At 25.6% G+C, this 144,179-nt stretch overlaps 12 protein-coding genes and 3 long non-coding RNA genes across 24 annotated transcripts in view; 7 read left to right on the forward strand and 8 right to left on the reverse strand.

The window, feature by feature from the left end:
* The first annotated feature begins 271 nt into the window (after nt 1-271).
* Nucleotides 272-6,160, forward strand: LOC113548038 (GTPase-activating protein skywalker-like). Of its 6 annotated transcripts, none has more exons than XM_026948684.2 (9): nt 272-650; nt 3,262-3,393; nt 3,456-3,578; nt 3,857-3,999; nt 4,079-4,248; nt 4,328-4,504; nt 4,572-4,612; nt 4,690-4,806; nt 5,536-6,160. In XM_026948684.2, exons 1-9 carry the CDS (start codon nt 578-580, stop codon nt 5,937-5,939), a joined length of 1,380 nt encoding a protein of 459 aa, XP_026804485.1. In that variant the 5' UTR covers nt 272-577; the 3' UTR covers nt 5,940-6,160. The 6 variants fall into 6 exon arrangements, 5 of the variants coding, with proteins under 5 accessions (XP_026804485.1, XP_026804489.1, XP_026804484.1 ...); XM_026948688.2 differs by lacking the exon at nt 272-650 and adding an exon at nt 706-885; XM_026948686.1 differs by lacking the exon at nt 272-650 and adding an exon at nt 3,043-3,184 and having other exon boundaries at nt 5,536-6,159.
* Nucleotides 6,161-16,735: 10,575 nt separating this feature from the next.
* LOC113556457 (glutamine synthetase) lies at nt 16,736-28,234 on the forward strand. The gene is made up of 8 exons (XM_026961415.1): nt 16,736-16,881; nt 23,001-23,194; nt 24,217-24,378; nt 25,370-25,515; nt 25,643-25,771; nt 26,804-27,003; nt 27,071-27,210; nt 27,667-28,234. Exons 2-8 carry the CDS (start codon nt 23,008-23,010, stop codon nt 27,813-27,815), a joined length of 1,113 nt encoding a protein of 370 aa, XP_026817216.1. The 5' UTR covers nt 16,736-16,881; nt 23,001-23,007; the 3' UTR covers nt 27,816-28,234.
* A 6,472-nt stretch (nt 28,235-34,706) lies between these two features.
* LOC113560491 (serine/threonine-protein phosphatase 6 regulatory subunit 3) lies at nt 34,707-48,474 on the reverse strand. 2 transcript variants are annotated; one of them, XM_026966388.1, is made up of 18 exons: nt 48,247-48,474; nt 48,076-48,159; nt 47,906-47,985; nt 45,032-45,308; nt 44,309-44,479; nt 44,074-44,234; nt 43,896-44,012; nt 43,710-43,824; nt 42,536-42,688; nt 38,028-38,144; nt 37,909-37,958; nt 37,062-37,263; nt 36,826-37,001; nt 36,532-36,768; nt 36,373-36,470; nt 35,897-36,133; nt 35,593-35,806; nt 34,707-34,997 (listed from the first exon to the last, which is right to left on the reverse strand). In XM_026966388.1, the coding sequence occupies exons 2-18, from the start codon at nt 48,127-48,129 to the stop codon at nt 34,994-34,996; spliced, it is 2,463 nt and encodes an 820-aa protein (XP_026822189.1). In that variant the 5' UTR covers nt 48,130-48,159; nt 48,247-48,474; the 3' UTR covers nt 34,707-34,993. The 2 variants fall into 2 exon arrangements, with proteins under 2 accessions (XP_026822189.1, XP_026822188.1); XM_026966387.2 differs by lacking the exon at nt 34,707-34,997 and having other exon boundaries at nt 35,091-35,806.
* A 4,291-nt stretch (nt 48,475-52,765) lies between these two features.
* LOC113549999 lies at nt 52,766-55,093 on the forward strand. The gene is made up of 3 exons (XR_003404982.1): nt 52,766-52,989; nt 54,445-54,558; nt 54,988-55,093. It is a non-coding gene; the product is annotated as an uncharacterized LOC113549999 (long non-coding RNA).
* Nucleotides 55,094-55,841: 748 nt separating this feature from the next.
* LOC113549631 lies at nt 55,842-57,240 on the forward strand. Its single transcript, XR_003404937.1, has 5 exons — nt 55,842-56,149; nt 56,224-56,342; nt 56,413-56,741; nt 56,816-56,930; nt 57,005-57,240. It is a non-coding gene; the product is annotated as an uncharacterized LOC113549631 (long non-coding RNA).
* Nucleotides 57,241-60,238: 2,998 nt separating this feature from the next.
* On the reverse strand, nt 60,239-69,287 carry LOC113558066 (importin-4-like). Its single transcript, XM_026963586.2, has 19 exons — nt 69,093-69,287; nt 68,808-68,980; nt 68,556-68,730; nt 68,300-68,485; nt 67,969-68,226; nt 67,410-67,592; nt 66,482-66,700; nt 66,160-66,424; nt 65,968-66,084; nt 65,627-65,886; nt 65,461-65,560; nt 65,070-65,148; nt 64,834-64,985; nt 63,764-63,948; nt 62,836-63,003; nt 62,560-62,768; nt 61,037-61,169; nt 60,535-60,715; nt 60,239-60,400 (listed from the first exon to the last, which is right to left on the reverse strand). The coding sequence occupies exons 1-19, from the start codon at nt 69,165-69,167 to the stop codon at nt 60,288-60,290; spliced, it is 3,231 nt and encodes a 1,076-aa protein (XP_026819387.1). The 5' UTR covers nt 69,168-69,287; the 3' UTR covers nt 60,239-60,287.
* A 1,093-nt stretch (nt 69,288-70,380) lies between these two features.
* On the reverse strand, nt 70,381-74,164 carry LOC113547989 (syntaxin-7-like). The gene is made up of 7 exons (XM_026948601.2): nt 73,672-74,164; nt 72,057-72,126; nt 71,890-71,989; nt 71,652-71,829; nt 71,478-71,584; nt 71,254-71,409; nt 70,381-71,189 (listed from the first exon to the last, which is right to left on the reverse strand). The coding sequence occupies exons 1-7, from the start codon at nt 73,775-73,777 to the stop codon at nt 71,097-71,099; spliced, it is 810 nt and encodes a 269-aa protein (XP_026804402.1). The 5' UTR covers nt 73,778-74,164; the 3' UTR covers nt 70,381-71,096.
* A 1,967-nt stretch (nt 74,165-76,131) lies between these two features.
* On the reverse strand, nt 76,132-78,987 carry LOC113548411 (39S ribosomal protein L15, mitochondrial). Its single transcript, XM_026949277.1, has 5 exons — nt 78,760-78,987; nt 78,325-78,479; nt 78,090-78,255; nt 77,165-77,324; nt 76,132-76,603 (listed from the first exon to the last, which is right to left on the reverse strand). Exons 1-5 carry the CDS (start codon nt 78,856-78,858, stop codon nt 76,302-76,304), a joined length of 882 nt encoding a protein of 293 aa, XP_026805078.1. The 5' UTR covers nt 78,859-78,987; the 3' UTR covers nt 76,132-76,301.
* A 7,051-nt stretch (nt 78,988-86,038) lies between these two features.
* Nucleotides 86,039-91,610, forward strand: LOC113560981. 3 transcript variants are annotated; one of them, XM_026967136.2, is made up of 6 exons: nt 86,039-86,215; nt 88,893-88,933; nt 89,075-89,168; nt 89,244-89,389; nt 89,746-89,833; nt 91,362-91,610. In XM_026967136.2, exons 1-5 carry the CDS (start codon nt 86,212-86,214, stop codon nt 89,794-89,796), a joined length of 336 nt encoding a protein of 111 aa, XP_026822937.1. In that variant the 5' UTR covers nt 86,039-86,211; the 3' UTR covers nt 89,797-89,833; nt 91,362-91,610. The 3 variants fall into 3 exon arrangements, with proteins under 3 accessions (XP_026822937.1, XP_026822938.1, XP_026822936.1); XM_026967137.2 differs by having other exon boundaries at nt 89,746-89,826; XM_026967135.2 differs by lacking the exon at nt 89,746-89,833 and having other exon boundaries at nt 86,040-86,215.
* Nucleotides 91,611-93,950: 2,340 nt separating this feature from the next.
* Nucleotides 93,951-103,741, reverse strand: LOC113548903 (WD repeat-containing protein 81). Its single transcript, XM_026950003.2, has 26 exons — nt 103,632-103,741; nt 103,447-103,570; nt 103,231-103,381; nt 102,911-103,134; nt 102,651-102,842; nt 102,230-102,571; nt 101,964-102,164; nt 101,760-101,905; nt 101,524-101,693; nt 101,350-101,456; nt 100,621-100,794; nt 99,550-100,439; nt 99,403-99,488; nt 99,084-99,319; nt 98,831-99,005; nt 98,297-98,475; nt 97,999-98,234; nt 97,847-97,931; nt 97,608-97,785; nt 97,422-97,501; nt 97,207-97,259; nt 95,533-95,740; nt 95,176-95,463; nt 94,955-95,104; nt 94,793-94,899; nt 93,951-94,720 (listed from the first exon to the last, which is right to left on the reverse strand). Exons 1-26 carry the CDS (start codon nt 103,739-103,741, stop codon nt 94,489-94,491), a joined length of 5,124 nt encoding a protein of 1,707 aa, XP_026805804.1. The 3' UTR covers nt 93,951-94,488.
* A 297-nt stretch (nt 103,742-104,038) lies between these two features.
* LOC113548953 (replication protein A 70 kDa DNA-binding subunit-like) lies at nt 104,039-106,406 on the forward strand. 2 transcript variants are annotated; one of them, XM_026950066.2, is made up of 8 exons: nt 104,039-104,321; nt 104,397-104,464; nt 104,556-104,758; nt 104,851-105,054; nt 105,127-105,286; nt 105,351-105,531; nt 105,602-105,714; nt 106,001-106,406. In XM_026950066.2, exons 2-8 carry the CDS (start codon nt 104,462-104,464, stop codon nt 106,217-106,219), a joined length of 1,083 nt encoding a protein of 360 aa, XP_026805867.1. In that variant the 5' UTR covers nt 104,039-104,321; nt 104,397-104,461; the 3' UTR covers nt 106,220-106,406. The 2 variants fall into 2 exon arrangements, with proteins under 2 accessions (XP_026805867.1, XP_026805866.1); XM_026950065.2 differs by having other exon boundaries at nt 104,417-104,464.
* A 2,095-nt stretch (nt 106,407-108,501) lies between these two features.
* Nucleotides 108,502-111,233, reverse strand: LOC113548528 (store-operated calcium entry regulator STIMATE-like). Its single transcript, XM_026949463.2, has 5 exons — nt 110,836-111,233; nt 110,377-110,521; nt 110,116-110,237; nt 109,652-109,848; nt 108,502-109,575 (listed from the first exon to the last, which is right to left on the reverse strand). The coding sequence occupies exons 1-5, from the start codon at nt 110,951-110,953 to the stop codon at nt 109,372-109,374; spliced, it is 786 nt and encodes a 261-aa protein (XP_026805264.1). The 5' UTR covers nt 110,954-111,233; the 3' UTR covers nt 108,502-109,371.
* A 9,592-nt stretch (nt 111,234-120,825) lies between these two features.
* Nucleotides 120,826-121,834, forward strand: LOC113549753. The gene is made up of 4 exons (XR_003404951.1): nt 120,826-121,060; nt 121,130-121,451; nt 121,526-121,640; nt 121,715-121,834. It is a non-coding gene; the product is annotated as an uncharacterized LOC113549753 (long non-coding RNA).
* Nucleotides 121,835-125,180: 3,346 nt separating this feature from the next.
* On the reverse strand, nt 125,181-135,119 carry LOC113549696 (centrosome-associated protein 350-like). Its single transcript, XM_026951109.1, is given in 22 exon segments — nt 125,181-125,780; nt 125,854-125,958; nt 126,070-126,137; nt 126,670-127,066; nt 127,139-128,397; nt 128,458-128,624; nt 128,693-128,822; nt 130,006-130,177; nt 130,239-130,476; nt 130,563-130,687; nt 131,087-131,224; nt 131,328-131,438; nt 131,509-132,380; nt 132,441-132,596; nt 132,662-132,728; nt 132,912-133,025; nt 133,139-133,252; nt 133,325-133,390; nt 134,209-134,288; nt 134,291-134,395; nt 134,477-134,721; nt 134,876-135,119. Coding segments are annotated over 21 exon segments (5,247 nt in total). The 5' UTR covers nt 134,640-134,721; nt 134,876-135,119.
* A 9,049-nt stretch (nt 135,120-144,168) lies between these two features.
* LOC113549351 overlaps nt 144,169-144,179 on the reverse strand; it is a 1,642-nt gene continuing 1,631 nt past the window's right edge. Inside the window, exon 6 of the mRNA XM_028188583.1 lies at nt 144,169-144,179. This exon is cut by the window's right edge and continues 115 nt beyond it. The gene's annotated coding sequence lies outside the window, so the exon portion shown is untranslated.

Here is a 144,179-nt window from a genome sequence, read left to right on the forward strand (position 1 = left end):
AATACCTGTACTTTTAGGTTGTAAAAATGTGACGTAATACGTTATTCAGATAGGTACACTTGCCTAGTTGCCTGCCTATCGTGGAACGTGGATGTAAAACAATATCTGTAGCCATGTGCCTATATATCTATATAAGTACAAACGTATTATGTGTATCACGACGATTCGTGTGCGGTGCATACGTGTTTGTACGTAAGAATTCTTGTAAATAATCCATAAATGGAATTTTCTCTCAAGGTAGCTGGTGAGTAGGGACTTGTCACAGTCACTGGACAGGTATTTGAGAATCAAGTAGTAATTATAAACGGTAAATTTCGCAATATCTGTTGGTGCGAACAAAACGACAAAACGTCGGCACTGAATCTTCTGCTTATCAATTTATCGTATAGCCTTATCACGGCGATACACTTTTGAAAAAAAGTCGCAGTAGTGTATGTTTTGATTTTTGGACCAGAGTACGGTTGGTAAAATCGAAATCGCATAAAATTTTCGCCGCGGTCGCCGGGGCTCGGCTGTGGAGAGAGTCCAATGTTGGAATTTTTCACCGCCCTTGTTCACCGTTCGACGGCCTAAAATAATGGCACTCTACGACAGCAAACATTGGCTTCTATCTCACATCAGAAACTCGTTCATATCGTCAGATGACACAGGTAATCAATACAAATAATTACTAACGTCGAAGCGTACTATACTGTCGACGAGTCAATTAATTGCGAGTGCACAACTGTTGTTGTTATATTAAATACATTTTATCATCATAGGCAGTTAGAGGTATAATAGATAGGTAGAATTGATGTGCCAACGACCGCAACGAAAACAAACAGACAGATGTTGAGACGTCGTATTAAACGCTTTTATGTTTACGGAGCAAGACCATTCGAGCAGGTAACACTGTGTACTATCAAGGTGTCCAAGGGTGGGGCATGGTTATCTGGAGAAAATTTTTTTCAACGAAAGTTTTTTCTCGCGTTTAAAATAAAAAAAGAGACTAGGTAATTGCCTAGAAATTCCTCGCCGCGTTCCGTATTCCATTTTTTACGCCATATTTTTTTTACGTTTTACTCACAATAATTCTACTAAACAATAGTTTTTTTTTTTATCCGTTATTGCTGGTTGTCAAAGTTATTCCGTACGATTGAATCAATCATCGTCGTGTCCTACACAAACAGAAAACGTACTTATTATACTTAAAATCTGGACCGCCCAGGTACAGAATCCAATCAGTGCGAGTAAACAACAATCCGTGATCTATGTATAGTCCGATGTAACGTTTTAATGTCATAGTTTTTTTTTTTTATCTTATCTTGTGAATTGTTTTTCAACGTTCATCATTACTAGTGCTATAAAGCAATGTTTTTAATTTAATCGTTTTTTTTTTCACTATTTGCTTATAAATAAAACTCATTTTAAATTTATTCCAATATACCATACTGTTAAATTTTCGTGTATCCAATTTTTAATTTTTGATCAAAACTGTATCCAAGAAGAAATCATGGTCATTATCAATGATCTCGATTACCAGCCATTCCAATCGCTAGTCAATGTCGACAGTATTCCATTTGTCATTCCAGAATGCACAATTACAAAGAAGCAGCCAAACAAAACATTTAGTGAAATCCAACATCTCATTACTAATGGACGACATAAGGAAGTTAAAAAACTATTACGTAGCCACCATTGGCCCGCCGATAACATGATTCGCTCCCAACTGTGGTCTGCACTGTGTAAACAGCACAACAACAATAATATGACTGAAGGTTTCTACTGGGATCTAGTTGTACAATTATTTGGTACCAAAGAATTACCAGATAAAACTAGTATATTACCACCTTTTGTTGATTCAAAACATAGACATATTTATCATTTAACTGCTGTCGGTAAAGAAGTAGCTGACCGAGTTGTATGTGTACTTGGGTTTGCGTGTCCTGATATTACTTATAGTCCAGCAATTTACTCATTAGTCTCATTATTTTTACATTTTATGCCTGAAGAAGAATGTTATAATAGTTTAACTAGTCTTGTATCTTCAAAACGATTGGTTTTTATGACTCAAACAAAATCATTATATGAAGTTACGTGGAGAACTGTAATGCGAGTTACAAGGAAGCATGCAAGTAGTGCTTCAATTAATTTAACAAAATTTTGTTCGGCCACCAAAATGGAACATGTATATACTGATTGGATGTGGTGGATTTTTCAAGGCCTTCCATTTCATCATATTGTAAGAGTTATGGACTGTTACTTACATGAAGGTATTAAAGTATTATATAGAGTTGCCATGGCTATACTAAAGCTTTTTCATAAAAATACTAGTAAAAGAAATTCTCCTTGGGCTTTAGAAGCTCTTAATAATGGATTAGAAGCTACTTTAATGAAATTTTGTAGACAAATGCCTGTTAGTCCTAATAAATTGTTAAAAACAGCATTTAATATTCGAGCATTAAGTGCTGCATATTTACATAGAATTTTTGTTAAAACCGAAATGTCAATGAAGTCAAAAGCAATTGTTTCAAATTCACATCAATTGATAAGGTCTCGATCAAGTGAAAATTTGCCTACTAGTCAATCTCAAGTAAATATTCAACTCCTATCTCATACACTTAGTACACGAGAACTTTTTACATTATGGTCATGGTTACCTATGAGAATTACAATGTATCAACCTATTTTATTATATACTACAGAAGAGCATGGATGCAGTTTGACTACGTTTTATTTTAGAGTTGAACAGCATGAACCAACATTATTAATTATTAAAACTTGTACTGATGATGTATTTGGAGCTTATTGTTCAACTAAATGGCTGGAGAGGAATAGAAAAGATGATAGAGGAAACAGGACAGCATATTTTGGAACTGGAGAAACATTTCTATTTAGCTTGTTTCCTGAAAGATCAAAATATCCATGGGTTGGTATGGAAAATGATAATGTTTGTCATTCAAATGAACTTTTTATGGCTGCTGATTCTAAAATGATAACTATCGGTGGTGGTGATGGTCAAGCTATTTGGATGGATGAAAATATAAGATTTGGAAAATCAGATAGCTGCTCAACGTTTAATAATCCACCACTTTGTCCCGGAAAAGATTTCGAAATCAAAGTGTTGGAAGTTTATGGTTTTGGTGGTGCAATTCTGTGAAGAGGTGGTGATCGTGATTGTATAATAAACATTTTTCTATTCAAGGTTTCTTTATGTTAATATTTTAGTAATTACACTTTATGTTTATATTTGGATGTTTTTTTATACAATATTCTTTATAGGGATTAGCGAGGTGGTTATGGGTGGAGAAAATGTGCTTCAAACAATATCCACATCAAAATATGACATATACCCAGGAATTGAAGATAATGAAGAAGAAGAAGAATTGGCAGAATCACTTGATATTCATACTGGTGAAATAAAAAAAATTATATTATTTTCTATTGTTTTAGTTAATTATTAATATTTTTTAAAGAATTTGGAGTTCGACGTCAGCGATCTCATACATCAGTTCAGTTAGAACGTCTGCAAAGAAATATGATAAAATCTGCTAATGTGCGCCATGTAAAATGGGAAATAACACCCGTTTCCCTTACAGGTATTTCAAATAAAAATAACATATAGTATTAAATACATATAATATAATATACTCATAATATAAGTATACACATTTATATACCAAGGTAAAATATAGTGTTTATATTTATGTTTTAAAATAAATCGGTTCTCAAATTTTAATATTCATATAACTTTATTTGTATTGATTTCAAATAAATTATCGACTATGTATTTAAATATATTTATTTTTACACTTAAGTAATTTATTTGTTTATAATTTATTTTGTGTATAACTAATAATGATTTTTAAATATATAGATGAAGAAAAGGCTGAATTATTTCCTAAAAAAGACATCAGTCACCAGAAAAAAAATTATGTTTCTGAATTATCTAAATTATTGAAAGCTTGCCCATACCTACCACTGAATCCATTTCGAGAATATTCTAAATATGATGGAAATGTAAATACAAATTAAACTATTAACATTTTTTTTTTATATAAAACCATGTGGTTCATTTAATATTGAAAAATATATTTAGGCCCAGCTAGGTGAAGCTACTAGAAAATATGGCATATTTATAACTATGCTTAATTTAGAACGCCGTAACTATCCTATGCAAGTATCAATTATAGCCACTGCAAAAGTACATGATCTAATTGGTTTAGTTTGCTGGAAATGCACTATTGAATATCCAGATTGCACATTAAAGTAATTGATATATATATTTATATAAAAAGCATACAAAATTCAAAAGAAAATAATTTTATTTTATTTGTTTTATAACTAGGGATAGTGTTGATTGTTATGCACTTTACATAGCAGAAGATGATGGCGAAGTTGATTTTGATTTTCCATGTTTAGACTCTCGAGAGACTGTTGCTAAATTTGGATTTGGGTTCTTAGCTATTGTTGAACGTGACAGTAAATTAGCACCAGCTACTTCAAATCATTCCCCTACATCACAGTAAGATGATTTTTCTAAAAAAGTTAATTTGGATAATTTATTAACACTAAAAAACATTCTTTTTTAGGGAAGGAAATTCTGTCTTGTGTGAAAATGTAAATACTAAAGGTAAGATTATTTACTTCAACTCATTTTAAAAAACCAACTAGTCTAATTTTGTTCTTATTGTTTGTTATTTTATCTAGCTCAACAACAACTAGAAGGAGAATTAAATAAACTTCTTGCTATTGAAGCACCTTTATACCAATTATATCATGTGAATATTTTGAATAAAGTTAGAGCAAAAATAGAAATACACCTAGGTAAGTGATTAACACTGTATTCCTGTTTATAAATTAATAACAATTGCAAGCTCCTAGATCACAAAATCAAAGTTTTATCAACACACCTATTTAAAAAAAATTATGAAATTTGAAATGTCTATAAATAACTCTTAAAGAGTCAAAAGTATTAAAAAATGTATATCATAAATAGAAAACGATAATACAAATATTTAATAACATTTTCAAGTATATCTACCGTTATTCCTTTTAGAATTACAAAAAAGAAAAAAAATACAAAAATTGATTTTGATCAAAAACTTGTTTTGTATAAACAATTATACTTAGACCATCGAGAGAACGCTTCTGGGCGGCAACCAAAATTTGCCGTTCTCGCACATTCACATGCAATTACGTAGTAGAGTAGGAGATATTTGAGTACGAAACGCTGTAGAACTCATTCACTTGGATACGTGAAGGAGTAGCGCTCTCTCAGTGGCCAGAATATAAACAATTAGGGTTTATTTACTCTTAGCTGTAAAGTTTTTTAAATTATTTAGTAGAGTAATCTATTAGATCACATTTACTACCAGAAACTACCCTTAATATTGACAATTATCGTGAAAAAAAACATATAATTTCAAAACCTAGACATTCCTCAGTTCATTCAAAATTTAAAAAATGAACCAATTTATTAAATAGACACGCACACAAAAGTTTAATACAATTTAATGATAGTTTTTGATAAATATTATATTTTACTTTCATTAGGGATATCTGGACAAAAAATAGAATTAGATCCAGTTGTAAAGCAAAGATCTAGTTCTAAATTTCCATGGACAAAACAAAAGCCAGCTACGTATGACATGGATTGTGTGGTAGCATGTGATCTTACAGAAACAAAATCTAACAATCGTGCTGTCTTAAGACTTGTATATGATAGTACCGCATTAAGCTCTAGTATTGGAGATAGTGCCCCTAGTCAACAAGGTACTGCTGTATGGAGTAATTTCAAACACCATGATTTTGAAGCTGAACAAAAAGTAGCTGAAGATATTGTACAAAAAATCAATAATATTTTAGAACTCAGATGTAGTGTAAGAAGACAGGAATATATCTCATTACGTGAACGTAAGTCACATCGCAGAAGAAGCTTTCATCTTGGTCCAAGATAAAGTCAGTAACTTATTTTTTTAAAGATACTTTTTTGGGTATCATGTGTTATGTTTTAAGAATTGTTGTTTTCGCGCTGAAAAGTCATAAATGAATACGAGATATAATTTTAAAAAAATGTATTATTGTAATTAATTTTTTTATTTTATAAAATCATATTTTTATACATAAAAATAGTAAATACTCGCTTGCAATTCCTGTGACATTTATTATAATTGTAATTACATTTTAAGAGTTATTTATAAATTGACAGATAATTAATAATTCCAAAATTATTGTACATATTATTTAGAACTATCATTGTCAATATTCATTTGATTGAAACTATGAACCTTGTTTATTATAAAAACATAAACATCAATATTATAAATAAAATCTATATAAATGTTTACAAATTAAATTTTTAATTTTTATAATTTAATTTCCAATTACAGTTAAATCTGGCTTAATCGACACATTCCTCAACAAACAAAATAATAAAAACGCAACTTTTCGACTCATCTATAACAGACCCATTCTATTACACTTTACAGGCATGTACAGTATTAATATTTTCCTCGAAACCTTAATAATGGACTAAAGACTTAGTTAAAAACTAAATATAATTGCATATAAATGTATAAATAGTGCTTCAAAGTTAAGATCATAACCAGTTAACATGAAACAAAACTAGTTTATTAGGCTAAGTTGGTCCTCATCTTAACTTGGGTGTATTGTGCCACAGTGTTGCTAGTTGAAACCATGAGCCATGAGCGATTACTCTTCCAAGCACAAATTGTCCTACATCACCAACAATAACAACGTTAATTATGTATTAAAATCAGTTTTTTTTTCATAAAAAGAAAAACAATATAATAATAAAATATAAGTTTATTGTATTAAATAAAATATATATTCTATCTTTAAGTGAATATTATTAACACAAATTGAATAAAGTTACTTTTGTTGTTAGATAAATAATTTTTATTAGTCTTACTTTAAATACATAGAAATAATAACAATAACAGAAATACATAACATTTCTAATACATTTCGATTGTTATTTGATAACTGTTATTACTTTTGGAGAAAACTCAATTATTACGATTACAAATTATAATTTAAAATTTAACATTGTTTGTGTTGTTTGTATAAATTCAAATATTAAACCATAAAGGAACTGTTATATTACATATTTTAAGATTAAAAAACTTGCACAGCAAATATTATAATAAACTGATAATTATATTTATATATAACTAATTATTTTAAATATTTTAAATAGTGAATGATCATAATGTTTCAAGATTTTTTAGAGCTTTTAAAACGTTAAAATGATTGACAGAATTTTCAATTTTTTCTATATAATAGGTAATAAAATATGATGTAAACTCCATAATTATACATTTTATCAAAGTTACTCAAATAAGTAAAAATGCATTTATTATAGTATTGTAATAATATTATAGTCAGTGATGAAATTATCAATTTTATATTATTTATCTACTTTTATAACAGTACAAAGAATAAAATGTTAATCTCCCATGACATTTTAATGTTAAAAATTTTATCGATTTCATAAATTTGAGTTAATAAAATGATATGTAGTCATGTAGGTATTTAATACGACGTATTACGCAATAAAAAAATTTAATTGTAAACTGTAGTATAAAACACTAGGACGTTTGTTACATTTTTAAATTTTAACAAAAAATGTCGATATTAGATATGCTTAAAATATAGATAGTACTGTAAGTTCAAATGAGATTAATTGTCTATTTGCGTACTATTGTCTCAATTTAACTAAAAGGGACACTATTTTAAATATTACCATTATTACCTACTATTCTGAGCCTATGCATCTTGTGTCTCTGCCCCCTGGTAATGTGCTAAATGTCGACCCATTGTACACTTCCGCAATCAAATTATCTCTGGTCCTTCAGTCTACAACGCAGATAATAATATTATGTACTATGTATAGTGTCATAGAAGTAAATTTAAATCAATCAAAATATTCAGATTTCGTCATTATACCGGTAATTCCGTTAATCACCCGGTGTAGTTTTGGTGTTCGCATGACATGTAGGCAATACCTACATCAATACTGCTAGTTTAATAACCACCTATAAACGCCTTACAATCGGAATTCACATTGTTCGTGCCGAATAGTCGAATAATCAGAAAAACCGCATTACCTATCAGAATAGATGTCCATTGGCGGGTAAAGGTATCTAAAATCGAAACTCAGAAGTTGTAATCATTGACAATTACAAAATACGTATTGCTTCCTTATCCGCACGTCACATTTGTGGATGTAGGTCGTTTTATCGCGTTCGAATTTAAAACGATAACGACATACGCCTAAGTGGACTACTTCACGCAGAGATGTTAATACACAAGTACTCCACGTGAAAATTGTGCCCAAATTGTTTTTTCGAACAGTTAGCGTCGAAACAGTAAATAGATAGATAAGTATAGGCCGGTGCACCCGTGTACTGCAATACAGGCTAATTGAAATGCAAACGAACATTATAATTTATTGTCGTTGTACAGTACAAGAATATATTATATACAATATGAATATAAATCAATTTTATTTCGATGATTCTATATAACGTGTGTATTCAATATATACGCATCACCTCTATTGGAATATCGAGTGTAAAACGATTCTTATTTTTATAACTCGTCGAAACGATCGTCTTGTATGCGTATAATAACTCAGAATGCACGGTTTAGTACGATTAGAAAGATCAGAGTTTAATAAGTAAAATAAATAACAAACATTACATTAATATGTTGATAGGTCACATCGCATCATGCACGCGAATAATGTATGCAAGATAAAAATAACTGAATATAACCTATTGATTATAGATTACTAAGCAATTTAGGTAATAGGTCCTGACATATTATTATTCTTGTAATATTTGATAATTGTAAACTCGATAATTACCATTAGTCTGTATTCTGCATTATTAAAGATATAAATATATGATCGACGACAATGTTATTATATTATTGTTATAGTAATACGATCGGCCGATCGACGTGTCGTTTGTACGTACATTATGATATAATTGTATAAATGTAAAAACTAAAAAGACCGTATAACATTTCAACAGGTGAGTTTTTGTGCGGGAAGGTCCTCGAAAAATCATAATGTGTTGGTTAGATATATAGATGTCGTCAGTGATAATAGGCCGTGACAAAAACTATTTCACGGTAGTCATTTACCTATGCTGCATTGTAATTTATTACCATCATCTATTGTTTGAGTAATGTAGGTAAAGAATTTTTGCAATTGTTTGTAGCGGTTTCCTTTATTTCGATAGGGTCCAATCATTCATCATATATTATCGTAGACGGGACTACGACGAGAGACGTACCGTTTGTTTCCTCGTGGATTTCGCGAATTTTTGCCGGAAGATTTTAAGAGATTTAAAAAAATCGGAAAATATTAGATTGCCGTATTATAGGTATCGTGTTGTACTGATGACGGTACGTAAGCTACAGCGGTAGGTAATAAAAAATAATGTAATGATATAAAGGTATAGTATCCACATAATAACGCTGTACTTCAATGTTGAACGGTCTTCCTACAAAAATGATTCGTTAAGCAATTTTTCGTAGATAAAATTATACAATCTATTATGATAGTTACGTTACTATTGCCTACTATATATATATAGGTAATTTGTGCCGAATAATAATGTACAATATTTGTGCCATATAATATGTACCTCAAAAGTTGATTATTTAGTGGGTCAAAAGTAAAAATTCTCAGTATTTTTCTATATCAATTATACAGGTACTAAATTTTCCAAAGCTATCGGAAAAAAAAAATATTACGTACGTAAAATCGGTTTTCGACATATCGATTTTATTTTTTTTTTTGGTGTAATTCAAAATCAAGAAACTGTTGACTTGAAATTTTCACCAAATGTTTTTTAATAGTATTATAATATGTGTATATATAATTGAGCTATTTATGGACATTTGAAATTTAGATTTATTTTTCTTTCTATTTATATCGATAAAAATATTTTTGCTCTATTAAAAAACTTGAAAATGTAATACGTTTTTTATTACTAGTTAATAATATTAAATGCACAGACACTGTTTTTGGAGCAATTTGAATTTAAATTTTACCTAATTGTTTAAATGGCAAAAATTTTAAAATCATTTTCTAATTAGAAAAGTATTAAATATTCAATTTTTATAGCCAGGGCTTAAAATTGTAATACAAGATTTTCATAAGTATTTCATATTGGAATCAAAAAGCCTAGAAACTATATAAACACAATTTTTTTATACACAATTAAAATTTGGGCGAGTTTAAATATTTAAATTAATAATAAATTAGGATTTTAGTTATTTTGTTGTATCTATTATGTAATTTAAAAATATTCTCGAGGACTTGAAAAATTTAACTTAGGTAGGTAACAGGCGTATTATTACATTTTATACACATAATGACATTTTTAAATGCTATGTGAGTATGTTTAATAATTGCCGTGCAAATAGATATATTTGATTGAAAGGTAGTTAGCTCAACATGCTAAATATAAAATAAGGGTATAGGTACTTCTCAACTACTAGACCCAATTTGCAATACTATAATAAATTACGTTACCTAATTTTTTTATTAATTTAACAATAGTTACTTAAATAATTTTCATTTACTTTGTATAATTGTTTATACAAAAATGTGTGAGTATTCAAAATATATTAAAGATTAAAACTATTAAGTTTTATTTTAAATTCAAGTAAACCAAAAAATATCAAACAAAAAAGTACATCACATATATGGTTATATACTTATATGACTAATATGGTATTAGTTATCATAAAACATCTTACTGTATATTGATATTATAGTAAATTATGTACGTGATACTTTAAATAGTTTTCTAGTATTTTATTATTTTTTTCTTTTTGCTAGAGTTGATAAATTTGATGTTCATTAAAATATTTCCAACGAAAACAATTTTAATTAGTTTGTTGTAAATTAGATAATAATTCTAGAAACAACAGTCTAGCCGACTTTTATATTAATATAACAATATATGTATGTCCGGTTACTACACCTTTAGTATGATAAAATGTGTGGTCAGTCATTAAGCCAATAAATTTGATTTCGAAAATCTTTAAATAAAACACAAGCTAATTAATATTAAGTTATTGTGAGTATTTTTAAAACATTTAAAAAAATAAACATTCATTTTTTTATAGTGGTTTTAAAATATCATATTTGTCTATAGTAAATTAACATTAAAAATGTAAAATTATTGTTATTTTTGGTAGTTACAGTTTTTCTTGTAGTAACACAGCTTAAAATTTAATACTTGCAAAATACAACTAAGTATAGATTTTTTAAAGGTGTTCTAATTTGAAAGATAACGAGGGAGGTAATTCTCTACTGGATTTTTACAGAAAAAAAATGATTCCCTAGATTCCTAATTCCCACTGGGGGACTGGGCAAGGCTCCTAGATTTTTTATTTCACACTGCAATTATTTTGCATCTAATTACGATTTAAGATAAGTAAAATGTTAAATTTTTTTTTTTATTTAATTAAGGTTTAAAGTTAAGTTGGAATTAAATTAAATTTTAACCGAACTACTGATATCTACACGCTATAACAATGTTAACATTATAGATATCATTGTATCAGTTGCAATAATTTTTTTTTTGACATGTATTCATAATATACTACTGTATGATACTTACACTAATTTTTATTTTTACACAGAACCAACAATTTTACAAATTTCCTATTATCAATAATAATAATTTTCATTTATATAATTTATGAAAGCAGCGCGTATTTTTGACATAGTATTTTAGAACCATTTAAATATTATAGAAAATGAAAAAAAACTCGTGATATTATGTACCTCTATAGATAACTTTTACAATTTATATTCAAAATATATCCTATACGCCTTATTATTAATTAATAATAATATATTTACATATTTAGGAACCTACCTATTGGGTATTGGCTAAATATTTAAAAACATTAATTTTAAATCTAGTGTATAGATTTTTTATGATTATAATTACCTTAATCCTTAAATATATCGTTCGTTCGTACCAACCTATAAGTATAATGTATAGGTACAGACACTGTACATTGCCTATTAAACAACCATACAGGTAAGAATTCATAATATTGATATAAATATACTTACAAGGAAGAAAAATAAAAATAATTTAAGGGGGGTTGTATATATCAAATATTATTATCAATACGATGTAATAGCAATAATAACACATGCTTAATACCCAAACATAATTATTATACATTTATGATAAAATTATTATAATAAATAACATCAAAAACTAGCTGAGGTCGTACATTAGTTATTAAAAAATAAATGGTAATTCGAGTCATCAATAATTGTCAATTTTACTGTCATTATTTACGTATAAATGAACTGATGATACGCGTGTAGACATAAATAGTGTACCTATATTTAAATCATAATTTTGGTGACAATCGTTATCAATTATAAAAACAAAATATAGGTAATTAAAATTAAATATTCTCAGTAAAAAATTCTAAATACCTATACTCGTGACCCTTAAGTGTTTTATAAGTGTATTATAATCTAAACAAGGTCACTATACAAATTAAAAGTCCGTATCAAATTAAAATGTCAGATATTTTTTAAAATACAAATCGAAGACAATTATTGATTGGAAAGTCTTTAATTTTGAATTAAATTTAAATGACCCAAGAATTAAAACTACCCAAAAACTCAATACAATTTAATATTGGTTTAACTAGAGATGAAATGTAGAAAATGATAATGTTTAATTAAATTTAGGAGAGTCGTTTTTCGACCGATAAACATTTGATTTATAAACAGAGTGTTGATTTTTTACTTTAATTAAGTACTTAAACTTATAGAATCTATTCATACGTGATATTTACACAAATCATTTTTATTCTAAAGAATAATTTAACATTATCCCGAGGACACTGCTGCGTAAAGCACAAAAAGACGATCCCGTTATTTGTAAATATATACATTTTCATTTCAAATTAATGGTTATGCGATTAAAAAATTATTTTTGTTTAAATCTTAACTTAAATATTTTTTACGTATAGAGGTTTTAATTAATTTGTACTTTAATATTTTTGTATTTTTAAGTTTTCCTGCAACTTTCTCAGTTTTAATTAGGTATTATATGAGAGGAAAGTGTAATGTGCGAATATAATTTCAATACTACAGCTATGTATTTGGTGATACGAAGTAAATTAATTTGAATTATTATTAATATGAAGATTGTTTTCAAAAAAGTTAAAAAGTTTCTTTAATAACTTATATAGGTATAATATTAATTAAAAATTAATGAACGAGATATTTTAAGGGAGGTAAAGCAATAATAGGTAATCAGATGCTGTTTTCATCAGAATAGTGTTGATAGTAGGTAACTGATACCGTTAAGCGTTATTATTCAATATTCAATAATTTATGACGTACCTGATTAAACTGCTTAATTATCTATAAAGAAACCAGTATGAAAATATGAACAATAATTGGATAGATTATGTCAGATAATAATAATAAAATAGTGAAGAAGATAAAAGATGAGCTAAAAAAATTGTAAGTAGGACGAAATTAAACATGTTTAAATTGTATATTCCTAGTTGAACGATAAATGAGATCGGTTTTACAATTATGTGTATTTTTATATTATAATCTTTTTATCTGTCAGAAGAGACCTTTCTTAGAATAAAATTCTCTAATATTCAAATCTTAGGAAGGTTTCAGGTAAAAAATTACATTTATACTCTAGGGAGTCAATAGTAGAAATATTTGAATAATTTAAAAATAATCAGAGAGATAAAAAATAGAAATATTTAGTATTTATGAAAAATCATTTGTCGACAAAATCGATTTTATTTTATTTTTGCAATTCTAAAATTAATAACAATATATTCTTTAAGTTTTAAGTTTTGAATAAATGTTTGTATTTAAGTATATTATGCATATTTAAGACGTGATAAGCTTTTCAAAACGTTTTGACTCTTATTGTGCTATTTATAAATAGGTATTAGGTATTTGAAATTTTTGACATTTTTTCGTTCTTATTCGACTTTACTACTTAGGTATGTATGATAGTAATTTTTTTTGGTGAGTAAAAATTCTTGAAAATTGATTACAATATTCCCATTACAGTGATTAAAAAATATCAAAAATATAATCATATATTTTTTTTATAATGGCATTTGAATTTCAAATTTTAATGAAAATTACAAATTATTTTTTTAGGGCTGATAGGCCGTCTTTGCTTAGAACCATTTTTTCCTTCGTGTGCAATAAGTTATGATCATTGAATTCAAATTTAACACATACATTATAGCAGTGACCTACTTAATTAGGATAGATACACTTGACTACTACTACCGTGAGACTTTTTACATGTATGTTACCAAAAATCTAAAAAGATACCTACATTTTATTACACAGATGAGACCTCGTAGTCTTCTCTTCAAAGTTCAAACTATTTAGAATATCTACAAATAATAAAATTACTTTTCATATTTAAAATATAATTTGATTTAAATATAGTAAAAACTATCAAACTATATATTTTTCATAAACATAAATGTCTAAGACTTCAGATAAATAACAATTTTTTCCTGCATAATGTATTGAATTTGTATTATTATATAACGAATTAACTATGTAATCGTAAACAGTATTCTTATTATTATTTAACGTATATAATACATTTTATTTGTCTACTTTCATTTATATGTAGATTACTTTACAATGCATCTACCTAAGTCTAACTCTAGACAACTTTCAAAACTACTATACTTAAGTGTTTTCACAAAAAAAAAAAAAAACATCTCTTTGGTAAATGTACTAAACCTTTTAATATGTATTCTTGTGTGTAGAAAACTACACACAAGAATAGTACATTAGTTAAATGAGTGAAATATTTAATGTAGATCATTATTCTACATAACTATGTATAACCATAATAAACGCTGAAATTACTAAAAGAAGGCTGGTAGTTATTAATAATGTATAACAATTAAATCCAGACATAAAAATTATATTTTAATTTGCACCAATTAAACACAATTAGCTAAATTTAAAATTTAAATAAATAAATCTATAAGTTATTTTTTAAGATTTTTCATCGAAACGTTGTATTATGTTAATACCATCAATTAATATTTTTTTAATTAAAGCAAAATAACTGAAACCATTTTAGATAAAATTATATTATTATAATTATAAATATACTATTTTATCAATATTTGAACATCATATGTCTATAAAAAATTGTGTTTATGTGTTATTTGCTATTAAAACATTGTTTATGAGTAAACTTGATATATACAAATAATTATCAATTCAAATTATTAATTTTATAAATTTTTACAAAATGATTTGCTAATTTTATATTTTTATAACTTGAATAAATTAAAAAAAATATTAAAACTGAATACCTAAGCTTTTCAAACAACAAAATAATTTTTATCAATATATTTTATAGAATCAAAACTAACAACATTTTAGATGTCTCTCAATAGTTCAAAAAGAGAAAAAATATTTTGAAAATAATATTAAATTTAGAAAAAGCTAATATAAAGCTAGTATTTGGTGAAAATTTGAATTCATGTGATTTAAAAGATACTTTGCAAGACGCCAAGACAAAAACAAAACGAAATTGACTTTAGCGAGAACTGATGGCATAAAATATTTAATATTTCTGATTTACTCTGAATTTTTTTTTTTAGTTTCACTCAATTATTCGGAAAAATATTGAACATTTTTTGGCTCCAAACAGACTTCAACTAAGTACCTAACTGTGATCCAGTTTGTCACTAAAAAAATAAAAATATTAAAAACATTCCAAGACATGTTTAAAATTATATAATTTATATATGTTTAATAAAATAATATAATAAACTAATAATAACTTCGTGGTGCTAAATAATTTTCTACAACTACTATAAACCTACACATAATATATCCTATAATGTAGGTATATAATTGTTAGCAGATATTATAAATTTAAAATGAATAAATTAGGTGCTGAATTTAATTTTTATGTATATTAATTTATTGTATACACATAAGATTTTTACATCATGAATTGTTCTATAAATTACAAAATAGGAGCCCTATAAATAGAGGATCTACTAGAAACAAATTATATGAGTTCTTAGTAATTGGTAAATGTAAAATTTAAATATTGAATTATAAAGTTAAAGAAAATATAAAATACATTCCTGCAGAAATTTAATTTGCTTGTATTTTTAATCAAAATTAAATCTAAAAATAGCAATGTCAAATCGGTAACTTGGTGTTACTAAAATTTAAAATAAAACACTTAAAAAAAATATTTTTCTTGATCATAGTATTCGAACAACATGGAAATTAGGACTTGAGTTTATTTTCAATTATTAATAATTAAGAATATAATAAAAATAAAAAATAAATTATTTCCAAAATGTCTTACGATTTTTTTTCATAAATTATATCACTTCTTACAAAATACTTACTAAAATCAAAAACAATTAGGTAATAATATATACATGTGGTTATTTGAAAAAAATAGCTTGTTGTATTTTTATTTAATAAAATTCTTTAAATAAGTTTAAATAGGTTTAAGATTTATAAGTATCTAAAATAAATTTGATTAACGTCGTTATTTGATTTAAAAATATTAAAATAAATTATATTAATATATTATAATTATTGTAATTTAAATAAGTACAACACATAATAAATATTGTATTTTTGTTCATTCCCAATTTATCCCCCATATCATATATTGTATGTCATTAATGCGCTTCTACGCCTGCACTTTTGTTTTATAAATGAAATGTTTAATCTACAAGTGGTTCTTCTCTTGGTAGGACGCAAACTAGCAACTACCTGACAGTCGACGTTTTCACGTTCACAGTTACACATCAACACAACACATCGTGAGTACCTACTGAAAAATTGTATATAGATATTATGTAAAATAATTGTTACTCTTTTATTTAATCGATCTGTATTAATTAATTTTAGAAAGTTATATATTTTTTTTAATACTCTTCTATAAATAATAAATAGTATCATATTATAATATATATATATATATATATTATCATAGTTTTAATATAATTATTTTTTTTTGCAATAGTATAAGCATTTGTAAATTTAAACTTAGTTACTACTATAAAAACATTTTCAATAATATAATACTAAAATAATGTAAAAATCAACCATAATTATTCGTCTTTATTTTTTCATCGTATGATTATATAAATTATAAATAGAATTATATTGTTTTGGCATTGGGCCAGGGATTATATTGTACATAGTCACTCACAACTCACTTATTTTGTATTCATCATTTGAAGCCAAATCAGTTCAAGAACATTTTTTTTGTTTCTTTGTCTTGTAGAATAAAAAAATATGTGCACATGGTCATGTTCTTAAATTAAATAGTAAATACTTAGTTCAAATCATAAAATTTAAAATCATGTTATTATTTATGCTCAAAATTATATTATAGGTTTATTATACCTATGAATAAAAACATCTATTATAATAATTAGTATGTATTAATGGTTTTATTGAAATGATGAGTAAATGAATATTTTATTGATCTGAAGAAATGTTTGGTTTCTTTTTAAATTATTAGGGGTTTTCTTGAATTGATGTTTGTCTTTACTGAAAAAATACCTAAATAAATAATTTATAGGTACGTAGTATTATAGTTAAAAACGTATTACAACACAAACCTGTTGTATTCGTATTATTAATTATTGAATTTGTGTACAAATAAATAATAAGCATGTAGGTATTATAGTAGATAGGTTCCATATAAATATACATAATTCAACTAAACCTTAATATTCACGAATCACGACTTTTAAACACAATAAATACAAGTTGTAATCAAATGATTTTATACTCTAATAATATGCGCGTTTCTGAAATAAAATTAAGAAACAATATTTCGCAAGAAAGAAAAATTTTGATCATCTAATCTAAAAGTATTCAATCATTAATATGAACTTAAGCATAAGACCTATGGTTATTTATTTGTCGTAACATAAATTGAAAATACATCAGTCAAATGATTTCGTGGATATTTATTTAATTTGGTCAGTTAAAATTAAATCAAAACAACAGATGTAATTATTTACACAGTCATTGGACTATATAACAATAGTATAATTTAATAGCTGCTGAACGATAATATTAATGATTTATGATTAAAAAAAATAGATTCATTATATTTGTAGGCGATAAATAATCAAATAATATCCCTATCATCAGTCTTAATAACTTAGAGATATGATATATATATTTTCGCATCTTATATCATATTAATTTAAATCATAAATTATACAGTGTGTACCTTTAATGGTTTTATAATAACTTGTACGATTTATAAGCCCCAATAAAACTTCTTTTGATTGTCCTGTTAGTATATGATGTAGAATGTTATAAACGAAGGTTTTTGTGTTTGTCATTCGCATAACGTTAACAGGTAATTTGAGGGCAAGACGAAAAATCTATATTCTGGTTGCCACGGGAAACCGATTTTCACTATAAAGTATACATAACCAAGTCGTTTAAAATCGTACATAAATACATTTTATATTTAACATACATTTTACCACAAGTTTCTTATAAAAATATTTTATATTTATATTTTAATATCCATTGGTTATTTGATAACCATTATTTTTAATTGATATTTCTAGTACACCATTTTATCGTTTTCATAAAATAATTAATTTGTTTAGTGGAATTCGTAGAGTTTAAATTGCCTCAACAATGGATTAATATGAAACTTGGCAGCTTTTTTTTTGCCCTGGATTTTATATTTAAGTATATTCAATTACAAATTGAAAAAAAAACACTATAAAATATAAATAAATTTAAAATTTTACATTTAATATGTATAATTTGTAGTAGGTAGGTATTGGCCATAAATTAATGCTTGTCTTACTATTTTCTTATGCTTTTGTGAGTACTAAAATTTATTTTAAAATAAAATTGAATACTTTGTACTTTAGAATTTGTAATTTTGAAAATTTTAAAAATTATTAAAAAAAAAAATAACATTTTAACAGGCTATTATAGTACACTCATTTGATAAATACATTAAACATTATAAAACTATATCATATTAGTATATTACTAACTATATATTTATCACACAGTTTTATTCTGTAACGGAATATGTCTAAATTTCTACATATATATATACATTTAACAAACAAAAAAAAAATCATAAATTGTGGTACCTATTAATTATTATATAATACTTTTAATTCGCTGAACTTTGATACGAGATAACTAATTATTTAATATTTATATTTTTAGTATATATGTACAATTACAATGTTTAGGTTGCAATAATTATAGTGTATTTATTATTTATATTTTATTAAATGTATAATAAACAACTGAATAAACTTCACATTTTGAATGACCATTTTTTCATATTACCTACTTACTGTTTTATATCATAAAATTAAAATTTTAAACAATCTAAAAACTTGTAGGTACGCATTTAGATGCTTAGTCAATATTCATTAATTTTATTTTATTTCACTGGTTTTCACTATTAAAAGTAACTCAATTCAACATCATGTTCATTATTATAATAATGTTATCATTTTACTTCTGTAGAAAAATATATTCGGTGATAGCTGATAGGTACCTAACTTATTGCATTGATTAGACATTTCGTCATATTATTTCGTCATTAATTGTGTACTTATTTCAATTTACATTATATTATATAGTCATAACATTATATTATATACAACAAATTATAAAATGACGACATTTCTAACTACAGTAGCTGGGATATCAAATGTTCACTATGTAATTCGAATCTTTATTGGACAGCGATATTATGTTGTTTAAAATTATATATTTTTTAATCTAAAACATGCTCTGTGTAATGTGATGTATTACTGTTTGAAATGTACTTTTATAAGTGACGTCCTTATGATAAATATTATAATGATATGTAAACACATTTATGAACAAATCGACAACATTGTCTTAACTCTGAACTCGATACAATAATACACAATTTTATATTACTATAGTGTTATTGTATCATTTAATAAAATTTACTAATGGATATATATATTTATAAATATTTATAAATATATTTTATGATAATGAATTAATAATTTAATTATGTCGTGTTTATATAAAAAGTGAAAACGATAATGATTTGATACCAGAATATTTAATTATTTTTAGTGCTTAAATAAGAGACGAATCAGTTTTTATATATTTTTAAATACATTTCGTCATCTACTTTCTTAATTTTTCTAAATGACGTACAATAAGTCATTTAATCTCTGGGTTTGCAAATATTTTGAACATTTTTGCGTTCATTTATTGTTTTTTTCCTGATCAAGTTCTATCTTGTACTGTTACAGGTATTATAAAACAGAGTCCACTCAAAAGTTTTACGTTTGATACAAATTTGTTTATATAAAAATATATTTATTAATTCGCGGATAATCACTTTTATAATAAACTGCAAGAAAATATAAATTGTTAAATTTAGAAATTGACGTCATAATTTTCAATAAGGCTATTGCATATTGATATTATATTATGTTATATAATATTATACACTGTGTGTATGTTATACATGAAATATCAAAAATAGACTAGATTAGATAAATAATATTCATTCTGATATATTTTACTTGTTTAATATCATATAGTGTATTCGTATACCTACGTTAAAATTATTAAACAATAATACGAACAAAACGTTTGTTATAGTTGAAGTATTTTGTAGGGTATCATTAGGTTATTATTAATTTATCAAAGTTGAGTAAGATGTGTTGTACTTTTTATTAAAATGTAAGAACCTACGTAAATTAAGAATATATAATCGTTATTTAATTTTAAACTCTTAAGACTAAAATGTCTAGTTACATTTCCTGTATGCATTTAAAGTTTAAACAATTAGACATATATATAGTTTAATTTAATTAATCCATAACTTTATTTTAACATAGATTAATATTTCTTATAAAATTAGTATTGTTCATAATTAAAATCATATTTTGTTATCTTATCAAACTCTTTTCTGTTTAATTAAACAATAATCAAATATGGAATTAAAAAATCTTTAAAAATAATGTAATGCATAAATTATTTTTAATCTATTCAATATGAACCGTAGACATCGGTAATTTCTTTTGATGTGTTTTAAAATTAAAATCATATGAAATGTGTGTACAGTGTACATATTACAATAGGATATCAATTTTCATGTGTTCGAAAAACGATGATATTTATAACAGTAATAATATAATCTATATTATATATTTAATTTATGTAGGTACTTTAAATTTTGTACCTGTGTTGTTTAATTGCAATTTTTACTTTTTACCTGTAGGGCTTTCTTTTGCTCATGACTAGTCTAACTGGTATTCCTAATCTTTTTTAGTTTTTACTGGCACTAAAAAGAAACCGGTTTTGAAACGCATAAACAAGATGATATAACGATCCTGATAATAATTTATTATTCAATATTATATAGTAGGTACTAAGTAGTAAAAGTAATATATATATACATGTGCGGTGTGTATATATATATACGCACATCGCATATACTTAACATTTGCTAGTATAGCAAATAAACAAAAATAATTTTAAAAAAAACACACACACAAAAAATGTATCATAGCATATAATTATGCGGTGGAATAATTCTTTCGTTATTAAAATTCAAGATTAAAATAAATTTACATCGGTATACAAACAAACGAGTGCCAATCAGTAGAAAGTGTTTTCTGTTCGAAAACAAACTATCTATATAAAGCTCAATAAATTTCAAGTAATTCGTTTACGGTTTAAACGACGATATAATGATGTTATATTTTTATTAGATTATAAATAATCAGGTATGCATTTGCCGGATGTTTTTGACATATTTTCTATAGCAGTTTGTAAACACTACGTCATCGTTACGCGTTTATCATCGGGAGCAATTATTGTTGTAGATGAAAAACAATCACGCGGGTAGCATGATATGTGTATATTTAGTAAAACGGAGTACGATATTACAAGCAATTCCGCCCCAGTCACTTTTGGTCGGCTTTGGACTTCGTATAGAAATGCGCCCCAATCAATAACTGGCGCCACTATAGTATCTCTCCTCGTGCTCCAGTTTAGCGCGGTCCCGACGAAAACCGTCCAAATTTTTGTTTCTTGAATGCAAAATAGTATTTCGTGCGTTTTGATTTGTGAAAAACCTACTTTCGTTCTCGTCGAGAGGGTATACTATATATTATAGCATATAATAGCACACGCGTCATTAATTTAATTGTAAAACGCACGATTATATTGCTTATACTATAATCTATATACATTATACCTAGTATACAGGTATACTTGCAGTGGAGTTACCTACACAAAAAACAACATATTTTAAATAAACACTTATTGACGTAATTGAGGTGAGTAAACATGGGTGTAATCACTGGCGTATTAAAATATTATCTTAAATATAAAGTATCATAAAAGTACGATAATTATTTATCGTCGGATTACTTTTGTACACATTATAAGCTTTGTTTTGCTAATCATATAAACACGTCTCTAGGTCATCCGCGTTTTATACGTACATGTATGTATATAATATGGTTAGGCAGGTAGTTGTGTAAGTGTAATGTCGACAATGAATTAAACATATGTCATGAAATCGTAAGTAGGTATATACATCTGCACACATTGTACATATAACTTACAAGACTATTATTAAAAATATAAATATAATATATTAGAATTATACGCAAAAGCGTTACACTGAACGTCAATGTCATAATCGAATGAATAGTATTATATAATATTATGTAGGTGCACCGAAATAAAATCATTGTACAACTATTATTATTGAAAACGTATAGAAAAATACTTTTTCGAAAAATCATCTTTTATATTTTTTTGTTTTTACAACAATTTTTTAAAAAACATAATTTTGTTAAAATAATTCTCGATATATTTATTCAGTCGGAGTAAAAGCGTCGTAATTAATAATGAATGTATTTTACAGTTCAACCATGCCGGGAAACGGTTTATTGGAAACTTCCCCCAACTATGTTATCAACAAAGCGGTCGCAGCTAGATTCCAACAGCTGCCCCAACCCAAGGATAAAGTACAAGTCATGTATGTTTGGATCGACGGAACTGGACAAGATCTTAGAGCCAAGTCTAGAACAATAGACTTTATTCCTACAAAACCCGAAGGTATATTATTGTTGATTTGTCGTGTAAATAATTTGAAAAAAAAAATATATATATATAATATTTAAACATAATTATAAATTAAAAATATAAAAAAAAAGTAATAAATAAATAAATATAAATAATATTTGAGTCAATTCCGACGAAACAATTAACCATTATAACTGACTAGTTAATGTAATTCGTTAAATATATTTTTTTTTGTCTAAAATGTATACGATATATGTTTTTAGGTCACTATTATATTGGATGGGTTGGCGGAATTAGGATATCCTGTTAGAATATATACAATTAGTTTTTTTTTCCCGATGCTTTCTGTGTGAATACTAATACAATTATTGCAGCAAATTGACGTCGTTTATAACCTATTATGAGTAATTCATAGTCAAGGACTAAATGGTTTGTTCTAACCTTGATTGTAATACGCAAACAAAAAAAGACAAATGAAAAATAGCTGTCAACATGAAATATTAAAGTAATGAAATGTATATTTCATCGATTAATCACAATTATTGCTCTAGAATTGAAAAAAAAAATGAATATTAATCGTGTTTTGAACACGCAATCGGATAGTCATGTCATGATACTAATAATAATATTAAATATAAATATTCCATCAATCAATTTGTCTACTAAATGTATATACTTCTTTAATCCTTTGAAATAAATATACATAATTAATGTATTTCTTACTGTGATTGAAATATTAATTTTATTTAGCGATGTTGTAATGAGAATATAGAAAATATCTACAAAAAAAAAACTGGCTTTATATTAAAAAATATTAGTAAAAAACAATCAATCAATATAGGTAGACACTGTTTAATAATTCATACTTAAATTGAAGTATTTTTTAGTAAGGTAATGTTTATTAGTTATATAATGACGTAAAAAAATAAAGAAATAATATGTTACTAAAATAAATTGATCAATTAAAATAATGGTACGCCTATTCAATAATAATATAATCGTACACAATTACCTCGATTTAAACATAATATTTGGCGTTTTATATTTTAATGCAGAACTCCCAATATGGAATTACGATGGAAGCTCTACGTACCAATCCCAAGGAGAAAACTCAGATACATTTTTATATCCAGTGGCCATTTTTAATGACCCGTTCAGGTTGGCACCGAACAAACTTGTCATGTGCGAAACGTACAAACACGATCACACTCCAACTGGTAAAATATGATATAATTGATAAATTATTAGATATGATTGACACTCCTAAGATCAATGGCCGATTCCAAACTTTCATTATTTGAAAGTATTACTTTATAACTGTTATTTGTAGAAAACTAAAAATTATAGTACTTTACAAACAGTTGAATCGGCCCATTATTCTTATGATTGACTTAATAAAATAAACAAATCGATTTTACCATGTACCCATTTACCCAAGTACTTAGGTACCGTTGGGTGAACGCGTATCGATATAAGAAATATTACATCGGCTGACAACAATACAATAATACAGTAGGGTGACTCACCTAGTATGCTCACTCCCATATTTTATAATTAATTTATTCGATTTCTGATTTTCTGAATTTTTAATACACCTACTTAACGAGTGCCTTCACTTTCAAATTCTTGATATTTGTTATACTACTTGAACAGTATTGAGTAATGATACAAAATTTTGTTTTTACAACTATTCTGTTTGTTTCAACTTTGATGTACCTATTTCAAAATTCGAGGATTAGAGATTAAGATAGTTTTACGGTTATTAAAATGTTTATATTAAATATAAAAGTCCTTAAAAATAGTTTTATGAAAAAAATATAATATCGAATCTAGTATTTATTTTACTTTGACTATTTTATAAATTATTTACAATAATTAATAAAGTTGAAAACCCCAAAGACCATTCGTTCGAATTTTGGTTTTAAAATCAAAATTTTCAAAAAATGACTTCTAAATAATTAACTGTTTAAAAAGAGTGTTGTCATTTGAAAATCAGAAGTCTATGTCACCATAGGACACTTCTTAAGAAGTACAAATATCTAAAGAATATTAAAATATGGTCTTATAATTAAAATTTATCAAATCAAAAAATTAGATTTTAAATAACTACTTAATAAAAAAAAAATTTTTTAAAAAAGGGTGAGCATGTCCTGAGGATTATCCTGTGTATAGTATTTAGAAACGTTATTATATTTTTGTTATTCATAGGTACAAATCACCGTAAAGCCGCTTTGGAAACCATGACTAAAGCTGCCGACCAAAAACCGTGGTTTGGCATCGAACAAGAGTACACTTTACTCGACACTGATGGCAAACCGTTCGGATGGCCAAAGACTGGATTCCCAGGTCCCCAGGTACGTTTCGTATACACGGTCACGAATCGCGATGTGATGTACTTGCAATATTATAGTACTTTAAAATGGTCACTTCGCGACCATTGGCAAAAACTGAAATTCAATTCGTGGTATTATTTATGTACAGGGACCGTACTATTGCGGTGTCGGTGCTGATAAAGTGTACGGACGTGACATTGTGGAGGCTCATTATCGTGCATGTCTGTACGCCGGAATCAACATATCTGGAGAGAACGCCGAAGTTATGCCAGCTCAGGTACTTATTATACACGTGCATTAATATACATTTACGAGCGTTCACAAACACAAAAATACACAATTTACATATTTCTCAACACCTATACCTGTATACTTTTTGGCGTTGTGTAATACTATACACTCGTAACATAAAATATATGCAAATATCTACAGCAGACGTATATTATTCAAATTTTTTATTTGTAATTTTTGAAAAAAGCAAGATATCGGTTTTATCGTCGAAACCAGTTTCACCTTCAACAGATTGAATGGAATAAAAATTGTCTCTGGTAGTTGTTTAAGACTATTAATTTTATCGTTCAAATGTGAATTGAATTTTAGACTTTTTTCATTCAAAAATATTAAACTTCTTTTGCATTCAATGTTTTTTTTTTTACACTTTGAAATGTGTACCTAATATTTTTCACTTCTAGTGGCCTTGCAAGGCCATTCTTCTAACAGTCGACACTCGACTATCATTATCTCAAAATACTTTTAAAAGGTTTTTGAAAATTTCAGTTTACATGTAATTTAAATTCTCTATAAAACGAGAAAGAAAAAATACGATATTTTTCTCAAATTATCTTTAAATATCCATTAGTAATTAAAATAATTGTACTCTTTAAAAATTCTGTTTTTATGAATGAAAATTTTCAATAACATATTTTTCTTAAAAATAAGAAACTAATATTTTTTTTATTAAAAAAAAAAATAAATATATAATATCAATAAAAATGTTTTGCCACATCATTTTTAAAAAATATTGTTATGTAATAAATTCAAATTGTTAATATTTATCGATATATAATGAGAGTTAAACCTCAGGATTTATTGTTAGATAAATCACAAAGATGAATACTAAAGTTTCATATCACACACACATTATTTTTGTTTGTGATTTATGAATTTAAATTATAATATATTGCAGTTATTTTATTACTAATATAATATTAAAAAGTGATTTTCATTTAAAACTAAATTACTACTACTACTACTATAGCTGCCTATATATATTTGTATATAAAACAATTAAACGAATTGTTTATTTCAGTGGGAATTCCAAGTTGGACCATGTGAAGGTATTAGCATTGGTGATCATTTGTGGATGGCTCGTTTCATATTGCACCGTGTTGCTGAAGAATTTGGTATTGTGGTAACACTTGATCCAAAGCCAGTACCAGGAGATTGGAATGGCGCTGGTGCCCATTGCAATTTCTCAACTCAAGCTATGAGAGAAAACAATGGAATAATGTAAGTCAAAAATATATATTCAAAGTTTTTTTTAAATTTTTATTTAAATGAATAATAATTGTTTCAGTGAAATTGAAAAGGCCATTGACAAGATGTCTAAACAACATATGAGACATATTAAGGCATACGATCCCAACGAAGGCAAAGATAACGAACGTCGTTTGACTGGAAAACACGAAACTTCTTCCATTCACGATTTCTCTGCCGGTTAGTACCTTTTATTTTAGTTCTACTTATTACAGTTCACTACCCTTAGTAAATTAAGGCGTATTAATTTCAACAGTCGAAAAAGTTTTAAAACATTTTTAAAAGGTCCTGAAATTAAACAATTTGTTAATACAACGTTGTTAAAGAAACAAAAAACAAGTAATTAAATGCTTTAAATACATATTTTCAAACAAACAGCAAATATAAAAATATCCAATCATATTTTAATTTAATTTACTTATATATATATATATATATATGACTATGCGGGGTTTCATTTTAAAAGTTCTCATTTGTTTTTAAACATAATAAGTAGAACTTTTATTTTCTTGAGTTATATAACTTGCATGTAAACTAAACAGAAATTTTAATCATGGCATTTCCTAAAATAAAAGTTAAAAAAACAAAAAATTAATAATATCAAATATGAATAAGAAAACTTTGTTATTGTTCTAGGCGTGGCTAACCGTGGTGCCAGTATTCGTATTCCTCGTGGTTGTGCCGAAGAGAAGAAGGGCTACTTAGAAGATCGTAGACCAGCGTCCAACTGTGATCCATACAGAGTGACCGAAGTCATTGTACGCACTGTATGCCTAAACGAATAAATAAAATATTAAAAGAATAGCCTATACCCAGCAAGATACATATACATATATCGCCCCACTTTGAAAATAAAAAAAACATTATCTCATATTTATAATAATTACAATTATTGTTAGGCGCTGCATTATTATATTACAGTTTTTAATTTTTAATTCAAGACCAAAACAATATTGCATTTTTAATAAATGTCACGAAAGGACATGTTGATTTTTTTACATATTTTATTATTTATTTGTATTAACGACCGGTATATTACAGTATAGTTTTGTTATCGTGTATACCCACTGTTATTTTTGAGTAAATTGATTTTACAAATTTAATTTATTTTTGGGGAAAAGCATTTGTGAAAAATTATATTTTTGTTAATTTAAAATTATGAAATGTTTGAACAATATATGACTTGAATTATTTGTTTCACTAATCAGTAATAACTATTATATTATAATCCTGTAAAATTAACGAAATCATTATACAGTATCCACGTGGGTTCCTACCTTCCTATAAGTCTAATACAATATATAATATTTGTTATTATATTGAAATAAAACTTATTACAAATAATAATAAATATAATAATACTGATGCCCAGTGGCGCAAATAGTAAAAATATTTAGAAGGGGCTCAAGCCCCAAGAAGTTTTTTTTTAAATTATAATATGTTAGTACAATGTACATTAGTACATATTTTTAAGGATACCTGTATTTCTTCAATTCTGACTTAAGCAGTTAAGTATCATACATAGAACACATATATAACGTAAGTATTAATATTATAGTAATACAAATTTATAATTTTATAAATAAACCGATTTATTTCATTAAAAAATAATAATAATAATAATTTGTAGTTAAATAAGTAACACAATTGAACATAGCTACTTGAAACATTTTGGAAAAATTTGGAAATACTTTACCATCGTATAATGCCAAACGCTGTTTAATTTGCTAATTAGTTAATAAAAAAAAATGTTCTTATTAGTGTAAGGAAAAAATGTCTAATGACAAGGTAAAACATTTTTATTAAGATTAATACACATAATATAATTTTTGAGGGGGGCTTTGAGTAATTTTGGGGGGCTAAGCCCTCCAAAGCCCCTTCTTATTTGAGCCACTGCCGATACCTATAGTACTTACCTATATATGACGATAGGTTGATAATAAATATTATGAAGACATGAAAGCTTTGATGATTTAAAATTAACTATTATAGATTAATTATTATTTATCTATTTACATTTTATAATTTGTGAAAAATAATTAAGTACAGTATACTATTTGTACTAGATTAAACATTAAATATCTGTTATCATCTAACAAACGATTTACAGTAAAAACGACTGTATTATTTGAAAAAAATAATTTTATATGACTTATGGTTATTTAAAAATGTAGTCATTAAGCAGTGGCGCAACTAGAAACAATTGTCAGGGGGTTAAATTATTATAATATATATATACAAAAGATAAGTACATAGATTATTATACTAGGTCTCAGAAAAATCTTGGGAGAAGTTTAAACCCTTTAATTCCCTCCCCCTGTTTGCACCACTGTCTTTAAGTTATCATAGGTACCAGTAGTGGATTTAACGGTTGTTTAGCCGGCAAATGCCGACGGGACTCCCTCCTAAATTGTGTACTGATAGTTGAGACGCACCTAAATTATAAAGTTGACTTTAAATTTTGACTAAAAAATAAAATATTTATTGCAAACTGGAATATAATTTACCGTTGTATTAGTAATAAAATAATTTAAATATATAGAAATTCTTCAAAAGTAGAAAAGATTAATATAATAACTTATATATACGTAAACCCAAGTTTTACATTCTATCCACTACCATTGATTAAATAATATTATTCATAACAATTATAATATAATCGACACTACAGTATACTAATCTCTTTAATTCAAAAGATTCAGATTATTCAGAAAGCGCAAATAATATATTAAGTTATATCTATATCCTAATTTATTCTAGGAGACAATGGCTCCCCTCCCCTTAAGTTTACATCTATGTCGATGAATACGATAGATGTAATACAATATAACGTGTAATGTCAAAATATAGATGTATATTTATTATTATATAATATTGTAAAGCAAAGTAGGTACTTCATAAGTGTGTGTAGTGATGTACACGCACATGCACTATAATATGCAGCTTGAACTGCAACTTATGCTGCATTTTCTTGGACCACAGACAAATATACAATTGTATAAATGAATTGTTCCTACATATTATATTCAAGTTTTAAATTATTATTTATTAGGCGATATATTTGCTTTTGATAGTTAATACATTTTACTCATGAATATTTAAATGCAATGTATACGATATGTAGGTGTTTGAAAACGCATGAAGTATATGATACCTATTATTACCTTGGTATTCAAAATATATTCTTGATATCAGAAATTGAAAGGTAGTCATAAAACTATAAAATTAAACTCGACCTATAACAAATCAGCACATTTTTTAGTCTAACTCTGAAGAAGTAAAAGATAAACAGTTTAACAGTGTATATTAAGATTATACACTGTATAATAAAATCATTAAAATCTTAGGTTAATGGATGAAATTCAAGGCTCAACCGAGAAATTCTTGATGACATGATATTAATTTCTATTGAACTTGTGTTAAATTTAGTCATTTAGAATTTCACTTAAAAAACCTTCTGTATACAGGTACAGAAAATAGGTATTAAAAATTTGTATTTTATATGTATAATATAGATTCAAATTAGTATATACAATATATTATATACCTATATATATTGTAAAGGACTTATTTTTAAGATTAAAATTGTAAATTGTATTCAGTGTTTCAACTTCCAATTATAGGTATAGAGTACATTGGTTAATATTTTGATAAATTTTTTTCACTATTTATACCTATAACTAGTTGTAATCATGAGAAAATAATTTTTAAATTAACTAGGTACTTAAATAAAGACAAAATACAAAACAATACAATACAACAAAAAAGACTGTGGTAATTGATATTATATTGTATGTTGAATAAGAAAATGTTACATTTATAAAATAATCGATAAATTGAAAAACAAAAACACTGAACAACGAATAACATTTATAAGTACTTAATACTTAATCTTTTATTATTATTCTTTATTTTTTTTTATGTTTAAAGTTTAACTATACTATTGTTAAAATTATTATCGTTATTGAGATTTTTTATAAAAGTAAATAATCCAACAATGTTATTGTAAGTTTTCTTTTTTAATACCTACATTAAATATTTGAAAACAAAAAACACAATTTTGTATTTTTTTTTTATATATATATATATATATATATATTAGTAATTTAACTATTTAAGGTACATGTTTTTAAGTAAATTAAATATTTATTGTATGATGTAAAATGTACATTACGTAAAATTAATGGTGTTTAAACAAGCACAGGTAATAATATTTGTTACAGTTGCAGATTAAGAACTCTACGCACTCCTATAAAACACTCCACTATTTCCACTTATAAAATGTACAATGTATTATGTTAATAAGCTAGGTACTTACTTAATCATTATCAAATTAATCTATACACTTACGTGTAGAGTTGATGATTTCACAATCAACATTGAGTTGACCGAACAAATAAACTAATTAAATATCTGTATGCAACAATTAAAGACATTTTAATAGTATCTAAAGATATAATTGTTATTACTTGTTTATGCCGATTATATTAACAAACAAGATCATAATTAAATTTTAATAACAATAACCAGTGGTAACTTTTACCTTTAAGTTTCAATTTTTGCTAACTTTTTCCTGCCCGTAACTGTCCCCCTATACCCGAGGGTTCTTTTTTTGCCGTGAATCAAATTTGATCAATTCAGTTTTTCAACTACTATTTTCACCTACCCATCACGCACAAAAACAAATAAACTTCTAATTTGTTCTAAAATGTTTTCGGGAATATGCCATCGATTGTCTACACCATTATAATACTATAATATATTTTAAGTATGATGACTTATTAGCGGCCTTTAATTTGTTAAATTAAATCGTCAGAACTATAGGCAATAAAGCTTTACATTAATTAGGTGTACTAATCCGTTCACACTACAACAGGAGTAGGAAGTTGAAAGTTATGTTGAGGTTAATAGTGTATAATAAATAGCCACGGATTACACTCTGCAAGCGTGCCAGTTAAAAGATATAAGCGGTAATCTACTCGTATAGGCTGACCTATTGTATTATATAATTCGTCGGGTATACACTGAACAATAAATATAATATTTATTACAATTCGGTACGTCCAAGGTAAACAGTATAGATATAATTATTGGCAGTCCACCTACAGTCACGACAAGTATACAGACAACAGACAAGTAACGCGACACGCGGCAATAATTCCATATATATATATGCGCACGACCACACTTCGTGTCAAAAAATGTAGATAATATAAATAATAAAATAGTAATAACCGCGCGCGCGCGACAGTTAAATTGCCCGACCACTATTTATAATGGCCTATATTGCGCTATGGATAACATTATTATTATATCATATATATATATAGGTATTGCGCTACTACTATAATACACGGTCTATGACAAACGATTGCGAATAGACGAAATAATTGGTTGCGCACGACGCCGGTGGACCGCGATAGAGTCGTCGCCTTGTACGATAATCAGCTATTATGCAACTACGTATACCGACGTGAACGCGGACTGCGTACCATAACTATAGTGCCGAACATCGAATCCGGTTAAAACCGTACTCGGATGATCTGCTAGCTGGCTATTCGAATTGAAACAAACGTTATTATAATCCGATCAGTTCGGATTTAAATTACCAATCCCCGGATCATGACTAAAAAATATGTTATTTATATAATTATTTAATCATGCCCCGGATTATGATATGATGATACAAACCCAGATTATTTATATTTTTTTTAATGGTATAGGTACAAAAAAAAACATTAACCTATTATTTTTTTTTTCAATAAAAAAAGGTATGGATTAACTAAAAGGTTTGGTAAAATATTGCTCAGTATTCAAGACAAGTAGATATATAAGTTAAATATATTGGCTGAATTGGATAAAAATTAAAAATAAATGGATTTAATACATAATACTCGTATATTAAACTACAAACATGGCATTACACTTTAATACTTTATTGCATTAAATACTATGTAGAATTGATATCATAGATGATACATAATTAATATGCTTAAGTTTAAACAATTCAATATGTATTTAAAAAACACGGTTTATTGAATATTTTTTATCGAAAAAATATCAATGCTTAAAGTGATATTAGGACAGAGGACTTGTAACATTTGCATATTTGTTTTGCAAAGTCGCGAAACAAACACGATTCATGCTTTCACCTAGTTAGTTTTGAAATTTTATTTTGCATATAAATGCATATTTTGAGTAATTTTTGTTTATTTTGATTTTACATTTTTATACACAATTTTATATTTTTTGAGACATATTTATTTAAAATACATTTTTTTCACACTGACATTATTTTAATTTTAAACAATACAGTCAAAATGTTTGGATAAAAATTTATTTATTTTAAATTTTTGTCGTATATGGTTTTTGACTATCCGTGGACACGCGTTTATCCTAAAAGCGATTGCAGAAGATCGCCGATATGCCAATAATATTAATTTGCTGTAATTAATTTTATTAATAGATAGATAACAATCTAACGTCATACACCAGTCTATATTACTTACATCATCACCACAATGAGCCGTGTGCGCACTATACGGGCTTTTATTCGATTAGTATTTTTTTTTTAGTGCCAGAAGAAAAAAATATAAAAATAAGAAAAATGTATTTTGTTTATTTGGCTATAGTATAAAATATATTTAAATTATATAATTGTTTTGAATTGTTTTCATGCTATTTATTTTATTAATAATTTTAAATAAATTCGCTGAAAAAATTTTTAAGTGCATATTATGGGGTTTTTAAATGCATAAGTGCTTACATATTTAGAGCCTTTTTAGAGCTACACGTCCTCTGCCCTAGATATGATGAACGTAGATTTACCATGTTATAGCCTTATAAGTTCTAGGTATTAGGTACACAATATTATTGTAAAACGGAAATAACAAAATACGCGGGTCGATCATGACGTTCTTGTAATATAAGTAATAATATAATATAATATGCAATACAAAATTATACATTTCAATCACTCAAGGATGGCCCTAAATTGCCTATCTATCGCGCCGTCTCATATTAATAAGTTTCATTATACATTTAATATGAACTTTTATTATATTTAAGAGGACTCTTACCCGCATGTGTTGTCTGTCTTATACACGGGTAACATAGTTAAAAACTGTTTTGCGAGGGACAATTTTACTCCCTCAATATTTATATCAAAATTACCAAATTTTTAAATCGCATTGAGAAGATCTTTACCTGTGTTGTAGCGTTTTAATTTATTTGATGGTAATGTTGTCAATGAATTAATATTTTATGTACCTACACCCATTTACAATTTTTAGTGATATCACTATAGCAGTAAAGAAATTACCTATATGGAAACTTAAAATATAATAATACATGAAAGCATTTTAATAATTGATGAAATAAAGGAAATAATTTAAGCTATTACTATTATCTGTATAAGCATAAATAACACTTTACAACACAATTAGTAACATAGAGCTACAAGAAAAACCATGATATACTTATAGATCATACTTGCATCAAAAAAATATTATTGTGTAATAAATTAAAAAAATATTAATATAACCAATTTAATTTTACAAATATAGTAAAAATAAATATTTTAATTATTAAATCAAATAATTTGGTGCTAGGTGTATCATTTTTTATTTTTTTCAACAACATAAATTTAGGTTTGTGTTAAATGATAATGTCAATAATTAAAAAAATACAGTTTACTGAGTATAATAATGTATAATTTATATTTCACAAACATGGATATCCATATCACAGTTAAAGTATTTTGTACGATCTTCTCATCAAACATATTATATCCAGTAACCGTTCAAATTTTACAAAAAATAATAATAATTAATAAATAATAATAAAAAAAAAAATAATAATTTTACCATAATATGTAATATATTTGAATACATACATACATACATACATACATACTCAACACATTTGTATAATTCGAAACATGCACCATGATAATATAACAAAGTCAACTATAAAAAAAAACATATATATTATATACGTAAAATATATAATAACTTGTTACAGTAACATAATAAATAAACTAAGATTTCGAAGAAGTGTATCATATATTTTATATAGGTGGGTATTTATATAGTTGATGATTTTGTTCTTCTTCGAATTCATAAAGAATAATTAAATATATTTAATTTGTAATCATATTTTATAGAATTTAACAAAAATATTTAAAAATTATACTTATGATCCCTGTAATTCAAACACTAAGCTAAACACACTGAAAATAAATAATTACATAGGTAACAAGAATTGTCTTTCAATAAAAAAAAAAAAATTATAAATAAATGTATAATTATGTGTATGATTACATTTTATTCAATAATGTTTATTTTATTTTTTAGAATGAATTAGATTTATTATAAAATATATTGATGCATATATAAAAACGGACGGACACTTTAAAAACATACACAGAGATGACTATTGATCATAATTTATGTATAAATTGATAAGAAAAAAAAATGTTTATAAAAATTATAAGTTTTAATTTTTGTTTTAAAAATATTATACTGCCATTGCAAAGGTTTTAAGGCATTAAATGACCATTACCTATCTACAGAATTCATATCATGTGAATTTTCAACTAAAGATGTATCTGATGTAGTTGATATAATTGGTACAACAGGCAAATCCTTTTCACTTAATTTTGGAGAACTATCTGCCAATTTTACATCATTGGATAATTGTTCAGAGAGAGATGTATTTGATGTAAATAAATCATCATTTATTTTATCAGTCATCTCTTGATCCTCCAAATTTGAGTCTAAATTAATAATATACATTTATAAGGTTATGTTAGGTTACATACATTAAATTAATTGATACATATTTTATAGTTTACAATATTTCTTACGTATCAAATTGTCTATTGACATTGTTGCGTTATCAGGCAACACAAATGGTGGAGTAATATCTTGCGTAGTATTATGTTCATTAACTTCAGGAAATAATTCATTATTAATCACTGGATTACCATTAGCCACTAATGGCTCACCAAAACTCGAATCAAAATTAGCCCAACCAGTTTCTAATTTAGGTGTAGGTTCTGTAACATTTTCTCCCCAAGGGCTTGAAGAAAAAGCACTAGAAACTAAAAATTCTAAGATCAGTGTTTAATTCATAAATCCACATACTAAATCTCTAGTACCTCTAAAGAAATTTCTATAGCTAACAAAAATATTGTACTTTAATTATTAATTACTGTTATAATACAGAATTTAACATTAAATTATAAAGGATTTAAATACAACAAATATGTATTCAACATTTAAACTCATCTCAACAAATAATTCCTGTGTTCTAAGTACTAATTATTTAGATAATACTTACTATTAATAGAATTATTATCAATTTTCATCTCACTTGATGCTTTTGCAGTTAGTTGAGACCTAAAGGTTTCCCAATCAGAGGTTTCTGGAGACCAATACCTTCAAACAATGTTTGTTTTAATTTTTTTTTTTTATGCTATACTTAGTATGGTAAACTTACAAATTACAATCCTTAGATACTACACTTTCTGATTTGTCATAGGTGTCATTAAAAATATTAACACCATAATCCCTTTTAGATGAACTAGAATCCTTCCAGAGTTGATTACTAAATAAGCCTAAAGCTCCCGATTGATCGTCATTTGCATCTTTACTTTCAGGTTCATCAATACTCATTTCTGATGATCTTACTGAACACATACGATTAAACATTTCAGCTTGCATTTCCATTGAATCCCTAAAAATAAAATAATAATTATTAAAAAATTAGAATAAATTTAAAAAGCAAATTTACTTGTCATCATCATCATCGTCATCATCATCTTCATCAAAGTTTATTTCAACTCTAGATACCCCAATAATATTGTCATTAATATTAAATTCTATTTCAGGTCGCCCATAAATAGCTTCATCCTCTTCCATTTCTTTTCTATCATCTAATGCTTTTTCTTCTCGAGGATGAATTCCTCCCTTAACATACATACATTTATAAAATGGTATATTACATAAATAAATTAAGTCATTACTTACCAAACAAGTAGAAATCCTTTCTTCATTATCTTCTAAAGTCGTAGATGTAAAGGAGTCCCATCGACTTACAATATCACTATCTAATGTATTTACAATTATTCCACGGAAATGATCTGAGTAAAAAGCTTCAGTATTATGTAAGCTTTTAGCAATTGTAGCTAAGTGGCCAATGTATCCTTTTCTTTTTTTTCCAGGTTGAATACTAAACAACAACAAAAACTTTAAATTTTATATTTTTTTATAAGGTGAAGTATGTATTGATTTTACAACCGCGAGATAAAATTAGGGGTTGCAATTGTAAACAGAAATTAAATTAGACATGTTTGCAGACTTAAAATTTGTTTAAATTGATGTTTTAAATCAAGGCATTTTATATATACATAATACAAGTAATATATTCACATGGATTACAATTAAAATATAATAATTATTGTTACAATAACAGAATTTGTTTTTTGTGATTTCGCAAATAATGGATATTAAAAATTAAAATGTTCAAAAATTATAGTATTAGATTTTAAGAAAAAATAAAATAAAAATTGATGCTTTAATACACATAAAAAATAAAATTAATTAGAAATCAAATAATTAAATTTTAATATAAAAATTGTATGTTATACTTCTAGAGTAAAATTTTAGACAAAAGACGAATTTAATTTAAAATTTAAGGATAATAACTAAATTAAGAAAATAAGTTTTTTTTTCAATTTAATAATTGATTATACATAATACTTAAACATTTTATTATAAAAATATGTTCAAAAAAAACTTCTCGCTTTGTACAATTTTAAATACAGACAATTGAACATAAAAATTAAATTGTAGAAAAATTATAATTTACACATACCATTTCTCATTATCAAGAATAGATTCAATTAATTGACAATCTTTGATAACCTATACATAAAAAAATCATCAATAATAATACATGCATAATAATTATAATTTGTAAATGATTAATCTTACGTGAGCTATAAATGTACTGTTTTCAGCAATTGAATGATTACAGCACATAACTTCATGGAAACATTGAACTACTTGAGTATGCAAAAAATTATTTAGTTCATAACAAAAGAAACAATCCTGAAACACCATAAATTGTTTATTTAATATTTTAATGAGATAATAATGAATTTGAAACTATTAATAGATTTTCAAAATATTTTTCTAAAATAATATTATATTTAAGATTCTAAATGGAGTGATTGGTCTTATAATGGTATACATGTATTTTTTATTTTATTTTCTGTGTCTCTAAAAACACTATATAGCATAAAAATGCTTTAAACTTTAACATCGAGGGTGATTTTTGATAGAAAATGTTGATCTAGTTTGTACTTTAGATGGTCATTACTTCATTAGTAAAAAAATCTACTTTTAAAAATAATCTAAGAAAAAACAACTATGGAATCGATCTAGTGTAAAGTAGGTTTTGGGAGGCTGACAAGGCAGTTATGAATGTGTTAAATTTAAATTCAATAATTAAGCATTATTTAAACATTTAAAGAAACAATTCTGAGTGAAGATATTTCAGTCAGCCTATAACTAACTATGAGGATATTTTATAAATTATTTATATTACTACCTATTAGTATTTTATTTCTTAATATTTATCAATTTCAATTTATCATAATATTATATAGACAAGGGTGAATAAGATATGGTATAAATAACTTAAAATTAGTATTACTAATAAAATAACAATTTGAATAATAGTAAAATGTTTTTAAAATGTATTTTACAAAAGTTGTTTGGGGATAAATTGTCATCATATCAGTATAGGTATGAATAGCCAATACCATAAAAAAAATTTTCAAAATTTTTAAATATATTATAACTAATATACAATTCTACAATATAAAAATAATAATAGTAATAATTTAGTTGCAATTCAAAAATTAGCATTCATAGAAATCAATTAAATTTTGTTGGTATACATATATTATTTAATATTTAGTAAAATAAATAACATTTCACACAATTAAGTTTTTTCAAATACTTAAATTAAGTTCAATCTACTTATACCAATATGGCATGGACTAACCTATTTATACTAATTCTATAGTACATTGATATTGACTTATAAGTTTGCAATTTGTGTTTTCAAAAATAATTTTGATAATTTACTAATAATATAAAATATTCCTAAAAACATCAAAATAATTTCTTGTATACAATAATTTGTCATTAAATTTAAATTTAACACATCCATAACAGTAATCTTCTCAATGACAAAGTACACTCAAGTCTCAAAGCTTACTATATAACTGCCATATGCGTATCGTAAACCTTCAATCCGAAATATAGATCTGCTTTTAATAATTATTGAACTGGCTACAAGGAGAAAACGAGATGAATTTATTAAGAAACGAGGAAAAATCGAATATAAAAGTCAACGAATCTAGATAAACGAAAGTCTTACAGCATTCAATTAAAAATTATTCTGGGAATCTAGAATGAAAGGTTAAGAACTGGGCTATCGTTTCATCTGGACAAGTCATGGCAGGATATATTGCAAAAAAAATGAACAGGGCTAAAAAATACAAGTAAAATGTTTCGAAGATCTAAATTTTTTATAATATACTTTAACTACAGCATAATATTTTTTACCTTAAAATTACACACATTTTACACACTGGGAAATTATTATCATATACATTCTAAGATTCCATCAACAGGAATTTATTATAACTTTTATCTTTTATACTTATAATATTATAAACGGGTATACATTAATATATGGGTATTCTAATTATACGCAAATAATTCATATAATATCATATACACACTATAATATGAACCGTTTAATCAGGTCAAACGATTTAACTTATGTTGCAAATAATCAAAATATTATGCTGATTAGTCAGTCATTAATTTTATCTATTGTTTGTATTATAAACACACATTTGTCACACTGCTTCATCATCATTATCGTAAATAATAATAATATATTAAAATATCATTGGTATAGACTAAGATTCTATTTTCACTGCGTCAATATAATAAATGATTGAAAAAAACTCAAGACTTCATAGACTCGTACATCACAATCAATGATGGAAATATAGTTAATTTAGATTTGTATGAATATTTGATGGGTATAGAAAATAACAAGTTAACGTATTACACATGAATATCAGGTCATATAATCGAAATATAGATGAGTTTTTGTGCATGGTAAATGACTCAATTAATTGCATAGACATTATCTTATCATTATCATATCTTAAATAATTTGAAAAATAATTTGGCACCTGGAGCTGATGGTTATAGAGCATTATTTTTTAAACAAATAGGAGACAATGTGATATTATCTATAACCTACATAATAAACTGTAGTATAACAAACGGTATAGTACCTGATGAACTGAAAGTAGTAAGAATTGTACCAATTCATAAAAAAGGGGATAAAACAGATTTTATTAATCATAGACCTTTAATCAATAGAAGAAATTTTAGCTAAAATCCTTGAAAAAATGTTTAAAAATCAACTATTAAATTACTTGGAGAAAAATAAAATAATATACCATGGACAATACAGCTTTAGAAAAAAATTAGATACAGAAGACACTTTAATTGATATAACTTTCTACATAATAAAAGGGATGGTAAAAAAAAATTCTAATTACATTCTTGGACTTAAAAAAAGCTCAATTAGTAGACAATTATTACTCAACAAGTTAAAAGAATTAGGCTTTGACGAAAATACATTAAAATGGTTTACTAGTTATCTTAGTAATACACAACAACTAACCACCATCGGATCTAATCATAGTAATTTTTGCTATGTTAAAGATTATGGAGTTACTCAAGGTACATCATTAGGCCCCATATTGTTTTTATTATATATTGACTCTATACCTGCATCAAGGAAAATTATTCATGTTTGCTGATGATATAGCACTAGTTAATTTCGAAAATAATTGCGAAAAATTAAAACAAACCATCGAAATAGATTTACGGTATATGTATAACTGGATGAAAAAAAATCTATTATCACTTAACATAAATAAATTGGTCTGCATGCTAATAGTTACAACTCGTTCACAGCTTCCTGTTGGATACAGCTTTATAATACATAGTTGTGGAACAGGTACGATAAATTGCAGTTGTAAACCAATTAAAATGGTTTTATCATTCAAATATTTAGGAATAACAATAGATATTAATTTAAAATGGTCTGAACATATCCAAAGTATAAAAAAATAAAATAAGGAGCTTAACTGCTGCTTTATTCTACCAAATTTGATTTCTTAATAAATCAATCATAATACATGGCATTATGTAATTCAATACTACTATATGGTATAACATGTTGGGGAGGCTCTAATAGAACAGACGTAAATACATTACATATAACCCAAAAAATGATAATAAAAGTAGCGTACTCCTTGTCATTAAAATACCCGTTAAGTTTCAAACATACAAATATATTACCTATCTATAAACTATACATTAGACAAATTTTAATAAAATCTATACAAAACAACACACTAAATGCTATAGAAATAATGGACAGAAGAACAGGTAAATACATTGAACTGTCATATACGTTTTTAACAAATTCAAGAAACTCCCGCTATCACATGGGGAAAACTATATTCAACAATTTAAGTAACGATACAAAGAGTCTAATAACAAGTTTATGTGAAAACCAATCAAATAATACCAATGATACAGTTAATAAAAATCAAATAAAAATGGCTATAAATAAAATAGTTAATGAATTAGATGAGAATGTGTGTATAAATGAAATTTTAAAAAGTGAATATGTATAATAATTATAATATCTTATCAGAATATGTATATGTTAAATGTGTTACTAAAATATGTTCCACTAAATTTTTTACTACTGTATAATATTAATTAATTAAATCATATCTTTAATTGTATAAGTATCTTTTTTAAAATTATTTTTACTATTATAAGAATTTTAATTTATAAGAACTCCGTATACCAGATAAGAGCTTAGCTCAGTTGGTAACGTATCAGCTATTGTTGATGTATTCTTAATGTAATAATTTACTTATTGTATCATATAATTGTAATTAATTTTGGCTGACATAAATAAATAACTGAGACATCCACAATAAAAATTTTTTTAAATAAAATAACAATTTGTAAAGACAAATTATAATTAATTTTACTAAAACCCCAATTTCAAACACATATAGATAAACAAATTAGAATTAATAAAATGAAATGTCCATTAACTATAAAAAGTAACAAGTTTAAAACAAATGTTGTAGTAATAAATAAAATAAATATTAGTTACTAAAATTAAACATGTAAATTTTGTTTATAATAATAAATAGTATTAATGTTCTTTTTATTTATATTTTTAATTTAAATAAAGAGCATGCCAACAGTATAATTATTATACTGTAAATTAATAAAACACTAATGGCCAAATTAATAAAGCTAAACAAAGATAAATAAATATTATATTACTTGAATTTAAAATGAATACTTACAAGAAGAACTTTTATTGTATTAAGTTGAGCAAATCTTTCATTTATTTGTTGGTTATGCATACTTAGTAATGAACTTATCAACCGCACAATTTGCAAACGTACATTACCAAAAGGCTTTTCAATTACATTCCCCATACTTTCTAAACTTTCAATCTAAATAAAAATAATAATCCAACTTTAAGTATAAAATATAATCAATTATGATAAATAACTTCTAAAACAATGATCCAAAAGTAAAGTTAAATCTAAGAATGTTAAAAGTAGTTTTGATATCTAATATAAATTATTAATACTTGGCAAAGTAATTATTTTACATATTTGAATTTATTTGAATTAATAACTTTAAAGTTAATATTTTCTAGCATTGAGTATTTTTATAGTATTACTTATCCAAATGACAACCTTAATAGTTTAAACCAATTTTTTTAAGTGTTAAAGTACCTACTAAGTGATTCATTTATCGAACAACACTCATTATTTCAAACAATATTAATATAATTGAAAAAAATTTCTACAAAAAATTATATTTATAATATTTTTTGTTGTTTTACTTTTTTGAATGTCAACATATAATTTTAATTTCATATTCTGAAACAGAATATTTTTTGGAGTATTTTGATAAATTAAAATTAAAATTCTAAATAACAGTTTATGAGTTACAACTGTTAAGTATTTCAAGTTTAAGTGAGTAATATGATATCTCCATTCTCCATACTTTATAATCCGTTAGTCTACTACTCCATTTAACTAAATTTTAAATATTCGTAACATGTGAATTTTAATTTGTGTGTATCAAAACTCCAAAACAGGTTTTGTTTCAGAATATAAAATTAAAGATATATGTTGTCATTGATAAAAAGTAAAAACTTTTTTTTTTTATGTGAAGTTATGTAAAAAATATATTCCAAAACATAAATAAATTTTTAATTAATGGGTTCATTAATGTTCAATAAAATAATTACTCTATATATCAAATAAAGAATAAATATCATATTATATTATTTTTTTTAAATTTAAGTTCTTAAGAAAAATTTTCTTTTCTAAACAAAATTGATACACATTATTTTAAAAAAAATAAACAATATTTGTAGTCTAAAAATAAACTCAAACAATCTTGAAAACTCTTGGACCATAGTTTGTTACAATTTAATAAAAATAAGATTTGATTTTTAACCTTTGGAGGAACCAACAAAACATTGTGAATATGTTCTAAAAATGGTAAAATTGTAATATACAAAATCTCAGCCAAAGATTGTTTTTTATTATACACTTCATTTGAACCTTCACCACTGATAAAAAAAAATATATATTAATACAAAGCTTATAGTCAATTTTTAATCAGTTATGCGACTAGACTAACTTGAATTTAGTGGCCATTAACAGAGTTTGAAGTATCGAAATGCCGCCCAATAAAGTGCTTTCAGTCTTCTCAGTTTGGCCAAACATCTTCACTAACACTGTATTTACAGTCTCTGGTCTAGTTCATTAAATATTTATTTTATTTAAAACACTCAAAAAATTTAAATTAAAATTCTTACGATTCAATTGAAATAACAAGTGGATTTTGTTCAAGAGGATGCAATTCTGATGCAACTTCAATAGCACAAATTATTTCTGCTGCATTCAATTGTCTAACAGGAAGATTTTTTGAGTCCAATGTATCCACTAACTTGGAAATTAATTGTTCTTTTTCAAATAACTGAAACAGAAATATATATTAAATTAACAGAATATAAACAATTTAGCAAAATTAAAAATAATAGTTTTGCATACAGTGAATATGTTACTTCTTAAAGGCGGTCCTTCTAAAAGTGTTGATATTTTTATAATGAGATCCATTATAGCAGATGTATCGAGATGTTTTAGTAACAAATCTATAAAATTTCCTTTATCCGCTACTTTCTCAAGTGCTTTAAGACAATTGAACTGATATGTATACCAATCCTAAATTTTTAAAATATAATAAATTAGTTATTAAAAAAATTACATTTTTCTATCATAGGCGTCGCCAGAATCCTATTACAACCCCTCACAGGGTACCTGTTTTTTATACTAAAATATAGCATAATATGAAACACATGAAAAATATATAATTTTGATGACTCTTAGAATTTTAATTTTATGTTTGATATATTTTTTTAAAAGTACTATCTATTGTGTATCCAGAGGAGGGTGTTAGGGTGCTATAGCACTCCCCTTGGGATGTTGCTTCATGGAAAATAAATACTCTACACAACATGTATTTTTCAGTATACTGGGCACATTTCTAAACAAAATTGGTACCAAAAAAAAACCAATACACACTAAAGTATTAAAGCGCATTAATTTTGAGGACTAAAAAAGGTCTTCCTTTCAAAATGGAATATACAAAATATGAAACCTTAACCTTAGCACCCCCCTCCCACCATAAAAAATCCTAGATACACCACTGAACAAAGATATATTTTTAAAATTAAACCTGGAAAAGAATTACGATTAAATTATTAATATACATACTTGACTTCCTGTTTTTAATATAAGACTACACAAAGTCCGGCTAAAATATGATGCCATTAGTGAATTAAGTGGAGGTTCATTATCTTCTAGAAAACTAAAAAAACATTTCCAAATTTCTTCTTCATGAGAAAGAACATTATACATAGGTTGAATATCGCTAGTTAATATTTCACAAGCTAAGTTTGGTAAAACAAAACGATTTTCTGGGTTTTCATTTTCTTGAGGTTCTTGTGTAACTAGTCGAACCAGTTCTAATGCAATATCAGGTTTTGTTAAACTATAACAGAGTACAAATAATATTCAATAGGTAATATTGTTAGTTATATAGAACAATATCATGCAGAAACTGAAAAGTACAATATAATTATACTCTGGCCCATGACAGATCAGTACCTCATTTTGACCAAAAATCGTCTGATTCCGTGCATCCCCACTCATTTACCCACCGACAGCGTTACTAATGCCATTGCAGGCTATTTTACATACGTGTGAAAGTACAGATCTCTCGTGGGCCGGAGTCAGTGGCCTAAACTGGGGGTCGCACTTGCAACCCCTGAAAATATCAAAGGGTCGCAAGAGTATCTTTTTGCAACTCCAAAAATCACGATTTCAGTTTTCAAAAAATTGAAATATCAATATAATAATAAATTAAATAATTTATATTTTGAGAACCAATGTTTAACTTTGTTTTGAAGCACTGGAATTATTATCATATTATATCCTTTGCACATTTATTTATAGTTTTGTTATTAATAATTTTCTATTATTATACCAATATGTATATTTATTGTGTTCGGCTGACTCGAGTCTCAATGGTAGCTGATAATAATTACAGAGGCTGCCGATTACTACTGCAGTAAATGATATTATTCCCTCAGTAAAAAACCAAGGCTGGGTAAGTTAATGATTTTTTTTAACTCAGTTAAGTTAATATGCGTCAATAAGAAAAAGTTAAAAGTTAAAAGTTAATAAACTTAATAAACTCAGTTAAGTATTTTTTTTTTTATTCGTTACCGTACTTTATTTCTTATCAATACACAACTAAATTATAGACTATAATGCTTATATTTCAAACAACATACAGTATTTCTATATAGTATGTATTTTATTTAATAGTGTTTAATTGTATTTTATCTAAAAATAGTCATCTAAATAATAATTAAAGTGCCTAAAAGCTGAAAATAATTAATTTACATTATTAAATAAAGTCTTTCATATAGATATTATTTGTTTTTAATAGAGTATTAGTGTATTTCTTATTAAATTGATAACAAGGTATTTAATATACATATTAAAAACAGTTTAGTTGTTTCTATCATTATAAAAATTCACAATAAAAATATTTTTTGACATAAAAACGACTAAAATAGTGAATAAATAAAAAAAAAAAATTAACTTAATAGTTAAGTTTATGAAAATCCAAACGTAACTAGTTAAGTTAATAAGTTAAAATTAACTTAACTTTTTAATTCGTTAATGCCCAGCCTTGTAAAAACCAACTAATATTTTAAATCTATACCTATAATATATATATATTATATTGTATTAGGTATTATATTATACAAAAAATATAAATGGCAGCTGTTATTTAAAATATAAATTTTATAAAATAAAAGAATTGTTTTTTTTTTAATGTATTCATATGTTGTTTAAGAAAATTATACATATTTTATTGACAGTAAGTATTATATACCCTATTTATAGCATATATTCATAATATATACCAATTACCAACAGATACAATATGTGTTTAAGGTTAAAATAGTTTTGTTGAATTTATGTACCTACTTATAATTTTAAATCTAGAATATAATAAAATATTTTAGGGGGGTGTGGGGGACGAAGCCCCCCACAAATCTGTCCAACCTAAAAACTGAAAGCAACTCTAACAATTTAGCCCAATTTACGCCACTGGCCGGAGTATAGTTAATATTGAAGGTATTTAGTTTTGAAAAAATAAAATATTTTATAGATACTATATATACTACTTTTAAACAAAATAAGAAATATCAAAATAATTGTTTTTAGCAGTATTTAAGTAGTTGTTACAAAAGTAGTTATGGAGAATGATAAAAAAGAAAAGACTAGTAGATTCTAAACTATCTTATTAAAATAAAATACATTAGTTAAAAATTAGCTTAAATAATTTACAAAATGCAATATAAAATATTTAATGAATAAAAAAAAAATGTTTCAGTTTTTCAAACTAAAAAAATATTGAATGTGAAACACATTGATGATTACAACACAAAATGCATATTTTCTAAATGAATTATATAATATAGGTTTTAATTAAATTCATAAGTAAAAAAAATTTCAATACTATGCAATTATACCAACACTTTAGATTTAAGTCTTTTTCTAAACAGAGTACAATTTTTACTATTTTATAAGAATTAAATATCAAATAGTAGATAGTAGATAATATGTTAATCAAATATGTAACATGAAACCAGTATAACTAGTCTTATATTCATTAAATAAAAAAAAAATGTGATGTTTTAACTAAATTACATTTTAGAAAAGCCTAGAAAAAATTAATTTAGGGTTGAATTTTTTAATGTATCACTAGAAGTTATTATTTTTATCTAACTTAATTACAAACATTCATTTTTTAACCTGTTTTCAAAATAACATTGTAATTTGTTAACTTCAACAAACAATCCCCATATTATATTTGACTAAATATTTTTTAATTAAAAGATACTTAATGTAAAATACTCATTATTATACCTATATAGTGCATATACTAATTTAGTGTATCTTCCTGAATAAGAATTTGATTGCTTAATAGCAACGAATCCAAAATGAAAAATTTCTAATTTAAATAAACATTCTTATCAAAATAAGAACAACTACAAATTAAATACTTACAAGTCTATGAGTTTTTTGTTCTGGCCTTTAAGTTCTTCCAAGAGATTTTGTTCTCTCATGAGATCGCTGAGGCACAAATTCTAGAAAATAAAATTAAATAAGCAATTAATTTAAATAAAAAAAAAAAACAAAAATCACACATTAAAACATTCATAACAATATAAATTTACCTCTCTGTCAAAAATTGAGTCCCAATTAGATGCTGGATTATTTTTCCAATACATGGTGAATATCACAATTCAAATAAAAAATTACTAAAAAGTAATTAATAAAATAACAACACTTAATGATATTTAATACTAAAAATGTACTTCATATTAAATAAACAGATAATAATTTACTTGAAACCAAAATGTTAAATGAACTACTTCCAAAAATTTTGTTATTACATCTGGAAAATCCCTGAACGTCCGATATAAAACGAAGTTTAAATGTTTGTAAGCACTACTGTACATAAAATTCTATAACTTAAACCCACATATGATACAGATTTTTTAAGAAACTAATTTATAAAAATGTAATTTATGAACTTTAATACTTTATATGAAAAAAAAAATTGTGAGAAAATTTAGAAACAAATACGTCGTATCAACTATCATGAAATGGCGGTCGTAAATTGTATTACAGTGTGCTCATATCTAAAATAATTATACCTCCACGAAAATATTTATAAACATCACTGTATGATTTGTACATAATTCCATGCTATTTGTGAGCTAAACTCGCGATTTAAGATCAGGTCGGCGATGTGGTTACGGAACATATGGACATTTAATATGACACAACTAAATTTCACAAAAATATCGATGACTACGTGAATGATTTTCTTTTTTTTTGAAGCTTTAATTTACTTTTTTAGACATAAAATAAATACATACTTATTGCATCGGATAATCTTCTACCCGCCGAGTGACATAAACGTATGCATATTTTATTCCCGAACGCGCAATGCATAAAATACGTGAGACCGAAAATACATAATCGTCATATTACCAGACCCATTTCATAGAATAATAGTATATATTTATATTAATTGTATAAATGTCATTTTTCATTTTTAACCGGCCAAGTACCCGACTAATATAAGTTTTTTTTATCCCTAATAAAAATAAATTTTTCCGAAAAGATACATTAATATTTTATAATTGTCTGAATTTTGAATTTTAATGACATTTCATAAGTCTATGATAACAATTTCTCCTCAACCGGTTTTTGTTTTTTTGTAGTAATTTGAAAAACGAATAACTGCAGGTATTTAAACAACTATTGAAATAATAAAACAACAATAAAAAAAAAAAATCAGAATACACAATTATTATGATTTTACGTATGAAATTAATTAAATATCAAAAGTTTTGTATGCAAGGCAGCTGAGATATTATAAAAATAAATCCTATAATATCACATTATTACAATATTTAACATCCGTGGCAAACGACAATCGTCGTCATTCGTAGAATACTGTTAATAATTCTAATAGTTTTATTGAACAGTCGTTAAACAACAGTCTTTAGTGTATGACAAGTGCTCTCATTTTTATAGAGTTTTTTAATATTTCCATTTCGAAGAGCAAAGAAGACGAATGAAGAAATAAGAGCTAGCTGTTTCTTCGGCAGTGGTGAAAGTTTGAACTGTAAATGTGGTTCCTAACAACGTCAAAGAATACTTACGTAAGTTAATTTTCCCATAATTATGGAATATTAAATTTATCTTTTATACTTAACATAATTATTTATTGACGTGTACAAGCTGCTATATTTGGATGACAGACTTATATTTTATTTCCGATCGTTTAATGCAATGGTCGGCAACCAGTGAGCTATTGTCTACGGCCCGCTTTAAATTCTAAAACGACGAATTTTTTTTATTTTAAAGTCCTAGACAATATTTTTTTGCATAGTAAATAATCTAAGAATATAAAATTTTTATTTCTATCTGGCCTGCAAACTGTTTTTAATTTTTGAATGTGGCCTGAGAGTTCAAAAAGGTTACCGATCATGCATTAATGATGAAATTGCCAAGAAAAAAATTAATTCGTTATAAGTACACCTTAGATCCTGGATATGTAGCGAAAAATGTATAATGATATTATAATTATAAAGTTTATTTTCTGTTTGCCATGAATTCTTGTAGCAAATTATATGATCTATTTGGTACTTTGATTGTTAAATAGTAAAATAAAATAAAAAAATTCAGATCTCGTCATGATTTCGGAAACACAAAAAAGTTGGAAATATTACCATATTTATATGGTTTTATTTTTTGGTGAAAAATTTTATCAAAAAACTATTGAAATAATAAAATTATAATAAAAAAAAATTCAGGATATACAATTATTATTATTATTATTATGATTTTACGTATGAAATTAATTGAATACCAAAACTTTCGTATGCAAGGCAGCTGAGATATAATAATAAATCCTATAATATCACAAAGAGTAATATAAAAAAAAAACATATGATCTATCACATTATTACAATATTTATCATCCGTGGCAAACGACAATCGTCGTCATTCATAAAAGACTGTTAATAATTCTAATAGTTTTATTGAACAGTCGTTAAACAACAGTCTTTAGTGTATGACAAGTGCTCTCATTTTTATAGAGTTTTTTAATAATTCCATTTCGAAGAGAAAAGAAGACGAATGAAAAAATAAGAGCTAGCTGTTTCTTCGGCAGTGGTGCACATTTGAACTGTAAATGTGGTTTAGCTTGATTTCTCCGAACAACGTCGAAGAATACTTATGTAAGTTAATTTTCCCATAATTTTGGAATATTAAATTTATCTTTCATACTTAACATAATTATTTATTGACGTGTACAAGCTGCTATACTTGGATGACAGACTTATATTTTATTTCCGATCGTTTAATGCAATAGTCGGCAATCAGTGAACTATTGTCTACGGCCCGCTTTAAATTCTAAAACGATGTATTTTTTTAAAAAAATTTTTCATTTTAGAGTTCTGCGGAATATTTTTTTGCGTAGTTAATAATTTAAGAACATAAAATTTTTTATTTTTTCCGGCCGAAAAAGTTTTTAATTTGTGAATATGGCCCGAGAGTCCAAAAAGGTTACCGACCACCGGTATCATGTATAATATAGCCAAGAATAAAATTAAGTCGTCAAGTATACCTTAGATCCTGCACGTAGCAATGAATATATATTTGTTTGACAATTATATAATTTTTATTTTGGTTATAAATTCTTGTAGCAAATATGATCTATTTAGTACTTTGGATGGTTAAAAGTAAAATAAATAAAACTTTCGAATCTTGTCATAATATCGAAAAAAACAAAAAAAAACAAATGAATTATTACGCTATAAACTTGTATAATATCCACAAAATTAATTTAATAATTTAGTTTTAATTAAAAAATGCTAATTATAGAATGCACAATATAGAAAGTCATTTTTTATTATATGTAATAGATCCTAATCTATTAACTATTTAGTATGTGATATCAGTTTAACGATTAAACTTTTAAATATTTTTAAAATTATTAATTATTTAGTTTACCTAAACCGTATGAAACCCTTAATAACCGTTATAAAATTATAATTTAATAAAAATTCAGGGTAATATACAATTATTATGATTTACGTATAAAATTTATTAGATACCAATAGTTTCGTATGCAAGACAGCTGAAATTTAATAATAAATCCTATAAAATCACAAAGAGTTTTATAAAAAAAACATTATTATAATATTTATCATCCCTGGCAAACGACAATCGACGTCATTTGTAGGAGAGAGATTAACAATTCTAATAATTTTATTGAACAGTCGTCAAACAACAGCCTTCAGTACATGACAAGTACTCTCATTTTCATAAAATATTTCAATAATTCCATTCCGAAACGTAAAGAAGACGAATGAAGAAATAAACTAACTGTTTTTTTTGGAGACGGTCACGTTTGAACTTTAATATGGCACAGCATGATTTCGCCGAAAATACTGGAAGGATATTTACGTAGGTTAATTGCCCTATAATTTTGGGGTAGTAAAAAATTTAATTTTTTAAACATAAAATAAATGTATATTGACTTCTATACTAGCTGTTACCCCGATGACAGACCTATTTTTTATTTCCGATCGTCCAGTCCAATGAAGTGGTCGACAATCGGCGGGTTATTGTTTATACGATCCGTTTTAAATTCTAAAACATTGACAATTTTTTCTTTTTATATTTTATTATTTTAAAGTCCTAGACAATATTTTTTTGCATAGTAAATAATCTAAGAATATACAATTTTTATTTCTATCTGGCCTGCAAACTGTTTTTAATTTTTGAATGTGGCCTGAGAGTTCAAAAAGGTTACCGATCATGCATTAATGATGAAATTGTCAAGAAAAAAATTAAGTCGTTATAAGTACATCTTAGATCCTGGATACGTAGCGAAAACTGGATAATGATTTTACAATTATGTAGTTTATTTTCTGTCTGTCGTGATTTCTTATAGCAAATATGATCTATTTAGTACTTTGGGTGGTAAATAGTAAAATAAAATAAAAAATTCGGATCTCGCCATAATATCGGAAAAACAAAAAAGCTGGAAATATTACCATATTTATATGGTTTTATTTTTTGGTAAAAAATTTTATCAAAAACTATTGAAATAATAAAATTATAATAAAAAAAAAATTCAGGATATACAATTATTATTATTATTATGATTTTACGTATGAAATTAATTAAATACTAAAAGATTCGTATGCAAGGCAGCTGAGATATTATAAAAATAAATCCTATAATATCACAAAGAGTAATATAAAAAAAAAACATATGATCTATCACATTATTACAATATTTAACATCCGTGGCAAACGACAATCGTCGTCATTCGTAGAATACTGTTAATAATTCTAATAGTTTTATTGAACAGTCGTTAAACAACAGTCTTTAGTGTATGACAAGTGCTCTCATTTTTATAGAGTTTTTTAATATTTCCATTTCGAAGAGCAAAGAAGACGAATGAAGAAATAAGAGCTAGCTGTTTCTTCGGCAGTGGTGCACATTTGAACTGTAAATGTGGTTCAGCTCGATTTCTCCGAACAACGTCGAAGAATACTTACGTAAGTTAATTTTCCCATAATTATGGAATATTAAATTTATCTTTTATACTTAACATAATTATTTATTGACGTGTACAAGCTGCTATACTTGGATGACAGACTTATATTTTATTTCCGATCGTTCAATGCAATAGTCGGCAATCAGTGAACTATTGTCTACGGCCCGCTTTAAATTCTAAAACGACGTATTTTTTTAAAAAAGTTTTTCATTTTAGAGTTCTGCGGAATATTTTTTTGCATAGTTAATAATTTAAGAACATACAATTTTTTATTTTTTCTGGCCGAAAAAGTTTTTAATTTGTGAATATGGCCCGAGAGTCCAAAAAGGTTACCGACCACCGGTACCATGTATAAAATGACCAAGAATAAAATTAAGTCGTCAAGTATACCTTGGATCCTGCACGTAGCAATGAATATATATTTGTTTGACAATTATATAGTTTTTTTTTTGGTTATAAATTCTTGTAGCAAATATGATCTATATAGTACTTTCGGGTGGTTAATAGTAAAATAAAATAAAAAAATTCGAATCTTGTCATGATATCGAAAACACAAAAAAATAAATGTATTATAATCCTATATATTTGTATAATATTACAAAATTAATTTAATAATTTAATTTTAATTAAAAAATGTTAATTATTGAATATTGAAAAATTTACCATTTATCTACATTATGATTTCTCTATAGGTAAATTGTATAATTTTAAACGCATTTTCATTATTTAAAACAATTAAATTTTTTTTTTTATTTAGCCGAAAAATATTATAGATATGCGAATATGATTTAAAATTTAATACAGGCTTCTTCTTCAAACGTTCACTAATTTACTGTAATAAAAAATGTATAGTCAGGGTATATTTTATAAAAATTTAAAATTAAAATTTTGATTGAATTCGCGAGCTAAATTTATAAAATGTTTAAATTAATTTTTTCGTTAGATTTTCATATAAATATTTTATTATGCGTGATTAGAACCAAAATAATGTAGAAATAATAACTCAGAAACATAGCGATAAAAATCATAATTCTTTTTTTTTTAATATATATAATAATATAATTATTTTTGTTTAGTTGACTATTTTTATAGATTAAATAAAATAATTTGTAATCATCTTCATTAGAATAAAATATTAATACTTTGCAATATCTATAAAGATTTGGTCTATAGTTTATATGTTTTAATTTTACGATAATATGTCAAACAGCTAAAATAGAAAAATAGATTGTATAATATCACAAAGAGTTCAATAAACAAAACCATAGATTTATCATATTTTAATATTCGTCATCTGTGGCATACGACAATCGATGACATTCGTCGAAGACGATTAACAATTCTATAATTTTCTTAATGAATAGTCGTTAAACAACAGTCTTCAATACACGACAAGAACTCTCCTTTTCATTTCTTGCTGTTTATTTTCATAAAATATCTTTATACTCCTATTTAGAATCATGATGAAGATCGTATGAAGAAAATTTGGAGTTTTGTCGGCGGCGGTGCAGTACTCCGTATACACTGTAGATTGGTACAACTCCGTTTCCCGAGAAGAGTCGACGCTTAGGTAAGTTTTATTTATTATTCTTTTTCGGGATTAAAATTATTTTTTAAACTTAAAATAAAATATATTAATTTATATGAATCATCCGCGCTAGTCGGACGATGTAGTTGATGTAGACGCATATCTTATTCTCCAGGGTCCAATGAAAAAAAAGTACACAATGCTTACTTATTTTATTCATTAATTATAGTAGACGAAAATTGTGAGAAATAACAACGATGTATTATTTGTATTGTTCACGATTATATTATATTAGTACACCTTAGATTCTGGACGTGGACGTAACGAAAAATGTATAATAATTTTACAATTATGTTTTTTATTTTCTGTTTGTCATGAATTCTTGTAGCAAATATGGATATATTTGGTACTTTGGGTAGTAAATAAAATAATTATAATTTTTTTTTATAAAATAAAACAAAAAAATTTCAGATCATGCCATAATATCGGAAAAACAAAAAAACTGAAATAATGACGCCATATCCTTGTATAATGTCAACCCGGAGGACGATTGGGGCAGCATCAATAAGAAACTCATCTGAATAACAATATAAGTGTTACAAGGCTGTGTTTGTTTAATCCTATAATTTTTTTTAACAGTTGTACAGTATATTATGAATATTTACTTAAATTATTTATAATTTTTATGGATTTTCTTCAGAAAATATACTGTACTACGGTTTTAGGTGTTCTTTTTATTTTAATATAACCTTAATAAATTACCAATTTTTTCAATTTTTTTTCTTATCACATAGCTAGTTCGTCTTTGTGATTGTTTAAATTTACATTTTTTATAGTTATTGTACTGTTTAACTTTCTTATAAAAGAGAGTGAGGAATTTAAAAGGTGGCCACCGAACAGAAAGTTAAACTGCAATATACTATAATCTTTTTACTTCTTGTTTACATTTTTAACTGATAAATAATAAATATAAAATTTAAAATTAAATTAAATTCAAAATAAAAGAACACCAGCATAGATTTCTTAAACATTAAAATTTTTCTATAAGTTTAAATTACATTTAATTTGCACATTAGTTAAAGTTTTATAGGAACCGACGGATTATGGATTATTCACCGATGAAGAATTTGTCATTGAGCTGATGGGAAATGTGTCGGCACTCGACTTCGTTTCGACCGGGAGGAAGATTGGCAGCATCAATAAGAAGCACAACTTAATATCAACTGTCCAAAGGATTTGTTTGTATTATATTATAATTTTTAAAATCGTTGTAGGTACAGTATACTATATAAAATATATAATATTTATTAGTGAAGAAGGATTTGTCACAAAGCTGATGGGAAATGTGTCGGCTGTATTTCAACACTGAGGACGTCTGGCAGCATCAATAAGAAGCTCATCTTAATATCAACCGTCAAAAGGATTTGTTTGTATCATATTATAAGTTTAAATTACATTTAATCAGCACATTAGTTGAAGTTTTATAGGAACCGATGGATCATGGATTATTCACCGAAGAAGAATTTGTCATTGAGCTGATGGGAATGTGTCGGCACTCGGCTTCGTTTCTATCCGGAGGAAGATTGGCAGCATCAATAAGAAGCACAACTTAATATCAACTGTCCAACAGCTTGTTTGTATTATATTATAATTTTTAGAATCGTAGTAGGTACAGTATACTATATATAAATATATAATATTTATTAGTGAAGAAGAATTTGTCACAAAGTTGATGGAAAATGTGTCGGCTGTATTTCAACACTGAGGACGTCTGGCGGCATCAGTAACAAGTTCTTCTTAATATCAACTGTCCAAAGGATTTGTTTGTATTATATCATAATTTTTAGAATTGTAATAGGTACAGTATACTATATATAAATATATAATATTTATTAGTGAAGAAGGATTTGTCACAAAGCTCATGGGAAATGTGTCAGCACTCGGCTTCGTTTCAACCCGGAGGAAGATTGGCAGCATCAATGAGAAGCTCATCTTAATATCAACCGTCAAAAGGATTTGTTTGTATCATATTATAAGTTTAAATTACATTTAATCAGCACATTAGTTGAAGTTTTATAGGAACCGATGGATCATGGATTATTCACCGAAGAAGAATTTGTCATTGAGCTGATGGGAATGTGTCGGCACTCGGCTTCGTTTCTACCCGGAGGAAGATTGGCAGCATCAATAAGAAGCACAACTTAATATCAACTGTCCAACAGCTTGTTTGTATTATATTATAATTTTTAGAATCGTAGTAGGTACAGTATACTATATATAAATATATAATATTTATTAGTGAAGAAGAATTTGTCACAAAGTTGATGGAAAATGTGTCGGCTGTATTTCAACACTGAGGACGTCTGGCGGCATCAGTAACAAGTTCATCTTAATATCAACTGTCCAAAGGATTTGTTTGTATTATATTATAATTTTTAGATTCGTAGTAGGTACAGTATACTATATATAAATATATGATATTTATTAGTGAAGAAGGATTTGTCACAAAGCTCATGGGAAATGTGTCAGCACTCGGCTTCGTTTCAACCCGGAGGAAGATTGGCAGCATCAATGAGAAGCTCATCTTAATATCTACCGTCAAAAGGACTTAGTTTAGTACATAGATTTATTAAATTATTTGTAGTTTATATTGTAGTTGTAATGATGTAGTATATACTTTATAAGTAGTTTATTAATTTAGACTTATCTAATAGCTATTCCACTCATCCAACACACTGACTATCGCCGGCCGGCAACACACATATTATACACATTTACCGCTTGTAGAGTAGCGAAAATCGTAGTTTTATTCCTAGATTTCTTTATTGAAATAAATTATATAGTATTATTAGTATCTTCGTAGTTTTAGTTGTTGTAGATTTTTTTTATTAATTGAATGCATTCATATGATCAATGGCGTATTTAGGAATTTTAGGATAAGGGCAACACATATTTTGCCGCCTTTAAAAAACTAAAAAACTTCTATGCCGCGCAATGGTGAAACTGTTAATACCATAGAATATAGTATTCTACATCTCTATGGCACACATTTGTTGTGAAAAATATTAATGATTAACGTCACTGCGCCAGTACTCATAAAGTACGAAATAAAAATTCTTAAATTCTTAAAATCTAAATTCTTAAAAATTAGCCGTTCTGGTAAACGGGACTCAAAGCCCCTTCCTAAATACGTCTCTGCATATTGTGCGTTCTCGCTTAAGATGTGGATTAGGCCTATTGGGGACACCACAATAAAAAAAACGCGCCTCGTGTAATACCTCATAAAGTTATTAAACAATACGGACAATGTTATTGTACGTCGTTTAATAATAAAGGTGGTGTGGAAAATTACCTAATACTGTTATTCTTATCTTATAGTTACCTTGCATACATTTTTTTTTATTAAATACCAATTAAATAATTATTTATATCAAGAAACGAGAAATATTAACGTTTTATAAAGTATTCCAATAAAATAGTTTTGAAAACTATTTAACTATTTTTTGTTATAAAAAAACTCCAAGTAATTATTTTATTAGTTTTTATTTTACAAAGACACTATCAAAAGCGGGTCAAGTTTAATATTGCCAGAAATATTGTATGTATCTATTACTTTACTTAAATCATTGAATTTACACATATTTTGTTTACTAATTATTGTGTATTTTATTTTTATTTCATGCAAATTTGAAACTTCATATTTTACTAATTTACTGGCACATTGGTTACGTAGGTATTTGTGTCTTATAATAAAATACAAATGTTTGCTTTTGACTATGTGATTGTATACATTTGGATTTTATTAACCATAGGCTATAATTCCTCTAACATCATTATGTTCTCAATCTTTTACGCTAACTAGTTTTCAACAAAAGTGATTTTTTATTTTCTTAAAATTCAAAAACGAAGAGCTGTAAAATTTAAAATGTTTACTAAGTATTTATATTATCATTTTTTCTATAAATGGTATAATTTTCATATAATTGTAATTAATTTCGTACTCTTTATAAACAATTATATTTGTGTGCTTTATTATTGTTTTTTAATAGCAAAAATTGATAAATGCGTCAAAATCCTTGAAAATTGAATTAATAATTTCTTAATTAGTTGTTAGTTTATTCATTAAAAATATAAAAAAATGTATATTCACAATAATTTTATAAACGTTTACTGTTCCATAGCTAGAAATTTTAGTTTTGGGGGGTGTGGAAATTTCAAAATTGTTCATAATAATCAAGGATTATATAACGTCAATTACACAAGTATAAAACCATATAGGTAGTAATTAGTAATTATTCTCAGTAAATGAAAATAATAAAATAGTTCAATATAATATAATATAATATAATGATGCAATATAAAACAATACTATGCAACTTCTTATACAACTTTAATATACACTTTTTTTAAATTACCATGTTTTGTTTAAAAGTTTACTTTCAGGGGAGGTTGTAGGGGCAAGTTCCTCCTTTGCACCCCCGTAATTACGCCACTGAATGTATATAATATACCGTCTCCGCTTAGAATAGTTTTCTGTTTAAAATGAATTATATCTTTAAAATTAGATTTAAATTCAAATCCAACACACCTATAAAAGTGACCTACACGTCACCAAATGTATAGGCGTATAGCAGAGCATTACCACTTTATACCTTTTGATTACAATCTTTTATTAGGACATCTGTTTGAGAGTTGAATAAAAAAAATGTTTTAATTAAATTAATATTAATTAAAATAAAATACCTTTACAAATATACCTACTTATATTGTTAAATATATATAAACTAGTTGTTAATGAAAGTGGCAGTTTATTTTCTAAACTCAGATGAGATTTATTTACTAATTAATCAATATATATTATAAATAAATGTATTGTATTTCAATTATAACTTAGCTATCAAGCTGCCTAAATAGTAAATAAAATTAGATATTACTTGGCAGTTAATTAATTAGGTAGAATAACTTAAAGTAAATTAACAGCCTAACTTATAAGGAAGGAGGAACCATTTATAACATTTTCAAAAATTTTTACCTGGCAACATTTTATTGATATTTATAAAAAATAGTAGAAAATATCAAATGTTTATATTTAAAAAATATTTTGAAAATTATATAATGTATAGTAACTGATTATATAAGCAGTTGGTGAAATTTTTTAAGTATCTACAAACTACAATTAATCATTTTTAAGTTACATTAAGGAAAAGCAATTTGTTTTTTTGTCCTTCCAGGTTATATTGAAAAATACTGTGATCTAGTTATTTTGGCCTCTCAAAAATTTTATATTGGCTAATCTATATAAATTATCCTACATCGAATCCAATTCAGAGTGCTTTCAAAAAAATATATTACGATTAATTTCATACTAAGATATGCATTCCGTATTATAATTTAAAATAAATGATATTAGAAAAAATATAAAACATTGAAACTAAACTTATGATAATGATCAAGGTAGATAAATTATTATTTATCATAGTAAATAATATTAATGGTAGTTATTGGAACAATGGAAAACATTTGTATTATTAAAAACATATATTTAGGAAATATTTAAATTATTGTTTACTTAATAATTTACAATTTTTAATTCAACAAACTGTTTTAATTTAATAAGCATTAAAAAAAAAAAAATACATAAGAATATATGAGAAATAATAATTGATATAATGGAATAAATAGTTTTTTAAATCATAACTATTTTTAATTAAAAGCAAAATAATAAAAAAAAATAATATATCAATAACAATTGCATTTAATTTTTATTAAGATTATATTTCATTAAATAATTTAGATAAATTTTCAGGAAGTGTCAATGACAAGCATTTATCTGGAAAATCTCTCTTGTACATGCGCAAAAGTTTAATAATTTCTTCTTTCACTTCTAAAAATAAATAAAAATTGTAATTATAATTAATTACTAATAATAATTCAAAATAATTGGTAATTAAAACATTTCTTTAACATGTATAATTAATTTTATAGTTTTTTTAATTTAAATAATATTTTGTTTATTACCATCTTCATAACATTTTCTTTTATCACTTAATGTAGCCAATGATGCTTTAATCACAGGTTCTAACAAGGAAACCATATATTGATTGCCGACTTCAAATAAATATACCAAACACTTAAACACAGTTAAGTTTTCAACAAAGTCTTCATGTAATGGAAGGTAATTTATCATAACAGGTACCACCTTTCAAAAATGAATACATTAATATTTTTTATAAGAAACATAAGCATTTGCAATTTTTACTAAAAAACAACAGACTAGTTTTTAAATTCCATAATTTGCCAAAAACTATAAAATTATACCACATAAATTGTATAGCATTTAATATTTAATATTGGTATTTAGTCATTAATTATTAAAATAAAATACCCGCCAATTATAGATATTTCAATGAAAATTGGATTCAAACTTTCAATATTAAAATGAAAATCTAACTACTGAACATAGACACAATTAAATAAATATAAGTGTTACGTTTAGATTTTTTGAATTAGAAATATTTACATGATCAAGAGGAATTCCTTCAATGTTGGTAATTATCATACGTGCTAATGCTCCATAAATGTTGTCTAATACTTTTGATCGTTGTTCTTTAGTAACCACTTGTGAAAATGTATTTAATATTATTGGATAGTACCTAAATTATTATAGAAAACAAAATATTTTTAATTATTATTGTTATTTATAACAGTATGTTAGACCAGGAAAAGTAATATGATAAAAGTTAATTTCTTATTACCAGTAAAAATAAATAAGAAAATTTTTTGATTAAAAATTAATTAATATTTTTTGTAATGAATTGTATTACAATATTATTCAATAAATAAGGTAGATAGAATGATAATTATGTAAGTTCATTATTTTAAGAGGACACCACACCCAAATGTGTTATCTTTGTCTTACAAACGTGCAACATGGCAAATTTTTGTTCAGTAGAATCAATTTTGTATGTTTAGCTTAAATATTAGAGAGAAATAACCTATTATCTTTGATTACAAATATAAGAACATTATCTGAGTTCTCTCACCAGTATTTTATGCTGTATGGTACAAATATTACTATATTACATACTCAAAACACGTTGATTGCATTTCTTTTTACAGCTCTCACTCTGTATGTACGTTACTTTTTTGGTCAAATTTAGTTAACCATTTTTTTCAGTTTTAAACCTGAGTTTTTATGACTTCAATTGACATCATTAACGTTACTGCACTTTTTTTTCAATACGCTGCACATGTATACCAAATGGCATAAATGCATAATGATTAATTTTCTTTTAGAAATTCAATGGAAGTATATAAAATTAAATGAAAAAAATACAAGCATTACAAAAATTATGAAAAAATTTATTTTAAATTATTATTAATAAAAGCAGGTAAAGTCAGCCCACTGACAATAAACAAATCGAAAATAATAATAAAGTTATGCTGATAATTTGTTGAAAAGTTGAGAATTGAACACATTGTAAAAAAAAACCAGAAAAATAGGTCCATAAGACGAAAATAAGTCTTCTAAAAATAACATAAATAAACTGCTCTTATTATATGGACTTACGTCCAAACAGTACATGAACACATATTTTAAAACATGCATTAAGTCATGCTAAATAATAAAAATATAACATAAGATAGATTAGATATTATTACACATATTAAACAAAAAACCATTCATTTTTTTATATATATATTGGACGCCAATTGATGTCAATACGAAGTCAACGTGTTATTTATTAAAATATTATAAAAAACCAACAAGAAAACTGAGATATGTTCTTACCTTTAGGTTTGATATTAGGATATTTCACTCTAATATTTAAGCTAAGCACATAAAATCGGCTCTACTAAACAAAAATTTGCCCTTTTGAACATTTGTAAGACTAATTAGAAACAATACACGGGGATGTGATGTCCTCTTAATACTTCAAATATTTAATCATGCAGGATAAACCAGAAAATATTAAGGAAAACACTGAGACTACTCCTCCCAGACTAAAAATATATAAAACATAATTAAATTTAAATACTAACTTGTACACAGATTCTTTGCCATAAAATGCTATTTCTCCTAATGCAAATACAGCATTATTTCTCACAGTATCATCTTCATCTTCAACAAGTGGTATTACAAGTGAAAACATAACTTCACACAAACCACTAGCATTTTCTCCTAAGCCTTTGGCAGATTCCCCAGTTATAGCTAACCCTGCAGCTCGTAATAATTCAGTTGAATCTTTTGACTAGAAAAAAATATTATTTTGTTTACATTTATACAAACTAGACAAAATAATTAATTACTAAATTTACCATTAATTTTTTTAACAAAGGCACCAAAGATATAAAATATTCTGTAAAAACTTGTGGTGGAAGAACATAACTTAAATTTGAGACAACATTGCCTGCATATTCTATAGGTAATGTATCATTTTCACTATCTAGTTCATCTAACTCACCAGGATTATTTCCATCCCCTATCTGAAATTATTTAAACATAAATTATATATATATATATATGTGTGTTTACAACAAAGTTTGATCATAAGATAAAACTAGGTTTTTCTAGTTAATGCTAGGATTTACAAATTGTACCGAGAAATATTAAAAAACATAATAATTATGCCATTAGTAGAAGTCCTATCAGTTATTTACTTAAAAAATTTTCAACAACCTATGACATTCAAATCATGACAATAAAAGTAGATTAATCCATAACAGAAAACTAATGAGAATTTTAACTAATAATTACAAATTAAGAATTAAGAAATATATTATATTTAATTATAAATGAGTGTACACACATATCTTTGCATCCTCAATCAAATATAATATGTAGTATTAGATGCCACAATAGGACACATGACTCAAGTAAAGAACAATAAATCTTTTAAATGAATATCAATAATTTGGTTTCATAATATACACAGTATATTTATAATTTTAAATATTAGTAAAAATCATATCAGTTTTCTGTTATGGGTAATCTACTTTTATCTTCATAATTTGTACATCCTAGGTTATTAATATTAAATATTTTCAATTAAAGTACATTTCAGTTTTTACTCAGATAATTAATAACATTAGTAAGACTTAGCTTTACTTAGTCATTTGGCTAATCAATAACATGTATTTAAAAATTAATTTAAAGTAATAAAAAAAATATATAAATATATATATAATATTTATTTAAAAAATATTTAATTTATATTAAAAATAACTTAACACTTGAAAGTCTTACTTTTAATGATAAAATAGATTTAGCAAGTATCATAATTGGTTCAGCATATTTTATCATCTTAGTTTTAATTTCTTTCAACATATCAGCTAATACATCTAGGTATATTGAATCCAAAGCCGGAAATCCATCTTCTTGTATTTTTTTCTCTCCGTACTTCAAAAAAGTTTCCAAAGCTTTTTCTAAAGCTAAATAAATATATTACATTAAAATAGTCATTTTAATCTTGATAAATTGATTATAAAGATTGTAAAAATCTCCATTTTATTTTCATACAACATGCAGTTTGTCTTTCCTATAAAAAATTTTTTTTTTTTATAAGTTAAATAATTGTTTATAGATATAGCAAAAATTTCTATGAAACAATTTGTTTTAGAGATATTGAGGAGTTTAATGTGTCTAATGAATTACCTATTTTAAATTATATTATTTATTTATTATTATTTTATCTCATGGGTATTATTGAACATAAGTTGAAAGTGGCACAAAAAATTCAATACATCAGTTATTCATTTTTTGAAAATTTTAAGAGTGAATTTTGTAAGATTTTAAGAATTAACATTAACATTTTACAGTGTCTAATGTATAATGCATTGAAATTAAAGTTACACAAATTAATACACAAATAATGAAATGAACATAAGATGGAATAAGAACAATTTGAGAACATAATTCAAAAAATGATAATTTAATGTGTTAAATGGAACATTTTTGAATGGGCCAGATAGATAATTACAGTCAGCTAGACCCAATAACATCATATAATAATAGCTTTTATCAATTATTTGTAACTAATTGAATAATTTGATTAACGAGGTAATATTAATATTAATATTATATTAACATCTACACCATTTTTTAAGAATTTAATATAGTTTCTAACTTATTGTTGTTTTATGCTCATTTAATTTATAAACATAAAAATTAATTATCTGTTGTATAATAATAAAATTATATTATAAAAATTAAAATTAAAATATCAAATGCCTATTATTTACATTAAGAATACATATAAGCAATTCATTGTAAAATAGATTTTAAAAATATAAATCATAATTAAAAAACAAACTTACACTCTTGGCCGCAATTATTCGGTACTTTTGAAAAATATATACAAATTTGCCCATATAATTCAAGTACAGAATCAATTGTGTCTTCATCATCTTCTTCTAATAACTTTGATACTACTTCAAAGCTATTATTTAAATAAGGAAGAAATTGATCTCTAATTTAAATGTAAATAGATAAGATTACAAAGTCAAATAAGATAACTAATTATAATGATATGTATATAATTAATAATAAATACCCAGTGCTTTGAGCAATTTGAGCAATTGTTTGACAAGCATTATCTTTTTCTTCCATAACATGTGCATCAACATAAGCAACTGAAACAAAATAAATAATTAAATGAATTATGAATGTAAACCATAGACCTTATACTAATAGACAGTACATGGTAGTAGTTCCAATGTCCACACGAGAAGGCGTTGATCAAGGTAGTACATTACATATGCGCACAAGAACTATAGGATTGTATAAACATTACAACCGTGCGCCTCATCATACTCACACTGCATACTATTAGTACAGTATAAAGTATACAGTTAAGAAAGACCGCACCACCCACCCGCATGTCCCATTTATTAGTATAAGGTCTATGATGTAAACAAATTATAAAAAATAATGTAGTTACTCACAGTCATCACTATCAGCATCATCACTGCCACCATCAGTTAGAGATTCATCTTTATCATCATCATCTTCGTCATCGCTACTATAAGCATTAAATTTTTTTTTCTGAAAATATAAATATATTTCTATAAAAAAAAATTATTTTGTTTAAGAAATAAACTAGTTTTATACCTCCAGATTAAAACTATTATCAGCAATTAAGCTATTGTCCAAACTTTTCAAAACATGTTGCATTACAAGATCAATGTATGGTATCAAATGATTAATAGATACTCTAGCTATAGAACTAAAAAGTCCATAACATACTGCCCGGACTTCAGGTTGATCCTCCTTTGCTTCTTGCAATAAAGCCAAACCACATTTTAAACTAATATCCAAATAGGGTTCAAATACTTTTGGATCAAGAGCAGCCGCAAATTCAGATAATAATTCTAAATTTTATAATAAAATACATATTTAAAATATATTTTTTTATCATTAAATAAGATAAATAATAATTAAATATTACTTACGAATAACCATTATCTGTACAGTTTCCAGTTTTTCATCTATTCCAGGTTTCAAATAAGCATCAAGAATTTCCATGATTGGGATAAAGTAAGGAGCTGTAGCATCACCTCCAGACTTAACTAAAGATATACATTTTTTAATATGAATATTTAATACAATTATTAATTTATTTTAAAATTAAAATAAATGTGTACCAATGCTACACATGATAGTAATTGCTTTGTCTTTAAGTTCAATACAACACTGTTCATTTCTTATAATATCCAATACAATAGCAGTCATTTCTGGTAAGTATTCATCAATTCCGCCTTCCATACTATCAATAAATTTATCAAGTGCATAAAAAATCATACGCACTTCAGAACTACATTCTGGCTTAGTATATTCAATAATTAACTTTTCTTTGAACATTTTCATTAATTCTGGTAGTATTTCTGCTGCGTAAGTACTGACTTGAGGCTAAATTAAACAATTCTTAATATTGTTTTGATCAAATAAAAAATCTAATTTAGTTACTTGAACATATTGAGAAACTTCTCCTAAAGCATACATAGCTGCAGATTTAACCGTTTCATTTGAACTATTTAATCCTAGTTTAATAGCTGTTACAAATTGTTTAAGATAATTCTTTTTTAGGTATTCAGAACAGCCATCTGATACAAAAGCCATTGTAGTATAAGATGCTCTAAGAGCATTAGGATCTTGAGTAGTATATGCTGTATCAATCAATTTTATCTAAATACAATACAATAAAATTCAATTAAATATATTATGTGTATGCATAATTGTTTTATTTACACATAGGCATTTAAATAAAAACAAAAAAAATAGTATTTCCAACAGCTAGTTAAATATTAATAATAATATAAGGATAAAATATATACAAATGAAATATTTAGAAATGGCAAAACTCTGATATGTACACCGTTCAGCAAGGGAATACGCCAATTCTGTGCATCCTCACTCAACACCCTACCATTAAGACTGGTTATACTATGGCGGGATGTCGCAGAAAAATTGTATTTTGAAAGCAGCAAAGTATTCGTGTACTGGATAGAATATTATTTAACGCAAATTTGATTATATTTTGAAAAATAAAATTTGAGTCATTAAACAAATGAATAATCATCTGTATCACAAAGATGGCAATGTAAAATATAATCTTTCTCTACTTAACCTTTATCTTAAAATATTGACATTTTACATTGTGTGCAATTAATGCACTGACTTTACAATAATGTGTATTAATTTATATAGTGTGTACATTAAAAGCGATTCAATCATAGCTCACCAAGTGACAGTTTTAAATAATTTTAAAATTATTATAATTACAGAACTTTTATAAATTGTATGAACCATTGATTTCAGTAGAAACAGATAGCCAGAGCACACACACTCAAGTCAAGTCGCATTTGATGTGAAGTTTTTCTATGAAACCACTTACCAATATAGGCATAAAAGTTGAAGCAGATAATTCATCAGCGATTGCCGCCATACATTCACCAGCAGCACTCATTGGGTTTAAAGCATATTCCTCTAAGAACCAAGTATCATCATCAGTTTCTTCACTTAAAATGTTGAACATTAATTCAATTACAGGATTCAATAAATTCAATTTTACTAAAACCTATAAATAAGAATCAAAAAATGTTTTATTTAACATATTTTAAAAGTATTTAATAATTAAATTTTAAATTAAAGTTAACTATGAATAAATTTAAGTCTATAATAAAATAACATACAAATTAAAATTAAGTTTTATACATACACAATTATTTTTATTTTATATAAATATTAAATACATTTAAGATATTACTTTTTTTAAGATAAAAATATAATTTTTGATATGATTTCATATAATTTATATACTTGAAATTTTGACCAAGATAAAAGTAATATTATGTAAAATATAATTTTTTTTAAAAACAGTGATAATATAAAATATGATATATTTGTTATTCTAACTATAATAGTAATTAATTTTATGTAAAAAATTAACTTACCTTCTTCTTACTACGGATAATAGTTGAAATTAAATTTATACCATTACATCTTAAAGTTTCATCTATATTTGTATTACCAGCTAATTGGGCAGAAACTTGAACAATTGGTTTTATATGTGGTAATAATGCCTGAATAGAAAATTCACACATTGATCCAAGTAATTCAAAACAATCACATGCATGATCTGGATTTGTTGTTGACAAGGCAAGTATAACTTCTAACACACGGGGAACAGATTGTGAATAAGCTTGAAGAACCTAAAATACATTATTTTTTAATGTTTTTTAATTAAAAAAATATTGTCACTAATTATTAAGTTACTTTGCATACCTGAGGAACTTGAATAGATAATTCTATTATGTTATTCATTGAAGAAATAGTATTATAAACAGCAAGTGAAGTACAATCTTCAGCACTGTTCAATGTTTGAATAAAATAATCCACAAATGTTGTTATATGGGACTCGAACATTTGGGGAATATAATCAGATAAATGTTTAATGACAAATGAACCAAACTATTAATTAAAACAATAACAAACTTGAAATGTGTACAATAGTTTAATTTTATTATTTTATTATAAATACCTCTCTTTCATTTATATTGTTGCTTTTAATACACGATTCAATAAAAGCAAATAACTCATTCCAGTTACCTCTCATCAATTCATGCTTAGCCAATACAGCAATAAGTTGAAGAATATGCTTTTTAACTTCAATACTAGGTTCATCAATGATTGTTTTCAACAAAAATTGTTTGATTCTATAATATTTAAACATTTAAAAAAATGTATATATAATATTATAATGTTGTAAACTATAAATAAAAATTTAACTTACTGTTCACGAAGTTCTTGAGATAAATTCATCCATGCATTACGTTTGTACAATTTTTTCCTTAAAACAAGAGCTGCATATTCCTTTAATTTGTCATTTTTACTAGAACTAATCACTGTACAAAGAGTGACGTATGTTTGAGGATTTTTTAACGCTAATGTCAATTCATCGGTGGCCTATATAAATTTAATAATTTAAAATTTAAAATGAGCAACAGAATAAATTAAATTATTAATTTTTTCAATTTTATCTAATCTATAATTAAATCATATTGTACAAGATCTTTACCTGTTTTATAACTTCATTATCCGGCTCTAATAAGCGCGTTAAAATACGCTCCATTTCAGAGATATTCACAAACATTTTACTTATTAAATCAAAAAGCTTTAATAAAGTTAATAATTGAAATTAAAATAAAAGTCGCATGGAATTCAATTTCCCTTAAGAAAAAGAAGAATGAAAGGAATGATTAAAGAAAAACACATGGCACGGTACGTTGTTATCAATTGCCATTTTTACAGCGAATTGGTTAATTTTGATAAATAAAGTAGTTCTACCAACCTTATTACAATGGAATATTGGTACCAACATAAGTTCATTAATTAATAATCTAAAAATGGGGGCATAATTTTTTTTTAATTCCAAGTGGAGCAACAAAATGTATAATTATAATATAAACAGTGCTCGACTTGAGGAGAGACGGAGTACCCCAACTAATTTTTCAGAAATTTTAGCGTACCTCTAGTATTGTTTTTAACGAGAACGCCGGGGACGCTTTATCATTTTTCTTTTTCATCAAAATGCATGAAATACCATAGTAATTTGTCTTATGGATTATTTCTAAATCATGCATCTATAAAAATAAATAGTTAAGCATCGATGTTTTTTTTTTATTTATTTAATTTTATTGTCTTTTTGAGTTAGTTATTAATTCTTAATACAATGTATTGTATAACAGATAAAATAATTACTAATTTTATCTACGTTTTATATAAACTTATTATTTTTTCTAATTATTTACTAATATAACATTAATAATAATGTTAAATAAGTAATGGAGGCGTTTTTTTTTTTTTTAGTTAACAGATTCGAGCACTGAATATAATGATTCTTTTATTGTCTGTAGATAGATGTAATGATTTTACAAGATAAGTGATAAAGTTAATATTGTCTGTTTTAGTGCTTTCATATTTTTTGGCATTAAAAATGCTTTAAGTTTAGTAAACTGCATCTAATTGGTATTTTAGGGGAAAAATTAGTATTTTTTAAAATATCGAGAAAAACAAAAAATAAATTAAGAAAAACAGGAATTTTTACACAAAAATATTATTTTACATAAGTGATTTAATTTTTTTCTTTTTTTTTTGAAACGCAAAAATAAAAAAATCTTTGATGCTTGAAATTATTATCAAATGTTTATATTAGCTTTTTCTATTATGTAATTTAATTTTAATACTTCTCATGAGCTGTACTTAGAGTATTAAAAAATACTACATTGTTTATATTTATTTTGTATAAGTTTTTTTAGTTATGATTGATATAATAAAAAAATGTACATTATTTTGTTAAAAAAAACTATGATAAATAAAATAGTATAATTTAAAACTCAGCATAAAATAATTACAAAATTATCTGTAGTATTATAATTGGTAAGTGTGTTACTTGAACTTAACATAAATGTACACCATAGGTAAGTTAAATGATGTGGATAGATATACTGAAGTAATACTTCATTTTTGTTTTTATTCAATGATAATATTTCTCTAAAAGTAAAATTAAAGTTGGAATTTTGTTTTCATTATCATTATAAATACGACATGATAGTCAATCATAAAAATTAATTGTTCACTAGTATTGTTTCTACCACTGTTCTAGTATACAATTAATTATACATCATTTCAAAGACTTTTTTGGAACATTTCATGCTATAAGTCTGGCCTTATCTATGATGTACATTACATAAATTCTATATATTATATAATATTATAATATGCAAATATTAACACAACAGAAATAATAATAATATATATATAAAAAAAATATAACTAAAAAACATATTTTTTAAGCAGCTTTGTAAGTACATCTAATGATTAATAAATTGTAATTTTTTACTATAATGAATAACATTTATATTATATATATATATATTAAAAAAAAAAATACTTTAAACAGTTCAAACTTTAGACACATACATAGAAATTATAAATATATAATATACTTTTTCTTTTATGTAAATTAACAAAATGGAATAACTGATATACAATATAATAAGTATAACTAACATTAACACATTTATTTAGATCCCCAAACAATGGTCAATGTAATTATGATTAATATCACAGCACAAATAACTAATAAATAGAATCTTTTTTTCCTGAGTTTGTTCTAAAAAAATAAAAAATAAATACAATTAATTGACAGGTAAATTCTAGGGTATCAATTTACTTACGGTGTAATCAGTTGCCCGTCTCAATTGACCAGTTGCTTCTTGAACTGATACATTAGTAATTTGTACATTAGCTTCAATACTATCAATTATTTCACCTTGATTATGAACCAAAGTACCAAGTTCTTTAAAAATTTGATTTACGTCACTTATGTCGTTCTAAATTATAAGTTATTATTTTAACATAAGAATTAAAGTAAGTAGTATATAATATTATTAGTACCAACCTCAAGTTGTCTAATAGCTTGTTCTTGTTCAACCACTTGTAAATTTACTTCATCCAAAATTTGTATCTGAGTTTGATCATTTTGGTTTTCATTTGGATTTGAATAACCTAATAGAAGATATAAATTATATACTTATTTAAAGTTACAAATGAGGATATTTAATTAAAATCAAACCATTTTGATATTTAGAACCAGGTGGTGGAGGTAATTTTCCAGTAGATGAAGATGCTTTTGTACGTTTCATTAGCTCTGCATTTTCTTTATCGTATGCTTTACGTTGAATGGCTTGAAATGCATTTAAAGCAGATGTAAACGATTCAGCTAAACGTTCTTTTTGAATTTTTAATTGTCTCTGATAAAATTAGTGATTCATTAAACAAGATACATACATTTAAACTTAACTTCAACATACCTGATCTGTTTGAGAAGAATATGATCGTATTTCATTAAGTTCCTTTAAATTATGACTAGTATCTTTAGATAGCTGTTGAGTATAATGTGATATTTGATGTCTGTAATTTTTTAAATCTTTAGATTAAATATTCAAATTAATTATTTACTATTGCTCATTTAACTTACAATTGTTTTCTAACTTCTGTAGCATCTTGTACGGTATTTAACTGGTTTACCATTCTATTCATAGATGACACTATAATAAAATTAAAAATTAATATCTTACTTTAATTTTACGCTATTAAATTTTTAACTGATAGGTACTAGAATTTATAAAACAATGTAATCAAAAGAAACATTATTCGTTTGTTATATAGTAATAGATTTATTATTCTGGGCAATGAGTGGATTGAAAAAACTAGATAGCACAGATTGTCATTGTTGAATTGTTCAAATATTTAATAATTCTTGGACTCTTTGAGACATTGTGTAAAAAGAATTGTATAAATGTAAGAAAGAAACCAATTTAAATTTAGTACATTTTTATTTGTTTTAGTTAACCAACATACAATTGTTCTACTAATGGCCATTAAAATTTTAATTAATAAAACTATTATCATAATATGAGGTACCAAGTAGACAGTGGTGTAATTACACATAAAAATACCCTAAGGCAAAAAAGTTTTTCCTCCCTTAAAATATAAGAAGTTATATTCTTTGCTACTAAAATAGTGTATTAAGCCCTGCTCTCCCAAACATTAAATGTTAAAAAAAAATTTTTATGCGCCAAGTAAACTACCTATGGATACCCTTAGCTACATTACTGAAAGAAAGATAAATGTCAAACGTTCAATCATTAATTGATTACAATATTATAGTCAACAAATAACAGTTTTCACACCATTCAGTGTTCATTAAAATAATCCTCGCAAGATACTGATAATTTGACAAAGAACAGAAAATGCATTAACTTAGTATGGTTAATAATTATAATTATTAATTAAATTACTTAAATGTTAATAATTTTGTAATTATCTGTTCAGAACAGGAGCATACAATAGTTATGCATGATATGTAATTATATAGTCTGGAACTATAAATAGGAGAGAAGAGTCCCCAGTAAATCTTCTAAAGCAACTAGTTAATTCTAATCAAAAAATGTATTTAAACTATTTTCCTTATAAAGTATATGCAAACATATATCTAAAAACATTTATAATTTATCTATTCTATTAAGCTTTATCAAATCAGAAATACATAATATATAATATATATATATATATTCAGTATAGTAGATATAACACTTAGTAAATTTATCTTGAATATTCAAGTTAATAGTGGCATAGCCAAGGAGGGAGGAGGCTATAGCCCCTCCCTCATTGACTGTATTTTGTATAGTGTTTTGAAATGTTTAAATTTAAAAATGGAAATTGTCTTATAAATTTTAAGTATTTTAAATAGTAAATAAGTTAACGGCAAATCAACGTCAATATGTTATCAGTATTTTTGTTTATGATTTTCGATAACTCAAGTTAAAAGTATTTTGCCCCCCCCCCATAAAAAATCTGGCTACGCCTCTGGTTAATAGTTATAATCACTATAAAATTTACCCAAGATAGAAAATTCTATTATTTCAACGTAGTAATCATCTACTTACTACTTATCGTTAGAACCTAGCAGACACAATATAAAAATTGGTAATAAAAATACTTCATACAAAAATAAAATATGATCAGGAGGATTAAATTTAAAAATATACTTCTAGGCTGGAACAACTTAAAAACATTGAATATATTCTTACCATTTTGAGATATTTTCTGGATATTGGTGCCAATCAATTGAGCCAATTTTTGAAAATCTTTTTCACCTCCATTGCTTTGATATGAATTTCCATAAAAGCTGTCCATTGTTAATTAATATTTATTACCTAATTTATCCTGCAATGACACTTGAAGTTTAATTCCAAATAGAATATCACTCAGTCAACGAATTATAATAAACAAAATGTTCACTGTTTAGTATAAAACTATTATTGTTATGTTATCTCAAACAAAAAGATTAAAAAAGTATATTTTCACAACAGTGTTGTAACTTGTAATAAGTTGCATTGAAGGTATAGAAGTGATTAATGATTCATCATAGGCAAATAGACAATAACAAAATATTATAGACTACAGTAGTAGTAGACAGTCACAGTAACTAAGTAACTATTTTTTTTTATAGTAAGTAGTATTGAAAATTATAATTTTAGCAAGACGAAGGCGTACGCGTACTAACTAATACTATAATAGTTTAATACAGTATACTTTATTATGTATGATAATTGATAAATTATTATCTATAGTTATCAATAGTTAGTACCACCATAATGAAAACGTACAAGTGTTTCGTAAAATGAATAAAAGACCTACAATCGAATACACAATGTCTGAATGTCGTCAAAATGTGAACTTCAAATGCTTTTAAACAATTAATAGATTATAAGTACTACGCTAAATTTTAGTAAGCAATGTCTAACTAGATTCCAAAAAATGCCGACGAGCCGCCTCTGCTTAAGTTGTGGGCATAGTGATGTACACTATACGTCTATACTCTATACCTACAATTGTATTAAAAAATAAACATATTTGTCTTTCTAAAATCAAAAATAAATGTGAAATCGATCAATATGTTCCTAATGGCTAATGTAAATATTTGAATTTATATTTATTTTTCTGAACATTGTTCATGTAGTTGTCTGTACATTTTGTGAAGTTGAACTAAATATATAATAATTGATTATATTATATGACTCACGTCAATAAAATTCTATTATACACACCTTTATGGCTTTATATATTAATTACGTTCTTGCGTTAAAGTATACAAGGTGGTCCACTTGGTCCAGTTAAATGTTAACAGTTATAGTATCAGTGGGGTATTTAGAGGTGGCAAGAGGGGCAATTGCCCCGGGCAGCACTTTTTTGGGGGCAGCAAATTTAACTGGGAATTTTTTTTTATAATATTAATTTAATGATGTTTGTTTTATAAACATATTATGAAAATAAATTAATAAATTTTACAATTGGCTTTGATTATTTTGTTATGGGTACTACTGAGAAAACCTACGATATTCAACGTTATAGGACACTCAATAGGTTTTTATATAAGTTTATGTAAGTTTTTTTAGAGTAAGAAAAATTGCCATTATAAAAAAACCCGCGAGAGGAAAAGAGCATTAAAAAAATGTGTACCCAGGGCAGCAAAATCCTAAATACGCCACTGTATAGTATTATAGGGATTTCAAGAACTTTTTTAAAATATTTTTATACGATTTAGTTTTGTTGCAAAACAAATTTTTTTAAATTTTGGGTTATTTAAATTCATAATTAGGTAGGTAGTATGTTACATTACTTAAATAAAAATCAAATTTTAATTGAGTACCTAATTTATGTTAATTTATTATAACTTATATAAATCTTTTAAATTTAAATAAGTGTAGGTAGTAGATATTTATTTTACGAGAAACCTTGTACAGTTCTGCCATTTTACTCAACTGATTTAACTTATAATTGATTTGATACTAAACTCTAAGAGACTGAAGTCTGATGTACATGGGAATATTTGAAGTTATAATCCCCCGCCCCTAAATTTGAGATTTTTTACGAATCCTACAAAATATCTATTTGCATAATATGTATTGAAATTTAAATTCATAACCTCCTACTGAAAATTATGCCACTTCTATTGCTATACGCCGACGCCCGACACATATCATAAATGCCTTATTTGCTATATTATATAATTCATAATTTTGAATAGTTATCTAACTATATAGATACAAACTCAAAAACTTATTTGTCATAATAATATAACTAGCAAAGTACTAATTTCATTGGTTTTAATAATTTGAAATAATCATGAAACATTTTGTTTATGAATTGGTGTCATTTAGCTAAATAAACTATGAAATGTTTAAATAGTAGTAGTAAATGATAATGATTATATGTATGCCTATTTGCATTAAAAATTAATGAAGAAATAGCAAGCAGTAAATACAATTTAATGTTCTATTAAATTAATCAAATTTTTTATGAAACTTTGTATAACTCCACAATAATAATAAGTAGATTTCTCTTTCTCAACGTTATTAGTATATTATAAGTATCATTTTTTTTAAATACTAAGCAAACAGTATAAAATCATAATAAATATGATATACATAATATTATGAATTTTTGAGTCTTCATAATAATAAAAATAAAGATGCATTGAATTCAAAATCTATAGATTGTTTATTATTAACCAGAACTTTTAAATTTTAAGTATGAGTTATCAAATTTATATTTTTAGACATATTTTTAATAACCATACTCTTCAGTATGTTATATAATAATTAAATTACATGACACATATAATTATACATTTTAATTCTAACAACAAACAATGTAATTAACTTCTATAGAACTCTTTGAGTTGTTGATCAATAGGTTTCAGTATAACTTTATCCTTTAGATTAACAACCCAACCGGGTTCTAGGCCATAAAATATTTGTCTTTGATCTTTTCTACTGACAAGCATATCATAATCTGGATCATCTTCAATTTTAGGAAGTTTATATCCATATTTCTGAGCTAAAACAAATCGTTCCCAAGATATTTTTTCAGGATCTGCTAAATAACCCCGATTTGCTGCACTCGAATAATATAAAATTGCATCTTCGGGGGGAATCATACGCCTGGGTATTGCTTCTCCTATAAAATAAAACAATATAATCATGAATAAATAGGATATTTTTTTATGAATTAACACATATTATTTGTGAAACAGTTATCAGTCGTAAAATTATAGATATATATATTTTTTTAAGAGGATACTAGTATACTACTATTGATGGTATTTTTAAATTATGATGTGTTATAAGATTTGATTTAAAGTATTGGCAATACATTATGAGGATTCATTGCCTATAGAAAATGTATATATTTAAACATTATACATTAAGTAAATTGTACGAGATTTAAATAATGGAAGAGGAAGTTTCCTATTGGCACATTCAAATTGGCAAGATATCAACCTACCGAGTACCTGAGTGCTGTGGGTTACTTTATTAAAAAATAATATACAAATTTAGAACTGTTGAACATAAATTTGTAATATAAGTACGTATAACAGTGAGAACATATATTATGGTATGAATTACTCTTTATGAACTATTTTTGACTTAATTTAAAATCAATTTAAATAGTTTAGAACACAATTTTATGATATATGTGTGGAAGCTATAAAATATCTACATAATTTACTTTACAAACCTCTTTGAAAAAACTTTTTAGGATTAATTAAAATAAATAAACTGTTAACATCAAAAAATGATGTTGTTATAACTCCTCCATTTCTTTCTATGGCTGCAATTGTAGATTCACTGGTCCATTGAACTTCTATATTAATTTTTGCCTTGAAATTATCAGCTCCCTAATATATAAAAATATTTATCAATAAAGTTAATTTATTTATAACAGTCAATACTATAAATAGGTGGGTTAGGTACATGAATACAATTAAGTTTTGCATAACTGACTATTTTCGTAATGTACCATAACTATGTATTTTAAATCAGTCAAAGCTGCTTTAATTACAAGTATCTAAAGAAGAATAAATAATTAATAATATTATATTAATTATGCATTGTCAAGAGTTATCAGTAAAACATCTACTGATAGAATTTATATAATTCTAAGATAAAATAAACTCAATATCCCAACAATTATGTATAAATCAATCTACCCAAAACACCAATAGATGATTAACTTCCTCCAATGCATCAGATTAAACAAATAAATTATACAACCATATATAAATTTAATGTTAGTGTTGTATAATACAATTTGTATTATATTTATATATAATATTAGATTGTCCATTATATTAATATAATGTAATACATAGCTATATAGCATGGGTCACCAAATGGTGCCCCCCAAACACATTTTCTCCAGTCCACAGACAAATAATAAATAACACATTATTATGACAACATTATATGTGTTATAATTGTAAATTATTATTTTTGTTAAATATTATTGATTTTTAAATAATGTAAATATGTACTTAAAATTTTGATGGCCCCTTGAAAAATTTTCAGATCTCTAATGTGGCCCTTCAAAAATATTAATTGGGGACCCCTACTATATAGCAATATGACCCATGTTATTAAAGCTCTATTGAAAAAAAACTTACTTCATCAACCAAATTTACTCCAAAGTGTTTATCTTCTGGATTAATGTTATACAAACCCGTATTGCACAGTACTGATAAATCAATAGGCTTTGTAATGTCAATACGATTCAAATCAATCATTTTTTGTAAAGTGGCCAACGATAGTGGAGGATATTGTCTTTTGACACTAAAAAAAGGTTATAATCTTAGATAGGAAATTTTCTTGAATACTGTATTAAGATATTTTATAACATACTGATGATCCTTATAATATTGTTCTCTAGGAAATTTCATATAAAATGGAGTATTTCCTGTCTCATATCCCGGTCTCATAAAGTTTTGCCTAGCTTTTGACCCTTTATTACCATGACCATGTTTGTCACCTCCATGCTGGGCTCTTCCTCGTTTATTCTAAAATAAAATAATAAAATAGATATAATACTATTTATGGATTATACATTACAAATGATTAAAAAAGATTAAATAGTATTAAATTTTAAACTTCATTACATTAAATACATTACTATTTATATTTAAATATTTAATTACTAATAAAATAATTAGAACTATTTCATCAGTACAATCAAGTGGATGGCAAACATTGTAAAAATATTTAATTATAAACTTATTAAATGTCAGTTATTTTTTTTTAGATAAATAGTTAAAATAAACAATATTTTTTTATAGTTACTTTTTTAACTGCTCCATCATTATTTCGAAGATTAGAAATAGAGAGCCTTGGTAGATTTCTTAATAAATTCAAAACATTCTTGTTTGTGAATGATGTCATTTTAATAAGTAACTTAACTAAAAATTATAAAGATAAATGCAAACAAATTGGAAAATTAAATAATCATTTTAACTTAAAATAGTTAAAACTTAAAATCATTAGTTAAGAACATTCAACATAATATTTATTTTTTTTACACAACCTACAAATTCAAGTAGTGATAAAATAAAAATTGATAACGTACCTACTAGCTATCAATCATGATTCACGATTTAAGATATTATCTTACAACACTGGGTAGTAGGTACATAATATAATGTATGTAATACGTATACCATATTCTCATACTATTTTCAGTAATATTAATATTGTATAACATTCCCATTATTTATAATATTTATAAATAATTACTCAGTAATTATAATTAAATTAAGAGGACGTAGTACCCGCATATGTTGTCTCTCTTACACACTTGCGACATGGCAAATTTTCGTTCACCATTTTCAATATTGTGCTGTTAGTTTTGATATTAGAGTGAAATGATCTATTATAAAATTTAAAGTTTTGATAATTATCCAGGTCCCCGTGAAGCCTTTTATTGATATTATTATTTTTAAGCAAGTTATGATCTTTTTGAAACTAATTTACAATTTTAAAATACTCATAACTCGCTTTAAAATAAAAATATAATAAAACGATTACGAGATGTCCTAGATTCTAGATAATGTTCTTAACTCTAAATTCTATAATATTTAATAATTTGAGAAATTAATATGGTTATCATAGGCGTGCGCACAGGGGGTTCCGGGTATGCCTGTGCACCCCCTGACATGCAATTGGGGCCGTAAAATTTAAGTCCTATAGCATATAAATGGGTCCGTATTTTAACTAATGTTACTAGAATAAAAATGTTATTTTTTCTAAAATATGTTCTAAAAAATAATGTTTTGGGATAAAAATAAATAACACAACTTAAAGTATTTTAAATTTGCGTGGTAAAACTTATTATGATTATAACAGCTAGATGTTATTGACTACAAAAGTAAAAATAATAAATAAAATATATTGCAATTATTTTGAAAATAGATTTTAGATCCAATTATCTAATGAAATATTATATAACTTGGTATTGTAGCAATACTACTGATTAATATGTGATATAATTTAAGTAATGTTTATTCAGGCATTATTATTTATTAAAATATGTACATGTCTTATTAAGAAAGGGCCCGAAAAAATTGTAGACATCCCCCAAAATTCAGGTCTGCGCATGCCTATTTTTGTGAACGTAAAATTTGCTATTTTGCGCGTGGGTTAGAGAGAGATAACAAATACTACGCTGGCATCCTTTTAAGCGTACAACAAAATCTACTATCATAAGGTATTATAATTATTATATTATGCATATTGGAAATTTCTTGATACAAAACACAATACAATTTTCATAAAAAATATTAGATGGATAACTTATTTATCTATACGTTAATAGATGTCCATAATAACAAAATTCGTACACAAAAAAATGGTAAGAAAAAGGATTAGTTGTACTTTTTCATGCTAATATTACATGCAGTTTATGGACAGATATCAAATTTACTCCATTTAAATATATACTTAGCAGTAAATTTTAAAGTTTATAAATAATATATTCGTCTACCCAATTACATTTATTTGAATAAAAAACCACAGAAGCCACAAAAGAATAGGAAAACATTCTTACTGTGAAACCATGGTGTACACACCATTATCACCGACAAGTGAGATAATAACTAAGAACTAAATATTTTGTGAAAAATAAAATTGAACAGAACGCATTATTTTTTTTTTCGTGTAAATTTAATTAATTTAAATTTTACAATCGTTTCTCTTCTCCGACAAAAGACGACGATTGCCGTTTGCCATGGAATACTAGATTACAGTGTAGTTAGAATAAATAGATAGTATAATATCATTGATGTATCGTATGTTATTTTATATATAAATCTTTGGAATCTATTATGTGTGAACTGATTCTGTATTTCAGATGTTCTTCAAATACAAAATTTAACTATAATAATAATATTATTTATCTTAAAAATATTTTGTATGGGCTGTAGAGGAAAGGAGTTTAAAATATACTTTTCCATACTTTTATAATTAAATTATGTTCATTGATAGAAATCACTTATTAATTATTAATATATAGGTACTTATTAATTTTCCTAAAATATTATGAGATATAGGTTAGGTATACACAACTACACAATAAATTTATAATATCAGAGAAATATTTAGGTTATATGAAATGCTTATAGTTCAGACCATGATTAACTAATTATGCGCGGAGTAGAGTGGTACGGGATTACCCCGCAAAATGGTTGTCCATTACTCCGCTTGTTTAAACTTTAAATACGTATAACTCATAAACTACTCTCCCTAAATTTGATTTTTATGTACTTAGAAAATTATTCTGTATTGGAATATAAAATTAAAACTATGTTGTCATTCAAAAAAGTAAAAAACTTAAAAAAAATATAAGGATAAAAAATATTTAAAAATATAATTTTTTAATAAAAACGTTGATTTTTTAAGAGCTTGAAACTATGAAAAAAATGTTTTCAAAAACATAAATACTCTTTGAAATAATGAGTGTTTTATGATAAAAGAATCGCCTAGTATATATGTATAATTTGCCTATGCAATATTAGTGGAAATATAAATAATACGTCATGTTCTTATTGTTCTAACGGGTTGATTAAAAATGTGTAACACTGTTATTATAGGTAAGCATAAATATATATATAATTATTCTATGACTTAGATATTTCATGCATTTCAAGCTCGAAAATTAAACATGCGTTTTTACGTTAACACAGTGGTCAGCAACCTTTTTGGAATCTCAGGTCACCTTCACAAATTAAAAAGTTCGAGAACATTTTATATTTTTAAATTCTTAAATTATTTATCTATGAAAAAAAAATACTATCTAAAACTTAAAAATAATGAAATGTATAAAAAAGAATATTGTCGTTCTAAAATTTAAAGCGGGCCGCCGGTTACCATCTACATTATAGTTAACACTAAAATAATTGTAAATACTTTAAAATTTACAAGTATATAAAATACAAATATGAATAATCATATTGTTATTTATACATATACATCGTCTAAATAAAGTGTTACCTGGCGTATTGTTTAGGCAAAATGGGTACATTACTGCAATGTTATTATGTTGCCGTTAATTATATCATATTGTTTAGCTAATCATTTTTATTTTTTATAACAATATCATTAGTAATTAACTCGTCATTGTATACTTCAGATTTCTAGCTAGGTTTGTTATAAATTGAGAGCATTCCAGAGCAATATGCAATTCCTACAACTTCCAAGCCCTAATCATTACATCCATAGATAGTAGACCTAACCTTATGGATAACAAATACAAGGTTATCCATAAGTTTTCCTTCAAGTAAATGTAAAAAAAAAAATTATTATAATGGAATAAATTTGAATATTCTCCGCCTTATTACAAAGTTTTCAATTTTATAACGCCATTCGTGATGTTTCATATTAAATTCCATAAGAAATTCTTATAATTTTCCCGTTCTACTTTCTTTCAGACTGTCAAGCCATCCTCGCGGACCACGGTACACTCGTTGTCATGTTAACCAAGATAAATATATTAATAAATAATCATTTGGTTTCTATACTTAATGCTTGTTGATTAAGCGATATTTTTGTAAAAGATATTTTATTTTTACGAATAATTCGTAAACCACTATGACTATACTGTATGAATTTCTACAATTTTGACAAAAACGTGTGAAAATTAAAATCATCTTATGGTTTTGATAAATAAAACGGGATTAATATTTCAACTATTTTTATACTTCCATAATATTTTGTACTTATTAGAAACATAGAAATCAAACAATTTCGTACACATTATACATGGGTATTTTAGAAGGTTCTCTTAAATATGACATTCTATTTCTTATGTTCAAATTCTATTATAATTAAAACTTTCTAAACAGTTTTAAAATGAAATATTAAAATCTATTGAAAATAATAAAATACCAGTAACAGTGGAACTGACTTTTCGAAATAATTTTAGTTGGCGTTGTCACTATAATGCAGCGGTTCCAAAACTGTGAGGTGCGTGCCGCGTGGTAAATATTTACTGTTAACTTATATTATCATAAAAATAAAAATGTTTGTACATTTAAATACTATAAATTTGTAATTTAATTTTTTATGGGAGGCGTAATTATTTTTTTTAATTTTTAGGGTGGCGTGAACTAAAAAAGTTTGGGAACTGCTGCCATAATGCATTTTATAGAACTACCACACACAGTTTTTTCTCTGTTAACCCAACTATGGAAATTATTAAGGATTACACCAAGATTTGACAGTTTCAGTACACTCAACAGTTTTCAAGGTTAAATTTTTAAAGATTTTAGTATTAAATTTATACCTACTTGTATTAAATATTTGATTAAAATCAATAATTTAACAATTCTTTTTATACCTACCCATCGTTTGGTTATATTAATACAAAAATATCTATAATGAATTATTTCGTGAAGAAATCTAACTATTTGTTTTATTTATGACTACCATTGATTTAATTTACATACATTTTTATAACAACAATAATGAATAAGTACCTATGAATTTTCAAATATTTTCACAGTTTGCATGGAAAATAAGGCTCAATGACATATAGGTGGAAATCAGTGGGGGGACTTGAGGGGACTAAGCCCTTCCCGAAGTTTACAGTACAGGTCTTAAAATTATATAGGTGTAACGACTGGTAGGTGGTAAACTGGGCAGTTGCTCTTGCCCCTTTCCAATTTTAAAATACTCTCAGTGGACTGGTTGCTTGTAATTGTAAAAATAGTGACTGTTTTTATTATTGTATAGAAATATTATACGTTGTGTAGAGAATTGGAAAATTATTGTCATAATAATAATTATAAATGAATAGTTTTTTTTTTAATTGGGATATATCTATTATTGTATAGTAATTCGTAACTTAAGTTGATTAATTATTCTTATATTTTTTAGATGTGTTGATTTTGAAGCAAAAGTTATTATAAGTGTTTTAAATTTCACAAAAAAAGTATGGTTATAAAATGTTCACAACTAGCTTTAAAATTAAAATATAAAAAAAAACTTACGCGTTGCTCTAGATTTACATATAAATTTGATAATACATAAATTTGTATTATTATTTATAGTATTATAAATGAGTGATTATTGGATTATTCTAAATGTAAATTTTTGTATTTGTACAATGTGCGTTTGTAAGATAGAAATAACACACGCGAGTATAATGTTCTCTCAACGACTCAACATAACATGTATAATGTACCAAACAGTCAACAGAATATCAAGTAATTGTTACTATATTTTATACAATTTAAATAATTATTTCGATTTAATTATTATATAATGAATAAACTGGAACATATATATAACTCTTATTATTTATTATACAATTATTATACCTACAGGTAATATACTATAATTATTATGTACGGCCCGCTTTAAATTTTAGAACGACGAAATTTTTTTCATACATTTTATTATTTTAAAGTTTTATACAAACGAATAGTTTTTGAGTTATAGTCAAAAACAAATTTTAATGTGATATTTGCTGTTGTTTTGATTCCAATATTATTGCCTTGAAATCATGGACCGTATTTATTTTTGGGTTATAAAAAAAAACTCACAGCCTCTCCGTGCACCCCCAGAGTAACCATCTACAGACCCCCGGTTAAGAACCTATGATCTAGGGGATTATTGTATATTTGTATCCATATGAAGTACGATGAAATGGAATTGAAAATATATAATGGTGCCGAGAATTGTGTTGAGGAACGTTAAAATATAATGAATGCAATAAATCCGGACAGGATATAACACCATTAATTAATTTGGACATACATATTTTATTTATACCAATATAACCAATAGTCTAACAGATAAAATAATAGCTTTGCAAACTGTACGTAGCTATTATATCTATTTATGTTTAAATATATATCTATATACATAGTATTATAACTATTAGTTATAATCCGCTTTACCCCGACATTTTTTAGTAGTTTTTAGTTACGAGTATTTAAGCTTATTTAATTTAAACATAAACATTACAGTATGCATATAATATTATAATATAAGTAGTAATCACAATTTTATTTTATTCGATTTATTTAAAATATACTTATAGGTACTTATGACTTTTTATTATTTTTAAATTAGCTTACCCGTCTTGGCTCCGCCCAAGGTTTTAATTAAAAATAACTAATTATTTATTAACTTTACCGGACTAAATGTATGCCTAAAACCTTCTCTGTGATGTCCTCTATTAGTATAGATTAATTATTAAACTAATTCCAAACTAACCTTTTAGTATAAGAGAAACATTATACAGTGCCGGTCCAAGATATGATGGCGCCTTTAAAAATAGTTATCTTTTTGTGTATTGATCAGGTCACTCACCTTCTGTCGTCACAGCTTAAATATATAATAATTTATTATTATAGAGAAATGTAATATTACACACCGTTAATTTAAAATTTTTTTTTACTAAAACATCATAAGTTTTTATAATTTTTTGAGCACCTACAAATGCGCTTCCGGAGCCCTGGGCGACCGCCTGGTTCGCCTTTGCATTGGGCCGCCACTGACATTATATAGCAAAGAACTCATCTCTTCGAGTGGTTTTTGCTAACTAAACAGAGCCTTCTAGGAACAATTATTCATATCTACTCGCCGATAAAACACACACAAAAGAAAAAAGGTCAGGTTACATGTAGCTAGAAACCCGCGGGCTGCAATAATATATATAGGTGTACAATTTATATGTTTATTTTAATTAATAATAACTAATTATTTATTAACTTTATCGGACTAAATTTATATTTTGTAATTTTAAATTGTCACCATTATATGTAACGTTTTCATGAATGATGGTATGGGTAGATAACCTATTAGATACGATGTACCGTTTATGAATATGAATGGGTTTTTTTTTAGTCCTTAGATATTACGATTCTCACGTCTATATACAGGTATATATTATAATGGTCCAATGAAATCACTGAACCCAAGAATCAGTTAGAATGTTCCCTTTCCATTCTTGGTGTATTGTTAAAAGAACTGGTTTCCTGTTACTTGTGCCAGGCAACGTGGGTTAACGCCCACTACATTGCTATAACATAACCAGACGTAGGTATACATGTGATGTCATAGGAGGTATTAGAAGGCTACGGTGTATACTTTTACATTCTTTATGTAGTCTTTTACTGTACGCTCGTGTATGTATATGTAATGAAACATATATTATAACTGTGCGGTTTATTGTGTTATATTTAATAAAAAGTTTTTGGTTTAATTTTTATGGTTAAAATTCAAAACTGAAGAAACATGGGTAAATTATATTGTTTTTAAAATTTTACTTTAGTTGTTAATTATGATTAATTATAGTAACACTCAGTAGTTATATATTACGATCAAAATTAAATAAAGTCAACTTACGTATTCAGCTACTTCGTAGTCCGTAGGTAGTCGTTTACGTGTAGATATAATTGTAATATATATGGATTATGTATAAATTGTAATTATATTTTAACAGTTAACATTCATTGGCTATCTCAAAAATATTGCCTATTTTAATGATAATTATTAAAAAAGTATAAGAACATCTATATTGATAAAATAATGATACCTACGTTTTAATTTTATAATTCTAAGTGAAGTTTTATTTGAGAATTTTGATAGATAAACAATTAAATATAAACGAATTTTTAGAACGTTTAAAAAAGTTAATATGAACTTCTCGCAAAATACTGCTGAAGATATGTTATTTATAATGTTAATTTATAATTATTATTTCAAAACAAAGCTAGTAATAAAAAAATATTTTTTTCTCTAAGCGTAGATTGAATAAGTATATGATATTTCGGAATATAAAATAAAAATGTATGTTTTCATTCAAAAAAGTTAAAAAAATTAAAATTATGAAAAATTGTAATATACATGATAATGTATAATATTATACCCATTATATTATTATTATATTTATTTGATAAAATGCAATAAAATTATGTAAAAATATTATACCAAAAAAAGTTAAAATTTCAAATTATTAGTTGAGACACTTGAATGGATCACCTTGTTCTTGTGTAAGGTTATTGCTGGATTAAATTTAACTAACATAATATATTTACATACTAATATAGGCATGCATACAAACTATAATAATTATACTACCTACGTAAACAAAATAAATTCTTAAAAATGATCATAGCTATGATTTCTGGCAATCGATCGCAATAATAATAATAAATTATCCTCTATCCTTATCATCATTCCTATTTTCTACAACTATTTAGGTTTTTCCGTTAGGAACCTCTGAACTGTGAAGTATATAAATCAAATACAGGCGAAAGGAGATGTGATGCGAATTGCGAACCTTGATTTGAAAACTAGGTAGTAATCTTCGCTATAGTCAATTAGCCACCTATACGTATAATACAAAACTATTTATTGTTTATAAATAGTATCGTGATTGTCCTGGGAATAGACACAGGTAGTTCCATATAGATAATACATGTATGCCGTATGATTTATTTATTACACAACTTTTAAACTAGTATAAAAGTTTGTGATTTATTATCTATGGGTGACATAAATCGTGGTTCTGCCTATGCCCTACATGGACGTAATAATTACAGTCTACAACTACAGCAATACGAGTATATGATGACTCAATTCCGGTTATTCTATATTCTATATATCTATATATCTATAGCAAATAGCTAATACCATAAATATAAATATATAATACATGTATAGTTTTGAAATTAATATTAATATGACTTATCTATTGAACTATTTGGAGTTATTAAGCCCTATTAGAATAAAGTGTTCTAAACTTCCAAGCTCAATTATTTTAAATCAGGAAAGGAAGATTATAATTATTATAGCAGTAATATGATTTATGGTCCATTTACAAAGCTTATTTTGGTTGTAACGCTACCCTAACTATTATGGGAAAATTATCCCATCACCTCACCATACACAGACAACTTAATCAAAATTTGGACAATAACATTTATATATCTGTTTTCAGATTTTTCATTAGATATTTAATATTTTTCCGTAATTTAAGTAGATAGGCAGGGCCGACGAGAACTTTAGTGGACCCCAGGGTTGATCAATTCCGGGCCCTTTTACTTATATATACTTATTTTATACCTAACCTAACCGGCCCCCTTCCCTAGAGGTCCGGGCCCCTTCTGCCCCACCCTCTCGCCGGCCCTGTAGATAGGTAGATATTTTTTATTATTTCAATGTTCAATGTTAAATAAAATCAATGACTTTATTTGAATAAATTGACATTACCAGTTACCATTACTAGGGTAGTTGAGAAATTTTAAAATATAATTCTTATTTGAAAATAGTGGATAAAATGGTTTCGAATTAGTTAACGATTCAGAACAATGATTAGTATCTGATAATAAAAATAATAATTTATGGAGAAATTTATATAGTAAAAGCGTTCATTAAATGATGATTAGTTCATTAAGTTCTTGAAGTCAGATAGTAAGCTAACCGCATCTTGTTCAGTCTTTATAATTTTATTAATTTGGCATAATTAGAAAAAAGAAGAATATTAGAAATTGTTATAAGTTTATAATATTTATAATATATATTTAATATTATCATTTATATCAGGGGCGGATCCAGACCAAGATACCAAGGGGGGGCGATTTTTAAAGGGCACACATTAATTTTGATAAAGTATTTATTTAGGTACATATATATGTTACTTTCCACAGTCTCGTACAGAACAAAAAAAAAATATTTTTTATAGTAGATAATAGTAATAAAAAAATATATCACTATAATTTTGTTACCCTTGAAGTTTAATTACGTCAAAACTAAAACGAAGGACTTAAACTATATTTTTGAGAGAACAGGGGGGGGGGCGATCGCCCCAATCGCCCCCCTCTGGATCCGCCACTGATTTATATTTATGTTCTGCTAATCTACTATAATATTTAAAACATAATTTAAAGCCAAATCGTGTTTGTATTTTTCAGATTTATCTACATGTCAAATTCTTTTCTTATTCTCAATACTGGTAAACTTAATTAAAATATTTCATAAATAATTAAATATTTATTTATAAAATTATAATACTTATTAATATGTTATTTATGTTGATATTATTTACTCAATTTGATATGTTTATACATATTAATTATAAATGTTATGTGTTTAGAACGTTGTATTAGCTGGTGATATGATGAGGAAATCAATTGTTTACGACAAAAAAACACCTAATGTATTTTATTGTCCATTAAATAAACCTACTGGTAACTATATAATACACTAAAACAAGTGAATGATTTAGGTTTTACAAGTGTACATAATTATGAATAAAATTCTAGGTTTTGATAAATTGTTTGTGCATTCAAGACCACTAAAAAAATTATGCGAATTTGATGGAAAACCTTTGCCGGAAGACTATAAATCTGATTGTTTTCAAGACGTTGATGAAACTGAATATGCTTGCAAAGAAAAATACAGAATTATGGTAAGATGAATTGTTTATAAAAATATCGGTGTTTTAGTATATTATGATAAAAATATAAAATATAAAGATTATATAGGTACCTATATAATTATTAAATTTTATTTCCAACATTATGTATATTATTTTATAAATTTATGCCTAACGGCTTAGGTAAGTTAAATAATACATTTATGCATATATAAACATATTAATTAATAATTATTTGATTATGTTTTTATTAATAATATTAATAATAATTATTATTTAATAATTATCTACTATAGATTGGAGTACAACATTATTAACTAGGTACAATGAAATATTGAAACTTAATCCTTAAAATTATATTAATACATGTATATATATATAACTTTCAGAAGAGATTGTCGAAGAAACAACTGGATAGTTTATTCGGAAATAACGACTAGAATAACTTTAACAAAATAACGCTCTGTAATGTAAGAGGTTGTATAATCCTACTGATATGTATTTCATTTTTACGAATAACAATTTATTATACATTTTGCATGTTAACTAAGAGAAATCATTTATTTATTTTTTATGCTTATCGCTTATTACTTATTATAATTCAAAATTGATGTTTAATATTATCCTTTTATTAGCCTTGTACAATAGGTGTGGTTATAGCATGAGGCGTGACACATTATAAATACGGCATATAGGTACCTACCCAATTATATTCCTTGCAAGTTGCAGGTGTCAGTTTATATATACACAATACACATTATTACAAGTCTAAATATTATATTAATAAAATTACTAAAATGTATTATATGGGAAGAAGTGGTGAGGGGATTCAGGAGTTATGATATGTTTTTAAAACAGATGTTAAATTTCTAAATTTATGAAATCACAGAAAATTTCTTATAATATTATATTATATATTTATGTATAAATATTAAATATATAATATGGTACAAATAATTAATAAATTAAATTTTTCTAATTAAAAATAAAATATATTTATATGTGTTGTGTAATACTAATTTGAATAATAACACAATTACACAAATGTATTTTATAGTCCTTATTGTTAACACTCTAAATCGTAGGTACCTAATGTTCATGTATTAAAATTGTCTACTTACCAAAGACCGACGGTCTTTTAATAATATAAATAATTTAAATATAATAAAAAATAATTTTCTCAATAATCACATACATCTGGTGGAATCCTTGAGATTGTTGTCGCGCGGAACCCTAGGGTTCAGCGGAACACACTTTGGGAAACGTTGCTGTAGGTATACGTTATGTGTAATTATGTATTAAGTGCAACTATATTTATACTACCATAAGTTAAACTGTATACAAATAATAATAATAATAATAATAATATTACAATAATATAGATAATATTTTAATGTACAATAATAATTATAACCAGATTAAAATCAAAATTGTAAAAATCAAGTAATTTACTTGGAGTAAATTAACCTGAATAATAATATGCATTGTATTTATATATTATTATATCAACCACCTATATATATACACAGACATGTATAGCCATATTACCTATGGTAGTAAAGTTTGACCTATTTGACTTACCTAATATTGTATAAATTAAAATAATTACCTAAATATTAAATAAGGATTATAGCTTGTGTTTTATATTGAGTAGGTATCTATGTAGAGCTACATGGATATATTGTATCCTATACGCATGGATTGAATTATATTTCTAACTGCCAATATACAAATTAATATTATTATTGAATGATGATTACTAAACATAAAGGAATTCTTAAAAAATAATTAGGTATACCCGAATTTAAATTTTGTAATTAAGTTTAAAAGTTGTTAAAAAATAATTTTCATATAAATATTAATAAAATAATTATTATTATCAGTTCAAAAATAGTCTTCTAGCAGATGCATCTATCTTCTTTAGCTTGTTTGTTATTAGTGTTTTACTTTTAACTTTTTATTGTTACTGTTTAAAATCTAAAGAATATATTTATATACTTTTCAGATGCGTCTTCACCCACCTGGTACCGAAAACGACAAAGAGAGTACAAAATGGGAAAAAGCTTATAAAAAAGTTGTTAGAAAACGTAAGAGACAACAATCACAATAAATAGTTTTACATAATGATGATAAATATTAAGTAATGGATGAAATACTTAGATATTTAGTTCATAATAATATATAATAGGTACCTAATAATATATTTACTACAGATAACAAATACAAATTTAAAAAAACTATTTATAAAAAATGGTGCTGTAATAAAATATATTAATCAAATTTTATTTTATTTTGTAGTAATAATGTTATTTATATTATAGGTATTATAAACAATTTTAATACAGTTGTAACTCCTAATGTTTTTTTTACTTTTTATACATTTAAATTGTCAATTATAATAAATTGTTATTTATAAAATTAACAAAAACAATAATGAAATTATCATGAATATTTATATAATACCTTCCTACCTATTATACATTTATATTTATTCCTACGTACATATGATAAAGGTATTGTTATTTTATCATGACCATAGACTTAATAAGTGCCTTGGTATTATAGGCATAAATGTACAATTTGGGAGATGGGGCTTAGCCCCTGGTCAATATAATGTCCCCGTAAAAACCAATATTCTAATGGGTGCCTGGGCACTCATGTACATAGCGCCTATGATAATGACATCCATCAGAAAATACCAATAAAAATAGAGAATACTTCAAAATAGGTACCTATTAAAAGTTTAATGATAAATAAATTGCAAATTGTGCATTTACATTCAAAAAATTTCTTTTGAAACTCAGGTTTTCAGTAGTTATAAAAAAAAGATTACAATTTAATACCACACATATTGTGATGTAACTGACCACAGACAATCGTATTGGTCTTTTAACTTTTTTATTTATATTTATGTTGGTTTTAATATTCTTATAACTAAAGAATGATAATTACACACATACAAAAAAAAAAAAAAGCAGGAAAGTAGTAACTATTTTGGTTCTACTGTAGGTAATTAGTTGTTGAATATAATTCTTCGATATCGCCATTGGGTAGGTCACTGCAATAGGTTAGGTTAGCAATAATTAATTAATGTATTTAATTTTATTTCAATAGGTAATTAACCAATGTAAGTAAAAAATGATTCTGAACAAAAACGAATGGTTAGCCTAAATAGAATATTTTATTACCAATATATATTGTTGTTATTGTAATTAATTTTACTATTAACACTAGGGTGAATTAATTTTAGTAGAAAACATTGCATTTATCATAAAATATCTATATTAATATTATTGTCATTAACTGAGTCAAAACTAATAGTGACATAACGTAGAATGATGTGAATAGGTTTATGGAATAATTTGACAATACCTTAAAATTAATCTAATTACCTATTTTGAAAATGTTATTGAGTTACAACAAAAACTAAAATCGTTTTTTTTTTTTAAATATTTGATTTTGTCAACATTTTAACTTCAAACATTAATAAAAAGAAATTGTGCTTAGGTATTTTTTAATATTTTTAAAATTTTAACGAGAAAATGTTGATAGCTGATATCTAAAACAATTGGTATTGAAAAAAGACGAGCGCTTACCTCAACATCATCAATTCTAGTAATCTAAGTCTATTCCATTTTTAGGGGCCCTATATTTTTACAAAAAAATGTTTAAACATATTTTTTTATTAATATTCTAGGACTCTTTTTATGAGAGTCTTTAAGTTATAGTTTTCTTAGCACTCAATTAATTTAGCACTGCTAGACGATCATATCAAAAACTTAGATCCAAAATAAAAAAAAACTAGGCTTCTAGCATAATTTAATAACCAATATCAGTTGAAGTTAATCCATAATTTTGAACAAAAATTATTCACTGCAAGGATAGAAAACATGTATAAAACAATGAATATAACTTATAAAAAAAATTAAAAATAAAATAATATATATACAATAGGTATATTGCATAATTAGATATAATACTTACCTAGATATAAAGATTGTATTTTAATTAAATTATATCATATAAACTGATCATATACTATATTCAACATGGTGAAAATAATAGATCTGAATACTTTTATCAATAATAAATTGAGATTTATGAGATTATTGTTTTATTACATACAAAATTAATAAATTAAATACATTTAATTAACCAATCATAGGTCACTAAATCATATTTAAAGACAGTGGTGTAGCTGAGGGGAGGCCATGGGTATATGCCCCCTTAGATTTTTTTTATTGGTTGTTTTGATTACAGTTATAGCCTATACAGGTAATACAATAATTTGGTCGATTACAATTTTAAAATAGTCCCCCCTTAGATTGAGCTTCAGCTACGCTACTGTTTAGAGGACCACATTAGCTCACTATTAATTTATTAAAATATATGTTTAGTGATTATTTATACAATCCAAATGGGATATGAATACTTTATTATTATTTTTACTGTAGATATAGGTGATAAAATTAAAAACAGTAATGAACACATAAGTTTTTATAATATCAATGATAAAAATAAATTAAGTATAAATAATTAAAATAGGAATATATTATATAATATAATTGTATACGTTGTAGTGATTCATGAAACATTTATATTTAATCTAAGCATTATCAATTTTTTAATTTATAAGTATAAATATTTAAATTTTTAAAAAATTTAAAATAGTATACTTATCAATTTTGAAAAAAAAATGTTAATGTTTGAATAAAATATTGCTTATACACTGTCTCATAAGAGTAAACTCAGGTGAGGAAGGATTTTCATCTTGTTCGGTTAGACCAAACAATTTTATCAATTAGTTTTAGTTGTCAGCTATTGTTTCTGATAATTAGCAGTCATCAAAAAATGCTTTACCATGTAAAATACAAAATGCAAGTTAAGCGGATGTCGAAAGTAACGATTCCCGAGAGTATGGTACTCTTCATACATTACAAACCATTACCACTGCCTTGAATAGAAGTCAATAGTTTAGATTTCTTTTATATGAGACAGAGACACAAAGTATATACGAATAGTTCACAGTATAAAAGTTACCTCAAATATTAAGTAAATATAAGGATTATAAAATAATAATTGGAATTATACTAAATATAGGTAATAAAGATGAGAAACTCTTGTTTTACTCTTTAGCATAAAAGAGTGATATTGCCACTATCAGCACCAAGTAATAGTAGTTGATTTAAACTTAGTACAGACATTGTAGTTAAGACTCCTTTAAATGTGTCAGCTCTTATTTTAGTAGAGGAAAATGATGCTTCACTGGTAAATCCTGTATGTATTCCTATGCGATTGGCTGTAGTACCGGAAATCAGTTCATTTCTATGAAGGCCTAAACAATGAACTGGTTCAGGTGACCCTCTGTATAATAAAAATAACGTTAAAAAATATCATAATATATTTATTATTATTTGGATATTTAGTACTTAGTACCTCATATTATAAATCAGATTGCCGTTTGAAACATTCCAAACAGATAATGATTGGTCAAGAGATGAGCTGACAATTGTATTGGAATCTACAGCCAACAATTGTAATACCTAAGAGATAAAATAATGAATAAAGAAGAAATTTTTGTTTTTAGTTATTTATTACTTCTCCTTCGTGAGCTTTCCAGTTGGCCAAGGCTTGTCCAGTTCGCAAGTCAATAACAGTCAAATAACCAGATGACTGACCAACAGCAACCCAGTGAGCGTTAGTGGGTACAGCAATGCTTCTTATGAGGCCAGTGGCATTTACAGATATCTATAAAGAGAATTGTATAATCCATAAATTAACAAATATAAAATTATAGAATATAAGATTAAAGTTCTCACTTTAAGTTCTGCTACAGACTTTCCATTTCGGGGATCAATAGAATGCAAGGTTGGATGTGTAGAGGCAGCTAATATATTTGGATGAGGAGTGGGTAGACATTTAAGAATATTAACAGGTATATTATTCATTGAGCTTAAGAGCCGTCCACCACACCAAGGATCCCAAACATGTATTGAAGAATCACAGGATGCGACCATTCGAAATTTTTCCAAATACGCAACTGATAATACAGATTTACGATGTCTGAAATAAGTGTATTGACACTGTGATACACCATTCCCATCACCCTAGAAAATTTATTAATCAAATATTTATTTAATATGTTTAAAATAATGAGACTAACAAGATGTTTTTACTTGATTTCTTAAAGACCAAAGTTTAACAGTTTTGTCACGACTAGAGCTTATAAAGCTATTTTCATTATCAAGAACACTTAAAGATTTTACAGTTGATTGATGACCACTAAATGTTTGTAACTTGATTTGTTTAAAATTAAAACAAGTATCACGACTATTGCGGCCAATTTCATGTTCCCAATATGCTAACCAGTTTCCTCTTAAATGCCTGTTTAAAAATAAGTATTAATGACTTATTTATTTGATTTTATTTATACTTAAAACTAATTTTAGACATAAATATTAAATTCTAAGTGGAATAATTACAATGATGTGTATTTTTTTTTTGGCCATCACACATCACCTTTTGGAGCAGGAAAATGCTTCAACTTTGGGGACTATTTCTTGTGAAAGAATAGATTTACACAAACATGGTATACTTTTGTACCCAAAAGTAATAGAATCCAAGTAATTATCATGCGGGGGGAAATTAAAGAAAAACAGGAATTTTTATGTAAAACTAGTATTTAACAAAATTGATTTTATTTTTTAGTGCAATTTATTTGAAAGTTTATAGCATTTTAAGTTAGAATTTTGATAAGATTCATTTAAGTCCCAAAAATTCATAATAATTATAATATTCATACCTAAGGTCTGAAAAATTAATGCACTTTTTCTTATAAGAATTTCATATTGTAACCAAAAAATCTAAAAAATATATAAACACAGCATTTTTAATTGACATTTTAAGTTAAAATTTGGATACTTAGAAAAAAATAATGATTTTATAAGAAAATTAGTTATTTTGTTATAATTTAAAAATGTTATTAGTGGGTACTACTAATAGATAATGCGATTTTCAAATATAATATTTGTGGCAAAAATTAATTAAATTTACTGTATTAATAATAGTAAAATAAATTAGTTTAATAGCAATATAATTAATGTAAAATAAAATACTTATAAATAGTCTGATGGATAGTTTTTGCTCAAAATTGTTTTTCGTATGCAATGATTTATCATCAAATTAAAAAATGTAATATATATATTATACTGTAATTTACTACTTAATGATGAGGTATAGTCGATAACTTCCATACAACAGAGAGTGGTATATTGAACTAGTTTTACTGAAGGAGCAGAGATTTAAAAATACCACTCACATATTTTATTTAAGTATACCTATCAACCAAAACAACTCGCTTCGCTCGTATTTACTCTTCGGACACAGTTAAAAATACACAAGAAATAACGGTGTCAAAGCACAACGTTTATGTACGACCCATGTACCATGTTCATTATAGAACAATAGAACATGTCTATACATCTTGTGTGTTAAATTAGTTATATTTTAAATTAATATGAATTATGATTTATGACATAAACAAATTTCATTTTTTGTTAAACTCTTAAATAAAATTAATTTTGATATTATAATATTACTATATTACATATATTTCTGATCTCTCTAGTCTTAGCAAAAAAATAGATACCTAATTATTTATCACCTGCTTAAAATTTTCAATGGTTAACAAATTTGTCAACACACCACTGCAGTAGAGCGATTACCTAATATCCACCCTATTGTTTTATGTTTGTTAAAGATTATTATAACATATTCAAATATTAATTTAAGTAGCACTAGAAATACAGTTTTATTTTTATAGTTAATATTTAAAATTTAGATATTCATACCTGGAGGATTCTACAATAGTTTTTGCATCTTCAGCTACTTCTATTTCTTCATCCTAAAATTTAAGCATTATATTTTATAATTTGAATACCAACTCAAAGAAATTTAAAAATTATTTTATTGATCTATTTTTTTTTCTATAACAATAAATAAAGAGATTAAAAAATATTGAAACTTGGGTATCATCTTAAATAAATTATTTGACTTTTTACATTACCTGTAAATGTATTTTATTACCCTTGAGAGTAAGATGTGTTCCAAGTTGTTCTTCAAAATTAATGGTACTATCATTGTAATCTATAGTAAAATAATAACTGTAATTTAGCTTTTACAAAATATTAAGAAAACATTCAAAATATGTAAATTAATATTTAATAATATAAAAGATAATTCTATTACACACCAATATTTGCGTAACCAGAATAAACTCTTTCTTCTTTATATGTGATACACAATTCTTTAATGTAATTCCAATTAATCAATGTTCTCTGCATAAATAATTCTCCATAGTATTTTACAAATAAAGTATAGGAATGATAAGCTAACTGTGGCGTTAAAACTTTACACAGTTCTTCCATAGCCTAAATTAATATAATTATAATTTTTGTTCTCTCAAGTAAATTAAGTATTAAAATTACTGACTTTAGTTTTGACATTTGACTTATCGGCACTAGTCGTAGACGGAGAGTCCCCGGAATCACTGTTATTTAATTCAATAGTTTGACTTCTGTAAAAAATTCACAAAATTAAAACTAAAATTTACTCAAAATTAATATGCATATTAGCATATTTACCTTGGATTAGCATCAGTCATATTATTTGGATCAAAATGTCTCAATTTATCAAATACCAAGAACAATCTTTGTATAGTTTTTGAAATCAGATGACCCTGTTTTAGACCAAAGAAGTATATGGTTTCAAATAATTTTGTAGCAAAACTACTACGGCTTGTAGCACCTGATGGGAAAATCACTTTTTGTGACGACAAAATTCTTAACATTGGGTGAATGATTCCTTTACATAAAGTGTCCTAAAAAAATTAAAATTAAATAATAATGTTTATAATATATACCATTATTATATACTACATACTTGACTGATTTCATTAAGTGTAGATTTTGTGAAATATGACATTAGATATTTCAACAGTGTTACACATCCAATTAGACCACTTTCAAGACTCGTGGTCATTTTGCTACGTTTGCATAATAAAACAACATCACTTATATGTGGTAAATATTGGACCAAAATAACTTGTTCTCCATAAATACCTAAAATTTCAAGATTATTTTTATACTTAAAAAATATTTTTTTATATACAGAGTGTAACAGATAGACTTGACTAAAAAAAAAAAAAATTATGCTATTTAAACGTATGACAAAAATTTTAAAATTATATGATGAGTAAATAATTTAAGAAATATACTCATGTCAGCAAATTCTCAAAAATCATATTTAAAAAAAAATTATTATGTTCCAAATTAATTTAATCAAAAAATATTGATATTTAATATATCAAGGTCTTACTGATAAAAAAAAAAAATTAAAAATATTAATTAGAACAAAAGTCAATTCTATCTGTTACACACTGTATTATTAAATAATAAATATGAATAATAATATTACCTGCAATGCTCATTAGGCAATTAATAACCATTTTTGCTTTGTCTTCATTTTGTAATGACTCTGAGTAACACAACATTAACATTTTCAACAGATTTTTTGTAATATACATAGAAGTATGTACTGGACCTATCCGAATGGATACCCATACAAGTGAATCTGCACTGACTTCCGATATCTAAAGACATTGATAAATTAAAATATTTATGAACAACATAAATCACAGTTAAATTTCATTATTATGTTAATAAATAACCTTTAGATTTTCTTCATTACTGAATTTTTCAGAATCAGGTGTATGACAAGATGAGGATATATCTTCACCATCTTCTGTACAGTCAACTGTAACTTCATCCAAATTCTTATCGTCACTAAAATTGGTATCAGCACTTTGTGTATCATCATCAATTATTATACTTTGATCGTCTAACAGAACATCTTTTAAAGAAACTATACTATTGGTCAAAGCTTCATCATCCAGAGACAATGTATCTATAATAATTTATTACCGGTTAATTTTCTATATGCATGTTAAAATATTACAATAATGAAATATATTCTTTATATTTTTTTACCATTTTCAACAATTTTAATAGCTTGACTGGTATCTATAACAGAATTTAAACTGTTTTCATATGATGGATATGAGCTACAAAGGTCACTGTGAAAAGTGCAAATTTTATATTATATGATTATATTTAATGTTTGAATGAAAAACATACTTAAGGTGTTGTATTGGAATTGGGTATGCTCTGTTAAAATTACATCCAGATCCAACTGTTTCAACAAGTATTGGAACAAAATTTTTTAAAAATATGCTAGTTCCAAAACCAGAAATTAATTTCATTAAAAACGATTTTTGATATAATTTAAGCCATTTATGATGAATAGGGATATTTTCTTGGCCAATATCTTTCAAGCATTCTTCATACAATTTTGTTACATAGTCAAGGAGTAATTCCTTAGATTTTTGCATACCTAAGGCTTTAAACGATGGTTCCAATAAATGCAAAGCTGTTAAAGTATTACAATTAGCATCAGACAATAGTTCAATAACCATAGGTACTAAAAACTCTATCCAAGTGCTATCAGCAAGTATTCCAAGAGTTCCAGATTCACTCAATTCACACATTTCTTGTTCAATGTCTACGATAAGCTTGATACATAATGTATCAAACATATCAAGGGCAAATTTTTGATTTTCTTCTAATAAGTTTTTGACATTTTCCATTTCCGATTTCACTGTTTTGTAATTGTAATACATTCTTAATATATTATGTATACGAGAAAAATAATTAGGAAAACGCAAAATAGAAGAAGAAAGAGATGGAATAAGCAGTTGATGAGGAGTTGGAGGTGGTAGTCCATAATCTGTGATTACAGAGCACCAGTTAAAGTCAAATGGTGATGGATTTTCATTTAAAGGAATTTTATCGATTTGAAGCAACAACTTGACCACAGGTCGAATGCAGTCTGGAAGATCTTTTTGGTATGTTGAAGCAATTACACGACAGCTTTGTAGTCTTTTTAAAAAGGATAATGATGATAAATTACTTCCATGAGCAATAACTTTATCTCCCAAAAATAATTCTATAATTAAACAACCTAAAACCTGAAAATGTAAAATAATTTATTTTTATTTGAGTTATATTAAAATTGATAAGTATTAGAATTAAAATATACATACAATATACATGTATATATAAACTAATTAGTACAACTATTAACTATTAAGTAATCCATTTCCAGGTAGAATTTTAAGGCTAAAATACTAATAAAAATCAAATTATTACTTGAATTTCTTGAGCCCTTCGATTTGCAATGATTTTTTTGTATGATGTCATGTCTTTTGTACAAAATCCACTAGAAGTAGAAGATTTTAATGTCTTAGCACATACTCCATTCAAGAAATTATTTAATGAATCTAGAGTGATTAATGGTGTTGCAGGATTATAATCAGGCGGCAACTATAATTGATGAATATTAATATAGCAATATAAAATTAACTTAATAATAAATAATTAATTAATTTTGTTTTTTAACAATATAAATCTGTACCTAGTACAGTGGTATCATTTGTAGGATATAAAAATGTAAGTTATAATAAGTTATTTTAATACTCAAGTTATAAGTAATGATTAATGGGGTATATTGGTATAACGGATATTATACCCATATGTGTAAGATATAAGTAATTATACTGGTTTATGTTTTATATTTATATTTATATGTTTATATTTTATGTTTGATTTTATTTAGATATATAAAAATGTGATTTTTGTAAAATTGTTATTAGTTTTAAAAAAAAAGTATTTTAAAACTGTTAGTTTACTTATGAATTCCACTCATTACTCAATATAAAAGTATGTATTATCATTTTGAGAGTGTAGTGAGCAGTTTTGGAATAGGTATTGGTTATGGGTTTATTTATAGTCAATAAACTAATGTAAAATGAAACCACTGATCTAATATCTACCATTATTTTTAAAGAACTTAAAGTACCAATGTTTACAAGTACTTACACAAAGTGGTATTTTAGACATATCTAAATATTTTATGAATCCATTCATTGATGTTTCATTATCAGCAGCTACATTAATATGTTGTTCTTCACTTAATGGAGGGGTTTCTTAATCATTAAATTAAAAATATAATAAAATATGATTGATATAATTATGGTACATTTATGAACTTACTCAATCTAGGCATAATAGGAGGAATGCGAGAAAAGTAAGGTGAAGGTAAAAGTCTTTGGGGATGTGGTTGTGTAAATAACTGTACAATGCCAGATGAAGATAGATAGGTGTGATTATCACACAGTTGAAGGCACACATTTTTTGATTTAACAGCAGCCGAACCAGATAATCTAACAATTAAAGATGTTCAGAAATTAAAACATACATAAATTATTTATAGTTAGTGATCTTTTTACTTGTATCCAAATGTTAAATCAATCCAATGATGCAAACGTTCTGAAATATAGTTGCTTTCTAGTATAGCTCTATGGGTATCTACCAAGTCTTGTACATTTTCTGCCCACGTTGGAATGCCCAAATCAGGTAATTCTTTATGTATAGACTGAAAAATTATGAATTAGTGCTAATTATTTCTAAAATGACTTCAAAATATTATTTACTTTAAAAACTGATGGATCTGTAAAAAATTCTGGTATACATTCATCTGGAGACCATTGTTGCATGCGTTGTATGCTTGAAGGATATTCTTCTGGTACAAATTTTGTTCTAATATAACGACAAAGGACTGATCGGGGAGTTACCCGAGAACGATACACATAGTATGTTATTTCTGATAAAATATCAGGAACATGATGTGGGGTCTAAGAAATTAAATTGTATAGATAATATAGATCACAATAGTAATTTTAAATTTACTTATACATACCAAAATTGAAGTTTTTTCATCTCCGATGTCATAAGTCAAATCTAATTGCCTGTCTCCTTTATTCAATCTATACTTAGATTTAGTGAGGTCACGATAATTAAGTCCAGCTCGAGAACTAAAGTCAGTTACCCATGGGAATACATAATGGCATTTAGGATCACCATACTTCCTACCAGCTAGTTTATTCAAAAACATAATATATTCAAAGTTGGACATATTTCCACGAACCCATTGTTCACAAGTTTCAGCTAAATTCTCAAAAGTCAAACTTTTTACTGTTTCATCATAACTGTTATTAAATTCATCAGCATCTGAAATATTGTCAGTGATTTTTGGAAGTACCTAAAAATAGTAATGTTTAAAATAAAATAACTATTTTACGTGTATAAATTATAATAGCTATTAAATAAGATTAACCTACACGAATCCATAATTCCGGGGAAACAATGATGTCAGACAAAGTAATGTCACCTAACACAAGTCCTTGGTCATGAGTATTTTGCATTGCATTCAAAAGTTGATATAAAACAAATAGTGGACGAGCATGATTAGATTTTAATAAAGCTGGACTATAATTTATACAATCTTGTAGTGAATGTACATTATTTGTTTCCTAAAAAAACACTATAATATATTATTTAAATTAACAGAGAACTATAAAAATAACTAAAATCAATTTACCTGTAATAGATAAAAATACTTATTAGTTTCAAAAACTAAGTTAGCAGACAAAATGTTGCTATGAGATTCATTTTCCGTTGTTGAGGATGTTTTATTACACGGTTGTTCTTGTAAATTGATTATTGGACAGTTATAAAAACGAGTGAGTACATCTCGTATTATTGTATCATGAGGAGATAAACATACATTTGAGTGAACTAATTTTTCTCTACAAAAAAAACCATCTGAAAATAAAATTGGTAATAATCTTAAAAATCAATATACTTGTATTATGTTAACAACTCTTACATCATCAAATTCGAATATGAAGATTAAATTACCATATTTTTTATACGCTTCTTTCCACAAATTTTTTCTATTAGTTACTGTTACATATTGTAATTGTTGTGAATAACTTAAATCTTTATCAAAATGTACAGCTTCATGTCGTCTTGCTAAAGGAATCATAGATTTATCCACTTTTTGTATAACCTCCAAACAAAAATATTCAATATTATTACTTTGAAAAATAATCTGTGAATATAATGTTTACATACAGTTATTAAAACATATATCCAAGAATCGCCCAAACTTTCAATTTGCTGGACTTTTGCACGGACATCATCGTTTGTGAATATTTCATGATGCAAAAACGGACGATATATACCATTTATGTAATCTCTGATAAACAAAATAGTGTAATGATGGAATAATTTAAAAATTGTTTACTACAAATTTTTACCTAAACCAAATCCGGTGGACACTAGCCAGAAATCTTTTAGAATTGTTAGTGGACTTCAAATATTCAACAGGAATTGTAAGGTCTTTTGAGACGACGTCTAGCCAAGCCATGATTAGTAAATTTAAGAATAATAAACGAGGACACAACACATGTTTTGTATAAATGAATTACCTGTTGGTAAATTTTGAAATTTGAATATAATATAAATATATTATTCTATTATTTTGTTATTATTTATTGTATTTACAAAATTCAATTATTTTTTTTTAATTTATGATAAGACCATAGAATATTATCAGTATAAATATAATAGATAATAATATACTCCCCACACGACCATATAGGCCATTTATATGGCCGTAACTCCTCACCAGTTATCACGGACTAACCATATCAGCAGCCCGCGTTTAACGTTTAACGTTCACTTTACTGCAGAATCTTTAATCATAATAAATTCATAACGTAAATTTAAATTACTCGTTTTTTAATTACCTCATCGACTTTTTAGACTTTTCAAATTTAAGTATTATTTATTTAAACAAATTGTGTATAATATATTATAATATTGTGTATCCATTAGTAGTAAATTATTTGGAAGAAAATTAGATTTTTTTTTCTAATTTGTCATGTTTAACTTAAACAATTGTGTTCAACGCAATGGCTATAGAATTGACAAATGGCTCTATCGAGGTACACGGAGATTTATGATTTTTAGTATAAATTACCTTTTAACAAATATTATTATTTGATTTTATAATAAAATAGCTTCCTGTTGTATGTTGTAGAAACTATGTAATGGTGTATTCGTACAACGACCAATTGTACAATTAATGGTATGTTCCTATAAAAAACTCAATTATTTAGATTAAAAATTAAGACCAGTAAACTATATGAATAACATTTAATATTTTGTTTTGACCTCAGGGTTTTGAGGCTGTACAGGTGAAATCCAATGAAACAAATTATCGCTTAGTGTTATCAGATGGTGTCCATATGAATTCTTATTTTTTCCTATACAGTCAGTTGAACGATTTGATTGTAAAAAAACAAGTGAAGTATGCAACTATATTGAGGATTGATGAGTACAAATTTATGAATGGAGAAAATCCCACTAATCATAGTCCAAGGTTGACCAAAGAAAAAAAAACAGTTTAATTTTTCTCAAATTTATTTGGGTATCTAAATTTAATAATTTAATATATATTCATTATGTTTTTAGATGGATTATACTCATTCAGAAAGTAACAGTGTTAATTCATAGAAATGTTTATGGAAATCCACAGCCTTTAATAAATGTCGAAAAAAAAGAAATGCCATTGAAAAATTTAAATATGAATAAATGTCCTAGTAGGGTATTCTATTGTGTGGAACAGTTGGAAAACAATCTTATTAATGTTAAAGATTTGACTAACATGTCCAATGGGTAATAAACATTTTATTGTATGATATTTTTCTTTACCCCAAAGTGGATTATTTTTTTTTTATAATTTTACAGGAATTGTCCTTTTATTCTTAAATTGACTGTTGTAAAAAAAAGTTCAATCAATACATACAGTAGTTGCAGAATTTTAAATATCAATATGATAGATTCTACGGGTGTAGTACGTGTCAGTGCATTCAATTTACTTGCAGATACCATAAATGAAATATTTGAGGTACCTATTCTGTTACTTTCTAGTTATTTCTTTTCATATCTCAAATTCTTATTAATCTTTTAAGGAAAATAAAATGTATTATATAGCAGACACAATATTGAAACACAACCAATTTGGCTGTGAACTAAAACTCCAATCTCATTCAGTTATAATTGAATGTATTGATCAAGTTAAGCCAAAAGTGCAATGCATAATAACATCTAATTTTAATACATTATTAGAAAACAGTCCAAATACGTTTTGTGGTAAATTTATACGTTTATTCATTACGCTAGACTCAAATAGGACTATTAAATATTGTTTTTTTTTTCTTAGATTTAATTGGAGTGTGCATTGAAGTGGGTGATATGGAAGTCTGCAGTAATATAACTGCTCAAACAGAAGTTGCAAAACGAGAGATTGTATTAATCGATATATCAATGGCTACTGTAAGTTTTGTTTGTAGTATTTTTATTTTTTACACGTAAGTAAAAGATAAAAAAAAATTGGATTCTGATGAAACTAACATTTAAATTAATTAAATCGTAAATATAAGTTATTAATAGTCTGGTTGATTTTATTATGATCATTATATTAGAGTATTCACAATAAAAGATCAAAATATAACATACATTTTAAAATGTGATTTAGTTATACAAACACTTTTTATGTAATATACTTTAACTTTCTTAAAATATAGTATATTTATATTTGCTGTCATTGTGTTTGATTCAGATAACTTTAAAAGTGTGGGGTGAACAAGTTGACAAATTTAATGAGAAATTTGATGATCCACCAATTGTTATGGTTAAGCAAGCTGTACTAAAACAATTCAATGGGACCAAGTATTTTTCCATGGTCAAATTTAGTGTTTTGTTCATCAATCCAAATGTACCAGAAGCACATCAGTTAAAAGAGTGGTATAAAGAATTAGTTCTAATGGAAGACTTTTAACAGTAAAGTAATGAACTCACAATATTTAAGCATTTCCATTTAAAGTTGGTTTTTATAATTAACGCATTTGTACACAGTTCTGTTATTAAATTTTTTTTATTTTTGCTAAAATTATTTGTTTGTAAAAATACTTAAATGTGATTTGAAAAGCATAATACCAACAAAATATAATTTTGTTATCATCTTCGTCCTTTTGGATTTATTTGACCTTTAAAACTATCTCGTCTCACAAATAAGCTTCCATCCTTCCCTATCCAACGCTAGATTAGTATGTACCATGTAATAATCATTACTCACTATAATTGTTTATAATTTTAGAATCTGTATTTTATATTTGGTAAAAACCATTCAAATAACTGTTACAAATATTTATAGTTTTTATTTAACAGAGAAAATCTACTGGCGTTATTTAATTTGTCATACACAACGCTGTGTGCTATCAGCTAATATAATTATATTTAAGAAAATTTTATTGAACAATATACTTTAAAAAGAAATTTTTCATAGATTCAATCCTCTAAAAAGTAGTTGGCTCTTATATCAGTAATTGATACATAATTTATTTTGGTGATAACATTTTTTATATTTCATAAGAAAAAATGAATAACTATCAATACAATAAGTAATTTTATTTTATAATTTAAGTAAACAATAAGGTTTTTGAAAATATTTATTTTTATAAATTTTAAGTATTTTACTCATTTAAATGACGACATAGATTTTTAATTTAATATTTTGAAACAATAATCTTTGAAGTATTTTTATTTATAAAAATCAAATTTCAGATTGGTAGTGTATTATAACTTAAAAGCATTTAAAGTTTAGATAATAGTAAACAGATATTTTGAGAGATATCCCAGTACCGGCTGTACCAATATATAATTTTTTAATATTAATTTGCAAACTTATGTTTGAGATTTGTAATATATTGTGTAAATGTTCACTGTTAAGATATGAAGTGTATTTTTCTTCCTATTCACAATTCAAGAAAATATCTGATCTCTTAAATGTAGATAAGGGAAGACAACTAAATATTGAGATAAACTAGATGTTTCCCAAAAATAATTTTTTAAAACCTCATAATTTTGAAATTTATGGACTTCTATTTATACATTTTGACATAATATATATTCACTGAAAAGTATTTAGAATGATTTTATTTTTATTTCTTTATCATACCTATTAAAATGATTAATTTTTTTTTTATAATTTTATATGCAATTGTTTAATGATATTTAGAAATTTAGTCTTAGTTAAATCCTATTTCAAAAGTTCTACAAAAGATTCAATGGCAGTTTAGTAACAGGAAAACAATTTGAATAAGAAAAAAAACATTTTTAATCCAAATGATTGTACATTAGTTTAAACTAAGTTGTGATCGCTATTAATATCAGCACCAGAATAAGTTTTACATTGCTTGATTTAATTTTTAAAGTGTTGTTTTGTCCCATCTAGAATTAGGGATAAAATAAAGTATAGACCTAGAGCAATCTCAGCTTGTTGTAAGAGATGACTAAAGAGCTTCCCCAGTGTTAGATGTTGGTGGAGATCAAGGAAATCAGTACCTACAACTACTTGCCAGACATTTGAAAGTGTAGGACGGTAGCTAGGTATCTAAGTGGTTGCAAATCTGTGAGGTGGAAAGAAAAGGGAGATAACCACCTTATTATTATCTTAAGTATTTACAGTCGTGGATTACTAACTTATTGTTAAAGATTCCAGACATAAACTAGTTTCCCAATCAAATGACCGGTGACACTGTCTTGAGTAAGGAAAAACAAAACTATAAAAGAGTAGGCACGTGGAATTTTTATAAACTATGATAAATTATGTCCCCTGAATATTGAGAATGAATAGCTTGAAATAAATTATATTAATACTATTCACAAAATACTTATTTACAGATGGTACGTAATTAATATTTTCTACACAATTTTATAAATATCAAAAATTGTTACATACTATTTCATGTAATGTGAATATGTTTCAAATGTTGAATTTCAATTTAAAAATAAAATAGAAACAAGGTTAAATATTATTTTAAACTAATAAGATTATACGATAATAATAATTTACACAGGGTACATGATATAATAAACAATGGATGATATTGTATTATATATCGGTTATTTTAAGTATATATAAAATTACTTAAAAACTTTAAGTAAAAATTATAAATATGAATATATTAAAATTATATTTTTTATAATTGATTAGGTATTTACCAAGTACAACATTTACAAGTAAAAAATTACTAACAATCCTAAAACAGGATATGGCCAAGAATATAATATATTAAATTTAAAACATTTTGATATTACATATTAAAATTTGTATCACAGTCATTAAGGTTTTTGGACTAAATACTATGGTTAAATAAATTACAAGAAAAACATTTTGTTTGAAAAAATAAAAATGCTTAATATTAATGGATTTGAAATGATTTGCTTCGATTATCTGTCTTAAAATACATAACAAAAGATTAAAATAATTTACAATTTATAAAAGTTGTATGAGATACCTAAAGTATTTTATTCAGTTGATATGTATATATATTTTGTTTAATTGGCTTGTAATTTGTACTGGTTAAATTTAGAAATCATTACTTGACATGGTCATATCTATCACCGTCCAGACATTATTATACACATAAAATGACATAGTTCAATACAAATATACATCTATTAATTTTCTTATGTAATATTCTGTCAATGTGTATGCTATTTTGTTTACCAAATTATTTTAAATGAAATTGTTAAATTAAAATTTTAAAATAAATAATACTTAGATAATTGTAATGGATGAAAATGAAGAATATAATTTAAGTTTTAACTATATAATTGTGTATATTAACATTAAATTACTATACAAATTATATGATTTTAAATTAATTTAATATTTTTGTATAAATTAATGATTGCTTGCAATTTTAAATGTTTAAATTGGTAAACATTACAGAATACTCATATTATAAAATTATATATATAAATATAAAAATAACAAACAATAAATTGAAAATTGTATAACATTCAAAATATTTTTTTATAAGATGTAAAATATGCAATATACATTTAAGGAATGTCGGTTAAAATTGAGGAATTAAGTATATACCATAGTGCATGATTAATTAAAATAAAAAATTTTGAAACACATTAAAAACCCTGAACTCCACTAGGTCGTAGAATTGTTGATGTTTCATCTAGATTGAGCAATTCTTCATCATCAGAAATAGCTGAATCTTCTAGTCTACCACTTTGTTGAACTTTATGGTATTGTATTTTTATACGCCGCAATAAACCAACTCGATGACGATTTCTATGCATCAATATGTCATCAGTCACCCAAAACATAAGTGCCTATATTTTTATACACATAATATGTAAGTATTTATAGTAAAAAAATTACAATAAACAATAATATAGTTTGACTTACATTTATAAATAAAGGTATGATTAGCATAACTATAGTTAATTCCGTTCTAGGGTCAGTAAATGGTGACATGATAAATTTTGTGATAACTCGCCAGATGTCTAATGAAATCAACAATGTAATAATAATTTTAACACAACATAAAAGTGACAAGTATAAGCCACATTGAATAAACCAGATTCTAATTGATTCAGGTTTTCCTGAAAAACAGAAAAATCCATTATTATTATAGTATTAAATTGTTGCACCTATTTATAAAATATAATAATATAAGAATACATACAGGGTGGTATAAATAAAAAAAAAAACTGAAAGTGTCAAAAATAATAAAAATAGTTATCTAAATCACCTGTCCATTAATAATTAGTAATATAAAAAAATGAAAAAAGTTAGGCTAAAATATATACAAAAAACATCAAGTGAAGCAAAAGCATTTTCACAATGAATGCAAATTATTAAATTCATACCATATTCTCCAAAGTTAAAAGATTCCCAATTTTTTACTCTTGCTAAATGTTGTGAAAATCGTATACCAAAAAATATCAATAAAAGACCAAGTGATGAATCCATTAAAAAATGAATCATATACCTAAAAAATAAAATTATTAATTTTAGTGTCTTAAATTTAATTACAAAAAGCTTTATTTATTTTTCATACTTTAACTCAGTAGGTACATAAAAAATAAAAATATGATTTATAAAATACATAAATAAATAGAAATATTTACCATGTGCATGGATCACCTTGGATTTGACCTGCTAAAACTAAATTTGCTGAATGCATAAGCAAGGACCCCATTCCCTGTTTGGAAGTATCAAAAAACCATACTTTCCAGGGTCGTCGATCATATTTTGGTTCACAAAATCGTTTTACTGATTACAAACATAAACTTAAAATTAAAATATTTTATTTACTAAACTATTCACAATTTATACTAATATACAATAAATTTATAATATTTATAGATGAAATTGATACAAGTTATGGATATACGGTGAAACCTTTTAAGTGCTTAGAATAATCTTGATTATGTAACATTAATATAAGCCATATTTATCAATAGTAAAAACCAAGTATTGTGTAAACATACATAAAAAATTTGAAATTATGTGAAAAACAAATATGTTCACTGTAAACTAAAGTCATTTTTCTAACAAAACACAAATGTAACAAAAGTACATCTTACTTATTAAACAAAAGAATGCCAATGTAGCCAAAAGGCCTTGTAGGAACCATCCAAAGTTACCGACTAATGCATTCGGTTTGCAATGCACATCTGGTTCATCGAAAATTACATCCATCATGATACATGTAGTAAAGCCACGGTTTTACTAGAAAGAAACCAGCACTTATGTTTTTATAGTTGCTATTACAAAAGATAAAATATATTGAATGATGGGCGGATAATTGTAAACAACTTGAGTATTATTAGTATTGAAATATAAAAATTTGTACATGATCATAATTGAATCATATTAATGTTTAAGTAAACCTAATTTATAAAAAACTAACGTAATGGAAGACCGATATCACTTTAAAAACAAAATCATTGATATAATCACTTTTTACAACTACGGAATAACTTTTTTAAACTCAATGAAAATAGTATGTTAAAGTTCAATCATAAATGCTATCATTACTTCATTATCAACATATTCGCGTGGGGATTTCTGTTATCTTATCTTACAAAAATAATTTTATCACGACCGTGGCTTTAGATAACATGATATCTTTAGTTGTGATTACTGATTTGACTATTTTGAGCTTAGATCATAATATACACGTAAGATTTTGAGTATTTTCAATTTTTCATCCTACACAGATCGGAGTATAACCCATGATTGTAATAATAGCCCTTGCATTTTACTGTTTTGGTCAGGCAACACGATTTATGATATACATTATTTTTTACAAAAAATGTGCATTAATCATAGACTTATAACATTTTAAACGAACAATCATAATGCTTTATACATATATAGTGTGCTTAGCACCAGCAAATTGTTTTATGTTAATTTAGATTTTAATAGTAACAGGTATCCATAACCTCAAGATAACATTATAAAAAAAAATAGAGGAGCTTCAGCACCCTCAGTTTTTTCATAGAAATTGCGCCCCGACAATGATATATACTTATATTTATTTTGAGTTTTAAAATTAGAATAGTGTTGAATTTAAATGATAATTGTAACTGGAGGAAGAGTTCAAGGGTATTATCTTTTATGTAACGTAATTACTTATTTCTCTCTAAATTATACTTCACAACCACAAAACCTTGCAATGAATGCAAATTTATATAATCGAGCATTTTTGGTTATTAATAATTTAAAATGGCTATTATTATTATTATGTATAAAATCTTATAGTTTATAATTAATTTAATTCCGTCACATTATTAATTCAAGTCATTCAGGGAAGAAAAATGGGTGGCCCGTAAAAAATGTTACCCTATTCCATACCCGAAATCCACTTACCCAGCGACAGCACTTTACCCACTTGCAAATTTTACCCGGTTTTAGATGAGAAGCTCATAAACAATTTTACCCGGTTTTGAACGCAGAACCCATAACCCGAAAACAATTTGATCCATTTTGGTATCCCATACTCGCAGTGGCGTCATTTCAATTTTTTTTTTTTTAATACGCAGGCCACTTAAATGCAAGCACTATCTGCAATTATTCAGGCCAATCAATTTATAAAATGGGCCAAATTACTACAATATTAGATTCTAAATACGCAAATGTATATCCTGCGTGGTCCAAATGACGTCACTGCGTACTCGTACAGTCGTACCTCGCAAGTACTAGGGGGGGGGGGCAATAATTTTTGGACCTTTTATTACTTTCCATAATTTTTCCCAATGAAATACTTGTAGGGGGCTTTTCCTTCACACTCATCATTAGGCGGTATACCATATAAAGAATCTTATTAATTTATAATTTACTTTCGGCTAATAGTTGATTAAACAAAAAATGTTTTCTCAACAAGTGGGCCTATTAAAGTATTACAAAAAATAGATATTGCCTTACTAAAAAAAAAAAAACAAAAAAAAACCAACGATTATCGATATCTAAAAATAAAAATAAATAAAACCAGTAAAATCGACTATTAAATAACATTTATAGTTGATTGTTTATGGCCCATATAAAATAAAAATGACTGAAGTATAGTAGATTCAAAACTTCCAAAATATACGTTTCTGTCGTTTCTGACGCGTAAACGCGATATGTATCATATCGTATATAATAAAGTATTTTGAAATACTTTTATTGTTTTATCAAAAAAATTAAAAATATCTAATAGAAGAATGAAGTAAAATGAATAAATATAAGTAAGGAGATGTTTTAAATAATATTTATGATTCTAGTATGCTCCAATGCTCTAAATATGTAACAAAAAAATTGAAATTTGAAATAGCTGTAACTTTTAAACTATTTGGACAAATACAGCATTGAAAACGTAGTATTATAGCTAAAATTATTAAGTTTTACTGTTTTAGTCACTTTCCCCACGTTTAAATAACAGTGGTATTAGTATTTTTAAAAAGCCGATTTTACACTTACCTTGTGCCAAGGTACAAGTGCGACATTTATTTTTTTTTTTACATTTTTAATTGTAAAAGTTTTTAAGTACATTTTTCACAAGTTTGACAGTTGATTTAGATGTAACACTCCCAAATCATTACATTGCGATAATCATCATATTTTTAAGTTAATTATTTCACAATAAATTGACAGTTGAAGTCGAAATATTTAAAATTGCGTCGCAGTTACCCCATTTTACCTTATGTCTATCAACACCCTATTATTTATATTTTTCAAAAACGTTATCCACGAATAAAAAATTAATTATTTTAATAATAAATAATAATTGTATTACCTAGTAGTAATAACAATAGATTTGTTTTAATGTGCCCAATCACATTTTTGATAATTGGTAAAAATAATTATATTTTGAATTTGGTAGGGCCGGTCTTATGCCATAATAAATTTAAGGTGGGCTCGGCCCACTCAGGCCCCCCTGGCTACGTGCCTGTAAAGACACTAATTCGTGTATTATTATTTAACACTAACAGAAAAGTATTCAAAATATTATGTAGATTAGTTTTAAACTGTTTATGCCATAAACTTATTAACACTTGCAGTGGCGGCTCATCAGGGGTCTTTGAGACGGCGACTCAACATAAAAAAAAAATAGTAAAGCAATAAAAAAGTTTGAAGAAAATTGTAGTATAATTTAATATTTTTATCTATTTTAAAAATAATTATGATGGTTTTCGATATTAATATTGATTTTTTATAATATTATAATATTTTGTGTTATATTTTTACATTAATAATGAGAAGACGAGTGTCATTCAATAATAATACGGGCGAAAAATATCGATAACAAGTCAACAACTAATTACTAATTTATGTGATGCCAATGGAAGAAACTTTGAATAAGTCTAGTCTCAATGTACTGAACAACATCTATACAATCTACCCCGCCCTCCGCCTTGTCGTGCATATAAAATTTGTATAAGTACACAATTGAGTCTCTCGAACGGCAGACTCCAGAATAAATTTAAATGTCTGGCTAATAATAATATTACAATATAATAATATAGTATATGATCTATGGTCCTATGGATATGGATCTATCATATTAATCTATCATCTATGGCAATCATCAATCTTTGCTATTCGTCGGAGACGATTGACGGTTGTAATAATTTTAACGGAGAAAAAAAATAGACGTACAAATCGTTAAACCGTACTTTAATATATATAATATTTTACACACATATGCCGTTCTGTTCAGCTTATTTTTATGAAATATCTCAATATCTTCAATTCAAAACGCGGTAAAGACGAACGAGGAAAGATGTTCCTGGGTCGGCGATGTGGTTACTGGACGTATGGACATTAAATATGACACAACTAAGTTTCACAAAAAAAATCGATGTTTACGTGAGTTTGATTTTCTATACTTTTGAAGCTTTAATTTACTTTTTTAGACATAAAGTAAATACATACTTTTATTTTTAACCGGTCGAGTACCCGACTAATATAAGTTTTTTTTATCCCTAACAAAAATAAAGTTTTCCGAAAAGACACATTAATATTTTATAATTGTCTGAATTTTGAATTTTGATGACACTTCATATTTCTATGATAACAATATCTTCTCAATCGATTTTTGTTTTTTTGTAGTAATTTGAAAAACGAATAACCGTAGGTATTTAAACATTTTACCAAATGTTATGTTTGAATTTCTTATAGATATTATAATTTTAAAAATATTTTGACATAAACAAAATAAACATAGCATAATACTATAAATAGATGCATTTATTATATTTATATATATATATATATATATATATATTAATATTGCAAATTATCTAAGCATATTAATTAGAACATATCGATTAATTTTAAATTCAGTAAAAATAGTATGAGTATGTATTATTAGTTATTCCTAAATAGGACAATACCGAAACGAGAATGATATAGACATATTATAGTCACATGTGTTATGTGTATATAACGAGTATGAATAACTGCTTGTGTTTAGAAATTAATTTTATTGATTTTGTAAGTCCTTCTTTATTATACGTAGATCATAATCTATTAACTATTTAGTATGTCACGTTAATTTAATGATTAAACTTTTAAATATTTCTATTTATTTAAATTATTAATCATTTAGTTCAGCCAAACCGTAAACTGCTGTAGGTATAGCTACTATAGTAGGTGATTAAATGTAGACTAGGTTAAGTATGTCACTATAACGAATTTGTACAATTTGAATTTAATGTATAAGCATTGTGTACAATGTAAAATTATGCTGGTCGAAGATGGTCTTATTGTTTGGTGAGAAATTTAACCAAATTATAATTTAAAAAAAAATTCAGGATATAGTTATTATGATTTTATGTATGAAATTAATTAAATATCAAAACTTTCGTATGCAAGGCAGCTGAGATATAATAATAAATCCTATAATATCACAAAGAGTAATATAAAAAAAAAACATATGATCTATCACATTATTACAATATTTATCATCCGTGGCAAACGACAATCGTCGTCATTCGTAAAAGACTGTTAATAATTCTAATAGTTTTATTGAACAGTCGTTAAACAACAGCCTTTAGTGTATGACAAGTGCTCTCATTTTTATAGAGTTTTTTAATATTTCCATTTCGAAGAGAAAAGAAGACAAATGAAGAAATAAGAGCTAGCTGTTTCTTCGGCAGTGGTGCACGTTTGAACTGTAAATGTGGTTCAGCTCGATTTCTCCGAACAACGTCGAAGAATACTTATGTAAGTTAATTTTCTCATAATTTTGGTATATTAAGTTTATCTTTCATACTTAACATAAATATTTATTGACGTGTACAAGCTGCTATACTTAGATTACAGACTTATATTTTATTTCCGATCGTTCAATGCAATAGTCGGCAACCAGTGAACTATTGTCTACGGCCCGCTTTAAATTCTAAAACGACGTATTTTTTTAAAAACATTTTTCATTTTAAAGTTCTGTGGAATATTTTTTTGCATAGTTAATAATTTAAGAACATAAAATTTTTCATTTTTTCTGGCCCGAAAAAGTTTTTAATTTGTGAATATGGTCCGAGAGTCCAAAAAGGTTACCGACCACCGGTACAATGTACAAAATAGCCAAGAATAAAATTAAGTCGTCAAGTATACCTTGGATCCTGTACATAGCAATGAATAAATATTTGTTTGACAATTATATAGTTTTTATTTTGGTTATAAATTCTTGTAGCAAATATGATCTATTTAGTACTTTGGATGGTTAAAAGTAAAATAAAATAAAACTTTCGAATCTTGTCATAATATCGAAAAAACAAAAAAAACAAATGAATTATTACGCTATAAACTTGTATAATTTCGACAAAATTAATTTAATAATTTAGTTTTAATTAAAAAATGCTAATTATAGAATGCACAATATAGAAAGTCATTTTTTATAATATGTAATAGATCCTAATCTATTAACTATTTAGTATGTGATATCAGTTTAACGATTAAACTTTTAAATATTTTTAAAATTATTAATTATTTAGTTTACCTAAACCGTATGAAACCCTTAATAACCGTTATAAAATTATAATTTAAAAAAAATTCAGGGTAATATACAATTATTATGATTTTACGTATGAAATTTATTAGATACCAATAGTTTCGTATGCAAGACAGCTGAAATATAATAATAAATCCTATAAAATCACAAAGAGTTTTATAAAAAAAACATTATTATAATATTTATCATCCCTGGCAAACGACAATCGACATCATTTGTAGGAGAGAGATTAACAATTCTAATAATTTTATTGAACAGTCGTCAAACAACAGCCTTCAGTACATGACAAGTACTCTCATTTTCATAAAATATTTCAATAATTCCATTCCGAAGCGTAAAGAAGACGAATGAAGAAATAAACTAACTGTTTCTTTGGAGATGGTCACGTTTGAACTTTAATATGGCACAGCATGATTTCGCCGAAAATACTCGAAGGATATTTACGTAGGTTAATTGTCCTATAATTTTGGGGTAGTAAAAAATTTAATTTTTTAAACATAAAATAAATGTATATTGACTTCTATACTAGCTGTTACCCCGATGACAGACCTATTTTTTATTTCCGAACGTCCAGTCCAATGAAGTGGTCGACAATCGGCGGGTTATTGTTTATACGATCCGTTTTAAATTCTAAAACATTGACAATTTTTTCTTTTTATATTTTATTATTTTAAAGTCCTAGACAATATTTTTTTGCATAGTAAATAATCTAAGAATATACAATTTTTATTTCTATCTGGCCTGCAAACTGTTTTTAATTTTTGAATGTGGCCTGAGAGTTCAAAAAGGTTACCGATCATGCATTAATGATGAAATTGTCAAGAAAAAAATTAAGTCGTTATAAGTACATCTTAGATCCTGGATACGTAGCGAAAACTGGATAATGATTTTACAATTATGTAGTTTATTTTCTGTCTGTCATGATTTCTTATAGCAAATATGATCTATTTGGTACTTTGGGTGGTAAATAGTAAAATAAAATAAAAAATTCGGATCTCGCCATAATATCGGAAAAACAAAAAAGCTGGAAATATTACCATATTTATATGGTTTTATTTTTTGGTAAAAAATTTTATCAAAAACTATTGAAATAATAAAATTATAATAAAAAAAAATTCAGGATATACAATTATTATTATTATTATGATTTTACGTATGAAATTAATTAAATACTAAAAGATTCGTATGCAAGGCAGCTGAGATATAATAATAAATCCTATAATATCACAAAGAGTAATATAAAAAAAAAACATATGATCTATCACATTATTACAATATTTAACATCCGTGGCAAACGACAATCGTCGTCATTCGTAGAATACTGTTAATAATTCTAATAGTTTTATTGAACAGTCGTTAAACAACAGTCTTTAGTGTATGACAAGTGCTCTCATTTTTATAGAGTTTTTTAATATTTCCATTTCGAAGAGAAAAGAAGACAAATGAAGAAATAAGAGCTAGCTGTTTCTTCGGCAGTGGTGCACGTTTGAACTGTAAATGTGGTTCAGCTCGATTTCTCCGAACAACGTCGAAGAATACTTACGTAAGTTAATTTTCCCATAATTATGGAATATTAAATTTATCTTTTATACTTAACATAATTATTTATTGACGTGTACAAGCTGCTATACTTGGATGACCGACTTATATTTTATTTCCGATCGTTCAATGCAATAGTCGGCAATCAGTGAACTATTGTCTACGGCCCGCTTTAAATTCTAAAACGACGTATTTTTTTAAAAAAGTTTTTCATTTTAGAGTTCTGCGGAATATTTTTTTGCATAGTTAATAATTTAAGAACATACAATTTTTTATTTTTTCTGGCCGAAAAAGTTTTTAATTTGTGAATATGGCCCGAGAGTCCAAAAAGGTTACCGACCACCGGTACCATGTATAAAATGACCAAGAATAAAATTAAGTCGTCAAGTATACCTTGGATCCTGCACGTAGCAATGAATATATATTTGTTTGACAATTATATAGTTTTTTTTTTGGTTATAAATTCTTGTAGCAAATATGATCTATATAGTACTTTCGGGTGGTTAATAGTAAAATAAAATAAAAAAATTCGAATCTTGTCATGATATCGAAAACACAAAAAAATAAATGTATTATAATCCTATATATTTGTATAATATTACAAAATTAATTTAATAATTTAATTTTAATTAAAAAATGTTAATTATTGAATATTGAAAAATTTACCATTTATCTACATTATGATTTCTCTATAGGTAAATTGTATAATTTTAAACGCATTTTCATTATTTAAAACAATTAAGTTTTTTTTTTTTATTTAGCCGAAAAATATTATAGATATGCGAATATGATTTAAAATTTAATACAGGCTTCTTCTTCAAACGTTCACTAATTTACTGTAATAAAAAATGTATAGTCAGGGTATATTTTATAAAAATTTAAAATTAAAATTTTGATTGAATTCGCGAGCTAAATTTATAAAATGTTTAAATTAATTTTTTCGTTAGATTTTCATATAAATATTTTATTATGTGTGATTAGAACCAAAATAATGTAGAAATAATAACTCAGAAACATAGCGATAAAAATCATAATTCTTTTTTTTTTAATATATATAATAATATAATTATTTTTGTTTAGTTGACTATTTTTATAGATTAAATAAAATAATTTGTAATCATCTTCATTAGAATAAAATATTAATACTTTGCAATATCTGTAAAGATTTGGTCTATAGTTTATATGTTTTAATTTTACGATAATATGTCAAACAGCTAAAATAGAAAAATAGATTGTATAATATCACAAAGAGTTCAATAAAAAAAACCATAGATTTATCATATTTTAATATTCGTCATCTGTGGCATACGACAATCGATGACATTCGTCGAAGACGATTAACAATTCTATAATTTTCTTAATGAACAGTCGTTAAACAACAGTCTTCAATACACGACAAGAACTCTCCTTTTCATTTCTTGCTGTTTATTTTCATAAAATATCTTTATACTCCTATTTAGAATCATGATGAAGATCGTATGAAGAAAATTTGGAGTTTTGTCGGCGGCGGTGCAGTACTCCGTATACACTGTAGATTGGTACAACTCCGTTTCCCGAGAAGAGTCGACGCTTAGGTAAGTTTTATTTATTATTCTTTTTCGGGATTAAAATTATTTTTTAAACTTAAAATAAAATATATTAATTTATATGAATCATCCGCGCTAGTCGGACGATGTAGTTGATGTAGACGCATATCTTATTCTCCAGGGTCCAATGAAAAAAAAGTACACAATGCTTACTTATTTTATTCATTAATTATAGTAGACGAAAATTGTGAGAAATAACAACGATGTATTATTTGTATTGTTCACGATTATATTATATTAGTACACCTTAGATTCTGGACGTGGACGTAACGAAAAATGTATAATAATTTTACAATTATGTTTTTTATTTTCTGTTTGTCATGAATTCTTGTAGCAAATATGGATATATTTGGTACTTTGGGTAGTAAATAAAATAATTATAATTTTTTTTTATAAAATAAAACAAAAAAATTTCAGATCATGCCATAATATCGGAAAAACAAAAAAACTGAAATAATGACGCCATATCCTTGTATAATGTCAACCCGGAGGACGATTGGGGCAGCATCAATAAGAAACTCATCTGAATAACAATATAAGTGTTACAAGGCTGTGTTTGTTTAATCCTATAATTTTTTTTAACAGTTGTACAGTATATTATGAATATTTACTTAAATTATTTATAATTTTTATGGATTTTCTTCAGAAAATATACTGTACTACGGTTTTAGGTGTTCTTTTTATTTTAATATAACCTTAATAAATTACCAATTTTTTCAATTTTTTTTCTTATCACATAGCTAGTTCGTCTTTGTGATTGTTTAAATTTACATTTTTTATAGTTATTGTACTGTTTAACTTTCTTATAAAAGAGAGTGAGGAATTTAAAAGGTGGCCACCGAACAGAAAGTTAAACTGCAATATACTATAATCTTTTTACTTCTTGTTTACATTTTTAACTGATAAATAATAAATATAAAATTTAAAATTAAATTAAATTCAAAATAAAAGAACACCAGCATAGATTTCTTAAACATTAAAATTTTTCTATAAGTTTAAATTACATTTAATTTGCACATTAGTTAAAGTTTTATAGGAACCGACGGATTATGGATTATTCACCGATGAAGAATTTGTCATTGAGCTGATGGGAAATGTGTCGGCACTCGACTTCGTTTCGACCGGGAGGAAGATTGGCAGCATCAATAAGAAGCACAACTTAATATCAACTGTCCAAAGGATTTGTTTGTATTATATTATAATTTTTAAAATCGTTGTAGGTACAGTATACTATATAAAATATATAATATTTATTAGTGAAGAAGGATTTGTCACAAAGCTGATGGGAAATGTGTCGGCTGTATTTCAACACTGAGGACGTCTGGCAGCATCAATAAGAAGCTCATCTTAATATCAACCGTCAAAAGGATTTGTTTGTATCATATTATAAGTTTAAATTACATTTAATCAGCACATTAGTTGAAGTTTTATAGGAACCGATGGATCATGGATTATTCACCGAAGAAGAATTTGTCATTGAGCTGATGGGAATGTGTCGGCACTCGGCTTCGTTTCTACCCGGAGGAAGATTGGCAGCATCAATAAGAAGCACAACTTAATATCAACTGTCCAACAGCTTGTTTGTATTATATTATAATTTTTAGAATCGTAGTAGGTACAGTATACTATATATAAATATATAATATTTATTAGTGAAGAAGAATTTGTCACAAAGTTGATGGAAAATGTGTCGGCTGTATTTCAACACTGAGGACGTCTGGCGGCATCAGTAACAAGTTCATCTTAATATCAACTGTCCAAAGGATTTGTTTGTATTATATTATAATTTTTAGATTCGTAGTAGGTACAGTATACTATATATAAATATATGATATTTATTAGTGAAGAAGGATTTGTCACAAAGCTCATGGGAAATGTGTCAGCACTCGGCTTCGTTTCAACCCGGAGGAAGATTGGCAGCATCAATGAGAAGCTCATCTTAATATCTACCGTCAAAAGGACTTAGTTTAGTACATAGATTTATTAAATTATTTGTAGTTTATATTGTAGTTGTAATGATGTAGTATACTTTATAAGTAGTTTATTAATTTAGACTTATCTAATAGCTATTCCACTCATCCAACACACTGACTATCGCTGGCCGGCAACACACATATTATACACATTTACCGCTTGTAGAGTAGCGAAAATCGTAGTTTTATTCCTAGATTTCTTTATTGAAATAAATTATATAGTATTATTAGTATCTTCGTAGTTTTAGTTGTTGTAGATTTTTTTTATTAATTGAATGCATTCATATGATCAATGGCGTATTTAGGAATTTTAGGATAAGGGCAACACATATTTTGCCGCCTTTAAAAAACTAAAAAACTTCTATGCCGCGCAATGGTGAAACTGTTAATACCATAGAATATAGTATTCTACATCTCTATGGCACACATTTGTTGTGAAAAATATTAATGATTAACGTCACTGCGCCAGTACTCATAAAGTACGAAATAAAAATTCTTAAATTCTTAAAATCTAAATTCTTAAAAATTAGCCGTTCTGGTAAACGGGACTCAAAGCCCCTTCCTAAATACGTCTCTGCATATTGTGCGTTCTCGCTTAAGATGTGGATTAGGCCTATTGGGGACACCACAATAAAAAAAACGCGCCTCGTGTAATACCTCATAAAGTTATTAAACAATACGGACAATGTTATTGTACGTCGTTTAATAATAAAGGTGGTGTGGAAAATTACCTAATACTGTTATTCTTATCTTATAGTTACCTTGCATACATTTTTTTTTATTAAATACCAATTAAATAATTATTTATATCAAGAAACGAGAAATATTAACGTTTTATAAAGTATTCCAATAAAATAGTTTTGAAAACTATTTAACTATTTTTTGTTATAAAAAAAACTCCAAGTAATTATTTTATTAGTTTTTATTTTACAAAGACACTATCAAAAGCGGGTCAAGTTTAATATTGCCAGAAATATTGTATGTATCTATTACTTTACTTAAATCATTGAATTTACACATATTTTGTTTACTAATTATTGTGTATTTTATTTTTATTTCATGCAAATTTGAAACTTCATATTTTACTAATTTACTGGCACATTGGTTACGTAGGTATTTGTGTCTTATAATAAAATACAAATGTTTGCTTTTGACTATGTGATTGTATACATTTGGATTTTATTAACCATAGGCTATAATTCCTCTAACATCATTATGTTCTCAATCTTTTACGCTAACTAGTTTTCAACAAAAGTGATTTTTTATTTTCTTAAAATTCAAAAACGAAGAGCTGTAAAATTTAAAATGTTTACTAAGTATTTATATTATCATTTTTTCTATAAATGGTATAATTTTCATATAATTGTAATTAATTTCGTACTCTTTATAAACAATTATATTTGTGTGCTTTATTATTGTTTTTTAATAGCAAAAATTGATAAATGCGTCAAAATCCTTGAAAATTGAATTAATAATTTCTTAATTAGTTGTTAGTTTATTCATTAAAAATATAAAAAAATGTATATTCACAATAATTTTATAAACGTTTTCTGTTCCATAGTTAGAAATTTTAGTTTTTGGGGGTGGGGAAATTTCAAAATTGTTCATAATAATCATGGATTATATAACGTCAATTACACATGTATAAAACCATATAGGTAGTAATTAGTAATTATTCTCAGTAAATGAAAATAATAAAATAATTCAATATAATATAATATAATGATGCGATATAGAACAATACTATGCAACTTCTTATACAACTTTAATATACAGTTTTTTTAAATTACCAAGTTTTGTTTAAAAGTTTACTTTCAGGGGAGGTTGTAGGGGCAAGTTCCTCCTTTGCGCCCCCCGTAACTACGCCACCGAATGTATATAATATACTGTCTCCGCTTAGAATAGTTTTCTGTTCAAAATGAATTATATCTTTAAAATTAGATTTAAATTCAAATCCAACACACCTATAAAAGTGACCTACTCGTCACCAAATGTATAGGCGTATAGCAGAACATTACCACTTTATACCTTTTTATTACAATCATTTATTAGGACACCTGTATGAGAGTTGAATAAAAAATTTTTTTTAATTAAATTAATATTATTTAAAATAAAATACCTATACAAATATACCTACTTATACTGCTTAATATATATAAACTAGTTGTTAATGAAGCTGGCAGTTCATTTTCTGAACTCAGATGAGATTTAATTACTAATTAATCAATATATATATATATTATAAATAAATGTATCGTAGTTCATCAATTATGAGTTAGCTATCAAGCCGCATAAATAGTAAATACCATTAGATATTATTTGGCAGTTTGGCACATTATACATTTAAATTGCGTGTTAAAAAGAAATAAATACTCCTAATGTATTCGTCATCAAGTCATCTCATTTTAATATGCTAGCTTGGGCTACAATAATTACAATATGTACGTGATGAGCATTCCACTTATTGTATTCTAATTTCTAACCTTACTTATGTTCAATGCGACAATTCATCGATTATATACAATATATGTACCTATACATCACATTAAAAATGTATGTATGTTCTAAAACAATAACATCGCCATTGTCGCACATGCAGGCCACAGAGGTGCCAGAGGGTGTTTAGCACCCTCAGCTTATTTTGAGCTAAAAATGTTGTTAAAAGTGTACATTTTTCGTTTATAAAAATAAGTTTAATAAGTTTGTATTATTGTATTGGTAATGCACTAATACCATGGACAATGGACGTACTTTATACATATATTTACATATTATATAATATGTACAATATTGGGTATTTGGGTTTGCGATGTTAGTATGTTAACTATTTATAATTATAACGCATTGGATTTTGGAAACGAGATCTTAACATCATAAGCTATCGGCTTGTCAATGTTTAGTTTATAGGTAATTTTATTTTACAATTTGAGTTTTACGAATTAAATGTAAATAAATAAATAAATAAAAATAAATCCCACAACAATTTTGTCAATAAAAAAAGGTCTAATATAATATAAGCTTAATATAAAAGTTTAATAGCAATATAGATGTCTGGGCGGCGCATTTAATATATATGTTTTGAATACAAATTATTTTAATACTTTTCTAACAATATTAAATATTAATATCACATGTCCCCACAATATTTTTAATTTTTTATACTTAAAATGGTTTTGAAAATGTTTATAAATAAAATAAAAAAATAATAGCAATTAAAAAAGTAAAAAAAATTCAAATATATATATTACATATATAAATAATAATATATAAAATAATATATAATATACATACAAATAGTTAATATATAATATCAATTAAGCTAAATAAAACTTTTCTTAAATAAATTTCAAATAAAAATTAGTTTTGGTATTTGTAATTGCATCGCAAATCAATTTTTTCATCAAACTTTGAACTATATTATTTTGTATTTCTAATTCATCCATTTGAAAATCAGTCCATTTACTATCCTCTTCGTGCATTTGATTTACTACAAATTTATTTACTTTTTCTTCACACTCATCTAGGTCAATAATCCGATTCATTTTTTTTATAACTATATCACTTAAATCTTTAGGATTTTTTGGTTTTGCCCTAAAATTTTTCAATCCTTTAATAGATCTTTTCCATAAAGGTAAATTTGTTTCATCAATAAATAAATCATTTGCAATTTCTTTACAGTAATCAAAAATCAATATTTTATAATCAGCATGTAAAACTGAATCTGAATCTATAATAAAGTCATTTGATAATGGGCTTTGAGAACCATTGAATATTTGATTAGCAGCTGTCAAAACTATTTTGTGAACTTCATCAGATGTATAAGGCATGTCAATAAGTGCTTTAATTTTTGTGGGACTCTTGTAAGGGGGTGGTGGCTTATTAGGTATTTCTCTTAGAAAAAATTGTGCTTCTTCGGACAAGCGAAGACGTTCAATCTAAAAGAAAAAAAAATTCAATATATTATTAAATATAATTTATTCTGAGAAAGTCATTCAGGCTTCAGTATACTTCTTCTTCAATACGTATTTGTTCTTGTTTTAATTTTTCTGCTTCTTGTTGAGTATGACTGAGCATGACATCGTTACTTTCATCTTGATAAGTTTGAGATTTCTTCTAAAACCAATTAAATTAGAAAATTAACTTACAAACAAATCCAAATGGTTAATTTGATAAATTAATAAGAACACTAAAAACACATTATATATTTAAAATTGTTATTATTACCTGCTCTAGATACTTTTGATAAAACAATTCAAATGATTTTTCATTGTCAACATCATTAATTTTGTGTTCTAGAGTAAAATCAATAAATACATATACAATACATACATATATTACATTATTTACAAAGTTGAAGCAATACATGATTAATTATATATTTTTAAATTGCATAAGAATGAAGTTGTTATTAACAACAAATAAATGAAAATAATCTAACAAGTGCCTACAAAAAATGTAAAAACTTGAAATTGAATCCAAATTTTTTACTTAAATTTTAAAATGACAAATGTTCAACTAATAAACACAATTTCAAGACTTAAAATTTGGCTGAGAATTTTATTTTATATAAAAAAACTTATAAACAAATAAAATAAAAATATTAATTGATTTACTCAATAAATAATACAAATTATAAGCATAGATAAATATGCACACAAACTAATGTAAAAAACGATTATTATGAAGTTGAAGTATATATTGGTGCAAAAAAAAAAGCAAGACAGCAAGCAGTAAAATATGCATTAATAAAATAAAGACATAAGCAAACATTTTAGAGCAGTCAAATTAAGAACTGTTTTATAACAAAATAAATCATTCACTTACTAAAATTTAAACATTCTGATAATTTCAGTTTTTTTTTTTTAGAAGAAGACCACTTTAAATATACTTTTAATTTTTCCATTTCTATTTCATTCAATTTAGGTAAATACATTTGAAGCATATCGGTAAAAATTGGTTGGAAATGTTGCTTAAAAAGTACGTCTGAAATAATTTTTGCTTGCTCCGAAAGAATAATCCGGTTTTGATTCTCTTCTTCACGTTTTAAGATTAATAATAATGGAGTTTCTTCAGTTAAATTATTAAGATCTTTTTTTTTTGAACAAATTAACGATTTATTCATATTAGATTTCAGTGATTTTTTTGTATCTTTTAGAAGACAATTAAAAATATTAGTAGTAATAGCATTTACTTTCTCGTCATTAGAATTATCGTTTTGAACCTAAAATATAATACAAAAGGTTTGGTTTAGTTATTAATAATATAAATAACTTTTCACTATAATTTTACTTACAAAATTAGTATGATCATCCGAATATTGTTCAATAAATGTTTTATCCTCAAACATTATTTCTCCTTCACTTCTTTCTTCTTCATAAGAAGTTTCATTACTTTGTTCACTGTCGTTTAATTCTACAATATTATCATTTTTATTAAATTGATATGAACCTTGAAAGTCCGATGTATAATCATCTGATGTAAAATCTGAACTATAAATATCATCTAAACCTATTTTATGATTAGGTACCTCAAATTGACTGACACTGTTTTCCAGCTTTTCACATACATCAGTATCATTTTTGTTTAAATTAACTAAGAGTTTTCTTTGAATAGCACTCCTATCAGATAAACTTATTGTATCGGAGCAGTTAATATTGTCATAAATAGTCAGTGACTTTTTATTATCTGTTTTTAGATATGGTTCTTGGTTATTTGAAGTTTCTGACATACTTTGATTTGAAATAGAATACTTACATGAAGCAATATCTAAATGTATACCATTGTCAATTGTTTCATTTACTTCACACAAATGTGTTTCTTTCTTTAAATTTGCTTTGACATTATTTGATGTTTCAATGTTTAAAGTATTCTGAGGTTGAGATTTAAAAAAAATATTTACTTCAGTTTTAATTTCGTTAGATTTTTTTGAAGTATTTACTTCTTTTACAGTGTGTTTTTCATGTAACTGTGTACCTTCAAAAACTGGAATTGATTCTAACGATTGAAATGATTGTTCTGTAAGTTTATAACTATCAATATTCACTGAATCAAAATTATTTGTATACATATTACTATGATTTTTCTTTGATTCATTAATATTTTTTTTTTGTAATTCATCTACTGTTTTATTTAGAGATATACTATGATCACATGACGCATCAGTTGCAATTGGAAAGAAATATGTCTTCCCATCTGTCAATGTTATTCTATCTGATTCATCCATATATTGATTATCAATATTTTCATTATTAATTACATTTTGAAGAATAGAACAACTAGAATTTGTTGAAGAAGAATGGTTTTTTATTGAAAACTTTGATTCGTGCATACTTTTTTTTTTAATTTCAACCATCAAGCTTTTTCTTGATTCTTCAATTTTCTTGTCATATAAATTTATCTGTTTCAAAAGATCTTGTTCTTTAGCTTTAAGATTTTCTAATCTAAGTTTTTTTTGTTCTTTTTTCAATCTAAAAGATTCTAACTTTCTAGCTTCAAGTTGTTCTTGTAAAGTTATTATTCGTATATCCATATCACTCTGTTCTGAATTTGTACCTTAAAAATAAATGAACATAAATAATTAAGTCAAACAATTTTTTAAATCATTTTATTTACTATTTGATGTATCCGAAATATGTTTTTTCAGTTTAACAGGACTTGTTGATAAAATCGGCGACAGTGATCTTTTATCCTCGGTTTCAATTGTATCAAATATTTCATTTTTATAAGATAAATCAATACAATTAATTGATTGTATATTTTCATTATTGGTATAGTTACATCTAAACATTTTATAGCTAGTTATTAATTACTATATTTATATAGTTATTAGAGAAAATTGAACACTAACTTAGTTTTAGAAGTTTGTATAGCTTTATCAATGACAGACTGTGAAGAATATCTAACATCTGTTTGAACTTCAACGTTTTGAACTTGATCTAAAATATTAGTTTCAATACTAATAGGACTAGTTGCTTGATCTAATAACAATATAATTAATATTTATTAAAAATTAAACATAAAATTTTTAAGTGAATGCACTAATATATTATAATATGATAAACAATTAACTTATTTAAGAATCTAATAGAGCAATACATAATAAAAATAATTTTTTCCTATTTTATAAATAAGTAAAAAAGTATAATACTAAACACCTTAACATGATAACTGCCATGAGCCCGCCAGCGTCCTAATACGGATATGTAACTGTGGAACCACGGTTAAATAATAGGGCATTACTGTAATGTTTGTGTATGTATTTATAAATAGGAGAGTCTAATCTTAATTTTAATTATAGCGTTTCAATTGGAAAAATCTGAATACAGTAGAACCTTGATTATCCGAACCTCCGTTATACAAACCCTCTATTATTCGAACTACAATTAGCGTATCCGAACACAGCGAGTCAAAAAGGGTTAAGATATTTCAGGTTACGGGTTATGGGTTTGAAACCAGTTAACATTTTTAGCAGGTTTCGAGTTTCGGGTTCATCACTGGGTAAATTTAAAAACAATATAATAAATATTATATATTATGTTCCTATGTATGTAATGTATTTCTAATAATGTAATGTATGGAATTCTAATAAAATATTAATAATAATAATAAATATGTATGTACACAATATAAAATTTTAACTGTTTAAAAAAAACTTTTTTTTTTAATTTCCAATATTCGAACTAGGTGTGGGCCAATTAGTTTGGATAATCAAGGTTCTACTGTATTACAAATTTAAAATGAAAGTCGTTAGGTCACCGGCAGTCAACTAACCTAACCAAACTTACCAAACACACTAAAAATAAAAGAATCAATTATTATTAAGTCATTATTTCTATACCATAAAAAAATATAGTATATTAAAAACAATGAGGGTTTGAACTGCTGGCTAAAAATTTGCTATGTTGTATGTATGTAAGACGAGGACAATACGTGCAGGTTCTATGTCCTCTTAATCAGGCACATATACAAAATAAAATTTTGGGGAGGGGGGTACAAAATTTAACAATACAAATTGTGCAGCAACATAATAAAACAATTTTTTCACACACAACCCCCCCCCCTGTATACGTGCCTGCTCTTAATGTATCCGTGTTAGGTTGCCCACAGGCTCATGACAGTTTACATGTTAAGTAATCAAATATTATCAATGTATGAACTCACTTCGTAATATAATTTTAGATTTATCCAATTCAAACTTTGATGGTAAAGTATTATTTTTAGATTCAATTGGATTAATTTTATCATGTTTACTATCAATATTATAAAAATCATCAGACTTATAAAATTGCTTAAAAACATGAGAATTCATTGACTGACAACTATGATCTTCTTTCTAAAATCAAATGTTTCTTATTATTCTCAAGTACATCTAAGGTTTAATAGACAAATATTACCTTTGGAAATTGATCTAAGCTTTTTAATTTACGTATAATTTTTTTGGAAGAAGATTCATTTTTTAAATGTTGAATATGTTCTTCAAGCATTATAAAGCGTTGCTTATATACTGAATCAATTACTCTACCAAGTCGTTTTACTTGCGACAAGGAGTGTTCTAACTTTTTTACAGTACCTCTTTGTTTTTGTTTGAACAATTGAAACTGTTTTTCATAACTGGGTCTGTTTTTGAAATTTCTTTAAAATGTGCATAATATTAATAGTTAAAATGAAATATAGTAATAGAACAAAGAACTTTAAATTATTAAAAAAAAAGTTCTTACTTAATTTGAAGGTCATACATAGTAATTTCCCACTTTAAACGATTAGTTAAAGATTTTTCCCTCAAACTAAGTATAGTATGGTGTTGTTTTGCCCTGAGTTTTTCATCCTTCATTAATTGTTCAAACTAAAAAAAAAAATAAATTTTATCAATATTTGATAGTTATAAATATAGTATATTAGGTAAACAGTTTGATTGGCATTAATATTTAAGCAATTTTTTTAAAAAATATTTTTATGTGATTCAAAATATTTAATTTACTGGTTATTAAATAATATTTTTTTCATTTTCTGATTGACAATCAATACTGTCAATATAATAATCAGAAGCTACATCACTTCTAAAACTTTTAGCATAAAAGCAAATAAAGAAAGAAAATAAATAAATAATAATTAAAGAAATAATTGTTTTATTTAAACTGATGTCGATATACATTTGTTTATAATCATAGTATTAAATTTTTTATTAAAAACGGACTCACTCTAAATATTTACTATAATATATAATATATATATATATGATTACCATTTGAATAGAAAAGCCAGTTATTGTTTTATCTACACCCATCATATTTGATGATAAAGCATTTAGTTTGGAAAAAGGTGCAGCAATATCACTATCATTATTAGAATTGGAGTGATCATTCAGTTCGATAGATTGTTCCTGTAATTTTTGCAACTTTGTTAAATATCAATTAAAATTTTAGTACAAAATAAAATAGTACGTTGAATTGATAATTATAAATATTAAAATATATAAGTAATACATTAGTTTTAATTGACATGTCACAGCTCATTTTTTCTATATCACATAAGGAGTCATTTAATTGGTCCAGAGTATCAAGTTCTGCTTGAAATTCATCATGGATTTCAGAAAACTAATAAAAAAAAAAAGAAAAGAAAAATTAATAATAATAATTTAACTTATTTGGTTAATTTATAACTCACACAATGAGATGATCTATTATTTGTATTATTTTCATCAAATTGTAAATTTATGGAAGTATTACGTAAATTATTTGAATAATTACAACAATTGTTTTTTGTTAACAAATCAAAGTCATAATTAAGTTTTTTTACAACTTGTTTAATATCATCATTAGTTATTATATTTAATTTAGTAAATAATTTGTCATTATTTATTGTATTTACTTTTTCTTCACAATTATTATTCTCAATAATATTAATTGAAAATGGGTTATTAGACTTTGGCTTAATTTCTTCATCAATTAATGAAGTTGTATAGCTAGCTAAACAGTTTTTTGGTTCAATATGGTTAATATTTGGTAAATTTGTCTCTTCATCGCACACATTTACATCTAGTTGATTAAGTTCAGTAGAATCAAGATTATTGATTTTATTAGAATACAAATTATTTACAATTGTGCATTCATTTATACTTAAATCAGCAGTAGGTTCACTGAAATCCAAATTATTATTTTTTGATTGTTGTAAATTTAGTTTAGATTTCAATATTGAAATAAAATTCATTGTAGGTGGTGGAGATTTTGAAGTCGACATTGATAATATATTATTACAATGCTCAGTTTGTGTGGATTCTGAAGTACACGTTTTAACTGGCAAACATTGATCTAACAACAATTCTTGAAGCTCTTCTAGATGGTCAATACTTAGCATAATTTCCTCGTGTGATTTAATAGGCAACTGTAAGCCTGTATATGATTTAGTACTATTATTTACAATGTCTGAAAGCTTTGTACTCAAATTAATGTCAGGCATAGTCAATGTATCTCTATCTAAATAAGCAACATCATCTGGTTGTTTTTCATTTTCTTGGCATGATTTATTTGAAAAGGTTACTAAAAATATAAATTATATTAATCTTTATATTTTTAATATTCTTAAAACAATATCCTTACCATCGTTATTAACTTGTTGACCGAAAGAAATATCAGTATCAATTAGCTTAGGCATGGAAATATCAAATAAATTTCTATTAAATAATTCATAATCATCATTAGATACTAATTTAGATAATAAATTTTCAGGTTTGGTAACTTCACGTTTTTGAGGTTCTAAAAAATCAATTAAAAATTAAAAATGATAAGTATTAGTGTAATGCATTAAGCAGACTACTTACTTTGCTCAATTAATTTTGTTGTTGAAATTTTATTTGCTGTTTTTGAAGATGTACATGAACTTATAATCTAATGGTTAAAAAAAAAATAATAATAATAATAATATATAGTGTTAATTCATTATTTAATTAATTATTATAATAATTTATGTTATACTCCCATTGCATTAAATAATGTTTGAAAAAAAAACTTGTGTTAAGCGCTAGGAGTATCTTATATTATAGTTAAAACAAATAAAATAAAAATAATTACATCTTTTGTATCATTTGTACATTCATCTGTAATTTTAAAATCTTTTAATGACTTGTTTTGTACTTTTCTATGACTTTTAACTATAGGCGGTGGAGGTGACCATGTTTGATCCACCTAAAGATTGATTTTATAAGTATCATATAATATTTAATATATGTAAAAGACAAACTTATGAGTTAGGAATATCTTGTATTATAGTTAAAAACAAATCAAATAAAAATAATTACATCTTTTGTATCATTTGAATTTTTCTTTGTAACTTTAAAATCTTTTATTGACTCGTTTTGTACTTTTCTATGACTTTTAACTATAGACGGTGGAGGTGACCACGTTTGATCCATCTAAAAATAAATGTTATAAGTAACAAATAAATGTTAATAATAAATAAAAATAATTAATGCTAAGTACTGTACTTTAGGATCATTTGATTCAGTTGATAAATTAATACCAATTTTACATTCGTCTTGAACACGGGTAGTCTAAAAATGTAAGTATGTTTGTAAAACTTAATGTTTCAATATACAATTTAAGTTATTATAAGAGAAAATTAAACTCTTAAATATAGGAATTGTTTATCTGAGGTTTGGTTAGATAATACATTAAATTCTTGTTCATTATTCCAAAAAAATATCCTACACATTTTTGTTATCAACTAAAAATATTTAAGTTTTTAAATATACATTGATTATTTTATACTGGGTAATTTTTAGTATTATCAATGTAACCGATTGTATAACAAACATGAGTTTTGTTAAATACATAAAATAAACAATAACAACAGGAAATTATTATATATTAATATAATATAATACAGTAGAGCCTTGATAGTCTGGACAAATTCAGACCGATTACCGGAGGTTTTTCAAGATAACCTATTCAAATGACAAAGATTTTTATTTTTATTTCCACCATCTTTATATTTATTGTACTTTAAATTATAAAAATAGGTAGGCAATAAAAATGACGAAATTGTTTTTGTCAATAACAATATTTTATAGATTAATCGGGTTCCGGGAATTCCAAATAAACTACATAAGTTCATTGTATTTACAAAAACAAATGGATTTATATGCTGTCCCGATTACCATGTTCACCAGATGATTGGGGTCCAGACTATCGAGGATCTGCTGTACCTATAATATAATATGAGTAAACAAAGATTTTACTGGATTATAAATTGAATATTTAATTTTGGTATCCAAAGTATTAACTAACTATGCTATGGACATAATATACAACCCAATATCCATTATGACTTCTTGGCTTTCATATAATATAATTAATAAATTGTAATTACTTTTTGTTTGATAGAAGCTTTAGCTAGTTCTCTTGTAGTTTTTTGTAATTGATCTAACTTTTTTTTTCGTTCTTCTGCCATTTTTTTTTTTCTAATATATCTAATTTACATTTTTCAGTTCTTTCTTTTTTCTTTTTTTCAATAAATAATTTTGTTTCTATAGCTTTAGTATTTTTTGGAAGTGTACCTAAATTAATATAAATATTTAAGAAAATTATTATATGAATTACTGGGTGATCAAACTATTATTGAATTAGATATGACTTACATTGCTCATTAAGCAGAATAGTTTCATTTTTTGTTGGAATTGATGGTCTTATAATTGGTTTATTTGAAATTTGAATTGTATCTTTAACTGTTGGTATATAATATGGTCTAGATTTTTTCTTACATGTATCGTCCATTATTATAGCTTCTGATACATGAATCATATTTCTGGTTAATTCAGTTTATTTACACTTTTTGTTATAAATTGAAACAAAGATTTCCTTGAGTTGACATATTCCTACAAAACTTTAAATAATGGTTTAAGTAATTTAATATAATATGATGTTAGTTATAAAATAATTTTGGTTCATATACAAATAACACAAATGATCATAATTCATTAACTACACAAGTTAATGTAGTAAAATACAAAATATATTGAAATAAATATTATACTAACCAAAGTTACAATGTATATTATGATGAAATAAAATAGTTTTGTAATGTTGGATCATTCATTATTTAAACTGACATTTTTGGTTTATTTCTTGGACAAACATAACACGCTGTAATTAAATACGTAAGATGTAATAGATTAAACACATTTTAGATTTATTCCATTATTTGATACAAGAATATTTTTAAAAAAATAGTATAAGTGTACCATAGAATATAACAATTTATTATATTATTATTATGAATCCGAGTTAACGAATGCTATTATCAGTTTGTTATCAATATTCCTAGTATTTACAAAATTTTAATTGTTGTTACCTTGAAACCAGTAACCACAGTCCAAAACATCTAAGATAAGAAATAACCACAGACATATTAGTAATATGTAGAAAATAACTCTTTGAGGCTTTGAATTGTCCATTGAAATTTTTCGAAATTAACTATCTATCATATAAGCATAATATATATTATTACTTGATAGTTTTAACTGTATGTATGTGTCTTTTCTCTAGTAATATAATAACATTAACAGCATTATAGCAATATAGCTGCAAATAAAATAAAGAATAGATATTATTATTCAAATAGATTATGTTTATATATTATTTCAAGTATTTGGTTATATAGTTAATTGGTAATACACGAAAAATACGCCAATAGTCGATCACATTTGGATTTTTCGGAGAAAATCGATAGAAAAATACATAACATGAATAATAATAAAATTGTCCATCTTCCGTTGATGTTATTGTCTAGGTTTCATCGATGATTCCTCCGTTTATTTTCAAAATATTCCTCTCAAAAATTCCTGTATAATTTTCGGAATGTGAATGGTCACCATCCGTCACATGTCGGTCACATGACCCGATAGACGATCTTAAGTTTATTCTATGGACGCCAAAATGGAATCCAAACCCCAAGCTTTTCCATTTTATATTTTTTCTCATCATCATTCTCGGATTTCGGTACTCGATCGCTGTCCTCCGTAGTCTCAATCTCATTAAAAGTAAAAACATTTAAACACTTTATCGTCTTTATCGCCCAAGTTATTTTCAAACATGTTGGATATGTATACCTAATACTCAACAATTTTTTTTCTTATACTCAGCAAGAAATTAACATGTTCAACAAAACTCAACTACACGCCAAAGTGGTGCGACATACAAACAGCTAGAAACCACCGATAGTACCGGTTCCTGTAAGTATGCACAATTGTTTAATTTATAAAATAACTATCAAGCTAATGTGATTGATGATTATAATATTATTTATTATATTATAGTATATAACCATAATATATGATAGTAGGTATTATACATTAATTACATTTTGTTATTATTGAAACTAATATTGCTAATATTTTCTAAAATGCAATTCGTTTCAAAAACGATGATAATATTATATATTAAGTATTAAACTTAATAATTATTAATTGCTGTAGATTAATTTGTTACATGATGTAAAATAAAAAATGCAATAAATTTGTAAAGTATAATAATATCTTTTGTGAAACGATTTTAATATGTAAAGATGTTAGATAGTATCAATTCGACAGAAAAACCGAGGAACTCGGTCTATAGTATCTCGTCGTTGAATTAATGAGTAGATGAATCTGTATAATAATAAATAAATGTGATAAATTTGAATTCAATGAAACATCATTATATCATTTTACGGTTCTGAGAGGAGACTGCCGGCCTTACTTTTAAGAATATTTTGAATATTTTATTTATTTATATTAGACACCTATTATTATTAATTTATTGTTCTTTTATTGTACAATTGTAGAAGTAAATTATTTTAATTTTTACCAAAAATAACATATAATTTTAAATATATCGCTCATTAAATTATAAATCCTAAATGACCTACAAGTAAAATAATTTAAATAGGTTCATAGTATAAATAGCTTAAAATTTTTATTAAGCATAGAAAATATAGTAATAAGTATAATTTTTGATGAACAAAAAAGTTTCAAGTCTTTACTATACCGTCTACACTGTCGGTAAATATCTTTTAAACTAAGAAAAATCTCTGAAATCACTAAAATTTTTTATATAATATTATATATATCAAATAAATGTAAACAAATTGTACGTACCTGTGTATTTTTTTTATTTTTAAATTACATTAAAAACAATTTATGTAGAAACTTCTATGAAATTTTTAAACATTTTTACCGTAAATCAAACAATTTATCAACAAAAATAAAAAAAAGTTAGACAATTTCCAAATGTCTATAAATAGCTAATATAAAGTAAAAATAATATCAAGTCTAGAAAATTTTAACATAAATATTTAGTGAACATTTAAATCTTTACGGATGTTACTTTATATTAAGAAAAAAAAATGCGAGCTAGTGGATACAGTAGTTCTATTGTACAGTTAGTAGGAGTCAAGCGGATTACTGTAATATAACTTATTATAAGTAGGGCTGTGAATTTCATGCACTAAAAAACCTTAAAAAATGCAATAAGATATGCACTTAAAATGATAAAAATAATGGTATAAAATGCCCTGAAAATGGTTTTTAATTTAACATTTATATTTATATTAGTATATTATATGCATAAAAATGTATTTATTTAATAATAAAAAATTTTTTTATAAATATATTGGTTTTATTTGAATTTTGATTTTGAAGTTGATTGATTTTTTAATAATGCTATTCCCCTGAAATATTTTTTTAAAAAAAGAAAATATGACACCTAAACAGGCAAAAAATGACCGAAAAAGTCATCAATAAATGCAAAAATATGCAAAATAAAAGTTTCATAAATGGATTTATTTATTTATTTATTTTTTATTTTATTTATTTATTTTATTTATAATTTAAATTATATGTACTAACAAAGCTACGTTTCACAATTACCAAAAAGAAATGCACTTTCCTACAATTTTACAGCCCTACTTATAAGTGATTAAATATGAATTAAATTTTATAAATTTAAAAAAATGATATATATTATATGGGGCTAGGTAAATTGAGTCCGAAATACCGTTTTTGTGGTAAACTGAGTCCCGGATTTGAAAAGGTATAAGGTAAACTGAGTCCCTGGTTATAATAGGTTTAATTTCCAAAACAGCACATATTCCTTCTCACTTTTACAGGCTTAGTACTATCTGTTATTATGTTAACATAACTGGCATAGTCAAAAATATGCTTTTTTGCTTTTAATATCTAATATAATTCACATCGTTGTACATAAAAATCACAATTAATATAAAATATATATAATATATAATATACAAATTCAAGTCAAATTTTTTTTTTATTCATTACTATTTATTGTTATTATGTACATGTGGTAAAAATTTATTTTATATATTCTTAACAAATTCAAACCTTGAAATATTTTTATTTATAATATATCTATTTGAATGTATTTAAGTAAGCAAATCGGTAACCGATAATGACTAATTGGTGACTTTAGTCACTATACATTACTCATTGAATGTAAAGACTTTATTTTTAAGTAGGTACATCGTCGTTATTTATAAATTATTCTTTTGAAAAATATTATTACTTGGGACTCAATTTACCTAGCCCCAATATCCACCCAATTATTTGGAATTCAGTTTACTACTACCTATATTATATAATTACATATGACAGTTTGTCAACCTATATTACTAATTACATTTCATTTTTGATATTATGTATTTTGATTTAATTTTTTCCGAAAAATTGCATATTTGTATTTATTTTATTTTATTTATTATATTATTAATACCATATTTTTGTTATCAAGTTTTGAATCAATATAACAGTGTGAATAGGTTTGATATAAATATATAGGTAATATCTTAAAATTAGGTAATCTACAAATTTTGTTTATGCCATTGTGTAAAATAAAACTCATAATGTACATAACAATTTTAAGTCTTTAATAGGAATAATGTTTTTAAGTTGTAACAATACAATGAACATCGTCGTTATTCGTCGTTTAAATAGGTAATTTTTTGTTTAAATTTAAATTTTAAATTGTATAAATATAAGTAAACTGAGGGCCTATGAAATTATGATTTTTTTGGACTGTTTTATTCTTCCAGTCCGCCACTGTATATATATATATATATATATATGAAATATACTCCAAAAACTATAAATTAATTAAATGTATTATAAAATTATTTTTATGAGAAAAATATTAACACAAAGTAATAACATGTATTTATACTATTATCTATAGTTTATTTTCATTTTTTTTCTATTTTGTACCTATCTAATATTATATTAACGTTTTGTGATCACGATGTACAAAATTAACTTTGCAAGTTTACCTAACATCTCATTGCAGTTTAACCCGCTCTCAGAAATAAAAAATTGGAAATGCCTACGCCGAATGGCAGTTTCGATGCCAAACATTTCTATTTTGAAAACGGAATATTTTTCTAGCAGACGCTGCCTATAGGTCCAGTCAGATCAGCTGAAAACTCTGCTGATGTCGAGATGTTGGTCATTGACGTACACTTGATTAGGTTCATGCCGTTCATGATGGTTTTTGGTTTTCAGATAAATCACCTCGCGCTTCTTGACCGTCGGCTACCAGCTGTTGCGACCGGTTCAATATAACATTAGTAACCCACACGTCTTGCAGCAATCTGCTAGAATATTCCGTTTCCAGAATTGATATATTTGGCATAGAAATGGCGCTGCGGTGTAAGTATTTCAATTTTTTTATTTCTGATAACTGGTTAGACTCTACTGATGTCGAGATGTTGGGTATTGACGCACAGCTCAACAGTTGAGTGTCAATGCCCAACATTTTAACATAAGTAGAGTCTAACCAGCTCTCAGAAATAAAAAAATTGAAATGCTTACACCGCGTCGCCGTTTCGATGTCAAACATATCTATTCTGGAAACGGAATATTCTAGCAGATTGCTGTAGGATGTGTCGGTTACTATTGTTGTATCGGACCAGTCGCAACAGCCGATAGCCGAAAGGCCAAGAAGCGTGAGGTGATTTAACTGATGCGAAGGAACAAACACCCGCACTGACATCCGCACCGGCATCACCTACAAAAGATTCGACACGCTATAAACGTAAATTTTTGTGATGTAGAACCAAAAAGTTTATGAGGCGCATGCTATACTGCTGCGCATAGTTGAAGCAGATTCATCACTGTTATACACGTACACATATTATATAATGTCTATAAAATGACTAATGTCAATGTTTATGTTTATATTTGTTTGTTTGTTTGTTTGTTTATATTTGTTAATGTTTATGATTATCTTGAATAAATGTTTTTGTTAAATTATTTAATATTGGTTTTTAATTCGTATATTATTAAAAAATTACAAAATGGTATTATAAAATTAATTTATACAATATGAACATAATGACTGTATTTTTGGGTTTTAAAAAAACCTCATAGAAAATCTTGTGTTGAATAACTGTCAATTTTTTTGACCATGAACAAAAAATGTATTCACTTCATAATATATCGAACTATATTTATTTATTAAAAATACGGGCTGGTATCTCAACAGTAATGGTTACATTACAAGTAACATTTAGTAATTAAAATATTATAAAACAATTAAGAGATAAAATAAGAAAAAATGTTCAATGAATAACAAAGAAAACATAAAATATGTATAGTAAAATATAGTAGGAAGAGTGAGACTGTTCAGTATTGACAATTTTCATTATTCTTACAAGTAGCTCATTATACTCATTAGCAATTACAAGAAGGAATATAAATCCGATAAGTATTAAATATGGACAAAGTAAGAATTCTGAAACAGGTACGAAAAGGGAGATTTGGGGAGTCAATTTATCAGTCAACGACGATAATTGTAGGAAAATTTTTTAGTATCCTAGCAACCGTTGAAAAATAAAAAATTTGAAATTTTGTACAGAGGTTCCTTAAGCAACGTAGAGGCGCATTAATAATTTACTTTATCGGGCTGATTTGTGATTTTAAATCATTCAGGGCGTCATCCAAACGCATACAAAAAAATTCATTCAAATCGGTCCAGCCGCTTAGGAGGAGTGACATACACACGTACCGTAGATTGTAAAATCAATACATTCATCATCCTGCTTAGAATCTAAAAACGAATTTTGTTGAATACTATATTTTTTCTCTATCAATCTCTACCAGAAACTAACTTAATGAGACAATGGTGAAAGTAAGATAAAATAGTAAGATAAAAAACCCCCATTCCGCTCAGAATCCAAAATTGGATAAAAACTTAAGACGTCAAGGCTATAAAGACGAATCTATATAATATGTATAATAAATAATAATGTATGATTGGTGCACAAAGGAATTTTAAGCATATACAGTTAGAAAACAAAAGTTCACATATTCGTACACCCTTTATTTTGAGCCAAACGATAAATCTATTGAATTTACAATGAATGACAGGTAAAAACCAAAAAAAATTCCTGTAGTTTTCAAAAAAACGAGACAAAAAATTTATAAAAAAAAAACGAAAATTTTTGCCCGATCAAAAAGTTTGAAAATTTAATATAAGATTCCTCAAGAGTTTTATTGAAAGCTATTTATAAATTTTAAAGATAGGCACACATATTTTTTTTATAAACATTTGAAATTCAAATTTGAACGAAATAAAGTTATTTTAATAAGTAGTAACAATTTTAAATTTTAATTATTGTGTTGTAATTCAACCGTAGAGACCTGAAGCTTTTACATATATTATTTTAGAGCGTGGATTTGTATGCATTTGCATATTTATTCTGGTTGATCGTATTATATGCTAAGTAAGCACATAATTTGTTTCATGACATAACAATTTAAAAAATGAAACTTTTTTAGCGCATATTTTGACATTTTTTTATTATTTTAAGGGATTGTTTTACAATTTTAATAGCATATTTCATATTTCATATTCTACTCGTATATTCATAAATAAACAATGATATTTTTTTAAGAAAAGAAATGTTTTTTTTAAATGTTTGATATTTTAATTGATTTGATTAAAAAGATTTATCCATTACCTAGTAATAACACTTTCGACTTGATTTTTTTTTTAAATTTTGTATTTAAGCTAAATCTCAATACTAGTTTCGCTTTAATCTTCACAGTGAATTACCTGGCATGATGTTTGAAATTTTTGAATTACGGGTAAGGATTTGGATGGTTTGCGTTAAAGCCACTGAATACTATACAGGAAATAAAATATCATTATTATACACGCATAATCAATTATAATTATATAATATTATAAATCTATATTTAAGTAATGTAATGCCCTTTATTTTCTTGAAGAATTTAGAATTAATAAAATAAATAAATATTGTTTATATTATCACATTATTTTATTACTATTTATGATTCATTTATTAATATTATATATATCATGTTTAAGTACAATAATATCATTTCTGGTAAGTACCTATATTATGTTATATTATTGAAAAATAACTCCAGTGTTTATTAATCTATATGCCCTATATGATTATATCTATATTTTCAAAATTTTAATTTAGATTTAAGAACAACTTATAGGATCTTGTATTAAATTGTCGAGAATTTTAAACTTTAAATGCTTATAAAAAAACATTATGAAATGTTTTGTATTTTTATATTTTCAAACAATTAATTTATAATCGACATTAATTGAAAAAAACTAGAAAAAATTGAAAATTTTTCATGCTTATGAATATCTCAAGAAGAGCTAAAATACTTTGAAAATTGTATAGTAAATAAAGAATGATATAAAATTTTTGCAAAAATATCAAGTATCTATAGTAATTCATTTTCAAGTTACACCAAAAAAAGAAACAAAATTAATTTTGTCAAAAATTGTATTTCAGTTACTATTTCTTTATTTTCTATTTTTCCTAATTATAAAAAAAATTATTAGTAAACCTTTTGACCCTTAAGTACCAAATAGATTCACTTTGATACAAGAAATCACCCTCTTTTAAAAATTGAATCATTTTTACTGCCTCAAATAGTGATGGTAGATAAAAAAAAAAGCACACATCCAAGTAAGATCGATACATATTCATCGATGAACTCAGTATCTAAAATATAATAAATTATTAATGTTCTGGAATATTAAATAAATAATAAGTTGATATTAATTTGCCACCCTCTGAACTTACTATGCATATATCTTATGTGAAACACTTTGTTATGTAATGTACTGTTTTATGATCTGCCTAACTAATATAATTTATATAATTACTCTATAAATTTTTCTATTATTTTTATTTATTAAATTATTAAATATAGGTTTAAAATAAAATTAGTTAAAATACACGTTCAATATCTGATGCTCATAATAAATAAATGTGTTTAACTTGCTATTAAGTAAATAAAACATAGACACATTGGTAACATACGTCACGTATAATATCAATCAAAATAAAAGTACATTGTGTAAAAAATATATTTTAATAATTTATAATTGTATAGATTTACTGTGGTTTTTATAATTATTTTTTTTTTTTGTATGATTTTCTAGAAAAATAGAATCAGTACTTAATCAGAAAGAACAATCATTAATTCCATTATACTTAAAAATTTCAAAAGAAGTAACTATAACCCATATCAATGATACAAACACAAACAATAAAATACTATCAAAGTTAAAAAAATTACCTGATATTAATATTGATTTAATTCAACCTGAGCCAGTTTTTAAAGTTCCTGAATCTCCAAAACTTCAAACAAAAAATTCTAAAAAAAATATCAGACCATCTAATAAAAATCAAAACAAATATTTAATAAAACTTCATTGATTACAAAGAGTTCAGATAAAATAATTTTAAAGAATTCAGAAGCTTCTAATAAAATATATTCAGTCTTGGAAAAGGAAAATGTACAAAGAACTAGAACTCCCAAAATGCTTTCAAAAAAAAAAATTATAAATTCTCCTATGATTAAATTAAAAAGTTTAAAAACTAAAAGATCTGAAGAAGAAATATCAAAAAATTGTAAAATGTTCATTAAGAAGTGAAACCGGTGGAAAAAGTATCAAATAATCGTGATATTGTCTCTAAAGAAATAATAAAAATGTCTGAGTATTATTTATTATTATGTACATAAATTCGCCACCGTTTCTTAATATTGGTTGGTTCCTGGCCTATTCTATGTAACTATGTAGTGCCTAATCATTAAATATATTGTCAAGTCTATCATAGTTTCATAACCTGTATCTGTATGCAGCAACTGTTAAACAAATTGTATTTGTATACTTAAGCTTCCATGCACTGATAATGTACGAATATTTTTTAGGACATAAATTGTTTATTATTTAAAAAGTAATAAAAAAATTATTAAAATTTGTTAAAATTACAACAAAAAGAAAGAACATAAAAAA

This window comes from Rhopalosiphum maidis, chromosome 1, assembly GCF_003676215.2.
Source record: "Rhopalosiphum maidis isolate BTI-1 chromosome 1, ASM367621v3, whole genome shotgun sequence".
Classification (NCBI taxonomy): Eukaryota; Metazoa; Arthropoda; class Insecta; order Hemiptera; family Aphididae; genus Rhopalosiphum; species Rhopalosiphum maidis.

Excerpts from the sequence above, each read along its gene's own strand:
- LOC113560981 (XM_026967135.2), top strand. Across the intron at positions 88,934-89,074 it reads TTTTCTTATTCTCAATACTG|AACGTTGTATTAGCTGGTGA; the intron begins GTAAACTTAATT and ends TTATGTGTTTAG. Across the intron at positions 89,169-89,243 it reads TCCATTAAATAAACCTACTG|GTTTTGATAAATTGTTTGTG; the intron begins GTAACTATATAA and ends ATAAAATTCTAG.
- LOC113548038 (XM_026948683.1), top strand. The coding sequence starts at position 1,493 with ATGGTCATTATCAATGATCTCGATTACCAGCCATTCCAATCGCTAGTC.
- LOC113548953 (XM_026950065.2), top strand. The coding sequence starts at position 104,289 with ATGGCTATAGAATTGACAAATGGCTCTATCGAG. Across the intron at positions 105,055-105,126 it reads TTGACTAACATGTCCAATGG|GAATTGTCCTTTTATTCTTA; the intron begins GTAATAAACATT and ends ATAATTTTACAG. Across the intron at positions 105,532-105,601 it reads CAGTCCAAATACGTTTTGTG|ATTTAATTGGAGTGTGCATT; the intron begins GTAAATTTATAC and ends TTTTTTTCTTAG.
- LOC113548411 (XM_026949277.1), bottom strand. The coding sequence starts at position 78,858 with ATGACATCATTCACAAACAAGAATGTTTTGAATTTATTAAGAAATCTA. Across the intron at positions 78,256-78,324 it reads CAATATTATAAGGATCATCA|TGTCAAAAGACAATATCCTC; the intron begins GTATGTTATAAA and ends ACCTTTTTTTAG. Across the intron at positions 76,604-77,164 it reads TAAAAAGTTTTTTCAAAGAG|GAGAAGCAATACCCAGGCGT; the intron begins GTTTGTAAAGTA and ends TTTATTTTATAG.
- LOC113548528 (XM_026949463.2), bottom strand. The coding sequence starts at position 110,953 with ATGATGGATGTAATTTTCGATGAACCAGATGTGCATTGCAAACCGAAT. Across the intron at positions 110,522-110,835 it reads GGCATTCTTTTGTTTAATAA|TAAAACGATTTTGTGAACCA; the intron begins GTAAGATGTACT and ends GTTTGTAATCAG. Across the intron at positions 109,576-109,651 it reads TCATACCTTTATTTATAAAT|GCACTTATGTTTTGGGTGAC; the intron begins GTAAGTCAAACT and ends ATAAAAATATAG.
- LOC113548903 (XM_026950003.2), bottom strand. The coding sequence starts at position 103,741 with ATGGCTTGGCTAGACGTCGTCTCAAAAGACCTTACAATTCCTGTTGAA. Across the intron at positions 98,476-98,830 it reads TTGCCTAATGAGCATTGCAG|GTATTTATGGAGAACAAGTT; the intron begins GTAATATTATTA and ends TTGAAATTTTAG. Across the intron at positions 97,502-97,607 it reads TTCTGGTTACGCAAATATTG|ATTACAATGATAGTACCATT; the intron begins GTGTGTAATAGA and ends ATTTTACTATAG.
- LOC113556457 (XM_026961415.1), top strand. The coding sequence starts at position 23,008 with ATGCCGGGAAACGGTTTATTGGAAACTTCCCCCAACTATGTTATCAAC. Across the intron at positions 23,195-24,216 it reads TATTCCTACAAAACCCGAAG|AACTCCCAATATGGAATTAC; the intron begins GTATATTATTGT and ends ATTTTAATGCAG. Across the intron at positions 25,516-25,642 it reads CTGGATTCCCAGGTCCCCAG|GGACCGTACTATTGCGGTGT; the intron begins GTACGTTTCGTA and ends ATTTATGTACAG.
- LOC113558066 (XM_026963586.2), bottom strand. The coding sequence starts at position 69,167 with ATGTTTGTGAATATCTCTGAAATGGAGCGTATTTTAACGCGCTTATTA. Across the intron at positions 68,981-69,092 it reads ATAATGAAGTTATAAAACAG|GCCACCGATGAATTGACATT; the intron begins GTAAAGATCTTG and ends AAATTTATATAG. Across the intron at positions 63,004-63,763 it reads AATCTATTTTATCATTAAAA|ATAGGGGATGGAAATAATCC; the intron begins GTAAGACTTTCA and ends AAATAATTTCAG.
- LOC113547989 (XM_026948601.2), bottom strand. The coding sequence starts at position 73,777 with ATGGACAGCTTTTATGGAAATTCATATCAAAGCAATGGAGGTGAAAAA. Across the intron at positions 71,990-72,056 it reads ACAGAAGTTAGAAAACAATT|ACATCAAATATCACATTATA; the intron begins GTAAGTTAAATG and ends AAAAAATTACAG. Across the intron at positions 71,585-71,651 it reads TGGTTCTAAATATCAAAATG|GTTATTCAAATCCAAATGAA; the intron begins GTTTGATTTTAA and ends ATCTTCTATTAG.
- LOC113560491 (XM_026966388.1), bottom strand. The coding sequence starts at position 48,129 with ATGTATTGGAAAAATAATCCAGCATCTAATTGGGACTCAATTTTTGAC. Across the intron at positions 43,825-43,895 it reads TTAATGGCCACTAAATTCAA|TGGTGAAGGTTCAAATGAAG; the intron begins GTTAGTCTAGTC and ends TTTTTTTATCAG. Across the intron at positions 36,471-36,531 it reads GTATCTAAGGATTGTAATTT|GTATTGGTCTCCAGAAACCT; the intron begins GTAAGTTTACCA and ends CATTGTTTGAAG.